This window comes from Panthera onca, chromosome A1 (genome assembly GCF_046562875.1).
Source record: "Panthera onca isolate mPanOnc1 chromosome A1, mPanOnc1 haplotype 2, whole genome shotgun sequence".
Lineage (NCBI taxonomy): Eukaryota > Metazoa > Chordata > Mammalia > Carnivora > Felidae > Panthera > Panthera onca.
In genome coordinates this window covers 178696946-178798883 of record NC_138339.1, presented here as the reverse complement: position 1 = coordinate 178798883, position 101938 = coordinate 178696946, and the positions used below count along the sequence as shown (strand labels likewise).

General features: G+C 33.9%; 1 protein-coding gene across 2 annotated transcripts; it reads right to left on the bottom strand.

Annotated features, from left to right (window-relative positions):
- Window positions 1–14533: 14533 nt before the first annotated feature.
- Window positions 14534–100776, bottom strand: LOC144615742 (uncharacterized). 2 transcript variants are annotated; one of them, XM_078443349.1, is made up of 7 exons: window positions 100593–100776; window positions 40999–41121; window positions 38609–38679; window positions 37237–37273; window positions 17982–18096; window positions 16888–16976; window positions 14534–14621 (listed from the first exon to the last, which is right to left on the bottom strand). In XM_078443349.1, exons 2-7 carry the CDS (start codon window positions 41040–41042, stop codon window positions 14576–14578), a joined length of 402 nt encoding a protein of 133 aa, XP_078299475.1. In that variant the 5' UTR covers window positions 41043–41121; window positions 100593–100776; the 3' UTR covers window positions 14534–14575. The 2 variants fall into 2 exon arrangements, with proteins under 2 accessions (XP_078299475.1, XP_078299469.1); XM_078443343.1 differs by lacking the exons at window positions 14534–14621; window positions 16888–16976 and having other exon boundaries at window positions 17610–18096.
- Between the last annotated feature and the right edge of the window lie 1162 nt (window positions 100777–101938).

The following is a 101938-nucleotide window of genomic DNA, read 5'->3' as shown; positions in this document are numbered from 1 at the left end:
AATTTGTTGCAAAATAACAATTCAGTGCAACATGATTTTGAGATTTGTGTGTGTGTGTGTGTGCGTGTGTAAATGGTAAAGGAAAACCTTAAAAGAGAAAGATCAGATTCTAAAAGCCCTTCAATCCTTTATCCAACCAATTAGGCATATACTGTGTGAGTCACTGGAAATTCAATAGGAAGCAGGAGAGTCCTGGTGTCTGTGTTGTAGAGCATTCGGTCCAGTGGGGAACCTTAAGTTCAATCACAGTCACTCCAGTGTATGTAGTCTAGGCAAGGCCCTGCCAACCAATTCTAGGCATTTAATTTTCTCCTACAAACAACAGGTAGCAAGCACACAATTCAACTTCATGTCTTAAGATTTTCTATTGGGAAGAGAAGGGAAATGACCAGATTATGTTTTGAAAAACTCACTCTGATGACCATAGGGTTAAATGACTGAGGGAGGGTGAGTCTGATGGCAGGAAGACTACAAAATTTCTTATGGTAAATAAGCAAGAGATGAGACAAAAATTAAACATAAACTCAATGAGAGATAAAATAAGGGATGAATTCAGCAAATATTCAAGAAAAATATAATAACTGATTTAGAAGATTATTGGATGTGGGGAAAAGAGAATACAGGATGATTATTAGGGATGTTTTTGAGCAAGTTGCTTCCATCAACTGAGATATATAGGAGAATCCATAAAAATATTAAAATTAAACATGACATTTTTTCTGATTGAAGTTCCTATGGGGCACGAAAATACCAAAGTCAAATAGTCAGATGTGGTAAGACAATTACCGATCCCCCCCAAAACATCTGTGTCCTAACCCCCAGAACACGTGAGAAGGTTAATTTATACAGTAAAAAAAGATTCTGGAGATGGGATTATGTTAAAGATCTTGAGATGGGGAGCTAATCCTGAATTATATGAGTAGTCCTGAAAGAATCAGAAGGATCCTTCTAAGAGGGAGGCAGGGGGTCAAAGTGAATAGTATCACAAGCGAAAACCAGAGCAAAAGACTGGTGTAATGTGAGGAAGGAGCCATAAGTCCAAGAATGCAAACAACTTCTAAAGATTGTTCCAGAAGGAAGTAGCTGTGCCAACACCCTGACTGTATCCCCGTGAGACTGATTTTGGTCTTCTGACCTCTAAAAATATAAGGCAATAAATTTTAAACCGCTAAGTCTGTGGTAATTTCTTACAATAGCAACAGGAAATTAATACAGCACATGTATACGCATGTGTGAACGTGAGCGTAGAACTAAGAGATAAGAGTGACTCCCTATCTCAATTGCCCTGAAACCCAACCAGCAAATCACAAGTGTGGTACTGTACTTTGAGATATGAATTTCTGTTCTACCAAATGCCTCTGACTTACAAGCAGTAAGTCTTCTCTTAGGTTCCTTCTTCCCCATGACACCCTTCTCCCTAGGCTAAACAACAAAAACAAAATCAAATCAAAACAAAAGAAACCAACAAAAAACAGAAGTTACTTGAATTCAGCAGTTTTTTTTTTTTTTATTCTTCCATAAACCTGAATTCATTCAAGTGATTATGCTAAGCTGATATGCACGAATGGGGACACTGTGCAGGACAGGAAATACAGAGCCTCAAGGATGACAGGTAGGAGACTGTGGCTCCACAGCTGTGGAAAGTGTCCAAGAATGTTGGAAGCATTCACACAGTTCTCTTCCCCCCATAGGGAAAGGCTATGTGGTGTATCTCTGGAGAGGCTGGAGCCAGAATTTTGAGGCTTGGCAGTTTCCCAACCACTGTATATAGTGTAAACACAAGATTTCAAGGCTCCATGTGGGCTGGTGGTGCTTATAAAGGACTAGGGATTTGAGACTCCTTTTTTTTCTGTAAAACATATACACTTTCCAGACTTTATGCAAATAAAGGGAGAGTGTGTGAATCATAGGAATATCTGAGATTACATTTTTCCCCCGCTACCTATTTGGGATAGGGACTAGAAGCTGGATTTATGGTTAGTTTTAAAATATTGAAAATATAATAATTCATGCATGCCTTTCTTCTGAAATAAGGTTGTTTGCATATGGAACAGAAAATAATTTATGAATTATTAAAATTAATAGAGTTCAGCAGGTTGACAGAGGATAACTGCATAAATCCATTGAATTTCTACATACTAGCAATACAATATCTTATTTAAACAATTGCTTATAAAATTGTTTTACAAATACTTAAAATTTACCAAGATGAAAAAGTGGGATACGAGATAGTGAGTTTTACAAGCAATGAATAATTTATGTTTAGAAAGAAATAAAATTCATTAAAAGACATTAAATCAATGTAGATATAATATTGATGTATAAGGAAACTCTGTATCTTAAAAAGATAACCATTCTCTCCAAATTGATCTTCTAACTTAATGAAATTTCGGTACAAATTCCAAAATTGGTCTTCATGCAACTTAAAACACATAGGGAAATACAAAGAGCCACTAAAGGTCAAAATGTGTTTCTGAAAATTATCTACATGAGGTAATTTGCTATGCAGATATTATGATTAACTATAAAGCTATACAATAACACAGATTGAAATAAGGATTCATAATTAGTACAACAAAATAGAATAGACAGTAAATAGATCCAGACATATATAAAAATTTTATTTATGGCAGTGGTGGTTTATCACGGGGGAACAATAAATCAATCAACCAGTGATCAGTAGATGACTGACTTATTTACTTGCGAAAAGAAATGAAAAGGCAATTCCTGCCTCACATCACATACATACCAAAAAATGATTCAAGATAGATTAATTACTTAAATATAAAGCAACATTAAAATATTTTTTTAACTTTAAAAAAATCTGTTTATTTATTTTCAAGAGCGGGGGAGGGAGAGAGAGAGAGAGAGAGAGAGAGAGAGACAGTGGCAGAGAGAAGGAGACAGAGGATCCAAAGCAGGCTCTGCGCTGCAAGCATAGAGCCCAATGCAGGTCTCAAACTCACAACCTGAGCTGAAATCAAGAGTCGGATGCTTAACCGACTGATCCACCCAGGGATCCCTAAAATATTTTTTTTAATTTAAGAGAATATGTATATGTTCTTAGGATAGGAAAGCATTTCTTAAATAGAACACAAAAGTAAAATCATAAAGGTGGCTGCATTAATATGAAGAACTTATGTTACTTGATCTAATCTCCATCAAAATCCCAGCACATTTTTTGTGGATACCGACAAAGCTATTCTAAAGTGTGTATGGAGAGGCAAGACAGCCAGAATAGCCAACACAATATTGAAACAGACAAACAAAGTTGGAGGACTGACCTTACTTGACTTCAAGACTTAGTATGAAGCTACAGTAATCAAGACAATGTGATACTGGCAAAATAGAAAATAGGAAAATGGAACAGAATGGAGAGCCCCGAAATAGAGTACTGTAAGTATAGTCAGCTGACCTTCAACAAAGAATCAAAGGCAATACAATGGAACAAATAGTCACTCCAGCAAATACTCACCAACTGGACATCAACATGCGAAAAAATGAATCAAGATACAAGCCTTTATACCCTTCACAAAAATTAATTCAAAATGAGCTTGTAAAGGTAAAATGTAACACCAAAAGTGAACGCTACGGTAAATTATGAACTTGGGGTGATTGTGATATGTCAATGAGAGCTGATCCTTGGTAGCAAATGTACCTCTCTGGTGGTGATAATGGGGGAGCCTATGCATGCCTGGGATCACGGAGTATATATGAAATCTCCGTACTGTTCTCTTAATTTTGTTATAAATCTAAAACTGCTTTCAAAAAATAAAGTCTTAAAAAAATCTTGTGTGAAGAGAGCATGAACAGTTCAACTAAAATTCAGATAACAATAATAATAATATGCATAAACTAAAAAATGAAAAATAACCTGGAATACCTTAGTAATTAAAAGAAGAAAAGAAACAAACATGCCAGTAAAAATACGCAGAAGATAATGTGGTACACACAGAAGAGGAAACACAAATGATAATAAATATTTGAAAATATGCTATAATTCATCAGTAAGAATAATTATTAAATATAGCAAAAATTAAATTCAGACAACCTCTAGTATTGGGTCAGGCAAACAGACTGGTCCCTTGTCTACTGTTAGTTGAAATATTTATTAAAAACCATTTTCCATTTTTAATGATATTTCCTTGACTCTATTGTGCATAATTTTCATATTTAGTGAGTCTTAACAAATGATTCAGTGTTATTCAGCAGACTATTTTTAAATTTCTTAGTGTTACATAAAATAATGATGCATCTTAAAAGCAGTGGCATCTTAAGATTTGGAAAAAATATGGCAATAGATCTGAAGATACATAAATTGTACATTACAGAATTTCTGCTTCCAGTTTCATAGCCTAGTTAAATTTTTGCACATACCATTGTTTCCTAGCTCCATTAGTCATATCTGAAAATGCAAGCAGAATAAGATAAATAATCATGACATGGAAGTAAAAAAACACACAAAAAACTGTCTTTCAAGAATGACAGACATCTTATGTTAAAAGGTGATGGATGTTATCCCTTCATTGTAGTAAACCTTTTTTTTTTTCTTTTATGTTTTCATGACTAAATCAATAAATCAGTTATATTTAGTCTAGTAGAGACTGGGAAAGTGATGCACCTATAGATGGCCTCTTAGTAAATCACTGTCAGTCTGATAAGGATATAATAAATATTTTATAAGAGATAAAACACACAGATGATTAAACATTTATTTTTTTAATGTTTATTACTTTTTGAGAGAGCGAGATAGCGAGCAAGGGAGAGGCAGAGAGAGGGAGACAGAATCCCAAGCAGACTCTGCCCTGTCAGCATAGAGCCGAACTTGGAGCTCTAACTCAGGAACCACGAGACCATGACCTGAGCCAAAACCAAGAGTTTGACACTTAACCAACTCAGCCGCCCAGGTGCCCCCAGATCATTAAATATTTAAAAACCAATGTATTTTAGTCAGAATAGAAAATAAACTATATTACTAAATATAGATAAAGAAAGGTACAAAGAATCCAATAGCTTCTTTTTCACTGGTAAATTTTATGCACGTCATTTTCATACAAAAAGATTGGAATTTTTGTAACTGTGGTCTGTGGTCTCAGAACACAGCAAAGGTATATTCTTAAGGGCCACCGAAGGAGATAAATGCAGTGTGGAGTGGGCGGGGTGCTAACCCGCTTCGACCTCAATAGTTCTTTTTATATTGTACTTTTATAACTGGAAAAATTTGAGTCATAATTTGTCCACAATCCTATTATTTATATAAGAGATTTTGTAAAATATTAAGATAAAAAAGAAACTTTTTCTTTATTCTGTTTCTATTGAATTAATTTCTATAAGGATTCTTTCTATTGCAAAAGGCGGATGGAATGTAATAAAACTTGGCTGGAGCAAATGGAGAATTCACTGACTCAATTTAAAATGTTAAGAAATTTGGCCAACTTCAAAGGCAGCACGGTTTTAGGAGCTCATATGGTGCATCAGGAACCAGTGCAAATCCTGATCAGTTCTACTCTCCTCCTCGTGCTGTCTTACATTTCACACGGATTTTTACATCATGGCCTTAAGATGACTGTGTTCATTCCAGATCTAACTAATATCCCTCTGGCTTCTCATTCAATGGAAGAAAGAAACTTCAGAAGTCTCAGAATACTAAACAGTTTTAAAAAAATCAGCTTAGAGTTAACTTTCGCTCGTGATTCAGATTGATGTTCCTATGAATCTCTACCTCAAGGATAATGTGATGATACTTACAGTCCAAGATAAGTCGGAGCCCATTCAAAGGAGAGGAGGCCGTATGCTTCTTCAGAAGTCAAATGTGCTGTCTGGAAAAGTTGCACAATTTGTGGGGTGCAAAATGAAACTGCAGGGTTCCATGTTAAAAAAGTACGGATTTTAAGACAGCAACAACAGAGCATAAAACCAAGCACAGTGGTCTTCTCAGCATGGAGCCCTGTGCTACTGCACAGGCTATGTGCCCATGAAGCCTTCTTCTTTAACCAGAAGAAGGGTAAGTAGATTCTTGGTGGAAGAAATTAGCATATGTCCCATATGGAAACTGAATTCAAACTTTTATTTACCCTTTAACATTTGAATTCCAACTAAGGTTTCGAGCTTTGGAAAAGTCTTATACTTAAAAAAAAAAAAAACTTTACTAATTTAATAATAATAGAAAATGTGAAACACTGTCTTTTCTTTCATAAACTTTACACTTTTATACCTTTGTATCTTAACTTCCATATTTTCTTTTGTGTGTATTCCCATCTGTCCTTCATTTTCACTTGTATATACCATTCCCTCCTAGTCTCAAAGAAGCAGAGAAATGCTATCACCTTAATACAGGTTTTCCTTCTTGTTTCCCCTCTGCCTTCATTTCCTCCTTTTCGATAATTAATTATACTTATCTCCTCTGTTTCTCAAAGCACTTCACATGTTCATTTTTGTCACCTGTAAAATTCTTTCCCAGTGACAATTTTCAGTTTTATTTATTTCTGAATCTAACCGTAAAGTGCATACTGTGGAATTCAGTGACTTGTGCCTAATGGGGCCCAATCAGTATTTCATGAGTGAATGAATATCATATTCTTTTCCACTCATGCTTATTCATTCCCGGCTCTGACTGAATCCTCCCATTTAATTAGATAATATATATCAGAGAACCAGAATAATTCCTGGTACAAGTTAGTTCACAGAACAAAATATAATGTGATTTGAATTTGTATGAAAGCATCATTTCTTTAAATGTGCATAGGCATACTAGTCCTAACGTTTAAGATTAAATAAAACCTGTTTCTATAAACATAATTATATTGTGTAATTTTCTAAACTCAGAATTCTTTATCTTCAAATATTTTGTTTCTTAAGTTTGTGTGTGTGTGTGTGTGTGTGTGTGTGTGTGTGTGTGACTTGCCTTATGTTATCTTAATTATGTTCCAAACCCCATTATATTTAATTTAGGAAAGCATTATACAAACATGAAAAAGACTGACTTCCTGGATGCCTTTATAATTATGTTTCATATACCAGGTTGTCATGACTAATTAATCACTTTTATACCTTAAAATGAACACCAAATTAATGACGCCCCATATTCTTAAACAAAATGATATTAGCACAACATTATTTTCTGGTTAAAGACCTCACTAGAGTACAAATATGTTTGCATACCTTATCTGTAATTGCAAGTGTCACTGTAGTAGGAAAGCTATTAACGTTATGCAATGAACATTTAAAGAAATGCTCATAGTCAAAGAGATAATATGAGGCAGATAATTTAATTATTAGTTTGATTGCTTTTTAATCTGAGTCATCAGCCTTCTGCTTCACTGCTTATCATAATTCGCATTCTTGTGGTGAACTCTAACTAAAATGGCCAAAAAATGCAGTATATTTTCTAAGGAATAAGTCTAACAACGTAAAAAAATGGCCAAGATTAGATTTTATGTTGGTTGGATGTAGCCTTGCCTTAAAAATATATGATTTTACAATTGGAATCACTATGTATGTCTATCCATGTAAACAACAACAATAACCACATATATTTACTGCTCAGTTTTTATTTTGTTAAGAACCCAATTCTTAATATTTTCAGGAAATTGGATTATAATAATTACTTTATATTAAATATAATTTTATATGTTTATTTACTATGTTCTACTTTTATTTGTTATATGTTTATATATATATATTTATATTTATATAATATATTTATATTATATATATATATGTGTATATATATATATATATATATATGTACATATTCCCCTACTTGCAGTAAGAAGAATTAATGAGATCAGATACATAGGTCTAAAAAAATATACACACGGAGAGGGTTCAAAGAGCATGTTTTCACATTTACTGCAGTGAGACTCTATAATCATGAGACAACTGAAAGGATCCATATGCTTTAAGTTCAACCACAAGCAAGTTAATTTTATAAGATGTGTATAAGGGCTTAAATGTTGGGACCATAGGTTAGTCAATAATGTGACAATGAACTTGATGAAAAGTTGAAACTAATTTAGCTGTTCCCAAGGCTGCACATACTTTCTATTGTGTTGGAAAATGTTGTTTGACTGTATTACAGAGTGACCTATATGTTCATCCTTTAGAATAAGAAAGATTGTAAGCAACTTGAAGAAACTGACAAAATGTCTACGGAAGAAAAGAGGATTTGGCAATCCAAATTATCCAGACTTGTCATGAACATTGATTTAATTCAAGTCTGTAATCACACAATAATAATCAAATAGAGAATTAAGGAATTATTTAGTCAATTTTACCAATCAGGATAATCCAAGACTAAATCCTTCTTGGTTTTCAATAGCTTGAGAGGATTTTAGACATCTGTATTTTTCACATAATTGCCTGAATGCTTTCTTTAATTTTTTCTTAGTATTAGAAGCTGAACTTATCTTGCATCAAAATTTGCTTTCAAAGGTATGTAAAGAAATCTTTGTCATGGTAAAAGCGGTAAAATTAATACTTTTAAAATTCATGAAAGTATATCAGGGAAAAGCAAAGGGAGTTACACATGTGTTCCTTCTGGAATGATAGAGAAATATACATCTCCTTTCCTGCTGGTGCTAGAGAAATATTTTCCTATGAAACTTACCCTATTTAGAATTTTATTTGATTAGTGGAAGATAAGTAACTACATTGTCTCATGCAAATTCAGAAAGTATAATGTGAGTGCTTGTGCATTTTAATTGGGAAAGTTGCTACATCCCAATAACAATAACATCAAAACATTGTTATGTGTGTATGTATGAGGTACATTTTAAAAAGCCATTCTGTTTCTTTAGGGAACTGGCAGATTCCAAGAAAACCAGTTAAATATAGTATGCTTGCTACGGTAATTGTGTTACATAAAAAGGGATAAATTAAGATGTTATAAATTTGATATGCCATCTGTTTCTGTTTTTCTTATATTCATCACATGCATCTGTTCTTATTCAGCTATAAGGAAGCACTTTGTCTTAATTTACACATCAAAATATTGCAAAAATATCAATTTCGTACACGTAAAAACTTCCTTTTCCTGAAACGTCTACTAATATCAAAGAGAAACAAATTTTCAACTTAAGACCCTGTCTTCAAAAAAGAAATTGAGAAAAATATATATACATATACCTGGCTAGATAAAGGAGATCCAAATCACTCAAATAAATAGTTTTTCTCCAAATTATTTAAAATTATACAGGCATCATTTATATGATTCGTTCACTCTGGAAACAATGAAAACTGATCTTAGAGAGTTGGAGGAAAAAACTTTTGTCATATTCGATTATGTTGGTATCATGTAGAATATAAATGTGTTTTAAAATAATGAGATTTATGCACATATATATATATCATTTCAAAGTATATGTTATCATTATCCTGATGCTTTGTCTTGATTTAAAACTATCAGATACAACCTTTATATTTTGAAAACAAACAGAACCCAATGAACCTATCTGTATTACAAGTGAATTAAATAATGGCAAAGAAAAAAAAGGGATACAATAGGTTTTGAACATAGTATTATGTTGACTATGTACTTCCAGGGTAAAGATAAATACAATCAGAAATAAATCTTAAAATCTAATTTGTAGTTTTGCCGTTCCATATTTTTTAATGTTTATTTATTTATTTTGAGAGAGAGAGAGTGCAAGAGTGGGAGAGGAATTAACATCATGTGCCTTGCAATATGAGACACCAAAAATAATGCAGCATCTCTTATGCAGTATCTTTACTAAATAAAACACATCTAATCCTGAAGAAACATTGAAAAATCCAATTAAGATTTGGGGCACCTGGATGGCTCAGTTGGTTAGGCATCCGAATCTTGATTTCAGCTCAGGGTCTGATCTCACGGTTTCCTGAGTTCGAGCCCCATGTAGGGCTCTGTGCACTGACCCTGCAGAGCCTGCTTGAGATTCTCTCTCTCTCTCTCTCTCTCTCTCTCTCTCTCTCTCTCTTTCTCTCCCTCTCTCTCTAACCCTCCCCCACTCTCACTCTGTCTCTCTCAAAATAAATAACAGATTGTACAAAACATCTGGCTTTTATGTCTTCAACAAATAATAAACCGTAAATAAACAACAAACAAGGAATAATGTTAAGAAAGACAAAGAAGGGCTATCGAACTATTCCGGATTTAAAAAAAAAAAAAAACACCCAAAAACTAGAGACCATATTAACTAAATGCAATGGATGATATTGGGACACTCTACAAGTGGCATTATCAGGACTAACGAAAACCACTTCAAAGCTATGCAAAGAAATTAGTATAAGGAAATGAATCATAAGCTCTGTATTTCATGACAGTGGGAGATATCAAAAATCCTGCAGAAAAAGTTCAAATGAAGGTGAGTAACTTGCAGATTGGGTAATTTAAAACCCATAAATCCACAGAAAGGTGGGGCACTTGGGTGACTCAGTTGGTTAAGTGTCTGACTCTTGATATCAGCTCAGGTCATGATTTCACAGTCTGTGGATACCAGTCCCATGTTGGGCTCTGAGCTGTCAGTGCAGAAGCTGCTTGGGATTCTCTTTCTCTCCCTCTTTCTCTGCCCCTCCCTTGTACTCTCTCTCTCTCTCTATCTCTCTCTCTCTCAAAATAAATAAACTTAAAAAAAATCCATAGAGAGGAAGAACAGAGAATCCAGGCAATTCAGTTAGAAGATGTCATCAATTTCCAGGAATTGGGTGCATCAGCTACCATAGCAGGTGGCTGAGAAGCAGAATGTGAAAATAACAATTGTTCATTAAGCCTTTCAATGACCTCTGGATGTGCAGCTCTACCCAACAGGACACCTGGAAGGTGGTTTCTACAGAAATTAAATAAGAATGTTCTCAGAAACCCAAGGTGTTGATACAGGGGATGAATAAGGTGCCAGGCTATATTTGGGGGATTAAGAGGATGTCCTCATACAGAATGTTGAGGCTTCGTGGTCCACCTTTCTTTGCTTCACCTCTAAAACTCTCCTTTCCAAGTTTGTGATTAGAGGACTCTACAGATATCTAAGAATTTCCAAAGAAAAGCTGACTGACCACCTTATTATCCTAGAGGAAAGTCAAACTCTTTTCTCTCCTATTTCCTAATCATTTAGGTTATAGGCCTATAAAATTTATTAATCTCAAGAAAACAGCTCTTTGTTCCGTTTTCTCTATTATTTTGGTTTTTGTGTGTGTGTCACTGTTCATTTCTGTTTTTATCATTATTATTCTGTTTCTTCTGCTTACCCTATGTATCATTTGTGCTGATTTATCCAGCATCTGAAAGTGGAAGCTGAAGTCAAGATTTGAGAACTTCCTTTTTTTATAATATGAGTATTTAGTATTATAAATTTTGGCCTAAGTGTTGCCTTAGAGGCCTCCCACAAATTCTAATGTTATATTTTCATTTTTATTCAGTTCATAATACTTTTTAATTTTCTCTTTAACCAGATTAATATTTCAGGATTTCTCCAGAGTTCTTCTGTTATCGATTTCTAATTTGATTCTATTTTGGTTAGATAACATAGTTTGTTCAGGTCAAAATCTTTGTGATTTATTGACACTTGTTTTGTCCCTATTTTATCTTCTTTATTTAAAAAAAATAATGTTTATTTATTTTTGAGAGTGAGAGAGAGACAGTATGAGAAAGGGAGGGGCAGAGAGAGAGGGAGACACAGAATCTGAAGCAGGCTCCAGGCTCAGAGCTGTCAGCACAGAGCCCAATAAGGGGGCCATTGTCCTTATTTTATCTTAATAAATGTTCCACTGACACTTCTCAAGAATGCAAATTTGGCTGTTATTGGGTGGTGCATTCTATAAATGCCAAGTTGTTCAAGTAGATTGGCAGTGTTTTAAAAATTTTCTGTATCTTTTCTGTCTACTTGTCCTACTGATTAATTAAGAAGAGATGCCGGATCACTTGACTATAAAGTACATTTGTCTCTTTCCCTTTGAAAGGGAAGTTTTTTTCAGGTATTTGGTAGATCTGTTATTAGGTAAGTAAATACAAAATTATCATGGATAGTCCCTTTTGATGAATTGGCACTTTATCATTGTGGAATAGCCCCGTGATCCCCAATAATGTTCTTTGTGATTAAATCTACTTGACTGATGTTAGTATAGGCATTTCAGCCTTTTCTTAACTTGTGATAGGAAGATCTATTTTTTTCACTATTCTTAAAAATCTTGTATTTATACCTAAAATGCAATTCTTACAGGTAGCCTATAGTTGGGTCTTAAGAACTATTCTTAACAAGTTAAGGAATCTTAAAAAAAAAATCTATACCATAGGATATGGTATAGACACAAACATGTTTGTGTATGTGTGCGGGTGAGAGAGAAAGAGAGAAAGAGAGAGAGAGACACAGAGGCAGAAAATAATCAGCTGCTTACCAATAGCACTGGTATTCAGCAGGCACCTGAAACTTTCCTTCAAGCAAAAGCAAATCAAGAAGCTTTCCCATACCAATCTAACTTATGTAAATACAGAAAGCCCCCTCCTGCAACACACATACAAATACAAAACACAAGTCCTCTGAACTTCTACCATAGCATCCTAAGACATTAAAAAATCTTTGCAGTTCACAAACTTTTAGTTGTGATCATTCCGTGAGGCTATTTCTGCCTTATACCAGTGATTGTGGAAATGTCAGGGGACTCCTGTTCAACAGTAAATAAGCAATAGCTACAATGATAACAGTTCCATTTATCTACCTCCTAAATAGCTCTTAAATTTAACTTCACATTGGCTTCCACTGCCCCAGCTCAATCTTTTATTTCTCACCTAGAAAACTATAATATCCTCCTAACAGGGAACCTCAATTCCACCTTATCATCTCTATAGTATTGCCACAAAAATTTTGTGTTGTTTGTTTTAAAACTTTTATCTGCTTATAAAAGTATAGTAGGTATTTTAAAGTAATTTATATGGACTTAATACTACCTGTAAAAGTGAAAGTTATTTACCCACTTCAAACCCATTCTCACCTGTAAATGGAGATGAATAGTCACTACCTTGTGTAATTTTTTGTGAGGATTATATGTGGCATCCATGTAAAGTGCTTCCTTCTCACATTACATGGAATCTAGGAAATCCTCAGTGAAAGCTAGCTGTGATGCTGTGGCTGCATATAGTAAGTAATTCGGAAACTTAAGAAAAATAATAAGGAACAAAGTAGTAAATCATACTTACCAAGCCATTAATGCTTTATAGATTTTTTTTATTTTGTTTTCTGGTCAGTTCTTATAAGTGATGCACCACTCAGAATTAAAACTTGGGCCAGCAGATAGATAGGATTATAGTGTTTTATTTGAAAGAATACTTTTTTTAAGAATACGTTTTCAGACCAACTTTGATCAAGTCATTATGTTTTTATCATAATTTATTGTCAAATTGGCTAACATACAGTTTGTACAGTGTGCTGTTGGTTTTGGGGGTAGATTTTTAACCAAACCTTACAAGCAATAATTGATTAAAATGAAGTTTGATATCTGATATTCCTCTCCCTCTCCTACCCCCACTTCTCTTCCCTCTTGCATGGCTCTCTCTATTCTTTCACATTTTCTTTCCCAGATGAAATTTAGGAGAGCTGACATACTTGAAATATTGAATTTCTTCCTCCAGAAACATAGTGTATATCTTATTTTATTCAAGACTCTTTTCTCACTTCCCAGTACATTTTTTAGCTTTTGTTTTCCAGGTCTTGAATATAGTTTTCTTTAGGCCTATTCCTAGTTTTTATAGATAGTGTTGCTATTACGAAACAAGTGACCTCATCCTTCAATATTCTCAATTTGAATTTTGATCATTTAACTATTGATTGTAAGTTCTCCAGAGGATTCTGTTTAATGTTTTGGTAAACAATCATATCAGCAAGTATCACCAATTTTGCTACTTTGGTTTTTTTAATCTTATTTTTAAAGTTTATTTTTTAGAGAAAGAGAGAGAGGGAGAGAGAGACACACACACACACACACACACACACGACACAGCGGGAGTGGGGGTGAGCAGAGAGGGAGACACAGAATCTGAAGCAGGCTCCAGGCTCCAAGCTGTCAGCACAGAGCCTGACGCGGGGCTCAAATCCACAAACTGTGAGATTATGACCTGAGCCAAAGTCAGCTGCTTAACCAACTGAGTCACCCAGGTGCCCCTGGTTTTTTATCATTTCTAATGTTGAGAAAATGTTTCTGACTATTATATATTTAGAGTAAATGAATTCCAAAGATTATATTTAATTTTACTCTTGAACATTAGTGTTAAATGATTTGTGTAGTGAAATCCAGGTTCAAACTAATCTTTGTTTATAAATTTGAAGTTGTTAATATATCGTCTTCTAAAGAACCAATTATGATGCTAAAATTATTCTTATGCATACAGAAATAATCTTCTTATGTGCTCTTTGAAATTTTTAATAAAATCTCCACGTTTTCTATTTCATCTAGATACATGGATAAGAGTAGAAGGGTTCTCTTACCCTTTCTTGGAAATTATAATAAAGCTTTTGTTTTTAAAACAGACTTTTTTATTGAAAATTGATTACAGAGTAGTGGCCTGACTCTGACCACAAAATTTGCTGGATTTGGCATCTAGAATATTCTTCTATTCGTCTTGAATAAACATTCCATACAAGGTGAGGTTAGAGCTCCTGAAAAATAAAAACAAACAACAACAACAACAACAAAGAATTGAACTGAAATTCTTAGAGAACTTTTCTATTACCTGCCAATAAATCTTTGTATCTGTGGCAGAATCCTGCTTGAGAATTTTTTTTGCAACATACTCCCTAAAGGGAATATTGTAGTAAATACAGCCTCACATCCTTCACTTCGTTTATTAGAAGGTTATTACGAAGAACATTCTAATGATTTTGAGTGACCAAAATGTTATTTGTTTGTTCACAATAACATCTAAAATTAATTGTCCAAAAACTTAATTTCGTTTTTAGGGACACTACTGTGCTTTCAGATTTCTCTACGTCAGTAAATGGAAACTGTATCCCTCCAGTTGCAACTTTACCAGAACTATGGCTTAAGCTACGATTGCTCATCTGAATTATTTCCACAATTTTTCTGTCTCCTTGCTTCTCCCCTTTCTCTTCCCTACTCTATTTTCTATACAACAGCTAAAATGATTAAACTGTAAAACAAAGTATAGTGCTCCTCTGTATCAAATATCTTAATAGAGCTTCCCAATTAATTGAGAGTTTTATTCATAGTGTTTCTCTTTCCATTACCTTTGAGGATCTAATATATAATGTTCACCAACACTGCCAACCCCAAACACACACACACACACACACACACACACACACAGTACTTCCCTTGCCTTTATCTTCTACTAGTTCCCTTCTGAACACTATGCTGTAGCCTGTCTGGCATCTGTGATATTCCTAAAACATTCCCATTATACTCTTGCCACAGGTCCTTTGCGCATCCTGTTCCCTCTCACTAGAATTATATTCTCCAGATCTTTATTTCAGTTCCTCTTCTCTCTTTCATGTTTCTGTTCAAATGTTTATATGGTACAGAGAACAACTACATAACATAACAATCAAACATTCCATCTACTTTCCCCTTATTATGCTTGTAATATCTATGACAGAAAGAAGAATAAATAGGCAATGAATGGAAAAATTAGGTATGTACAAACTGCTGAAATAATTCTAATATTTAATTGACTTTTATAAAGTAAAAACCTGTTTCTTAACATTACAAACAAATGACAGCTAGAAGGAGTGTTAGTTGGAGTGTTAGTTGCCTTTGCTTTATACAGTCCAGTAACCTGGCTTCGTTTATCTCATGAAAGAGTCTGTGTATAAAATTCAGTGGATCAATGACCCTCAATGGGAAAAGAAAAAGGTTATGTATTTTTTTTCAACAATCTGTAACTAAAATTTAACATTTTCTTCAATTATGAATGTAAGCAAAACAGTGGAGTAACAGTGGTGTCTGTGACTTTGTCATTGATACATATCATAATAATATCCTACTAGGTTTTGGTGATGGTCATTATGAGATACTTATAAATGTTTTCATGCCCTTATTAAAAACCTGTCACTTATTAAAACCTGTCACTAGATCACACATGATTACAACAGTGTCTACCTGGGTCTCCTGCTTTTGAAGCACAAAGGTGTTTGGGAATGATGTCATATTGCTTTCTTTCAATTTGATTCTCTAATTTCTAAGTAGGATTTCTAAATGTTCTAGCATGTGCTAATCTATGCCTATTGCAGCTGTTGAGTCAAGGGTTTACCTAATTCAATATTCCCTTCATCACTCTAAATATGAATGTTAGAATGTGTGAATTTTCTAAGTGTGGGGTGGAGATAGACGTACCAGTGCCCGTAGCTCATAATGTCACCTTACCTAAAACTAATAAAATGATGCTTCTATCTCACATATTTCATCAGCCCACTCACAAATCCATGCAAAAATGGTTGCACGTTCCTTTCATCACAATGTACAAATGCCTCATCTTGGTATACAGAAAACTTCTTTCACTAATCTCTACTTTTACAACTTAACTTGTCTGTTTCCTATGTTATCTTGCAGCAATAATAATAATAACCCTTTATTGAGGCATATATATATTGTGCCATATACCAAGCTCAATGTTTTATATAAATTATCTCATTTAATTCCACAACAACATTATGGGGGTATGTAGCATTATTATCTCCAAATTATAAGCAAGGAAAATGAAGGTTATGAGGTTAAATAAATCAGTCAAGGTCACACAAGCAAGAGATGTGGAATCTAGGATTTGGAGTCATACTGGTTGACTTCAGAGCCAGAGATCCTTACCCTGTACACTACAGAAACACCTGTGAGCCCCTATGCATCCCGCCATGCGCTTGCGCACGTCTTAATTCCACACTTAACCCACATTTTATTTATTGAGTTACAAACCTGCATACATAGTAAGAAAAGATGTTTATTTGTTTCTCTGCATCAGGGCCTGTTGGTTTTATATGCTGTGATTTTAACATCCCAAACACCTAAAAAATAAGAATAATTCTATAATGTAATAGTAAAAACAATTTAATTGACATTATAGCCCTTTAAGTCTGAATTAAAAGAAGAGACAGAGCTCTAATTCTTAAAGAAAATAAAAAGTGAAGCTATACTGAAGGTTTAGGTACATTTCCAGCTGCATTTTTAGAAGCTTGCATTTTAAATTAGAACAAAGGAAAAAATCAAGCTATAACAACAAAATTGTTTTGCCCCCAAAGATCACCTCTCCCTCAAGGTTTTCCTAAAGCTATTTCTTATTTTAAGTAGACTTCTAGCTTTGCTACTGCTGCTTCTCAAGGGAACCAAGATGCAACATCATGATAAATTTAACATTTCTTATACTCAGAACGTCTCCCAAGAGATATGACCACTTGCAGCATTGGATACAGAATCTTGGTAAATATGTTGTGAAAGCAGCTCTTACAGGAAGCCCAAAGCCTCAGCATAAGCAACTTCCCTCCCCTGAAGCCAGTGCTTGACTTCCAGCATGTCATCCGCTTAAGAGTCTCAGAGGATTTCCCTGTCTACGTAGATCCGTTTGCACATTTTAAATGAGACATTAATGAGAAAATTTTGATACTTTTTATTTACTTTATTCAACATTTAAGACACCACTAGCTTTTATCTTATTAGAACAACCTGTGAAGTGTTTAACAATGCAGACGCCCCTTATGCCCTACTTTGGAATGAGAGAGGCTCTCCAGGTTGTCAGAGAATATGTAATAAGCAGTAAAACTCTTCTTTAGAATTCCAGGTTCAGAGTCATCTTAATGCACTTCTACAACAATTGGAAAGGAAGAGGCAGAAGCAGACTGTGGGTATGTCCCACAGTCTTTAGTCCTTAGAGCAGGACGCAGAGCCCAGACATGTCTCCTTAGCGTGGAATCCCTGCGGTGAATCAGCACAGTTCCAGACCAACGGCTGGGCACCTGGGTGGCTCCACGGGTTAAGTATCTGATTCCTGATTTCCGCTCAGGTGATGATCTCACCATTGTAGGATCCAGACTCAGATACGGCTCGGCGCTGACAGTGCGGAGCCTGCTTGGGATTCTCTCTCTCTCCTCCTTTCTGCCTCTCCCCCGCTCACACATGTGCACTCTTGCTCTAAATGAATAAATAAATAAATAAATAAACATTAAAAAAAAAGACTGTGATCATATGTGGTTGGAAGCACTTGTGACTGCAAATGCAACATGTACTCATCAGTCCGGGGATCCCTCAGAGCCAACACGCGCATAGGCAGCAAGTATAAAGCCAGAATATCAATAGACCTGTTTACAATAAGACATAAACCTGCCACGTTGGTATAACAGAAGATATGGATCTAAAGGTCAATAATAATCCTCACAACCATTTATTAATATACGTGGTAAGTAAGGCTACCCCAAAGCCTGGAGGCTCAAACCACAAGGAGAGTACTCTCGCTGTGTCCATGCCACATGGGAGATCATATTATCACAGCTATTTCAGCATGATATGCAAACTGCAGGGTTAAGAATAGTGGGCCATATTCTGACATCTGGCCAAGGCAGCCTCACATGCCCATCTCCACATTAACACATCTGCCACTGAAGCATAAAAGTCTTTGTTCTTAGGCCAAGGCACATTCGCCCCTTTGAATGTATGCAAGCAAACTCTCCGTATTTCCCCTTGTGGTTCCAATTTCTGTTTCTAAGGAAGAGCTATCCCTTTTCCGAATGAGAGTTTTAGAAAAAATTATATTAATACCTTTACATTAGGTTATAGTTAAGTCTTCTGAGCCTATGAATCTTAAGATTTACAGTGGCTTGATATATTACCACTTTGGTCCAAAGTGTATGTGGTTTAAAGTTCAACTCTTTTGAAAATAATATTTTATTATTATTTATTTCTTGAGATCATGGGTGGCACAACTTAAACTTCCCTTCATTTGTTCCCTAAAACTTTATCATGGGGTCATTCTCATATTTTAATTAGAAATGCATATTTCAAGTAAACATTTGCTAAACACTGTAACTTCTTGGTTTATCTCCAATTTCAGTCCCTTGAGAATCTCACTTGTATTTAAATTTCCAGGAAGAAAAGAAGAAAATATAATCATACAGTAAACTTAATTCAATGGGATCGTAGCAGTAACACAATGTTCTTATGTATTATATGCTGCTTAAAAACCACTTATTTCCTGGTAATATAAAAACAGGAATAAATTCTTCCAGGCAACCATTTCATAAGTCCCACTTCTAATCTGATTAATTAATTATGTGCTTTGGGACTCAGATAACAGTCTATGCTATGAATGATCCTGTTAGTTCAGAGACCTTTTATTTAATAACATCCAAAAATATAAACAACTAATACTTGATTAGATTTTAATATTGAATTAATCAGCCACAACACAAGTATATATGGTATCATCTGAAGATGATCTTGAAAGATCTTTTGACCTGAAATTTCAAATGCCAAAATAAAGATTGAGTTGGAAAGGTTGAATCTATACCATAATGAAAATTACATATGGTTCACACTCTGATGTACAAGTTAACTTTTGCTATTTAACAAATACCTCCCATTCTGTAGGCTTAGGACAACTACCATTATTTATCTCAGAATTCTGATATTTCTAGACTTTCTCATCTCATCTAGGATGGCCACACTTATGTGTCTGGTTGTTAGAAACTGTTGTCTTAGGAGCTTGATTCTTTTCCATCTCCCCTGTCATCTGTTAGCAGATTAGTAAGTGTACAGAGGGCGGCCTCAGGTTCCAGGCTCAGTGCAAGAGGGATAGAATCACAGGTTTTGACAATGGACTCCACCTGGTGAGCAAAGTTGCAATGCAAGGGGAGGGATGCAAAAAAAAGGGAGGGGGGGATGGATTTGTAGCCATTTTACAGTCTAACACAAATGATACATTGTATTTGTTATAGAAAGTTCTAAGAATACTTTAGTCTGAGGCAGTGGTTGACAAGGGCTAAACAGAAGCAACCAGGAACTCTTATCTGATGTTTGTCCTTCCTCACACAATTATGTAACTCTCTCACAGGACTTTAGTTTGTTAACCTGAAAAATACCCTCATGTTCTGATAGAAAATGTCTCTCAGGAGCTGCAATTTAGGAGAAAAGTCTTCTATTTGCTGCTTGAGCAGATATTTTATATATTTTATTTGCTGACATGTTCATGATGGTAGAATGATGCTGGCAATTTTAATCTATAATTACTCCTCTTCATATAGTTACTCTTTAGACACTTTTGAAATTAGCCTTGAGCCAATATGCAATGTAAGTTCATTCCTGCAAGAGACCTGATCTGTCTGCTGGCTATTTCCCTGCATGGCTTCCATCGCTTCCTTTCCAGCCATCAGAATTTTTAAATAAACCGCAGTTACTAGCCCTTTGAAAAACTCTTCCCTCGCATGGCTGCACATTTGTGCTACTCAGGGACACTTAGGGATGTAAAAAGAATGGCAATTATAAATGGGGAGGAAATAAGCGTAAGTGATTTGTAGCTAAAGAATAAAGAACTTCAACCAAACTTCAGGAACTCCTGAGCAAGTCTGTCATTGAAATGCTTTTAAAATGATGCTTACTGTTAACATCTTGCTTCTCTTATTCCATATTCACTTTAGCAAATACTTTTGACGGGAATTTTATCCTTTATTTACTTTTTCTTTAGACCCTAGCCCAATAAGCTGTGGCAGGCGATTTACATCAGATTATTTCATTTCCTGTCCAAATTTATGTTAGAGAATGACAACAACGTTAGAAAAAGAAGGTTCTGTGGTATGTGGTACTTCTCATTAAACAAAGTAGAAGCCCTGCTACTCCCTGACATTTGGTTTTTCAGTATTCTGTGAAGTGCTGTGTGATATGCAAAGTGGGGTAAGGTGAAGAATGTTAATTAAAAGAACCTGCAAAGCAAAATATAGGTTACTCATCTCAATCGAGAAAGTGTAAAAAAAAAATTAAAGCATTGAAAACAATGGTGCTTAGCAATTGTTTATTATCTCAATTTTTCTTAGTGAATACTTGAAGTTGCCAGCCTGGTACACCAGCTTTCTCTTCCTGAGCACATGATAAATATTAAGGGTGACCTTATATTTTATTGTTCAAACCTGATGTTTTTGAGAATATAAGGGGTGCTATTCATGGTCACATGATGAAATAAGCATAGATGTCAATTATAACAATGACATGTATGATTTGTCTGTACATATGAGGTCCATCGTAGTCCTCTAATTCTGGTTTCTTGACACATTTTAGATCAAGAAGTTCTTCCACCAGATTTAGGCAGAGAGAGCTGGAAGGAAATTGCTATCTGGTGACTGAAGATAAAATGCAACTATGCCAGCTTGAAATGAAAATAGAAATGAAATGGAAATGAAACCATCATAGGGACAACCAAACAAAAAACAGACCATAACACAGGTGAGCTGATTGAGAAAGGGCTGCTTCCAACTCTCTTGAAGTCCAAGTGAATACCAGCTCTTTCCATGGTTGTGTTTTCCAAATCTTCATTTGATTCTTCTTTTCCTTTTCCATGTTAGATTGAGATTAGTTTCAGTCATTTCGAATCAGAATGATCTAAATAAAAATATGATTGAATGCTTTCTGTACAGACAAAATATTTTCTTTTAAATAATCACATAGGAGCATGATGATAAGAATAAGAATCCCCTGTAAATTGAAGGGAAAACTAAGACCTGAAGATTTTAGATGATCTAATACTATATTATGATTTACTAATAAGTGTCAAATATTTAAACCCTCTTTTGTGGTCATGGGCCATGAGCTCTCATTGTCTTTTTTTTTAGTAATAAAATTACATTTTTTATAACTGTAATTTGTTGTACTACAGGGATGCAAAGCATAGTTTGACAATATGATCTTGGTCAGAGAAATGTTGGGCCATTTCATACCCAAAGAGACATTTAGTCCAAGAATAGAAAACCTGTGTCATGAATTCCTAATTCTTCCCAGGGAGTGTAAGGTCAATAATAGGCTAATGCTTATGGTATGAAGTTCATAATTTCTCAAGAGACTTTTCAAGTGTAATTATTTATTGAATCAAAACCTAATTAATTTTTGTACACTTTGAAAGTTAATGTTGTTGTAAGAATATTTCCTTCTCATCATTGCTGCCGTATGACACAAAGGTGTTAAATTGGAAACACCAAACAGAAAATAAATTATGTCTTGAAACCCAAAAGGGAAGTTTGACAAAATCAATAATATTTGAAACTAGATATAAGTACCTAGGAAAATAGCATCTGTGGGGATTAAAGTAGGAGGATTAAGGGAAATATATCCCCCACAGGTTATGTGCTTTGTGGCTCCTCTTAATAAAAATACAACGTCAATACAGAGATTAATAGACTTAAGGGGTTAGAGGGACTTCCAGTAAACTTCAAAGTCATTTTTTAGAAATACACAGTTTTTGTCAAAATTCTTGCAATAGGACAAAATGTGATATACATATATATATGTGTGTGTGTGTGTGTGTGTATTGATGAGGAAGATAGCAGTATCATCAAAGTATTTAAAAATATACCTCATTTTCCTTAATTTCAAGCAATTGCAAATACATGAATAATAGACCTATAGATTGAATTTCTAAAAGTGTTTGATGGTAGACAATGTAATTTTTGTCCATATAACCAAAATTATTGTCAGTTACAGTATTTGAAACTGAACTACTAAAAAAAAAAAAAAAAAAAAAAAAAAAAAGAAACTGAACCACTGATTCATTCTTATGAGCAACTGTTACCATAAAATGAGGAAATAATCAAGACAAAGACCATGTCTTATTTACATATTTACTTCCAGACCACACCAGAACCTGGAAAATAGGTCATGCTTAATAAATATTCAGGAATGAATAAGGTTATAAGTTCTATGTCAATTGTAAAGTCCTTAATGCTGAGGAGCCTGGGTGTCTCAACTGATTAAATGTCTGACTCTTGGTTTCAGCTCACATCAGGTCTTACTGTTTGTGAGATCGAGCCCCATGTCAGGCTCTGTGCTGACAACCCAGAGCCTGCTTGGGGTTCTCTCTGGCCCTCCCCTGTTCATGTTCTATCTACCTCAAAATAAATAACTAAACATTTGAAAGAAAAAAAAAAAAAAAAACCTCTTAGTGTGTCATAGACTCTAAGTCTAAAGTTCTCTTTGGGCCAGCAAAAGAGTGGATGCAGGATTAAAATGAGAGATGGCTAATGTCCGGGAAAAAGACAAGAGCCCCAATAAGAGTCCTTGCCCCGTATTTATACAGATCAGAAGGCTTGCAAATGTGATGGGCGTGTACAAAGAGACAAAGAAACTAGGAACATTAACTTGTGGACGTGAAGGGGAAAAGGGGATTTTGAAGATATAGAGTGTTTGGGGTTTGGGTCAATATAAAACAAAATCCAGATGCCAGGCAGATGGGTAGATGGTTGTTAACAGCAGACAGGAGGCACTCTGCCTGTTTATCTTTGCCAGCCTAGGGGATGGAACAGATAGGGGGAATAACCGCAGGGTTAGGCACCTTTTCTTTTGTTAACCATCTCTGCTCCGGGCTGCATGGCCTGCAGCACAGTGGTCCAAAATCCAATTCACCAATTTACCTAACCTGACCCTATTCTCCTATGAAATCAGCTTTCTTCTATAGTACTAAATTTGGGGTGTTTTCACCCTGAATATCCAATCTTGTTATTCCTATGTATTGGGCACCTTTGCACCGTCTCTATTTCAAGCCTTTGCCTCTCTCTCTCTCTATTTCTCTCTTTGAGGGTTCAGCACCCCCTTTCTATTTTGGGGTGCCTTTGCACCTCCCTATTCCTGACTCCTTTGTGCCTCCCTATTCTAGGGATGTCTTTGCACCCCCCTATTCTTGGAGTGCCAATCTGGTTTACCCAAACTCGAATGTGAGCATTTTATTGACTTTGTATTTCTTTGTGCCTTGTTAAACCATTGGTGTAAGCCCATACGATTCCTAAGCTTATCCCCCACATTACTGTTATATTATGCATGTGATTTAAGATCAATATATATTACATAATAATTTCAATTGTAATACCAGAACAAAGTAATGAGTAAAGCATGGTTTTCAGTTTTAACTGTGCATTAAATTCAGTTAGGCAAATTTTATAATATTGACCAGGACCTACTTTGACAGGTTGTGATTCAGTTGTCTGATATGGAGCAAGGATATTCTTTTCTTTGGTTCTTTAAAGTTTTCTGAGTATTTTTACTTTCTATTCATGGTTGAAACCCATCAATTAAGGGTTAGATTTTTCAAAACAAAAGGATCTGTGCTTATTTTTCCAAAAGTGCCTTTACCTACTATATGGCTTTTAGAAGCCAATTTAGCCTTCCAAAACTCATTCTACAGTCATAATGATTTTCATATGACTCTACCATCACAAGAAAGGTTGGATATGTCAAGCATTGTAAAGAAAAAGACTAGGTTCCACATTCTTTCTCTATATTTGTTTTGAATTTCCTTTCTCTGATAAGCAATATGGTTATATTAAGTTTCATTTTGAAGCCATATCACATACTAATTCTCATTTTCAGAGCATTGTGAAGTTAAGAACTATGATAAATGTGGGATTTGCAGAAGAAACTGCCATGATGGGATAACATCTTGTCTGGGAAATGATGATTTGCTGGTGAAGTGTGCCATATATCTGCAAACACTTGCAGCATTTTATCAGAATAGCTAAAATATTGTGAACAATGGGGCAGATGAATTTGCTTAATGGTGCACTCCATCTCAACCATTTTATTGAACATTTTCACCCAAATCTGTAAGAATACAGATTTTATTTCTGACTAGAAAATTACATAGTAAAGACAGTTATATTATTTAGATATTTGTGTCTTATTTTGGAAAGTAATGACAGCAAATAATAATCATGTAATTTTTGATTATAGAGTGTTTGAAGCAGTTCAAAAGAGCAACAATTAAAAAAATAATGTAAGCATAACATTGAATAAAAGTGAGTTTCATAAAAAAGAACTGAATTCTCAATAAAAAGAGGATAAATAATTTAGAGATGAGGATTGGGAGAATAGTTAATTCTTCCAATCTTGACAATGATCACAAATGCCAAATATGCTTAAGAAAGGGTTTCTCTTTTTATGTATATATGTGAAGAAAGGTCATGCTTAGGGAAAATAAGGTACTAATGGTAACATATTATCCATAACATTTTTCCATTTCAAGAACATAATTTGCATGTTATCATTAAGTGAATCATTCTTGAGGACACATTGGGAAAATAAATACACTCTCCAAACATCAACTCTCTTAACTGATCTAAAATCACATTTTGCTTGTTAAAATCTAATCATGATATTTGTACATTAAAATTTTGTAATATGACTACCTAACCTCTCTCACTTTTTTATTTTTCTATTACAGTAATTCTTGATTATTCCATGTTATGTGGTGTGGACACTGGTGAATCAAATAAGTCACAGATAAAAAGAGGAGAGAGAGCATGGAAGGGAAAGAAAAGCTTGTTACTTGTTGGGATAGGAAGAAAAATGGCAACAGAGTAGAAGGACCCTAGGCTTGCTTGTCCTACAAATACAACCAGATAACTATCAAATTATCCTAAATACCCCAGAAATCAACCTGAAGAATGGTATAGAAAAAACTACAACTAATGGTAGAGGAGGCCACATCAAAGAAGGTAGGAAGTGGAGAGATGTAATTTGGGAGAGGATCAGACCATGGCCACCGCTGTGGGGAGGGAGCCACAGTTGCAGAGAAAGGTGAAAGACTGACATATACAGGAGCCTGTAAAGGGAATCCTTATAGCAATTGGCTTGGAAAGTGAGATGGCCAGAATTTTGTGAGTTCTTGTAACTAGCAGGGCTTAACGCCTGGAGGAATTTTGTTTGTTTGGTTTTGTTTTTGTTTTTTTACATGTTTATTTATTTTGAGAGAGAGAAAGAGCATGCACTCATGCACACATGTATAGGTGGGAGAGGGGCAGAGAGAAAGAATACCAAGCAGACTCCATGCTGTCTGTGAACCTGGTATAGGCCTCGATCGCACAAATGGTGAGATCATGACCTGAGCAGAAATCAAGAGTCAGATACTTAACCAACTGAGCCATGCGGGCACCCCAAGACTGGAGTTTTAAAGGTCAGACTGCTTGGCTCAAGGGGCCTTGGGACTGCTCTTTGCGAAAAGGCAGGGCAAACAATTTGTAGACATATATCCTGGGAATAGTGATCTAAAGAACGTCTGAGGCACACAGCGGGGAAGTGAGTTGCTCATCTTGGAGCAGTCCCAGAGAGACAGCATTCATGGAGAGACCACTCTGGGAACAAAGGAACTGGAAAGTGTTATTTTCCTCTCCTACCCTTCAGCATAAACAAAGAGCCACCTGTGGAAACCAGCACAGTGCCAATACTCCCTACCTAACTTGCCCACACCAAGCCCTGACCTCTGTTCTCTGGTGAAACTGCCCTTTCCAGTCATGGTTACCTCAGCCCCAATGTAGTAGGCCCCCTCCCCAACAAGACCAGTCTAAATCCCTTCCCACACTGTATCTCCCTACCCATGAGTTTTACAAGGCCTCAGTTCCAGTGGAAGTGGGAACAGGTCTCATTTCACAAGCAGACCACAGCACACCTAGTTAAAACACACCACATCCAGGCAAAGAACCAAACTCTGCCCACAACAGGCAAAGAGAGCCTCTGTAGACTGGCCTAAAGGATACAGTAGCCCAAGACACAACAAAAGAGTACATACAGCACACATTGGAGACACTTCTGGAAGCACAGGGTCCTAGGGAATAGGGGACACTAAGCTGCAGGGCACTATAGGACCTCTTCTTCATAACAAGAACAGGAAACATAGCTGACTTTCTTAACACAGAGAAACAGGCACAGAGACTTAGACAAAATGAGAAGACAAAGAGATTTGTCCCAAATGAAAGAACAAGACAAGACCACAGCCAGAGATCCTAGAAAAACTGATATTAAGTAACATGCTTGATGGAGAATTTAAAGTAATGAACATAAGGATACTCACTGGATTTGATAAAAGAGTGGAAAACATCCATGACACTCTTAACATGGAGATAGGGAATATCATAGCTGAGATAAAAGTGTCAATAAATGAAATGAGAAACACACTTAATGGGGAAAAAAAAAAACCCAGCAGGCTGGAAGAAGCAGAAGAATGGCTTAATGACCTAGAAGACAGAGTCATAGAAAGTAACAACGCTGAACAATAAAGAAAAAAGAATTATGCAAAATGAGAATAGACTTAGGGAACTCAGTAACTCCATCAAATTTAATAGCAGTTGTATTATAGGAGTACCAGAAGAAAAGAGTGAAAAGGTGGCAAAATTTCATTTGAAGAAATAATAGCTGAAAACTTCTTTATCTGGGGAAAGAAACAGATATCTAGATCCATGAGGCACAGAGAACCCCTAACAAATCAACCAAAGCAGATTCACACGAGACATATTGTAATTAAAATGGCAAAATACAGATAAAGAAAAAATATCACAAGCTGTAAGACAAAAGAAGACAGTTACATACAAAAGAAACCTCATAAGACTATCAGTGGATTTTTCAGCAGAAACTTTCCAAGCCAAAAAGCAGTGACATGATATATCCAAAGTGCTAAATGGGAAAAACCTGCAGCCAGGGAATACTCTATCCAGCAAGACTATCATTAAGAATAGAAGGATAGAGTTTCTCAAACAAAAACTAAAGGAGTTCATGACCATTAAAGCAGCCCCACAAGAAATATTAAAAGGAACTCTTTGAGTGGAAAGAAAAGACCAAAAACGACAGCATGAAGGTAGAAAACACAAAAACAATAAAAATGAATATTTCAGTTAAAAAATCATTCAAGGAACTCACAAAATAAAAGGATGTAAAATATGACTCCAGATGCCTAAAATTTGGAGAGAGGAAAAGTAAAGAATGGGCTCAAACCTAAACGGTCATCAACTTAAAATATACTGCTATTTGCAGAGGATGTTACATACAAATCTAATAGTAACCATAAATCAGAAACCATAACAAATGTGCAAAGAATAAAGAGAAAAAAATTCAAATACATCACTAAAGGAATCAGCAAACTATGAAAGAGTAAAAGACAAGAAAGGATCAGAGAAAATCTTCAGAAACAATGACAAAACAAGTAATAAATGGCAATTAATACATACCTATCAATAATTACTTTGAGTGTCAGTGGACTACATGCTCCAATTAAAAGATATAGGATTACAAAATGGATTTAAAAGCGAGATCCATTTATATGCTGCTGATAGAAGACTCATTTTAGACCTAAAATTACCTGCAGATTGAACAAGAGGAGTTGGAGAAATATTTATTATGAAAATGGTTGTGAAAAGAAAGCCAGAGTAGCAATATTTATATCAGACACAATATTTTATTTTGTTTATTTTTAAATTTTTTAATGCTTATTTATTTTAGAGAGAGAGAGAGACAGAGACAGAGCATGAGTGGGGTAGGGGCAGAGAGGGAGGGAGGCACAGAAACTGAAGCAGACTCCAGGCTCTGAGCTGTCAGCACAGAGCTCGATGTGGGGCTCAAACCCACAAACTGTGAGATCATGACCTAAAGTCAGACGCTTAACTCACTGAGCCACCCAGGCCCCCAAGGACAAAATACACTTTAAAACAAAGACTGTAACAAGAGATAAAGAAGGATACTATATAATAATAAAGGGGACAATCCAACAAGAAGATATAATAATTGTTAATATTTATGCACCCAACATGAAAGCACTCCAGTACATGAAACAGTTAATAACAAACATAATGGAAGAAATTAATAATAACATAATAATAGTAGGTGACCTTAAAAACCCATTTACATCAATGGACAAATCTTCTAAACAGAAAATCAATACGGAAAGAGTGTCTTAGAATGATACACTGGACCAGATGGACTTAACAGATATATTCAAAACATTCCATCCTGAAACAGCAGAGTACACATTCTTGTCAATTGCACATGAAACATTCTCCAGAACAGATCACATATTAGTTCACAAAACAGGTCTCAACAAATACGAAAAAAATTGAAATTATACTACGCACCCTTTCTGACCACAACACTATGAAACTAGAAGTCCACAATAAGAAAAAATTTGAAAAGACCACAAAACATGAAGGTTAAGCAACATACTACCAAACAGTGACTGGGTTAAGCAGGAAATCAAAGAAGACATTTAAAAAATACATGGAAACTAAAAAAAAAAAAAAAAAAAAAAAAAAAGAAAACACACCAGTCCAAAACTTTTTGGATGCAGCAAAGTATTAACAGGAAAGTTTAGTGCAAAACAGGTCTACCTCTAGAAGCAAGAAAAATCTCAAACAACCTAACTTTATACCTAAAGGAGCCAGAAGGAAGAATAAACAAAACCTATAGCCAGCAGAAGGAAGGAGATAATAAAGATTAGAACAGAAATAAATTATATAAACAACAATAAACAGCAACAACAACAAAACAATAGAACAGAGTAATGAAATCAGGAACTGGTTCTTTCAAAAAAGTCAAGAAATTGATAAACTTCTAGCCACAATTATCAAGAAAAAAAGAGAATGGACCCAAATAAATAAAATCACAAATGAGAGCAGAGAAATAAGAACCAACACCACAGAAATACAAACAAATATAAAAGAATATCATGAAAAACTATATGCCAACCTAAAAGAAATGCATAAATTCCTATAAACATCTAACCTAACAAAACTGAAGTGGGAAGACATAGGGAATTTGAACAGACCAATTTCTAGCAAAGAATTGGGTCAATAATAAAAAACTTGCCAACAAAAAAGAGTCCAGGACAAGCACCAGGCTTCACAGGCAAATTCTACCAAACATTTAAAGAAGAGTTAATATCTATTCTTCTCAAACTATTCAAAAAAATAGAAAATGAAGGAAAAGCCAAATTCATTTGATGAGGTCAGCATTACCCTATACATAAAAAACAGGTAAGATACCACAAAGAAAGAACTATAGGCCAATATCTCTGATGACCATAGATGCAGAAATCCTCAACAATATACCAGCACATGGAGTCCAGCAATATATTTATTATTTTCTTTTATTTTAGAGGGAGAGAGAGAAATAAAAGAAAAAGAGAGAGAGAGAGAGAGAGCAGGGGTGCGGCAGACAGAGAATCTTAAGCAGGCTCCATGTGGAGCATGGAGCCCAACATGGCACTCAATTTCATGACCTTGAGATCGTTACCTGAGCTGAACTCAAGAGTCCCTCTCTCCTGCCCCTCCCCTGCTCGCACTCTATCTCTCTTTCAAAAATGAATAAACATCAAAAAAAAAAAAAAACAATTGAGCCATCCAGATGTCAATCCAGCAATACATTAAAAAAAAAAAAAAAGAATCATTCCCTGATCAAATGGGATTTATCCTGGGTCACACGGGTGGTTTGATATTCATAAACCAATCAACATGATACATAACATCAATATGAAAAAGAATAAGAGCCATATGATGATTTCAACAGACTCAGAAAAAGCATTTGACAAAGTACAATATCCATTTATGATTAAAAAAAAAGAAGAACCTCAAAAAATAGGTTTAGAAGAAACTTTCATCAACATTATAAAAGCCCTATATGAAAGCTCACAGCTAACATCATCCTCAGTGGGGAAAAAACTGAGAACCTGAGTGACGGAATGTCTACTGTCAACCACTTTTATTCCACATAGTACTGGAAGCCCTAGCCACAGCAATCAGACAATAAGAAGAAATAAAAGGCATCCACATTTGTTAAGAAAGAAGTAAAACTTTCACTATTTGCAGATGACTTGATACTATATGTAGAAAGCCCAAAAGACCACCCCAAAATTATTAGACTGATAAACGAATTCACTGAAGTTGCAGGATACAAAATCAATGTACAGAAATCATTTGCATTTCTATGCACCAATAATAGAGAAGCAGAATGAGAAATTAAGAAGCAATCTCATTCTCAATTACACCAGAAATAGTAAGATACCTAGGAGTAAAGTTAACTCAGGAAATGAAATACCCATAATCTAAAAACTACAAAACACTGATGAAAGAAATTGAAGATGATATAAAGAAATGGAGACATTCCACACTCATGGGTTAGGAGAACAAATATTGTTAAAATGTCTATATTACCCAAAGCAATATACATAATTAATGAAATCCCCACCAAAATGCCAGCAGCATTTTTTAAAGAACTAGAGCAAACGATTCTAAAATTTGTATGGATCCACAAAAGACCCCAAATAGCTAAAGCAATCTTGAAAAAGAAAAGCAAATCTGGAGGCATCATAGTTTCAGTCTTTAAGTTATAATATAAAGTTGTAGTAATCAAAACGATATGGTTCTGGAAAAAAAATCATATAGATCAATGAAAAAGAATAGAAAATCCAGAAATAAATCCACAATTTTATGGCCAATTGATCTGCAACAAATCATGAAAGAATATCCAATGAAAAAAAGACAGTCTCTTCAACAAAGAGTGTGCAAAAATTGGGCAACATTGGAAAGAATGAAACTGGACCACTCTCTTACACCACACACAGAAATAAATTCAAAATGGATTAAAGACCGAATCTGTGAGGCAGTAAACCATAAAAATCCTAGAGGAGAGTATAAGCAGTAACTTTATTGACATCAGCTGTAGTAACATCTTTCTAGATAGGTCTCCTGAGGCAAGGGAAATAAAAGTAAAAATGAAGTAGTGGGACTTCATCAAGATAAAAACTTCTGCACAGCAACAATCAACAAAACCAAAAGACAAGCTTTGGAATGGGAGAAGATATGGCAAATGACAGACCTGATAAAGGGTTAGTATACAAAATATATGAAGAACTTATAAAATTCAATATCCAAAAACCAACAATCCAATTAAAAAAGGCACAGAAGCCATGAACAGACATTTCTCCAAAGAAGACATACAAATGGCCCACAGACACGTAAAAGGTGCTCATCATCACTTATCATCAGGGAGATGTAAAGTATAACTACAATATCACCTCACACCTGTTAGAATGGCTAACATCAAAAACTCAAGAAGCAACAGGTATTGCCGAGGATGTGGAGAAAAAGGAACACTCCAGAGTGGTGTAGCCACTCTGGAAAGCAGTATGGAGTTTCCTCTAAATGTTAAATATATAACTACCCTACAATTAAGCAATAACTCTACTAAGTCTTTACCCAAAGAATACAAAAATATGAATTCAAGTTGATATATCCACTCTAATGTTTATAGCAGCATTATTTACAACAGCCAAATTATGAAAAGAGCCCAAATGTCCATCAACTGATGAATGTATAAAGAACTGGTGTGTGTGTGTGTGTGTGTGTGTGTGTGTGTGTGTGTATATGTGTGTGTGTGTGTGTGTGTGTATACATATATATACACATATATATACACACATATTTGAAAGTTAAATTTTATATATATATATATATATATATATATATATATATATATATATATATATAAAGTGTTATTCAGCCTAAAAAAGAATGAAATCTTCCCATTTGCAAAAACATGGATGGACTAGAGAATATTATGCAAGGCAAAATAAGATAAGTCAGTCAGAATTTACTCATGTCAGATTTTACACATGTGGAATTTTTTCATGTTTACTCATTTTTGAGAGAGAGAGAGCATGAGCAGGGGAGGGGCAGAGAGAGAGGAGAGCAGAGGATCTGAAGCGGGGTCTGCATTGACAGCAGCAAGCCCTATGCAGGGTTCAAAGTGAAGGAACTGTGAGATCATGACCTGAGCTGAAGTTGGACACTCAACCGACTGAGCCACCGTGGCACCCCACTCATATGTGGGATTTAAGAAACAAAACAAATGAGCAAAGGGAAAAAGACATAGGCACACACACACAAGCCAAGAGACAGACTCTTAACTATAGAGAACAAACTGATGGTTACCAGAGGGGAGGTGGGTGGGTGGATTGGTGAAATGTGTGATGGGGACTAAATAGTGACCCCTCCCAGCGGAAAAAAAAAAAAAGTAAAAGAAAAAGAAACCTAGTTACTTTTCAGTAGCAGAAAATGACCTGGCTTCTTTGAACAATTACTTTTTGCCACTTGAGAAAAGTTTTTCTCATTATAAAAACAAAGAGATTTTAGGGGCACCTGGGTGGTTCAGTTGGTTGGGTGTCTGACTGTGGCTCAGGTCATGATCTCTCGGTTCACGAGTTCCTGCCCTGCCTCTGGCTTTGTGCTCACAGCTCAGAGTCTGGACCCTGCTTTGGGTTCTGTGTCTCCCTCTCTCCTGCCCCTCCCCTGCTCGCACTCTGTCTCTCTTTCAAAAGTGAATAAACATTAAAAAAAATTTTTTTTTAAAAACATAGAGATTTTGAAAGTTAAAAAAATGTTTAAGCAAGAAAATCAAACTCACAGTTGATTTCACTAACAAGAGATGACCTGTGATCACATTTGGCTGAATTCGTATCTGCTTGTAAATTTTAACTTAACATCGTACTACAAATATTCTCCATGACATTAATTAGTATTTAAAATGATTTTAATGGATAGCCAATTTTCCATTTTATACATTTATTTACTTAGTCTTGTTTTAGTAAATCCTAAAGTCTTTCATTGTTATCAATAATACTGTGATAAAAATCCCTGCACATAATCCTGTTAACATTCCTTATTCTGTAGAGGAGTGATGTATATGCTAGTTCCCTGAGTAAGGCATGAATTTATTTCTAGCAAATGTGTTTACCAAGAAGAATTAATTTATTTACATAATCAACATCTTTCTGAGGAAAAGTGGATTTTTGCTTTCCTTCAAAAAAGAAAATTTTGAGTAAGAAAATAAAAATTATATTTAATTCTGCCACCCTATGATAACCAATATGAGTAATTGGATGCATTTCCATGTACAAATATCTTTTTTATTCAACAAAAAATTGAGCATTAAAATATAATTAAGTAGACTCCAGAAATACTATTTAATGTATTCCATACCATTATTTATTTAGCAGGACAGCAAATTTTATGACCTCTGCTCTGAGTGACTAGGAAGTCTAAAAACGATTCTGTCTATAGTTACATAGATACAATAATTGTTACAATCCTTCACTCTCTTCTCTGTCCCTATTTTACTTTTCATCCTAACTCATTGATGGGTGTATATTTCTCACTACACTGTGAAATTTTTGAATGGAGTTACTATGGTTTATTTATTATTTAAATAGTGCTCAACAAGTGTGTCTTGAATAAAAAAAAAAAAGCAAAAACACCCATTTCTTTTTACTCTTATGTACTCTGGTATTTAATTGATAAACCTAGTTTGCCAAAATATGTTGTATAAAATGGTGAGATTAATTTTATATTAGATTAGCATGATGAAAATCTGAAATGGTTTAAACTAACCTAGAAACCCAGCATATCTTAATTTAAAAAAATCTTTGAACACATTAGCTTCTTTCATGAAGACATCGTATAAATCAAAATAAAATGAAACCATAAATTGTATTGTTAAAGGCTGTATTAAGACCAGTAAAAATAAAGGCTTTTATTATTTTTAGTGAAACAAATAGCTATGAGAATTTTTCACCCAAAGCCACAACAATGAAGGTTTCTTGCAACTAAGTAATTATAAGATTTGTACCATTTTATGATATAGTAATTTAATTTAAGAAGGAACTATATCATTTCATGAAAATAGTTAATAATCATGTTTTTAAAAATTATTGTTGTTACAATGCACCAACGTGATTTCTGCTTTGTCCAATTATACACACTGATTTGGGGATACAGAGCTTTGAGATAACCTTGTAGTAGTTGCAGGGAATGATGAGCATGTTAGCAGTAAGTCTGGAAGTGTGTTGGAAGAACACAACTTCATGGAGGCTTACGAGGACAAACATTGTCATAATATGCATTCCTTGGAACCCTTCCTCACTCATTTCCTATAGCTTTCCCTCGAACTTCATAGTGACTCTTTCACTACCCCCACCAATTATCTAAGAGAGTTGCAGAAACATATTTGATTGATTGATTGATTGATTTGATTTGATTTGATTGCATGGATATTTGTTTTATTCTTTGAGTTTAATCTAAAACTCATTTTTTATTTTGTTTCTTATTACTTCATATTTTCTTTTTTTTCAAAATATATATCACATCTTCTTTATCTATTATCATTCGATAGACATCTAGGCTCTCTCCATAATATGGTTATTGTTGATAATGCTGCTGTAAACATCAGGGTGCATGTGCCCCTTTGAATAAGTATGTTTTGTATCCCTTGGATAAATACCTAGTAGTACAGTTTCTGGGTTGTAGGGTTGGTTCTATCTTTAACTTTCAGAGAAATCTCTACACTGTTTTCCAGAGTAGCTGTACCAGTTTGCATTCTCACCAACATTCTAAGGGGGTTCCCCTTTCTCTGCATCCTTGCCAATATCTGTTGTTTCCTGAGTTGTTAATTTTAGTCATTCTGACAGGTGTGAGGTGGTATCTCATTGTGGATTTGATTTGTATTTCCCTGATGATGAGAGATGTTGAGCTTTTTTTTTTCATATGTCTGTTTGCCATTTGTATGTCTTCTTTGGAAAAGTGTCTGTTTATGATTTCTGCCCATTTCTTAACTGATTATTTATTTTTGGGGGGTCTTGAGTTTGATAAGTTCTTTAGATATATGGATACCAAACTCTTATCTGATATGTCACTTGTAAATATCTTCTCCATTCTGTGGGTTGCCTTTTCATTTTGTTAATTGTTTCCTTCCTATCATCAAGCTTTTTATCTTGATGAAACCACAGTAGTTCATTTTAGCTTTTGTTTCTCTTGCCTCCAATGACATGTCTAGTAAGAAGTTGCTATGACTGAGGTCAAAAAGTTTGCTGGCTATGTTCTTCTCTAGGAGTTTGATGGCTTATTGTCTCACATTTAGGTTTCTCATTCATTTTGAATTTATTTTTGTGTATGGTATAAGAAAGTGGTCCAGTTTCATTCTTCTGCATGTTACTGTCCAGTTTTCCCAACACCACTCGTTGAAGAGGCTGTATTTCTTCCATTGGATATTCTTTCTTGTTTTATCAAAGAGGAGTTGACCATATAGTTGTGGATCTGTTGAAATACATCTTAAATATAGATAGTTATATGTGAAAATTATGAAGTTGTATATTATTTTTATAAGAATAGCTCCTGGTATACATGATAAAATAATTTCTGTAACTGAAACTAATTTATATAGAAATTCCCTTTCTGATTTGAACAGAAACTTAAAGTCACTTTTTTTCAATTTTGTTTTGTTTTGTTTTGTTTGTTTTGTTTTTTGGTCAATTTTGATTTCACCCCCTCTTTCTTTCTGGGTGTCAGGATTTCCAGATGCCTTTACAGTACCATGGTATCAGTGTAATGAGGGCAGGGACATAAGACAAGACATCCTTGGACCCTTCTTAATTTGGACAAATTTCTAGGTGGTTTAAAAAATTCAATTCATTCTTATTTTGTCTATGTTTCTTTTCTTCTTGTCTCCATAACTTTCTCACAGCTTCTTGTTTGTCCTGAGCCCCTTCTGAACCATTGTTTGGCATAGAAAAAATTCTGCATCTTTTTAGAACCACCTTAGGACAGAAAATATGTCTGTGAACTTGTTTTGGTCTTTTTCTACCTGAACACACCACAAATTCATTTCTATCGTCAGTTACCCAAGATGACATCACAGACAATAATTCTTGCCTTCTAAGGGTCCACTCCAGAAATCCTGACCACGTTTGTCTGAAAATTCTCAAGCTTACCTGAAAGTCCCCTTTTCCCACTCCCCTAGGGATTTAGACTCCAGTGGATGCAGAACCAGCCCCTTTCTCCAAGACCCAACCAACAATTATCTGCTTTCTTTTTGTCATTTTTTATTTGTCTTGACTACTTTTTTAATTGAAGTATAATTAACATACAGTGTTATGTTTCAGATGTACAATATAATATTTCAACAATTCTATCACTCAGTGTTCATCAGTATATGTGTACTCTTAATCCCCTTTGTCTATTTCACCCCTCCCCCTACCCACCTCATGCTGTCTTTTTGTTAGAACAGTTGGAGTTGGGATTGTCTTTTACCTGTTATGGATTCTTCCATCCATGTTTTAAAAGTATAAATAAACTTCATTCATAGAATATATTAAGACTTAGCTGAGTTTTGGATGAAAAATTTTTCTGCTAAACTTATGTCACAGCAGTAAGTTTCAAAGAATTATTTTGAAGTTTAAAATACATGAAATGATTTCATTATTTTGCTTTCTCTTACCTTATCATCCTTCTTTTTCTTGAGGTAATGAATGCCACTGATAATATAAAAAAATAAAGAAAACAAGTTATCAAAAACAAAAACCATATATGTACATTTATGAAACTGTTATTACTGAATAATAGTAGTAGTAAATAAGGGCCTATGTGACATAAATTGTCCTCTTTAAGTGCCCGAGAATGATATCTAAGAAGTGTATTCACCAGCCTTGGACTCCTCAGCCACACCCAGGAGGCAGAATAAGTTCTTCCTGGCAAAGCAGGACTCTACACTCAAAGAGAATGGTGGCAATTCAAGTCAAAGTAAAGTCAGCAATAATCATACAAAATGCACCTCAAGTTCTGGGAAAAAAAAAATTCTGGGAGGAACTGAGTCCAGTTGATATGATGGATGTTTATATTTCAGGACCATCTCTGAAGGACTCTACTCTCTCACTAACCTAATGCAGGACCCTGGAACAATTACTGAAGTTGTCTCTTACCCAGGTTGCATTAATTGCAGTCATAGAGAGAGGGTTCAAAGAAAACAAGAGAGATTTATCAAGTTGTTTCATAGCTGTATGAATCTTGTATTTAATATATTCAATTCTAGAACTTCAAAAAATATTTCCCTAGGCTTTCAGAAACTGTAAATAAGGGGTCAACATTTTAAAAGTAGGTTAGAAAACACTACATGTGTTTTCTTTTATTTATTATGACCCTAGAAAATTTTCTTGGCATTTATCTTTAACTGAATAATGGAAAAATTTTTAAATGGGGTGAATTTAAACATATTAAAGAGTAGAAAACCTATTTGCTACTGTATCATACTCAAAAGACTATTTGGACAGATAATCCCAGATTTATATTTGCTTAGACTTGAGTGTTTTAAATGAAGTAAAAAACGTGAGAAGAATTGTAACTACAGGAGAACAGGGCAGGACTGACAGTTGCTGTCTCTGAGCATGTTCATGGTCATGGTACCTTTTACAATAAATGGTACATTTTAAAGGAAATATGTTGACAAGACCTGATGTCATGTTCATGGAACCCATTAAAGGAAATAGTGTTGAAACAAGTCCACAATCTTCATAGAGAAGATAAGTATGAAGGAGTAGTATTTTATATGCTTCTTTTCACACCAACTGGGAACTTCAAATTATTTTCAGTTATGCTTTACACTCTGATGTTATAAATTGTGCCTTCCCATGGGATAAACTAATCCATGTAAAACCCAAAAAGCTATATTTTCTCTTGAATATGTAAATACAGTTTAGGAAGTTTGACTTCTTACTCAACCATTTCAAGATTCACTAACAGAATGGTTAAAACAGTGCTCACAGTTCTGCTCAGGGGTAAGTTCAATTCGTTTGGTGAAATTTAGAAGACACTACCTTCCGTAAGAACCACGACCACGATGATGTCACACTTGAGCCTCCATAAGGTGAGAAAGGTAATGAGTGCCCTGCAACAACAACAAAAAATAGTTTACTAAGAATCAAGCTAGGATTTTTCAGGAGTTTCATCATTATATGTATTAATAACTATCTTATTAAGTAGAAGTATTAAATATAGAGTCAAACTATAATCCAATTTGTATCCTCATGTTTGTGATGTAATTAATATATGACTCACCAACAGTTCTTCAAACTTTCTGTCCTTAAGAAAATAGTACAAGGTCACTACTATGTATCCTTTTGTTGCCCTTGCAATGAGACCAAAGGGAAAAGGAAGGAATCATCACAGTCGCAAAACTAGGATGTAACCCAGTACTTATGAACACTGCTTCCCAGGTTGCAGCAAATAGTCAACTAAATGATAAGGTTCGGGTCACTGGCATATCAGTAACTGAAATATCAGTGACAAATAAAACAGTATAACCAATCCCCCCTGCTGAGAAACTAAATTCAAAAACATGTAAAAGTTGATTAATAACTTATTCCTTCCCTCTTTCCCCCAAATATCTACAAACAATTCTCTGAAAAACATAATCGAACCTAAACAATAGTTAAATAGATGCCTTAACAGGATGTGATATTTCTGGATGACAAGAGGCATAGCAAGAGATTTGTTAATAGGATGATGTAGGGGAAGGCTGCTTCTCAAAAAATAGGTCTGAGTAATTTATATGCTTCTGACAAATGACCACAAACTATTCTGAGTTTGTATCATTGAGCTGATCAAAATGATCTTCACAATGAGGCATTTCTGCCCATGGCATCATCAGGAAGTAGAATAAAAAGTCCCTTCCATTTTATAATAAGTACAAATGTGAACTTTCCATGTACTTCCCCGAATTCTTGTGTGTGTGTGTGTGTGTGTGTGTGTGTGTGTGTGTGTTATTTCAAAAAAATGTTTTTTTTTAAAACACCTCCTTTTATTTATTTATTTAGGTATTGAGGCAAACAGGATTTACTTCCTCTGTTGTGCATACTTAGGTAATCAATTTAGGGCCATGACAGTTTTAGACTGAACTCAAAAAGACAGTGACTTTTTAACTCACTTACTGTCTAAAAGTTATGGGGAAAGCAAAACAATAGAATGGCTTGCTTAAAAACTTAAACTTTGTCTCTACTGAAAGAATTTTCGATGGACTGGTGGAAGCTTTGTATGACACAAAACATTTCCTTAAGAACAGGACACTTTATGGATCTGTCTCATTCATTTCATTATAGGTGGAAAATAGGATCCCACAATCTCTTAATTCAGAGTATAACTTAAAACAAAACAAAACAATACAAAAGGAAACAAAAAACCCACTATCTCTACCTCTAAAACATGGAAATTATGGTTTCAAAGGTAGTCATTGTCATTTCAAGGGAAGAAACACAGGAGCTTTGATTGTATGTATAAAAATTACATAAAAGGGTAAAATCATGGAGAAAGTGTGAGGAAACAGTAGTGACAGCTTTTTATTAGTAAAACTATCTCTCTGTATAATAATATCCTTGAAACTCCCTAGGAATTGACGTATCTTGGACTTTCCCTGTATTCAGGCACCACCATAATATCAATGAATCATCTTTAGTGCTTTAGTAAAGACAAACAATGAGTGTGCCTGGGTGGCTCAGTCAGTTAAGCATCCAACTTCAGCTCAGGTCATGATCTCACAGTTTGTGAGTTTGAGCCCTGCATTAGGCTCAAACAGCAGGTCAATTACCCTGAAGCCAAAACAAACTTGGAAAGTTGTGGAGATCAAACAAACACTACCTTTATGGTACAAATATGAAGGTAGAAAGCAGACTTTGAGTGCTTGTGAGCCATTAAAACTGAAGGCTAATAACTACTTACATAAATCACACCTGAGAAGATAATTTTCTTTTTCTGGGAAACTGGAGATGGAGTTGAGTCTTGTCAGACTGCTTCCAAAGACCATGGCCTTAATGAAGTTCAAATAATTAAATGGCACATGGGATGTCCTGAGAGTTCAGTATATTGCTCATTCTCTCCAGACTGCAGTCATTTAAACAAGAGGTGTTTTATTGAAAGCATTTACAGTGGAAGGAAAATTTAAAAATTTACTCTAAATATAATTGGATAATTAACAGCCAAACTGTAGCCTCATGAAACCATCTCAGTGCAAACTGTCTTACTGAAGCTTATAAGGAGCTGTTCACTCCTGCATGGGGGGGGATCAGGTATCATAACCTGATCCATACATTCATTTTGATACTATCTGGCTCACTTAATTTTACTTTTTCTTTGAATAAAAAAGGCCACCAGTAAAAAAAAAAAATCAAAGCATATTTCTCAGAAGAAAAAGAGGAAGAGAAAAACGTCACACCTTGTGGCTGCAGTTGCAATGTGAATCTTCATGGACGGGAACATTTTTACTTTAAATTGTCTTTCAAAATCCAGGTATTAATACTCTCAAACCAAATGCTGCAGTTATGTTGAGCTCTCATTCCTGGAAGAAAAATAGGAGGTTAGGAAACAAATACAAAACAAATGTGTGAAGAAAGGAACATGGGAATTGAATATTGTATTGGAGACAGAGGTAGCTAGTGTCCCAGTGCCTACAAGGCACGAATCATGGCAGACTTAAAATATAAGCTACCTGTCCAGAAACTAAATGCTGAGAAATTTGAAGTACTTTACTTCTAGTTCTGGAAAAATGGATAACCATGAATTTTTTTTTCTAATGAAATGGTATGAAATATCAGATATAATAATGGTGAAAGAATTAATGCATAACTGGACTCACAGAAACTAAGGGAAACCCATAAATGAGAAAGAAAATGTCATAAACCTATTAACAAAAGTGGGAACAGCACTGGGAGTGGAATCATTGGATTTTGTAATAGTAATGGTCTTGGGTGTTTATGGTTGTGAGGAAATCAGGTTTTGTAACAGTGATGGTCTTGCGTGTTTATGATCGTGAGGAAATCAGAGGTAAAACTATGTCCTATAAGTACTATGAGGCTTGAAGATGGGACTGAGACTATCTTCAGGGACTACGAAAGGGAGAATGAAATAATTTCTGGCCATAAGCACAGTGATATGAAATGCAGGCTTGTTTAAGCAGGTGAAAGGGAGTGAGAAATACAGGTTTCCAGTTACAGATTAAAGAAGTCACAGGAATAAAAGGCACAGTGTAGGGAATATAGTCAATGATATTGCAATGGTATTGTATGGTAACAGATGGATAGCTACACTTGAGTTGAGTATAAAACATAACTTACAAAGAAGTTGAATCACATGTTGTACACCTGAAACTAATGTAATATTGTATGGCAACTATACTCAAATAAAACAATTTTTTTAAAAAGCAGGTTTGCTTATGCTTAGACTTTGGGAAAGGACTAAATATCTCTCCCAAGATAATATTATCTTGAAAATGTGTTTTGCATCTGTTTACAGTTTGAAGTTGTATATGTTGCACTGTGTAACTTGAGAAATTAACATAAAAAACACTGATATGTCTCCAAGGCAAAAACAAAATGCTATGGAGACACTATCTCACAACTCAGGCAGTATAAGCTGAATACAGACCTAAGAAATATCCCCACTGAAAATTACCTTAGAAATAAAAATTAAAATTCATGAAGAAACAATTAACCATGAGTGATAATCAGCAAGTTACAGTAAAAACCTTGGATTGTGAGTAGCTTATCTGTGAGTGTTCTGCAAGTCGACCAAACTTTTCTAATAAATTTTAACCTGATAAAGAGTGTACAAGTAGTACGAGATGCAGAACATCACATGATCACAACTGAGCCAATGGTTCTTGAAATTTGCTTTTATATACAAGTGCTTTGGATTACAAGCATGTTTCCAGAATGAATTATGCTTGCAAACCAAGGTTTTGCTGTATTTTGAACAGATTGAGTCACACTTTAATTACTGGAGATAATGAATAATAAGAAAATTTATTTGAAAAAGAATGTAAGTTGTAAAAGTTTACTGAGTGAGTACTGGCTGACCCAGATAATTATCAATTCAAGGCTAGGATATAAGGAAGGGGATTTTTGATGCAAATGACCGAGTTCACATTTGTAGGGTTATAAAATAACTAATGAATTACTGCATTAAGATGTAAATTGAACCCAGTAAGAAAGATGAATCAGGGAAAAAGTAAACAAATTTCAAAATAGTTTTCTGATTGGTGATCCAAACCAATGTTGAATCTAAATTCCATAAGTAAAACAACAAACTTAAAATCAAAGCGCAGCTCCATAACATTAGCATGTAAAATAAATAGAAGGACTAGAATAAAGAAATAAATTTTAAAATTTGTATTAAATAGACAATTCTCTTTTAAAATTATAACAAAGAGAGGTGACTGGGTAGCACAGTCGGTCAAGTGTTGAACTCTTGATTTCGGCTCGGGTCATGATCTGATGGTTCATGAGTTTCGGCCCGCATTGGGCTCTGCACTGATAGTGAAGAGCCCGCTTGGGATTTTGTCTCTCTCCTTCTCTCTCTGTTCATCCCCTACCTGTGCTGTCTCTCTCTATCTTTTTCTCCTCAAAATAAATGAATAAACTTAAAAAATAACCAAAACAAAGAAACATAATTGATCAATATTACTAAATAAACCGAATCAGTAGTTTAAATAAACTTCCAAGGAATCAACAGAGAGACAAATTCTAACAAATGTGTAGGAGGAAAAAAAATACTTGAAAAAGTTCACAGAAGATAAAAACATTTGCAGCTACCAACAGAAAAAATATATTGATATTTTAAAAATAATATATTAGCATAAAAATCAAATGATGCATTAAAAACTAAAACATGAACATGTAGGGCTAGTTCCAAAAATGGATAACTGAGGTTTATTTTAACATAGTTTAACAATAAATTTGGTAAAGAAGTAATTTACCATATTAAGTAATTAAAGGAAAAAACAAAAAAACACTGAAGATAGTAAATATTTATTGAACACCGCCTTTGAGATGTTCCCAATCATTAGGGAAGAGAGGTGAACAAAACAAACAAAATCTGTATTCTTTTTGTAACAATGTTTACTTATGTATTTTGACAGAGACAGAGAACGAGCAGGGGAAGGGTAGAAAGAAAGGAGAGAGAGAATACCAAGCAGGCTCCACGCTGTCATCACAGAGGCTGAAGCAGGGCTCAATCTCAGGAATTTCGAGATCATGACCTGAGCCAAAATCAAGAGTCGACTGTTTAACTGACTGAGCCACCCAGGCGCCCCACAAACTTTGTATTCTTAATGCTCTCTTTCTACTGGAGAAGAAAGTAAGCCAAGCAAGTGAATAAAAGTCAATATTATGTTAAGTAAGAAAAAATACAAAAACAAAGAATGGTAAAATGAAATGCATGTGTGTAGAAGTGGATGAGGAAAAAACCAAAACCTGCTTGCAAAATCATGGTGGAGACAATGGGAAGACGTTTACTTTAAAAAGCACAGAATATTGAAACATTTAGAAAAAACTGTGAAAACTGTTGGAAAATTTCAATATTGTAATGATGTAAACTCTCCTTAAATTGGTCTACAAATCCATGCAAAAAATGTGATGTTAACTGTAATATTTTGTAGACGACCTTTATCAGTCTTTGAATTTCTCTTCTCAGTTTGCTGATAGTTTTTATCAGGAATCAACACGGACTTTTAGTGCAATGCTTTTTTTCTTTTTCTATTGAGGTAATCATGTTTTGTTTTTGCTCTTGATGATGTTGTTGTTATTATGATAATTTACATTGATTGGTTTTTGCATGTTAAATCAATATTGCATTTGTGGGGCAAAGTTCACGATGCATTATTTTTTATATATATTATTGGGTTTGATCTGCTAATATTATGTCTAGAAGTTTTGCATCTATGTTTGTCAGGAATTTTTATTATGTTTATTTATCCCAGTATAGATTTTATTTGGTTTTGGTAAAAACATAATACTGACATGATAGAATGAATTAGGAAGTATTTCCTTCTCTCTGATTTCCTGGACAAGTTTGTGTGGAATTGTTTTTTGTTTTTGTTTTTGTTTTTCCCTTAAGTCTTTGGTAGAATTCATCAATGAACATGGAAATATTTTTAACCATAAATTTAATTTATAGCATTGCTATTAGACTATTGTTTTTTTACCTGTTTTTTGTTTTAAACAGCTTTACTGAAATGTATTTACATATCTTCGAATTTACCTATTTAAAATGTACAGTTAGTTCAATATTAGCATATTTACAGAGTTGTGCAATTATCACAATTTAATTTCAGAACATTACCATCACCCTAAAAAGTAACCTTTTTCTCATTAGTAGATAATCCCATTTCTCCTCATTAACCCCAGCCTTAACCAACCACTAATCTACTTCTATCTGTAGAGATTTGTCTTTTCTAGACATTTCATAAAAAGCAAATTCAAATGATCAATGTTATTTTGTGTATAACATTTTTCATTTAACATAAGGATCTTGAGGTTCCTCATGTTTTAGCATGCATCACTACTTGGTTCTTTTTTATTATTGAGTAATATTTCATTGTACAATTATACCACTTTTTGTTTATGCATTAAATGGTTGATTGACATTTAGATTGTTTCCACTTTGAGTATTATAAATAACATTGCTGTGAACACTCATGTACAAATTTTTATATGGGCATATGTTTTCATTTCTCTTGGTTATAAACCTAGGAATGAAATTTCTGGCTTATATTGTAACTCTATGTTTAACATTTTTCAAAACTGGCCACCTGATTTCTAAAGCTGCTATATACCATTTTATGTTCTTACCAGCAGTGTGACAATTCTAAGGTCTCCACATCCTCATCAATACCATTATTTCTGTTATTGTTATTAAAGTCATTCTAGTGAGTGTGGAGTGGTTTCTCATTGTGGTTTTGGTTTGCACTTCTCAATGACTAATGACACTAAGCATTGATTAATTTCTTTACTGGCCATCTGCATATCTTCCTTAGAGAGTGTTGAAATTCCTGGCCCAGTTTTAAAATTGGTATATTTATCTACTTAGCTTTCAGTTGTAAGAGTTTTTTTTTATGTAGTCTGTAGTCAAGTCCCTTATTAAGTATATGATTTACAAATATTTTCTCTAGTGTCTGTGGTGTCTTTTTTACCATTTTAGTTAATTCACTATTAATTATTATTGTTTTATTTAATTAATAAATTATTATTTCTATGTCTTTTCATATATTTCTTGTTAGTGGGTTTAGGTATACTTTCTTTTCAAGGAATCTGTTTTATCTAAGTCATTCAATTGTTAGAAATAATGTTGTTCATAATTATCCTTTATTATTCTTTGCTGTCTGTAGCATCTCTAGGAATGATTCCTCTCTCATTCCTGGTAAGTTGTGTATACTCTTTTGTGTTTTTGTTTTTGCTGATGATTGTCAATTTCATTAGTCTTCCCAAAAGATTCAGGTTCTGGTTTTATTCAGTGTGTGTGTGGGGGTGTGCGTGTGTGTGTTTATGTTTTCAATTATTTTTTATTTCCTCTAACGTCTTTATTTTCTTCTGATAACTGTGCATGTATGTATTTTGTTCTTCAGTTTCCAGTTTTAAGTTGGAAGTTGAAAACATTGATTTAGATTTTTTCTTATTTTTTATATAGACATTTAGAGATATAAATTTTCCAATATTTACAGTTTTAGAACTATGCCACACATTCTAATATGGCATGTATCTATTTTCATTTAGTTTAAAATACTTTCTAATTTCCCTTTTGATTTCCCTTTGACCTGTCGGTTAGTTAGAAGTAGGTTATTTAGTTTCCACATATTTGGGGATTTTTCAGAGGATTTTCTCTTATTGGTTTCTAATTTAATTTCACTGTGGCCAGACATCATTTATATGACTTAAATCCTGTTAAATTTACCAAGAGTTGACTTATGGCCCAGGATCTGCAAAACTCTTTCAAATGTCCTTTAAAATAATATGTATTTTGCTAGTAGAGGGTGAAGTGTTATATAAATATTATTATGTTGGTGATTAATAATGTTCAAGTCCATTATATTTTTGCTGATTTTTCTATTCTATCAATTATTGAGAGAGGAGTGTTGAAATTTCCAATACAATTTGATATATCTTCTCCTTAAAATCTGTCAGTTTTTGCATCATGCATTTGTAAGCTCTCTTAATTAGGTATATACTGTTCGGAATTATGTCATTAGTTAACTGACAACTCTGTTTTTAAGAAACGGCCATTTTTTATATTTATCAAGATTCTTTGCTTTTGAAGCTATTTTACCTGACATGCTATATATTCCTTTAAAGTTTACTTATTTATATTTGAAAAAAGAGAGAGCAAGTGGGGGAGGAACAGAGAGAGAGAGAGAATCCCAAGCTGACTCCACGCCCTCAGCACAGAGCCCGATGCAGGGCTCACACTCATGAACCATGACACCATGACCTGAACTGAAATTAAGAGTCAGGCACTCAAGTGACTGAGCCACCCAGGCATCCCATCTCTATTTTGACTAGTGTTAATATGATATATCTTATAATATCATTTTACTTTGAAATCTATGCCATGGTATTTAACACGTATTTCTTTTTAAAAAATTTATTAATTTTTTAATGTTTATTTATTTTGAGAGAGAGAGAGCACATATGCACGTGCAAGTGGGGGGAGGGACAGAGAGAGAGAGAGAGAGAGAGAGAGAATCACAAGCAGGCTCTGTGCTGATGGATACGGGACTTGAACTCAAACTGTGAGATCGTGACCTGAACCAATATTAAGAGTTGGATGCCTGCACCAATTTGCATTCCCACCAACAGTGCAAGAGGATTCCCATGGGAAACCCATGGGGGAGGAGAAGGAAAAAAAAAGAGGTTAGAGTGGGAGAGAGCCAAAGCATAAGAGACTCTTAAAAACTGAGAACAAACTGAGTGTTGATGGGTGGTGGGAGGGAGTGGAGGGTGGGTGATGGGTATTGAGGAGGGCACCTTTTGGGATGAGCACTGGGTGTTGTATGGAAACCAATTTGACAATAAATTTCATATATTGAATAAATAAATAAATTAAAAAAAAGAGTTGGATGCCTAACTAGCTGAGCCACCCAGGCACCCCAACATGTATTTTTTTTATAATGCAAAACCAATTTATTTCTATGTGTAACAATGAAGATGGGATACTAGATGAAAAGGAAAGCAGTCTTCTGTCAAATAGAGATCAAGATTCTTAGGTAGCTGCCTTTGAAACCTATTACAGTGGAACATTCACTGTGTCGCCTTCAGATGTTAAGCCTCTTTGCCTGATGCTTCACCAGGTTTTTCAGATGTGACCTCCTTCTCAGTCAGCCTGTCTAATTCCTTCTGATAGCTACGTTGGTATTTCAGATAGTTTATGTTCCTTTTCTGTTTAGCCAGGAACTTTTTCAGGAAGTTTAGGAGATCATTATTCACTATTTTGAGAAGCCGACTTCATCAGGTCTTGCAGGAGCTTGTTTAATGTGTTTTCCAACTGCAAATGTATTACATCATTTTTCTTCTTCCTGAAAATCTCTGTGTTTAATTAGGGCATTTTAGTCACTTGCAGTTGATATGATTATTGGTATAGTTTTTAATCTATTAACTGAATTTTGCTATTTTATGATTCTATTCTTCTTTTGTCTACTTATTAGTGTAACTATTTGTTAGCTGGTGGATGTTTTATTAGAGTTTAGTGTGTACATATCCTTCAAATTCAAGAGCCTGGAGGACTCCCCTTCGGTTTCTCACACCTTAGCCATGGCCTAGACACTCTTCCATGGCAGTGAGCCAGTACAATTTAAGAACTCATCTCATTCGTTTCCTGGTTTTCAGTTAATATTTTTGTTGTTGTTGCCTGATGTGCAATATGTAAACAAAAAGGAAACAAAACAGAACTATTGATTTTGTCCCCGTTTTTCTTTGAATCAGGTAGGACACTAAATGTGGTCTTTGCTTCTAAATCTTGGCAGAAAGCAGAAGTCTTTTAACATTTACTGAGTACTTATATCAGTCCCTCTAAGTTAGGCACTTCTATTATCTTTATCTGGGTACTAAATCAATATGGAATAACAACAATCTTGCTTGAAGCATTTATTACTTTTAATATTGCAGAAAAACCTATAGTTACATATACAAACTTATGGCTATTATATACTCAAAATCGTTTTATTTCTTTGAGTTCTTGCATTTAACAGTTTATAATAATTTTCATCCTTTTTAGTACTAGTTTATCTAATCTTTGCTTATGATACTACCATCCCCAGTATGCTGTATGATTGAAAGTGTACCATACGTATATTTGGTCTGCAATAGATTTAATCAATTTCACTATGTTTATGGAATTGCCCTGTTTTAGAAGAGTGAATCTGTCTTTGTCCAGCATCACAGACTGTACTTACTATTTTTCCTTCAGTTTCAGTGAGTGATATTCTTTGTCAAAATCAATATCCTCTGCCAGTGACCACGAAAATATTCTCTCTGTTATTTTATGGAATCTCATTGTGTCTCTTTTATGATGTATTTTCTACATCTTTTGGACCTTTCTCTCTGTTGATTTTTTATTGTTTTTGTTCTCTGTGATTCTTTATTCACATCTTAATAAACAGCTCAATTTTCTCCTATTTTACAAGAACACTACGTGACCATTCATTTACCTCTACTGTAATATCTTTATAGTTTTCTTTAAATTGTAGTCTCTGAAACTCAATTCTTCCCAATGCCTTTATTACTAACTTCCAATTAACTCTTTGGTTCTATATAATCTAAATTCTTGGTGAAACTTCCTGGTTAAAGGAAGCCAATACCTTTCATGTTGCAAATTTGTTAAATATATTTAATCCTATTAGATATTTCTGTTCCATTGAGCATACTATATGTTCAATCTTGTATGTTCATTCTTTCCCAAACTAGAAACCTTGGCCTCGTTAATATTGTCTTAAAGAATGTTAATACTTAAATTGTGCACAAAGTACCATGCTCAAATAAATTGGAGAAAATCTATGAAATAAATCTAAGCAACTTTATCAAGATAAAGATGGGGGATATAGCATCCAAAATCTCAAGCAAGGTTCTAAAATTATTTTTTTAAATACATATGACAATATATTTTATCACAACTTCAGTGACACAACCTTACTCCTTTTTCCTCCCCAGTACTAGTCTTTCTTCTTTTTGTATTTCTTGGCACTTTAAGTACCTATGTGACTCTATTCTCTACAGTTGACCCTTATATATTTCTTCTCCTGCTTCTCACTCTTTTTACTCTTCTATAGAGATCCCACATATTCTTATAATCTCAACATGCTCTTATTTTACAAGCACATATCTTTAACTTTTATGTTCGCACTTGGGTATAATTTAAACTCAAATATCTATGTGCCTGTGGGATAAGTCATTTGCATGTCTGCAGCTGTATCATACTTAATAATTTTAAAACCACAATTGTTAAAGTTTTCCCCAAATTTGATTGGCTTTCTACTTTCCCCATCTCAAATAATAGAATCAAAAACAACTGTGTGACCCAAACTAGAAATCTGGACATCACCTGAGTTATTTTAGATTCCTTTAGAACTTACAAATTCTACAAATAATTAATTATAATATGAAGCCAATATTGTTCTTAAATTGTTCTCAAGAAGTGTTGGCTTTCAAGATAGAAGTCAATCTTTTGTAATCTAACATGGGAGGGACATTCTGTCAACATTGCCGTATTCTACTGATCAGAAGCAAATTATACAAGGAAAAGAGATTATACAAGACACTATTAGGGGCATCTCATAGGTTGTCTGCCAAACATTCCATAAATCATGAGAGTTTCAAGGCAAATATTGTGTTGAAGGATTAACGTCATTATTATTAAGTCTGGTTTGGAAAGTGCATTTTGGACCCAGAGCCAAGGCAGCCTTCCTACTACACATCCAGTGTAATGAACCTATTCACTAGTTGATACATATCCCTCTTCAGGGTTGGGCCAGGCCCAGTGGGCTTATAAGAAAAGGGAGTGGGGAATGAGCCTCTTGATGACATTTGGTTTTCAGCTATTTCACCAAGAAACTGACCAATAAAGAACCCAGTGAATTCATCCCTCCTTTTATGGAGGACCTTAGCAATGAAGAGAAGGAAGAATCTTGTCCTCATTAGCTGAAAGAAATCTCTTATTACAAAGAATTCAAAAAAAGTAAGAAAGTGTTTCTTCCTTGACATCTAAAAATCCACAAGTGACAACCATATTACCATATAGTCACCATTATTGTTTTATGGTCTTAGTAGATCAATCTATGGAATTAGTAGATCTGTACTGAGATCTCATCTTTTCCTAATACCCTTTAACAACATGGAACATAATAATTCGAGTCTTGGACAATTGGTGGGTTCAGTTGTAAAATTTTCTTTGGGAAATCACCATGTCATATCATTGTCCTATTTTATATTTGTTAATATTAAACAGACACACAATTCAGAATGCCCCTTTTCATGCATCAGATGTGGACATTTGATAGTCAAAAATGGTTTTATTATTAAACTATACATTCAGTTGCTTGTGAGTTTTAAAGGCTAATATTTGAGGTGAAAAATGTGCTAACCAGAAGGAGTTTCTCAGAGGTCTTTGCCCTGTTCAGAGGTTTTTGTATCTGCTTCCCCTTCATTTACTTCGTATTTCTTTGTTGTTATATCTTCAAATAAACCCATATTGATGCAGGAACTCTAGCTTCTGTGTATGTCAGTGAGAATTTCATTACTTTCAACTACTCAACTTCATAACGATCTTCAGATCACATCTTACCCAGATCCAATTATTTCAGAGAAAGATAGTGATCTGTTATTCAGTTCTCCCACCAACAAAATACAAAGGAATTGACTGAATCATTGGAGGTGAGATTCAGGTTATATATAATAAAGAGGTTCATTATAGATGGGTGATAGCCACTAGGATGTCATTTAAAATTTTCAAATTATTTACCTTGAAATCGATCAGAAATAATATAATGTAATACATTTGAGAAGATACTGAATTTTACCAAGAATCCTGTAGTTATGTAAAGTTTAACATTTTAATTATGTTATAATCTCTATATAGTGTACTATTAACTAATTTATCTTTTTGGCAGTAACTTTATGCCACGATGTTTCTCAGCCTACCTGTCACACTTTGCCATCTGTCTCTCTTTACTCACATATGACTTCTTAAAGTCAACTGCATCAACTTTGCACAGTGAGAAACTACAAGGTATTTTAATGTAGTTTTATTGTTTACTGTCTATTTCCAGAAAGGTTTCAGAATTTCAATATTAAAATGAATATGTTTAGACATTTATATGTCAGATAAACAGTATGATTCCAGATGGTTTAAACAAACTCGGTAGACTTTTTTAAAAAGTCAGATTGCCCTGTGCATCCCACATTGAAAATCTTTTGCTTCATGTTGTGATCTAAGATATAAAATATTACAAAAGTACACTAATTAATGACTAATGTATACATGATAGACAAGAATATATGAATAATATTTTAGGCAGTAAATGTTCTTAATTTATCTTCAGTTAACTTTAAGCATTACTTGTTTGAGTCAAATATAATCCTGAAAATACCATCCAGAACAATCTGTAGAGTGTGTGTGTGTGTGTGTGTGTGTGTGTGCTATTTCTATATATAAATATGTGTTTATAGATATAAACAGTTTGCCTATTTCTATATTAATAAAGACAGATGCTGCATTCCTTTTAAGAACTAATCAATCTCTATGAAGGTGAGATCAAAACTACTAGAAGAGATCCAGCAAATTCCTGTTTGATTAGTTTAATGATAAATTTGCTTACTGGCACCATTGCCTAAATTTCTATTTTCAAGCACTGTTCTAGGTATTGAAAATATAGAATAAATCAGAAAAACTTAACCTTAAGGGGCTTACTATTTTAATGAGGTAGAAAAAAAATCAGTAAGTTCAGAAATTTTAGATTGTGATAAAGGTTATGAAGGAAATAAATAAACAGAGCAACATAATGGAAAATTCTGTTGGTGCGAAGGTTTACATTAGACAAGGATATCAGGAAAGACCTCGTGTAAAGATAAGTAACTGAGGCCTAAAGGTAAGAAGGATTCAGCCGCATTACAGTAGGGAAATGAGCATTTGAAGTGTGCATTTGAATTATGACAAACTGTGCAATGCACCTGTTGTCAATATGATTAAGGGGTGTATTGTGAGCAAAGAAGGGAGGTTGCAGATAAGGCTGAAGTGTGAGAGCAGAAACCTACAAAATGAGTACATTTATAATATTAGTTAATTCCACAACATTTTCTTTGTATCTTTTAACTTTAGCAAGTTCAATTCCCTAGGACCTTGCAAATCTGCCATTATGGGATAATCATAATGACTTTTTTTTTCTTTTTTTGCTTAGGTTTTAGTTGAAGTAATGAATTGCCCATGGTAAGGTTGTCTGCCCTGCAAAATGTATGATTATATTTCTATCATCTCTGGGTGCTTATTATTTGTCAGGTTCTGAGGTAAGCTCCATATTATATTATTTAATCTTCATTATAAAGCATAAATAGAATCATACCAAATTTATAATTGAGAAAATGGAGGATGATAAAAGCTACATAAAACAAATGGTCTGCTTGATTCTGTGGCATACACTCTCCCTGCTGCAAAATCACTCAACGTGTGACAATCCTTCTCCCAACCACCCACCTCCCTCTGTCTCCAATTCTTAGGATTCTTGGTCTCTATAGGTTGCTGGATTAAAATACTAGAGAAATATTTCTGGTGTCTAATTCTCGAAATTGTAGGAGATTATTGATTCCCACACAGTAGCAAAAAAAAATAATAATAACTCAAGCCTGGCTCAGACAAGTTTGTTTTCATAAAAATAAATATGTATGAAGCACCTCTGCACATTGTACTGTTATTGACCATCACTTTTAAATTCAATTTACTTTTTAACACCTTAACAATCTAAATCTTACTGTAAAAGTTTAGATCTCATAATAGGCAATGGGCATAGATATACTGGTGTGGAGTTCATAGGAAAAAATGAACACATCTCCAATGAATGAAATGAATGCCTTCTATTCTACTAAGTTCACTTAGAAGTAGCAATAACTAACATTTTGTGTGGACCTCTTGGAACATTTGATAATATTCATGTTGAATTGGATTTAATTATAATGATGTGTAGGGATATATAGTTTGCCAAACATGTTATAATTATTATCCTAAAAGGTACACAGGTCAGGTTCAGTTGGCAGAATAGGGCAATAACAACTTCTTGGTGTCATTACCATTCTCACTACTGATTATCTATTTAGGTAACCCAAGAGAAGGGTACAAAGTAGTAGATATAAAAAAGGGAGTCCAGCAATCAGTTTTGTTTTTGAACACATGTTTTAAATTACATGGTTATACTCCAGCCTTAAACATTAGAATATAGAGCATATAAAATTATATTATTCAAACAGTATCAAAAATATAAATTGTCATGAAGTAAATATAACAAAGTACTTCCATAATACTCATCAAGAAAGTTTTTGAAAAATATAGACAGGACATAAATTAGTGAAATAATAACCATGTTTATGGGAAGGAAGAATCAATATGGTAAAATTTTCATTTCTCTCCCAAATTAATCTAGGAAATTAGAGCAACTTCAATCAAAATTCTAAGAGAGTTTTTTCATAGGACTTGAAATATTGATTCTAAAATGTATTGGGAAAAGCAGAAGAACAAGAATAACTAATAAGGTTTTGAAGAAGTACAAGGTTACAGACGTTGCCTTACCAGATAGCTAGACATGTTATCAAAGTACAGTAATGAAGAAATGTGGTATTGACACAGAAAAAGATAAATCAGTGTAACACACATGAGACATTATAAACAGGCACACACATATATATTGTAGGTCACGGGAAAATTATGGTATTTTCACAAAATAGTGCTGGAAAAATTAGTTACCCACCTTAAAAAAGGCAATGCCATAATTTATCCAAACACAAAAATTCAATTACTAGAGAAAAGAATAATGTTAAAATCATAAAGTTAGAACTATCAGGAAAAACAAAAAGGAGAGTATCTGCATGACCAGACAGAGTAGTTATGAATTTCTTACATAACACAAAAAGAAGCATAGTTTTTAAAAATGACATTTTTATATGAAAACACAAAACTTCTATTTACCTAAGGACAACAAGGAAGGGAATAAGCTATTCACCGAGAAGATATATGCACACAAATAATCAATAATTATTAGTGACTAGAATTTATATATTTCTACCAATCAGTATCAAAACACCAACAACTCTATAGAAAAATTGGCAAATTTAAAAACATGCAGTCAATAGAATAAATACACAAATGGGAAATAAACATATTCACTAATACTCAACTTCACTTGAAGAATCCCATTTGATAAAAATTAGAATGAAATACAATTTCATCTCCATCAGAAACAGAAAGCTTTATTTTTTTTTTTAATTTTTTTTTCAACGTTTTTTATTTATTTTTGGGACAGAGAGAGACAGAGCATGAACGGGGGAGGGGCAGAGAGAGAGGGAGACACAGAATCGGAAACAGGCTCCAGGCTCCGAGCCATCAGCCCAGAGCCCGATGCGGGGCTCGAACTCACGGACCGCGAGATCGTGACCTGGCTGAAGTCGGACGCTTAACCGACTGCGCCACCCAGGCGCCCCAAAACAGAAAGCTTTAAAAAGGCTAATACACCATATCTTGGGAAGCATTTGGAACAACTGGAACTTTAATACACTGCTGGGGAAGGTTTATAGTTATAATTTTTTGGATTATTTGACATAGTTTAGTGAAGTTAACAAGGTACAATTAACAAGGTACCAATTAACAAGGACCCAATTTAACTCAGATTTCTTAAAAATTTCTAGAATCTACACCAAAAACAAAAGCAAAATGATAGTCATAGCAGCTGTGTTGTATTTTTAAGAAGAAATAAGAACACTCAATTTTTATCAGCAGTGATAATGAATGAATAGGGCTATATAAGAAACTTAACTGAATCTCAGATATAGCATAATAGAAAAAAGGAAATTACTAGAAAAAGAGTGATGGCAAAAAATATAAAAATAATATTTAAATAAATATTAATATGGATAAGTTATGAATAAATTTAGATATAGATGAAGGACTACAAAGCAATTATTAAATGATTATCATGGGTGATGGAATAATAAGTGAGCACTATTTTTTCAGGAATTTTACATATATTATTTCTTTTACTCTTTGCAAGTTCCCATTAGATAGAGAGCCTTACATTTTTTTTGTATATAAGAAAACTGCCCATTGTTTTCCAAAAGTAATATGGTACTGAGTTCTTAATTCTGATTTGTTCTGAATACTGGGAACTGAAATATAAACTCTTGTCCCTTTGTAAGGAAAATTGAGAACACGCTGTGAGCTCCAGAATGCATTTGTTCTTGGAAGATAAGTCAGTGAAACAGCTGAAATAGATGTTTCATCAAGATTTACAGTTTGTCCATCAAAGCTCCTTCTCCTCTTGTTTCTACGAATCCAAAGCTAGCATGTCCTCACCTCATCCCCAAACTAACCAATTGCCCACCTTCCAATACCACTGTAAAATTACTCAGTCTATTAGTATTCTCCCTCTAATTTATTCCTTGGTGCAGTAGTTTAAATGACAGCTTTGGGAGACATGGGTGACTCAGTTGGTTAAACTATTGATTTCAGCTCAGGTCATGATCTCACGGTTAGTGGGATAGAGCCCTGTGTGGAGATCTACACTGTCAGTGCAGAGCCTGTTTTGGATTCTCTCCTTCCCTCTCTCTCTGCCCCTCCCATGAATGCACAGATGCACATGCACACTCTCCCTCCCTCTCTCTCTCAAAATAAATAAATAAACCTTATAAATAAATAAATAAATAAATAAGCACACTCTCCCTCCCTCTCTCTCTCTCTAAATAAATAAATAAACTTTATAAATAAATAAATAAATAAATAAATATGCACACTCTCCCTCCCTCTCTAGAAATAAATAAATAAACTTTATAGATAAATAGGCACACTCTCCCTCCCTCTCTCTCTCAAAATAAATAAATAAATAAATAAATAAAAACTTTCACTGATCAACAGATTGGTTTGGTGTGCTTTGGAAAGGGTCAGCTAACAATCCAGGGTACCTTGTTTTGGGTTTTGTTATTAGAAAGTAAAGAGTTATCAGAAAGTAAAGATTTTAAACTTTCTTGGTATTCTTCTAACTTTCTCTCCTTTTGGGTTATCCCACAGAATATTTTCTCTGTTATTGAAACAATTTTTAAATAAATTAAAATTGAGATTGGGGCGCCTGGGTGGCTCAGTCGGTTAAGCGTCCGACTTCAGCTCAGGTCACGATCTTGCGGTCCGCGAGTTCGAGCCCCGTGTCGGGCTCTGGGCTGATGGCTCAGAGCCTGGAGCCTGCTTCCGATTCTGTGTCTCCCTCTCTCTCTGCCCCTCCCCCGTTCATGCTGTGTCTCTCTCTGTCTCAAAAATAAATAAACGTTAAAAAAAATTTAAAAAAATAAATAAATAAAATTGAGATTGAGTTTTAGTTGAGGAATTATTTCCGAGTCTTGTGCAATTGAATTAGTGATATTGATGACATGGTTGCTACTTTGTCCTCTTTGTGACTGTACCCATATAAAACATGTTAGCTAAAAATTTTACTCATAGTTATAGAAGGCAGTGATGTTGGTGGAGGATAAAAAAGATGCTGAAAAGAACTGTTTTTTTAAAGGACATATTTTCTAGGTCTTCTACTTGAAAACTACTCTTTAAAACACATATTTTATCAATTTGGATTCATCCAATTTGATTTCTTTATTATTTATGTACATTATGGCTGCATTTTGCTCCTTTCTATTCCCTTCAAGTCATAACATCTTCTGCTGATTTGTGTAGTGCCAGGTTACCAGGTTTGAGGAAGGGTGAGGGTACAAGCGCTCGATGAAACAAATGCTAAACATCTTTTTTCAGTGGTGACCGTGTTAAACATTGTGATACAAAATGAATATTGAGGGTTATTTGAAAGGATGTGAGGTGCACACACCCTCCAATGGCTGATCCTTGGGTGTCTTCTCTATCACTGGTTAAAAGGTGTCCTCTCAGTTCCCAGAAAACTCACTTCTGTTATACTGCCCATGATGCTACCTTAGGAGTCTAATAATTTTACTGTGGACAGAGTCCCTATTTTCCTTAATTATCATATGACAAAACTTCCATAACCATCATTCCTTATCAAAATTCTCATTTCAAAAATCTGTAGGTCTTCATTTGCAACCAAATCTACCAGCCCATTCAATCTGCAGCCTTTTGCCTATACTCCTGCAACTCTAAGCCCGTGAACTTTTTCAAGGAAGAGTCCGTCTACATCTTAGGCTTTCCCTCAACCAGTCAATAAATATGGGAGGAATTTTTGAGGAATTTTACATATATTATTTCTTTTACTCTTTGCAAGTTCCCATTAGATAGAGAGCCTTACATTTTTTTTGTATATAAGAAAACTGCCCATTGTTTTCCAAAAGTAATATGGTACTGAGTTCTTAATTCTGATTTGTTCTGAATACTGGGAACTGAAATATAAACTCTTGTCCCTTTGTAAGGAAAATTGAGAACACGCTGTGAGCTCCAGAATGCATTTGTTCTTGGAAGATAAGTCAGTGAAACAGCTGAAATAGATGTTTTTTGAAATAGATCAAGATTTACAGTTTGTCCATCTGTAATAAATAGGAATAAGTCCTATTTATTCACTTACATTTTAATCTTTCTTAAGATGAAAAAGTGTGGTCAGCAATTCCTTGCTTCCAAATATCATTTCAAATTGTTCCATCCTCTTCTAAATTTTAATAGCTCCCATTACTCCAGAAAGAATATTACTTTGAGATTCATGCTCCCTCACTAAACTATCTTCTATCACTTGCCATTGTCATTACGTAGGTAGACGGATCTCTTCCATAAATGTGAGAATGACTTGCCAAATACTAACTAAATCTTGACACATTAATTTCAAGGTGTAAAATCAAGAAGTGTGTCTCACCTTTTTGTCTGAGAACTAACTCTGTGAGGTTAAGCATGAGGAATTTCATCATATTTAACAACGAGAAGACATAATTTCCATGCATAGCAAACATGCTTTGAAAAAACCATTGTATTAAACCTAATAGTGGAAATTGAGTTACATATAGGATTTCACAAACCTTAGATTAGAAGTTCATGACCACAGAGCCCTGTCTATGTAGCTTGCATGTGAAATGACACTTGCAGAGTACCATAGATTGACTTCTGTAGCAGGAATAAATTGGATTGATTTAAAAGGATAAATTAATACATGGGTGGTCCTGATAGAATTTTCCTCTGCATTTCAGTGAGCTAGAAGACATTATTATTCTTTGGCCAAACGCCGGAAAACAGGAAGAATTTTGATAAATGTAAATGTAGAAGACACATTATTCCAAACAGAGGTAATTATAAGAAAATGCATAAGGAAAGGAAGGCATGAACCATGTTTATTGTCTCAAAGGTTAGAAATAGTGAGTGGATTCTATGAATGGAAAGTAGTTTGGATCATATTTTGAAACACTAGAGAGAGTTTTGTTTTTGTTTTTGTTTTGATCCTTAATTGGATCGGGGGATCTTGATCAAAGATATGTTTTAAGGAGATCAATCTTTAAGTGGAACTCTAAAGGATGAATCAGAGAAGAAGAAAACAACTGGTGTCAGCAGGACAATTATCAAGCCTTTACAAGAGTCAAAGTGAGAGGTACAGAAAAGCTGATTTAGGAGAGTGACAATGGGGAAAGAGAAAAGGAAGAAAGGACATACAGGGAAACAAATAATTAAATAATTGATAAAGGATTAGAAGAGAGTGTAAAAAAAAAGCGTGGTTGTATTTTTAACTGAAAAATGTAAAGTCATTTACATGAAACAAAGGTTTTCAGGTTTAAGTCATAGTTGTGACTTTCATTTTGATATGTTGGTAGTTAGGTACCAGTGTGCTCATTTAGGTAAAAATATTCACAAATTAAAGATGTAATTTGAGAGCATTCTGATCTATCTAAATAAAGGACCATGATATCCAACACATGTACATGACAGTATCTGCTAAAAACAAGAGGCTGATAGTTCAGGTCACAAACAATGCCACTTAATTCACACAAGTACACCATTTCTTAAAATATACCCATTTTCTCACTTATTTCCCATTTCCACTGTATAATTGGACAACTACAAAGACTGATTTTGAACATTAGGAATTTTCCTTGGTCATTGCTTTAACTAAAATTTTGAATTTAGTTATTTTGTATGCTCTCTGGATAACAACTACCTAACTTTAACCCTGACATTCCAGCAATAGTATCAAACTTCAGCCTGAATGTCTAATTCCTCTTGTCCCCAACCCCTCTCATTTTAGTCCCCATTCCGACCAATCTTCAAAAACAGAGAGTGGGCACTGGACAGGAGATTAAAAAGTCTGAAATATTAGGCCTAAAATACTAATATTTTTAAATTCTCTCACAGAAGAAATTACTGACTCTGATTTATATAGACCCCTGTTATGCATTGAATTATGTCCCTTGCCCAAAATATGTACAAGTTCTAATTCCAGGAACCTGTGATGGTGACCTTATTTGGTAAAAGGATCTTTGTAGGTATAATCAATTTAAGATGAGGTCATACTAACTTAGGGGAAGCCCTACTCCATTGATTATTATCCTTAAAAATAAAGTGAAATCTGGACACAGACACACAGATGAGAAAGCTGAGTGAAGATCAGCAGACTTGAGTTACATATCTACAAGCCAAGGAATGACAAGTTTTGCTGGCAACTACCAGAAGCTGAAAGCGGTAAGAAAGGATTCGATTCCTCCCCTAGAGCTCTTTGTTTTTAAAATTTTTTAATGTTTATTTATTTTTGAGAGAGAGAGAGAGAGAGAGAGAGAGAGAGAGAGAGAGGCATTGAGAGAGGGAGAACCCAAAGAGGCTCCAGGCTCTGAGCTGTCAGCACAGAGCCCGATGCAGGGCTCAAACCCACCATGAGATCATGACCTGAGCTGATGTCGGACGCTTAACTGACTGAACCATCCAGGCGCCCCATCCCCTAGAGCTTTTAAAGAAATTATGGCCTTTCTAATAACTTCAAGATGTCTAGCCTCCAAAATGTGCGAGAATAAATTTCTATTGTTTTAAGCCACCCAGTGTGTGGTGCTTTCCTGGGCAGTCCTAGCAAACTAATATGGCCACTGAGTGGCATTTGTAGTATTCTAAAACTCTCTGGATGTTTACACTGTATTTTCACCAAGTATTTTGTAAGGTCATTGTAAGAAGACTTTTAAAGTTCTTTTAATCTTCCCCATTTTATTGTGATGTCTCATTTAGTGCAATAGGTATTCCCATTTGTTCATTTCTTTAAACTCAAGCCTGATGTGTGTGTGTGTGTGTGTGTGTGTGTGTACTATTTTTTAAATTGAGTATTGAAATGCTAATAACTTAGTTAATTTCAAATACGGTCAAGAGACTATATGATGTAAATAATGTTTTTATGATTGCTACTACAACCACATATTGGGGATTGAATGAAGTGGACTTGTGGTCTATCTCTCTTCCCTGCCCCTTATAATAAGAACACAGAAGGATAACATGGCTTCTAAGTTCTGAGAAAAGATGATAGATGATGATAGATAGACGATAGAGAAATAGATAGATAGATAGATAGATAGATGATAGATGATTGTTTCTGCAAGATAAAATGAAATTTTACTTTTATAACTGAAGTATAAGTAGGAGATAGAGGGCAGATACTGTGATATTTTCAGATCAGAAATACTTAAACCAAAGAATGTTGACAAGAAACTTGCTATACAATAAAATCAACACATGCAAGTAGCTTTATTTTATTTAGAACATAAAATAAATATATTTTTCTGATAATCAATGTATTTGTAATAGTCTATGATATAGCTCCTTCAACTCAAATATTTAAGAACATAAAGTGAATAGGTAATATGTTAATACTACAATTAATTTAGAAGGTCCTTGTTTTGATAGGGCTCCTTACCACTGTGTGGTTGACAGTTTAGAAGACACACAATCCTAGAATGAAACAACAGTCTCAGAGGAAGAAGTGTTCCTAAATTTGAGAACATTGAATCACTAACTTGAGTGATATCTTCTTTAAAATTACAACCTTCTCTCCTGCCATTATGAAACTTATGTACTATCATTATCTGGAAAGAATATAACATCACCTTAAATATTATATTATTAAATTCATGCCCAACTCAAAAATTAACACCAGCTTAGATATGTTTATATAAATACAAATCATTCAATGAATATTAATTATTCGCTGTATTCTAGGCACATTTCATAGGCTTAGCATACATAAAAGAACAAAACATACATAAAAGTACTTGCCAAATATAGAAAAATATATAGAAAATTTAAGATGGTTAAACAGTCATTGGAATATGTAGAAAAGAAAAACTGGGATTTTAAAGTCTGGGTGGAACTGGGTTTTGCGTAGGGGTGGCAAAATAGTTTTCACTGAGAAAATGACAGTTGAAGAAGGTGTCTATTAGGCACATGGTAAGATCTAAATGAAATTAAAGCTGCACTATTTTTTTTTAAGATCCTAAATGGTAAAGAAAGGTTTGGGACCATTTGGAAAATGTGTTAAGCTGTCAAATGTGAGGATATAAACCAGTATTTTTTGTGAAGGTATTGAATCTATCTCTAGGAGCACCATTCAGACTATAGAATCAAAGCATTAGGCACAGTTTTATTAGGAACACGGAGAATGCATTACTTCACAAGTAATCACATTCCCTTTGAGGTATTTGAATACAGAATTTAATTAAAAGGTATCACAATTAGATAATCAATAGTCTCTGCCACTGAACTTATTATCTTGCAGAAGATGCAGGCATTCCCTTGGAAAGAAAATGTTCTTACTGCATTGCTTAATTCCAGCTATTTTATCTCAAAATTCCAACATCCTCACAAATAAAGTAAACAATAAAGATAAAGGAGAATTTTAATGCTGAATAGGCTTTATAATAAACAAAAAAACCCACAGTGCATTAAAATATATTGAAAGTCAAGTTTCAAATAAAATTATGTAAAAGCTGGGGTGCCTGGGTGGCTCATTCAGTTAAGTATCCGACTCTGGATTTTGGCTCAGGTCATGATCTCACAATTCGTGGGTTTGAGCCCCACATTGGAGCCTGTTTGAGATTCTCTCTCTCTCTCTCTCTCTCTCTGCCCCTCCCCCACTTGTTCATTCTCTCTCTCTCTCTCTCTCAAAATAAATAAATACACATTTAAAATATGTAAAGGTCTTCTGCCACAATGATCATTTTAAAAATCACTGTAAAATTTAATTTTTAAAGAAATTAGGTGTTAGGGACATAATGTAAGATTAAGTCAACCAATTCATCCTAACAAATATACATCTGTGTATGGATCTTCCTGAATATATAAACCATGTAGTCCAATTATAACTGTGTAGAGTATTGAAACAAAAAAATGGGCAAATACCTCAAAACAAATCAATATTTTATGTGTGTATAACTAATTGACTTAATAAACAATTTTGCAATGTAGTCTAGGTGGTTTATTTTGTTTCCTTATCCCTTTATTTCCTTAAAGATTGCTCACATTAATTTATTATATTAAGTAACCCTTTATTTAATACATTAACTGTAACATTGAGGGCTTAAACAATCAAGGAAAGTCTCTTTATAGTAAATTATTTTCTACCAGGCATTAAATCTACTGTTCATGTGTACACATTTTTATGAATCACAGTCCATATTAGGCTTTTGAGAATCACCCAGACATTTAATTCCACAGGTTTGAATAACTGAGGGATAGGATAGACAATTGTAGCTCTATTTGAATGCTATCTTCCTTCCTTCCTTCCTTCCTTCCTTCCTTCCTTTCCCTCGTTCCCCCCTTTTTTTGAAATATGACCATTTAGAAATACTAAAATATAACTGATTTTAGTAAATTACATTTTGAGAAATCCATAAGGGTCTTCTGATTCTCTTCTTATCCATAAAATTGGAACTAAACATTAGGAATATTTTGGGAGTATAGATAGCTATCTAATAGGAAGGGCGTTCTTGTTATGAAATTCAGTAATATATGAATATATTTTCTACATTTTAATGGAAAATATTAGTCCCTTTTTTTCTACTAGGCTACCACAGTAATTTACTATATGATTTGAATTTTTCTGAATTGATTCCTTCCTTTTTGGATGCAATTTACCCTTTACTCTTTGATCAGCTTTCACTTCCCTTAAGCATATTCCATGGCAAATAAAAAAAGATTCTCAATCTTTTTTCCTGTTTTATATCTGAATTACTATTAATAGACATTTCTCTCTCTCTCTCTCTCTCTCTCTCTCTCTCTCTCTCTTTCTCCCTATGTGTGGGTGGATGTGGGTGTGTGTGTGTTTTGTATTGCTAAAGATAGGGCAGTGGATGTGTTTACACTATGTACTCGTGTATCTCATAAAACAAACTTAACTGAAAGTCATGACATTTTAACTGATCAAAAGAGTAGGTTAAATAATGCCAATGTCTACACTGAGAAAGTAAAATATAACATAATCAAAAGATAGGAAAATTTAGGTGACCAATATAATTTTGAAAATTCAGTCTGTTAAAAACTAATTCATCTTAGGAAGGTAAGATATATATGAAAAATAGATAACAACATTTTGAAAATAACATTTAAAATTCCTTTTTGGAATTTTGGTATGTAGCATTTAAAAATGCAATTCGGGGGTGCATGAGTGGCTCAGTTGGTTAAGCGTCCTACTTCTGTCTTTCTCTGTCTCTCAAAAATAAAATAAATGTTAAATTTTTTTAATTTAAAAATTATAAAAATAAAAAAAAAGATAAAACTAGTTGTCACAAATATATTTCACAAACAAGTATGCCATGCTTTTTCTATATGAGGCTTTTCCTCTCCCAAATAAAAATGTTCATTCAACAAAAACATCACAATGTAGTGAGGTGTGTCTTATCAGTGAGATCCCCATTTTATTAACTTGCCCTATTTATAATGGTCTTAGTGAGTTATGTTGGATTTTGCTCAAACTGTCCACTACTGAAATATTACCAGAATAATGTATTATGGAATATATTATACTTTGAAGCTTCATTAATTGCATGAAATACATTGTTTTCAGGTAATTCATGATTTGAAATTTGTTCTGATGATTCTTTTCATTTTTATTATGTTCTTATGAGAGGAAATAATAATAGTGATACCATTTTAAAAGACCATTAAAGCAGTGGAACAATCAGATTATTAAATTGGGTTCTGAGATCAAATAGAAATATACTGAAAGCTCCCTTTATCACTTATTAGCTATGTTACTTTGAGCTTCAGTTTCCTTATCTCCAAAACGTATAATAATAATGATGATATCTTATTTATAAGGGTGTCTTGAAGATTTAATGAAATAATGAAAGTGCTTATCTCAGTAACTGGTTCACAAGGCTAAACAATTTTTAATGGATGATATTGTTTTCATTTGTATTATTGATGATAAGGGTCCTTTAAATGTTATCTTCCCAGTTCTACCTTTTCCTTACTAGAGATAATTTTCTTTATTAGAATATATAATTGTTAATTGACAGATAATATTCCTTTTCCAACCTTGTGATAGACTAATTGTCCTTTTAAAAATGTCATCTGAAAGTGAGGATAAAAGTCATGAAAGGTATCTATCTACTGCCTGGCTCACTGTGGTCTCACCTTAGGCCAAGGAGGAAAATGTGAGGCTCTTTGTACAGGACAGAGAATCTGTATGTTCCCTTTTCTCTCTGAGAGTGAGAAGCGACGAAGGACTTGTGGTAGGAGAACAGTAAGGACAATGGCCCCTTCGTTACACAGCACTTTCACAGAGCCACATTTGTCACTGGTCCCTAGCTTAGGCCACTTCAGATGGTCGATTTTTCACCCCTGAATTGCTCAGTTTCAATCTTTTGCTTGCTGGCTCGCTCACTCTCTCTGCATGCTTTGTATGAGAGCCTTGTATCTGATGATTCCGACACAGAGCATTTTTACCAAGAATAGTGTTCTTTGTGTATTCATGTCAGAGCCTCATGTATTTACGACTATTTTTCTTTTCTCAATCTCTGACCAAGAAGAGAACAAGACCCTGATGAATGTCAAGTAACACAGAGATATGAATACCAAGTTGGTCTGAGTGACACAAGAGAGGTGAATTATTGAACATAAATGGATCGTGTCAGCAAAGAACTGTGACTGGAATATGTAAGAGTTTATACTCTATCTCCTCTTAAGTAATCAGAAATGGGAAAAAGACAGATATAATGATTAGATTATATGCTGAAGGGGAACAGTAAATAATTTCAAACAAAATAAAATAAACACCTAGCTGGTATATTCTGAATAATTAAAATGTGGCTGTCAAATGAAGCACAGACCATTTCCATCTAGTTTTATATAAATATTTAAATATTGACTGTATGACTCACCAGCTAATTAAGTCCTGTGAGTAAACAAGACATTACTGACACAATCAAATGGAATATATTTTTACATACATGAAATGTCCTTACAGTTCTAGTAAAAAATATTTGGGTTCCTCTTATATACAAATGAATAAAACTAGAAAATAATTACCTTTCTTGCAAAACGCATATAGACATATTTATTTTAAACACATCTTTATTCATCTGGTGCTAATTAGAAGCAGTATGCTCTCATTCATTCATTTGACAAAGTGCACATATAATTAGCTGGCATATGTGGGATTTTAAATTTTCTGTTAGTGATTATCTCATTTTAGAGGATGAAGCAATAAGAGCTAACTGTTAACCTATTTCTGGAGAAATTCCTACATAAATTATGTCTCATCCCCTAATGAGAGAATAGGGTAGAAATCTAAAAAAAGTATTTAAAAGTTGGTGATTTTGAGTGAACAGAAATGCTGGCTTTACTGGTCAATACTTGTCTGTACTTTTCCTTTTTAAATTCATTAGTTTCCACTAACTTAGTTGCCCAAACAAAAGAAAACCAATTGAACTGATAATAGTTGTGTGTCAATCCCGTAAGTGATTCCTTGAAAGAGAAAACAAGGAGTTGACAGCTCCTTCTTCTGAAGCAATAGCCTTGAAAGAATGAGATCAGTGTGGATTTTACCCAGTCATTGTGGATGTGTCTGGAGGAAGCAGATGATACACATTCTGAGGCGTCATCACAAAATAGGGTTGTTATGGTTGTTTTACATTTATCCTGTTCAGAAAATACTTGAAACCCATTTTTGACTACACTTCTGAATAAGATGGGATCTTTAAATGGCTTAATCTAGCCAATATATTATATAGGCAGCTATTAAAACCACATTCATCATTAAGCACATTCAAGCGCTTCACCTGGTAAAAAGCAAGTGAAAGGAACAAGAGTAAGCACCACTGATTAACCCCCTTCCTTCTGTGTCAGTTATATTATTTAAATAGTCCTATTACCACTCAACTTTAAGCCTTACACACCCCCACATATACAAACATACTTCTGTTAAGTGTATGCTGCTCTCCTTCAACTTGACTTAGAACATGTAGTTTTCTGGTTAATTTAAAGGTTATTTTGCAATAGCCAAACTCCGTGTAAATGTCACGTATATAACGGTGTTAAGGTAGACATGGCCTGCTATTTAAATATCAGGGGAGATAATTTTACTCCAGTCAATGTTTCATGAGGGCTCATGGGGAAAGAAAAGATTAAAAATTGCTATATGCAGAATCTTGATACTCTATGAAATTGCTTTAATCATTTAATTCACTTGTAGATAATGCAGAAGCCTATACAAGCTCTTAGACTTCAGAGTAGCTCTAATAGAATGTGTTTCATTGATGGAATTATCACATAATCTGTGATATCCAAAATGACAATCACTGGCCATATTAAGCTACTGAGCAGTTGAAATATGGCTTCTGTGATTGAAAAATGAATTTTAAATTTTATTTAATTTCAATTCATTTTCATTGAACTTCCAATAGACATTGATTAGCTTTTGTATACAGATGTTCATTTTGGTGACATATGATATATATTAAATATTATTTATTAAAAGTACATTTAATTACATATTCTCCCCCCCTCTCCCTCTCAGGAGAGAATATATAATTAGATGTAATTACTACATCTATCTATCTATCTATCTACCTCTATATTTAGGCTTTCAAAACTTTTGCCAAATAGTGGAAATAATTCCTATATATGTCTTACCTTAACATTAACTTTTTCCATAACCATACTACAGTTTTCAAAATAAAGCAAATATTGGCATCATACTATGAATGAAACTAAACTTTTATCTTTCTTCCAGGATCCAACCTAGGCTTCCATATTGTATTCAATTGTGGTGTTTTCTTAGTCTCTTCTAATCTGTGCCAGTCCTCAGTTATTCCTTGTATTTCATTACCTTGAAGAACACTATTTAATTATTTATTTTGTAAAATGACCCTTAATTTGGGTTTATCTGATGTTTTCTCATAATTAAATTAATGAGGTTATGTGATTTTGGCAAGAACCACAGAAGTTATGTTCCTTCTCAATGTATCCTGTCAGAGAATACACAATGCTGGCATTTTTTATTATTGGTGTCATTCACCTTGTTCAACTGGTGAAGATGACTTCTGTAAGACTCTGTCACATTAAATGTATTCTTTTTTTCTTTTGTGATAAATAATCATCTTGAAGGGAGGTAATTTGAGACTATGTTATTATTCTATTTTTCCTCAAACTTTTGCCCAATAATTTTACTGTACATTTATTTCCTCAATATAAACTCACAGAAGGGGTGCCTGGGTGACTCAGTTGGTTAAGCATCTGACTTCGGCTCAGTCATGATCTCGAGGTTCCTGAGATAGAGCCCCACGTCGGGCTCTGTGCTGATAGCTCGGAGGCTGGAGCCTGCTTTGGATTCTGTGTCTCCCTCTCTCTCTGCCCCTCCCCAGCTCATGCTCTGTCTCTCTCCCTGTCAAAAATAAGTAAACACTAAAAAATAATTAAAAAAATTAAACTCACAGATTTCTTTCAGTCTCTGAGTTATAATTCAGTGTTATCATTATTTATTTTATTACTCAAATTGTCCCATTGTTGGCCTTTGGGAATTATATGTACACAGTAACAAATGACTAAATAAGTGGTGTAGTCATATGTTTGAATACTATCTATGAAAGTCAAGTTTTAAACTTTTTAATGTTTAATAACATTCAACATGTTTTATAACTAATAATATTTAATATGTATAAATCAACACTTTGAAATTCCCTAAACATTCAATTTATTTATTTTTTATTTATTTTTAATATGAAATTTATTGTCAAATTGCTTTCCATACAACACCCAGTGCTCATCCCAACAAGTGCCCTCCTCAGTAATCCCCACCTACCCTTCCCTCCCTCCCATCCCCCATTAACCCTCAGTTTGTTCTCAGTTTTTAAGAGTCTCCTATGTTTTGGCTCCCTCCCAAACAAACATTGTTTGTTTGGTTGGGTTTTTTTTTTTTTTTTTTTTTTTTTTTTTTAGTCAGAGCAGACAACTCTTGATCTTGGGGTTGTAAATTCAAATCCCACATTGGGTGTAGAGATTGCTTAAAAATAAAATCCTAAAAAAATCTTATTTTACATATATGGAAAATCTCAAAATGAAAAAGTAAATTGGGAAGAGTGTACAACTGCAGAATTATAAATACAAATAAGGACACCTGTTTGATCAGTTTCTGTAATAACTCCATCTCTTTTTTTTTCTATTTCTTTCTCCTCTCTTTTTTTTCTTGCCTTCTTTATTTATTTTCTAATTATACGTATACATAAATGCATTGATTCCTGCTTACTCTCTAAAGCTTTTCAAAATGTGTTTAGCCTAAACTAGGTACTCTAATATTCTTTAAGGACTTTTGTCCTTAGTACATTATGTAAATGGTATTTTATTTTATTTTCAGTAGTAGCTGATAATTATAACTGCATTTGTGAAGTTGGAAGTAAAAATAATATATATAAAAATATTATTTAACACCTATACAACACTAAAATCATTAGTAATAAATAGTGTTACCCTAGATTACATTTACCAAAATGTGATCAAAGGACAAAAAGGTGTGAAAGTGATTTTACATATAAGATGCTTGAAAACTATCCTGGAATTTTTTTCTTGAGAAAATACAATATAAATAAGTTAATTAGTGATGTGACTCCTTGAAAACTATTCAGTGATGCAGCTTAAATAAACAGGTCCACCTACCAAAAACATTGACTGTAAGAACACAGATTACTGCAACACATATTTCTTGACTGGCTTAGTATAATGTTTAAAGAGATCACACTTACATGCCAGGAGCCTTTATGATGCTCTTTGATCTCTAAGCTTCAGAGCTGAAAGGATTTGGAAGTCATTGTCAGCAATTGCAGAGAACTGCCATCTTATTTGATATCCCTTTGATATTTGGCCTCTTTTTAGTTCTATAGATTCAGAAGTCTTTTGGGGTCATCCATTAATATACAGTGGACATTTGTCTTCAAATGAAAATATTTTCAAATGTTTTTTTTTCCTTTCAAGATTTTATTTAAATTCTAATTAGTTAACATGCATGATAAAATTGGTTTCAGGTATAGAATTGAATGATTCATCCCTTACATATAACACCCGGTGCTCATCACAGTGCCCTCCTTAACACTAACACCCATTTAGCCCATTAATATAGAATACTTTCTGTGCTCCCAGATTATCAGGAATCTAACATAATTTAAACTAATTTGTCCTGCGCCTAGGGCTTTTAATCAACCTATAAGCAGCATAATAGTTTTCTGTCCTAGTTCTAGTTTTGTTACAATCCCAGGCAAAGGGATTGAACCTTATCATTTTTCACTGAGTAAATGGTATGATATTAAATAAAAACAACAACAATGTCATAAAACAATACCAATGGCTAAGCAAATTTCGTCCTTTAATTTTATTTCTCTAATTCAATTACAATCGATAAAAACTACTGTACAAATCAAATCCAAAATGAAATAAAGATTTTAAAGTGATCTATCAAAATCATTATTAAAGTAATTATTGCTTTTGATATTCATTAAAAAGTGAGATGGAAAAGGAAATTAAATGAATGAAAGTTTATTTTAATAGTGTTCTTTATTAGTTTTATTTTTTGAAAGATATGTTTTCTCTAACATATAATCAAACCTATTTTAGGATTTCTAAGTAAAAGAGTATTTACCAGAGATTTAACTAGAGTTAGCCTTGCTAAACATTAAAACTTAAAATTTGTAAAGTTGGAGAATAGAATTTACATCTTTTCTCTTACTGAATTTGAATGCCAGGAAAGATGACAACATTCTATGCATTCATTACAACAAGAAAGAGACAACTGCCATCAGAAATATTATTTGCATAAAATTCATGTCTAAATTGTCTTCTATGCTCTTTTCAAAAATTAAATGTACAACTGCACACCAATCTATTTTTCACTGTCTGATTGTTTTTATACATTGTCCATATAAATTTTACAATTAACCATCTGAATAACCTTAACCTTAACCATCTGAATATTTTCACTATTCTCATTGCCAACCAGATCATAAACGCCTTATACATTATAAATGAACTGCACATTAAAAATATTTACATTGTAAAATGTGCATACTTATACATGTATGTATATAAATGCTATGAAGCATAATAATCAAATGAAGACATGAAACCACCAGTCATGAAACCATGGCTCAGCCTAAAAATTATATCATCAAAACCCTGGTATTTAATTATGGGTTGTACTTCATTTAGTCCTTTCTCCTGACTCAGGAGGAAGCCACGATATTGAATTTTGTTTTGTCATTACCTTCTTTTATATTATATACATTTATCACCCATGCATGCATCCTCACACAATATAATGTTTAGCTTCGGTTGTTCTAAACTTTGTATAAGCTTTTTAATATTCACGCAAATTGTTTTTTCATGCAACATTAAATATGGTAGATGTGCCTATACTGTAGTGTTTCATTATAGTTCATTCTTTCTTGACTTGAGTATTCTAAGCTAATCATAGTTACCTCATTTTTTTAGTCCTACATTCTCTCATGATATGACCACTATTAGTATGGATCCACTTTTCCTCCACTAGAGCTTCTTAATCATAGTGTGAGTATCAGCTTTCAGAATCAAACACAATTAAATCCGTAACCTTTTGAAATTTTTTTGATCATGGGAGGCATAACTATGCTTTACCTGAAATGTCTAAAATTAACTTTGGTGGTCATTGATATTTAAATTTTTTTTATTCCTAAAATCTTCACTTGTTTTCCCCTTGGGTTCTACTGGAATCTAAGAGGTCAGGGTTAGTAAACAAGTATTTATTTTCCTTCTCTTAGCCATAGAGCACATTTGGGGGGGGCGGGCAGAAACAAACCAATGAATTAATTTCAATATTGCACTCCCTAACTTCTCAGGGATAGGAAATTAAATCTGTAGCACTTGTTGTCGTGAGCACTGTGTGTTGTATGTAAGTGATGAATCATGGGAATCTACTCCTGAAGCCAAGAGCACAATGTGTATTAACTTGTGTTAACTAACTTGACAATAAATTTATTAAAAATAATAATAATAAATAAATATGTAAATAATTCCTTACAAAAAAAAAGAAAAGAAAATTAAATCTGATCAGATTCACTCATTTTAGCTAAATGATACTTCCCACAGCTATCTTTCTTTGGTATTAATGCCTAGTGACAAGTACTACTCCATGGTTTTCAGATTCTGTTAAAAAACCAAAATCAATCAATTCTTCTACCTAGCTGGGAGTGCAGCAAAATACCCATATAGCATACAGTTTTATTTTAACCTCTTTTGTCTTCATGCGACTATTTTAAAATGTTTCTAGAGAATGAATAGGAATTAACCTTCTTCAGTACTGACTGAACATGAAGAAAACTGATCTGAAGTAGATTGAATTCAGGAAAAACACTTTAAAAGGCTATTTTAAGATAAAAATGTAAAGTTTTGAAGAGATCTGACTGGTTACATTATAGGTGAATGAATGTTATTTCTATTCACACAGGCATCGCTGATGTTTCTCAAACAGGTGAGAAAAGAGTGAGGTACTTCTCAGCTCTTCTAGATTCTGCCAGTTTGGAGTTGAACTGGAGAGTTTTCAAGTAGTTTTTTTTTTTTTTTTTTAATTATTACTTCTTTTTCTCTAAAAGGTGATACTTGTTATCTGTCATTATTGGAATGGAAAACCTTTCCTGAAATGTAAATTTGATTTTATCTTCATATTATAAAAATCATTGAAAAAAATTAAATAATATAAATTCCCATAAACATTGGAGTAACATATTTAAATCTAAGCTTGTTACTCATAATATCTTAGGAAGGAAAAAAGAAAGGGAGTACCTATCTGGCTCAGTCAGTACAGCATGTGACTTTTGATCTCAGGATAATGAGTTCAGGCCCCATGGTGGGTTAGAGATTACTTAAACTTTATTTATTTTTAAATGTTCATTTATTTATTTTGAGAGAGAGAGCAAGAGAGAGTACACATGCACAGTGGAAGGGCAGAGAGAGAGAGAGAGAGAGAGAGAGAGAATTCAAAGCAGGCTCCATGCTATCAGTGCACAGCCTGACATGGGGCTCAGTCTTATGAACCATAAAATAATGACCTGAGCTGAAATTAAGAACCAAAATCTGATGCTTAACCCATTGAGCCACGAGGCACTCCTAAAAAAATTTTTTTAAGAAAAAAAGGATTGTTTGAACATTATATAAATAGAAATTTTAAACAATCATTTTCTAACTAATATTTATAAACATAGCAAACATTGTGTATTTATAAATAATTAAAACATCTTTTTATGATTCCCTATTTTTTGTATAAGCTTTCTCTGTTTTTGAAATGGAAGATACTACTGCAAAGCTTGACTAATTCTATGAGGCAATGCAGATGGCAAGATATGATCACTTGATTATTAGCATCACTCTTTTAATGACATCTGACAGGAGCAAATGCAAACAAAGCATTAATGTTGATATGGAAAGGCATCAGCTATTTTCTACTATTACCAGGGAATAATTAGTTGAGCTACATTTTAAAATAAGAGGTCAGTGAAATGTGGCTTCCCTGAAAACAATGCAACAATAACGAAACAGCCTACTTAAATTGTTATTTGAATTCCATCATAAATGGTTTTAATTGTAATTTTATGTAGGTATAACCACTTAATTTGTTGAGTGTTTAAAGAAGTTTTAAGAGATATAAAAATTCCCTGAGATTCCTTTATAATTGCATATATTAAATATAACGTGTATAATATAAATAATCCTTAGCTATTTTTTTGTCCTTGAAATATGATGTTCATATTTTCTGGGCTTTTTATCATGGTACATTTAAATATTATCATATAATTTCATTCAACATATAGAAGAAGATATTTAATATCATGGAACTGACTCAAGTTACTAAAATTTAAGGGTCATTTACTTATTAAATACAAGGTCACAATATAATTGTGTCCTCTTAGTTTATGACATATTCCATCACCTTTTCTAGGTGAAGATTGATCTCTATCCTCTGCCTGCCATCTAAATTGTCAGATATATAGTTTTATTAGGATTGACCTGTCAACCATGAGATGTTGTCAGACACAACCCTGGAAAATAAAAATAGTTTATATTTTTCCAGAGTTCCAAAATGTGCTCAGGCAAATCTCTAATATGTATGCCCCATTATAAGTGATTCCTCAATCAACATTCATTTTAGTTCAAGGCCAAGACCCTTAAATTAAAATGAATACTTGTGACACATCATATTTGGCAGGTGAGTAGTAGATCTGTGGCTACATATGAGAAGACTTCCTCTGGAATATAAGATGCCATATATCACTTAAATAACTCATTTTATGTGATAAAACTACCATTGTGAGAATAATTACTCCCACAGGGTAGGATGTATCTTTTCTATTTTCTCCTATTAGAAGTTGTTTGGACCTTGTAGAAATTACTTTGTACCTGATGGAAAATCTAGTAGTTATATTTCTAGGCTTAAAGTGCATTGTTTTACTGATAAGCTAATTAGTTACTATATATTGTTACCACATGCAAATAGTAATGTTAGCCATCGTGATACAAAAATAATTAAAATGACAAATACAGCAGAATCCTTGATTATGGAATTCATAATTTAATGATTATGTATATCCCCAATGCCTCTTAAATCTAGCTGACAAGAACTGATCTTCAAAATATCTTTCCCATGTAACAACCAGCATCAGAAAAGAGCATAAATGTGTTTTTCAAAGGCTAAAACTGAATTCTATTACCTTATCTTATATCTTACTATATTTTCTAATTCCTTTCTGATATCTTTAGCATCCAATTATTTTACATAGTCAACTGTGCACAAAATCACATGCATTTGACCTAGTGCAGTGTCTCTTCCCTTGCTTTCATTTTTACTAAGAAGCCAGATTGGTGTCAGGTCCCCACTTGTCTCTAATGCTCAAGCAATCATCACCCCAGTCCTGATCCCAATTCAACTTCCTGGTTGGCATTCTGGACGGGATCATCCTAACCAAGCAAAAGAGAATAGTACATTTAGGATCCATTTTTTAAAATTATTCTTTCCTAATGCTTTACATTACTTTTTGTGAACCCTGCAAGAAATATAAAATATTTTGTTCTTATAGGGATGTGTAACTAAAAGCTTTTTCACCCCACATTTACCAGTCCCTTTTCTTTTCTTTCTTTTATCCTTTAATCTACTTTATTTAAAATGTGTAAAAAGAATCTCTGACTGAACTATGCAATCTGTGTCCATATATTGGCCAGAGGTCCTGTTTCAGGGTAGATCTGGGAGTCTGCAAAGAGGTCAAGGTCAAGCTATTCCTGTAGTTGTTTAAAAAGACACATGGCTGAGCAACTAGAGTTCATTGTGCCTTTATTGTCTAAAATAATTATGGCCAATTTGAAGAAATGGGGGATGGAGTAATTATGATGTGGCCTCTGCCTATTATCCTGGCTTCTTATCTTGCTGTTTTTTTACCATCTTCCACTTATCCTTACACATATACTTGGATTATCAGATTGTTAACACTTTCTCTAAGGCATTATGAAGTTTCATGTTCTCTGTATATACATTTATTTTTGCCACTTAACGAGGAACCCTTGTTACTCCTTTCAGCTCAAGGACCTTTCATGTAGGCTGTAATCTGAGCTCAGATATTATGTTTTCTATGAAGCTTTGCTGTTACAGTTTCCACTTTAATACACTCTTTTATATTTTGCCTGTGCTTCTAGTTTTATATATATATATATATATATATATATATATATATATATATTGAATTGATAAAAAATTGAATACATTTGTTTACATTATATAAAAATGTAAATAAATAAATATATATATATATATATATATATCCATATCTATAAAATGGTTTCATTTATTTATTTATATGGCTATCATCCTCCTACTTTTGAGCTCCTTGTATTCTAGTCAACAATCTATCCTCTATTAACAGATGTTGTTGTACCCAAGATGCTCAGTAAATACTAATCAGTCACCAGCAAGTGATGGACTAAATGAGTAAATGGAATGATAGTTCCCATTGGTAGGCAGACTCAAAGACAATAATGTTGGTTTAAAAATATTCCTTTCCAAATGGAATATTGTCTACGTGATACTCTCTTGCCCCTTAATTATGAATTTAATGTATATACATTTATTAAACATAGGATATATTACAAATAATTTTATAAAATATGCATACTTAAAAAAATATTCATTCAGAGACTACAGACAGCAGACTTGGCCCCTCTCTGGCTGGGAACAATCTCTACTTATGTTGGGTAGCAAGCCATAGTGGAAGCTGCTACATGTAAATGTCACCAGTATAAGTGGTGCTTAGGTGACCACAGCATTTGAAAGACTGAACATTCACTAAGCTTTGTTATCATTTAGAGCCTTCAAAATAAAAGTACTGGTTTTAGGGGATCCAAACTTTAATTCATACTAAAGCATCATGACTATAAATTCCCCACAAAATGTTAATTCAAGTCTGGGTCACTAGACAAACTTTCAGATCCTTTAAGATCCATGCAGATCAGTTAAGTGTATGAAGGTATTGCTTGGTGCATGAAATATGCTTAACAATTCTGTTAAAAGGGAATATATGTCCTTCTTAAAGACACTGATATTAAGAAACAAATAAATACATCCTCCAAATGTCTAAAACAAGACGTTTATGCATTGACCAAATCAAATCAAACTTCAGACTAAAGCAAAATAAGATGAGGATAGGGTGCCACTGTGTTCACTGTTCGATCAAAAGCAAAGAATTCTTATCCATAACTTCACTTACCAACTTGTACTATTTTGATTCTCTTTCAGAATCCTTGTTTGGCACAATCATGTCACTCCATGGTTATCATTTCCCTAAGTGTTTTTTTTTTAACTTGTAAAAAAAGTTTTATTGAGGTATAATTGGTATACAAAAAAACTGCTCGTATTTAATGTATACAAATTGGTGAGTTAGGATATATGCACACATTGTGAAACTATAACTACAATCAAGGTAATAAACATATATACACATCATTCTCAAATTTTTCCTTGTGTCCCTTTGTTCTTTGAATTTTTAAATTTCATTTATTTCATTTTGTTTTGTTTTTAGTTGTAACAACACCACCTAAGATGAGATCTACCCTTTTGACAAATGTTTAAGAGCACAGTATAGTATTGTTAACTGTAGGCATACGTTTATACAATAGATCTCTAGAACTTATTCATATTACATGACTGAAATTATACACATTGAAAAACAACTCCTCATTCTCTTCGTCCTCTGCCCCTGGAAACCATCCTGTACAATTTCTGTAAGTTTGACTACTTTATATACGTAAGTAGAATCATGCAGGAAAAGTCCATCTGTGAGCGACTTATTTTGCTTAGCATAATGTGCCCTGAGTTCATCTCCGCTGTCACAAACAGCAGTTATTTACTTCTTTTTTTCTTTTTTTTGGCTTAATAATATACCATTGTAGGAATGTACCACATTTCCAATCCTTTCTTCCATCAATGAAAACAGGATTTTTACATAGGTTGGCTTTTGTGAATGTTGTTGCAATGAACATGGAACTGCACATATCTTCTTCAAGATCCTGATTTCAATTCATTTGGATAAATACCCATAAGTGGAATTGTTGGGTTATATGATAGTTCTATTTTTAATATTTTGAAGCACATCCTTTCCACTGTGTTTCCACAGCAGCTGCACTATTTTACATACTCAACCATAGGGTACAAGGTTCCAATTTCTCCAGATCCTCACCAACGTTTGTTAACTTTTTTTTTTTTTTTAGTAATAGCAATCTTAACAGATGTTACGTGATAGCTCATAGCTTTGCTTTACCTTTCCCCTGACAATTAATGATAATGAACACTTTCTATCTACATCTTGGCCAATTTTACATTTTCTTTGGGGAAATATCTCTTCAGGATGTTTGCCTATTTTTTTAAGTGTTTATTTATCCCTAAGACAATGCGAGAGACAGAGTGCAAGCAGCGGAGGGGCAGACAGAGGGAGACACAGAATCTGAAGCAGGCTTCAGGCCCTGAGCTGTCAGCCCAGAGCCCAACACGGGGCTCGAACCCTTGAACCGTGAGATCATGACCAGAGCCAAAGTCGGGCACTTAACCAACTGAGTCACCCAGGCACCCCTGCATTTGCCTATTTTTTTTAATCAGGTTATTTGAGTTTTTGCTTTTGAGTTGCAGGAATTTCTTATATATTTTGGATTTTTTTTTAATGTTTATTTATTTTTGAGACAGAGAGAGACAGAGCATGAACGGGGGAGGAGCAGAGAGAGAGAGAGGGAGACACAGAATCCGAAACAGGCTCCAGGCTCTGAGCTGTCAGCACAGAGCCCGACGCGGGCCTCGAACTCACGGACCATGAGATCGTGACCTGAGCTGAAGTCGGACGCTTAACCGACTGAGCCACCCAGGTGCCCCTATATTTTGGATATTAACACCTTTTCAGATACCTGGTTTTCAAATATTTTCTCCTATTTTGTAGGTTGTCTTTTATTCCATTGATTGTTTCTTAAAATCACATAATTATCTCAAAAGATACAGAAAAGCATTTGACAGAATTCAACACACTTTTATGATAAAGACACTCAACAAATAGTGTATAAAAGGAATGTACCTCAAGTAATAAAAGGCCTATGTAACAAACCTACAGCTAATATCATACTCAATGAAGAAAACTGAAAGCTTTTCTCTAACATCAGGAACAATACAAGGGTGCCCACTCTTGCCATTTCTATTCAACATGGTACTGAAGGTTCTAGCCAGAGAAATTAGGGAAGAAAAAGAAATAAAAAGCATCCAAATCAGACAGAGAGATGTAAAACTAAGTCTACTGCAGATGACATAATCTCTTATATGTAGTAATCCTTAAAGACTCTCAAAAAAAAAATCTGTTAGAACTAATATTCAGTGAATTTGCAGGATATAAAATCAACATACAAAATCAGTTTCATCTCTATATACCAACAATAAATTACTCAAAAAGAAATTATGAAAGCAATACCATTTATAAGAGCGTCAAAAATAGTAAAATATGTAGAAGTAAACTTAACCATATAGGTAAACATTTGTACCCTGAACACAATAAAACACTGCTGAAAGTAAGGAAAGAAGACACATATCATTGGAAAGACAACCCATGTTCATGAATCAGAAAACTTAATATTATTAAAATGTCCCTACTACCAAAAGTAATCTACAAATTCAGGATTATCCTCATTAAAATCCTGATGGCCTTTTGTAGGGAAAGATTGGGGAAAATCTTAGTATTTATACAGAATCACAAACGACACAAAATTGGCAAAGTGATCTTGAGAAAGAAGAATAATGCTACAGATAAGACTCTTCTTGATTTAAAAATGTATTATAAAGCTATAGTAATTAAAACAGTATGGCACTGGCATAAAGACACACATGGACAAATTGAGCAGAATAGAGGGCCCAGAAATAAACTTAGGCATATATGCCTACTAATAATAATTTAATAAACATAAAGCCTGTATGGTCAACTGATCTTTAACAAGGATGCCAAGAATATACAATATCAAAAGTAGAGTCTTTTCAACAAATGACATTAGGAAAACTGAATATCCATGTGAAAAAAAATGAAATTGGATCCCTGTATTATACTATGTGTAAAAATCAATTCAAGACAGATTAAAAACTCACACGTAAGATAGGAAAATGTAAACCACTAGAACAAAACAGACCAGAAGTTTCTTGACATTAGCTTTGCCAATGATTTCTTGGGTATGACATAGAAAGCACAGACACCAAAGAAAAAATAGACAAGTGGGACCACATCAGTTGAAAAGCTTCTGCACAGCGAAAACATAATCACCCTCCGTTTTAAATATTCCACTCTGAATTGTTAGCTTTTTGACCTCAACATTCCAGTAGAGTTCAGCTTGCAAACTGCATTTTATCTTCGTAAGTGTGAAAACTAATTTCTGTTAGCCCTAACCCATCAAAAGACCTCTGTCTATACTGGACCAGTCTCTTCACAGTTATCATGAGAGAGAAGGAGAGAAAATAAAAATATCTGGATTCAACCTAAAAAAAGTTATGTTAACAAGAGCAACTTTATTTGGACTATTCAGGAGATTTTCTTTCAATCATTCTAAGTTAGCAGGCAAAAAGGTAGCTTCAGATTTCAGGATGCTTCTTTCACAAAGAGAGCGCAAAACATTCTCTATGATAGATAACACAGCAAAATAATTTGTTTTTTATATTTCTATTTAATATGCTCCATATCCTACGAGCTCCTGACACTTTGCTTACAAGTTAACTGTCAACAGTTGACAACATATGTCATTTGGACAAAGATACTATAATTATCACCTTAAAGGAAATACAATTATACTGATCTTTAGCTGTGAAAACCATTTCTTAAACAGACCTCATACTGAGTTCATTGAGTATCAGAAGTGATATTGGAAATGTATCTCTAAAGTAAAAAACTAAGTAGTTTTCAGAAAGTTATTTCTTGTAGTAAGTTACATCAAGGAGCTCTAAGAAAATGGCCTCAATCACTTTTTTTTTTTTTTTTTTTTGAGAGAGAGACAGACAGAGCATGAGTGGGGGAGGGGCAGAGAGCTAGGAAGACACAGCATCGGAAGCAGGCTCCAGGCTTTGAGCTGTCAGCATGGAGCCCTAAGCGAAGCTCAAACTCAAGAACCATGAGATCATGACCTGAGCCGAAGTCAGAAGCTTAACCAAACCAAGTTCCTCAAATCACTACTTAAAGCAATTTTTTGGTACCTTCAAGATAATTTGATTACAGTAAAATGTTTTTCATGTCATTACTGAATAATTAATTCTAGATTGTCAAGAATGGTTAGACTCCATGTTCAACTAACTCATAAAGTCCATTTCCTTATGTAAAAATCAAAGAGTCTAACCAACAGTTTAATCTAAATTATGATTTTCCCATTGCGATCCCCAAATAGGGGATTAAATTAACGATGTTCATTTAATATTAATGAATATTCGTATTCATTAATGGAACTTGATAATGATTAAATAGTTCTCTTTCTGCCATTCCGGAAAGCAACAAAATACTCCTATTCTTTCCTATTTCTAGTGATCTGACTTATTGTCCTAAATATCAAAAAACCCCAGAAATTTAAAAAATCAAAGAAGTATAAAAGTGAACTATATATTAGGCAGAAAAAAAAAAAGGGAATATGTGTGTTTACTGTATTTTCTATTTTTCTATTATATATGTAATACATTAACCTTTAGTAGACACTTTTGGATATTTTGGCTTTGCATAGTGACATTATGCCTACTCATGTATTTTTCCAAATTTATGCAGCATCAGCATCATAATGAAGGCGAATGTGTATTTCCTCATTTTTGTGCATTTTTGGACAGCCACTAGAGATGATATGACATAGCCACATAATAATTTTTTCTTCTTCAAGGTACACAGGAGTATTTTTAAGCAGTTAGTCAAAGGTCTTTGTAAAGTTCATTTATCTGTACTCTGAAAGAATTATATAAATCCATTGCTTAAAATCTCTACCCCTCCCTTGTCTGGCAGGAATCCCATGAGCTTCCTTATCATTTTCATAGTTTATGAAGACACATGCCCCTGTTTTACCCCATGTTAAGGAAAAGGGAAGTCACTGTTTTACCATGTTGGCCATGGAAAACACATAAAGGTGTCTGAAGATCTCTCCTTTATTAAATCTTGTCCTGCACTCCTTAAAGTGGTTATTAGTCTGCAGGCAGATGTATCTCCCACCACTCCCAGGCCCCCACAGAGTAACATTGGCCATGGGGCTTCAGGCTGCCTAGGTAGCTGAAGATTTCCATCCTCAGGCAGAGCACTGTACATTACAGTCAGACTCAATATTGCCTGTGGTTTGAACATTTGATAGATTATAAAGAACACACAAAAATATATTATTGACTTCTATTTCTGAAGTGTTATTTTTTTAATATAGGAAATATATTTTAATTTTTTGAGAGGGAGAGAGTGGATGTGGGTGCACATGTGAGCAAGAGAGGGGCAGAGGAAGGAAGAGGGAGAAAGAGAATCTTAAGCAGGCTCTATGCCCAAAGTAGAGCCCCCCAGGGCTGGATCTCACAACCATGAGATCATGACCTGAGGTGAAATCAGGAGTCAGACCCTTAACCAACTGAGCTATCAAGCACCCTTATTTCTGGGTATTTTGAAATTTCTATTTTTTTTCTAGGTATAGCAGATAAAATACAGTCTGCTTCAGAGAAACTGATGTAGCCATGATTTTAGGAGTCATTAAGATGATTCCTAAGATAAAAAGAAATAAAAATATTTCACTCATTTTGCTGATTGATTATCCCCAGTTCCCCAGAATTTTAGTGAGGACAACAAATAACATAATAATGAGGTTTTCTTCAAAAGGCTATTCGTGATTCAAAAAATATAATCTTGTTCATGATTTTCCTATTTTTGCTCTTGTATTTTCCAGAAGAGTTCACAAAATCCGTTGTGAAATTTTTTTCTTTACTCATTTTTCATTTTTAAATAAGAAAATTATTTTCTATAAGTAACATTTTACCACTTTTCCTATGAACATCCACAGTAACATGGTCAAATCTATATTATGGTGCATAGCATTTAAAAACTTAATATATTTTATTTTTTCAGAATAATTTTTACAGAAATAATGAGCAGAAAGTACAGAGAGTTCCCATATACCTCTCCCACTATATTCCTTCACCTAGTTGTTTTTTCACATAGTTATCTTTACATTTTGCATTAGTGTGGTTATCACTGATGACCTTCACATAGTTATTTTGTACATCTTGAATTAGTGTGGTATATTTGTTAAAATTTATGACATGGTATTTATGTTATTATTAACTAAAGTCCATATGTTTACATTAGAGTTTACATTTTGTGTTATTTTCTTTGGGCTATGACAAAAGCATAACGCCATGCATTCATTCTTACAGTATAATACAAAAGAGTCTCACTTCCCTGAATATGGACTATCTTTCACCTGCTTATCACTTTTGCTTTCCTCCCAACATTCTGGCAACCAAAGATATTTTCTTATTGTCTCCATAGTTTTACTTTATCCAGAATGTCATGTAGTTGAAATTGTGCAGTATGTAAACTTTTCACAGTGGATTCTTTCACTTAGCAATATCTATGTAATGTTCTTCCATGTGTCTTTGTGGCTTGATGGCTCATATCTTTTCACTGCTGAATAATATTCAAATGAATAAATGTGTTACAGTTTGTTTATCCATTCACCTATTTGTTGCTTACAGTTTGTGGAAGTTATGAATAAAGCTGACATAAACATGCGTCGTGAAGGTTTTGTGTGGACATAACTGTGTAACTCATTTGCCGGAAATTACTAGAAACATCTAGGGATGTGACTGGTATGTCTATATGGTAGGCTAAGTTAAGATTTGTTAAGAAACCACCAGACTATACAGCAAAGTAGCTATTGGATTCCCATCAGCAACAAATGACTCCACATCCATGTCAGCATTTGGTGTTATCAGATTTTTGTATTTTTTGTCACTCTGGGGACACCACGGCATCTCATTGCTTTAATTTGTAACTCATGATATATGAATTTGAACATATTTTCATATAGTTGTTTACCTCTATTATATTCATAGGTAAGACGTCTATTCACACGTTTTGCTTGTTTTTTAACTGGATTGCTTTCTTACTGTTACTTATGCACCTCAATTATATAAGCTTATATTCTTAATAACTTGTTTTTGTAAAGATAATTTTCCTAGGTACAGAACATTTAAAATATTGTACTTTAAAGTTCCTTGTTTGAGTGAAATTATAGAAACATTTAAATAAATAAATAATTTTTGAATGGAGGATATCACAATTTCCTGGATATTTTAGATACATATTGTTTATATTTTAAAGATAAATGGGAATTTTTGCCCAACTTTGTACATAAATTTTGCTAAAACAGCTCAAGCACAATCTTTACAGACTATCCAGATAGACTTATTTTTTGACAGGACAAATTAAGCTGCCCATTTAAAGGATCTGCAGTTTTGTATATCAAAAATTTTGTCTATTAACAGGTATGCTCAGTATTTTAACACAGAGACATGGAACTTAAACTATTCAAACAGAAATACCTTACATTTTAATAATACCATAAAATTGGGCCCTGAAATCACTTGTAAAATGTTCTGAGTAATTGAAACAGGTCTTACATAATTTAAAATGCTTCTGAATGAGGCAGCAGAGACTACTTAGAAAGATAATTCAACAGTGTATGGGAGCTCAGGGATTATGGAGCAATCCTGATTGGAATTGACTTGTCCTAAAATCTGTATAGAATTAAACGTAGGAGAACAGCAATTTTTTTTTATATTGAAAGGAAACTTATGTCATAAAAATAAAAATAAGCATAGCATGAATATAAGAGAGTTGAAAGAAGACACATTTAAGTACTGATTCCAAACCCTATTAAATGATTTGTGTATTAAATATATGTCAGGGGAAAATATTTATCCAATTTTATGTTTTATTTTAGGTTGTTATACCCAGTGAATTCAGGGTCAATCTAAAGTGATATTATATTTTACAGTAGGAAAAAAAAGTGCATGATATGTTTTAAAGAGATTTTTCTTCTGAAACTAGTTTTATAAACCTGAATTTTTCAGTTTAAAGAAACATAATATAAATCAACATGTTTAAGATAGAGTTTTTGTTCTTTTTCAAATTTTGAATAAAGGTTCAAGATATTTATGAATATTTTTTATTTGAAATCAAGGTGTAAGTTTATGTGTTTGTGTGTTTGGTAAGCCATAATCTTTCAACGGAGAAAAAGAAATATTAACAAATTTCAGGTCCTTTGAAATCTAACAATTTAGGATTTATTTTTTGCTTGTATGTTCCTTTTTTATGGATGTGTTCCCTATATGAAAGCCACTTTGTAAATGTATTAATTTGCATTTTTAAGTAAATATATCACATCAATACTATAGAAATTTTATTTTTTGACAAGGCAATTCCACTTCTAGTAATCTTTCACAGGTATAAAAGAATGTTTGCTTACAGTTTATGAAAGCTGACTAAGTATAAATGTCTTTTGATAGTGAAATGATTAAATATATTGTGACACTTCTGTATTTTAGAATATTATTTACCTGTTTAAATGTCTTAGACCTATAGTTACTGATCTGGAGAGAAGTAACTTAGACTAAAAAGGGTAACATAAGAAGTACATACAGTATAATTCTCTTTTATAATAAAAGATTGCATAAAATACATTCACATTTATATATTTTTTAATTGTATAAAGATAACACTAGAAATGAATACTTAGAAACTAAGATCATGTCAGGTTTTATTTCTGGGTATTGGATGTTTACTTTGTAGATACTTAAATCCGTTTTGTTTAAATTTCTCCTCCTATAGTTAATTATCAGAAGGCCAAAATGTATGCATTTCAAAGAATCACATAGGGATCCTTTTTAAGTCTAGCCCAAGAATCATCTATTTTTTTTTGCTGTAACACAGCAATCAGATAATCACTGCTTTGAAAGACCAAATTCCTTATGGGGATAGATTTAAGATAAATATGGCTAAAGTCTTACATATTTGTACCAGTGGTCCCATTTGTCTCTTCTGAGTTGCAGGACACTTACTTGCTTTCAAATATAATTCTTTGAAATATCTAAAGAGAGCAGAAATCCTCCATCTCTTTCCTGTTCATTCAGATGCTGCCGGCCCCCTCTCAGCCCTCCTCACCCAAAGCACACACATACTGCCTACCCGTTTGCGGGTAGGACATCTGCAGTTTCTGTATTCATTTATCTTTAAATGTGGTTTGAGTCCTACTCTAGGCTAGTTACTCCACTATCCAGCTTTCAAATCTTCCTTAATGTGTCTCAGTGAAAACCGAGAACCCCCTTCCAGATACGGTCTGTCTAGATCAGCCAGAGCTATCGTCATGATTTCTCTCCAGCTATTCTTACTGTTACCAAGGGAACTGTAACCATAAAATTGCTAGATTATCATAATTTTACATCAGCTAACACTTCTGTGTTTGCTCTAAATGATGCTCATAAGCTATGCCTTTTCCTGTCCTGCATTATAAAGCTCAGTTTAAACATTAATTTGGAGCTTTACAGTTGTTCCTACCTAATATGGACTTGGTAGATGTAATGTAGTCTTGTTGAACCCTTAGGAATTCTGATTTGGAATCATCCTCACATTCTCATTTTCATGGGAAATTTTATTAACAGTTTATTGTGTTTCATCTTTAATCAAGTAATTTACAAAAATGTTCAAAAACACAGGTCCTAAAATATAACCCAGGTTTTTTTTTAATAATCCACATGAACTCAATTAGCTATAGTTGATTTATATTTTAGGTAGGCTCTTTTGTTTCCAAGAAACAAACTTCAGTCATAATAAATGATATGTGTGTGATTTTATTTAAAACATGTGTAGAATGGTATACAGGGCTAAGCTGTGGTAGCCACTAGCCACAAGTAAATATTATGTACTTCAAATACGACTAGTCTGAGTTGAGGTATGCTATAATACACATTAGTTTGGGGAAGAAAAGGAATATAAAACATCTCAATCAGTAAGTTTTATGTTGCTTACATATTGGTATGATAATGTTTTGGAAAAATACATTACATAAAATATATGAAAATAAATTCTACTTGTTCCATTTATTTAATGTGGCTTTTAGAAAAATTAAATTATTTATGTGACCTGTATTGTATTCAGTTCAAAACTTCCTTTAAGGGATAACATTTTCAAAGTCCATAGACCATACATACAAGTCACAAGCCCTGGAAGATTTAAGGCCATTCTAAGCCAATAAGTAACTGCAGCAGTTAATAAATCTTTCCAATAATGTTCCACTATTAATATGACTGCTTACTGCTATCTGTCTGCTTCTTTTTGTCATGCTTATGCTATAAACTGTCTCCTTCATCTTCAAAGTTTTCCTTTCTCTTTTGGTTTCTATATTCACCTAGCATTCTTTTATTATATTTTCATGCATAAAGAAAATCATAATCTTTATTTATACCTTAACATATAAACCCATTGCCAGTTCTGAAATACTTAAAAATTTTCCATTTCATGTATCCAGAAATGAAACTTGAAACTGACTGATACAGTAATACTTTCTAACCAGGGGCACATCAAAAGTTCCTGACCACTCAATAAATTACGAGTTCATGAGAAATGTGGTAACCTCATCATTTGAATTAACTAAGGCTAATGATATTTCAATCATATTTTTACAAAGAACTTCCAAAATTTAGATGTAGTACACTTATATACACTGTTTTATCCCAATATGCCACTATATTAAATCTCAAATCTTTATACATACATACATACACACTGCTGATATGCATGATTTAATCAACAAAACGATTAAATCAGAACACTGTGGTTTAAAAATGTACTCTATCCTAGTTTCTGTGAATCAGGAACGCAGGTGTGACTTAGTTTGGTGCCTCTGAATCAGAGTTTCATGAGACTCTAGTCAAGCTTTTAGCCAGAGCTACAGCTTCATCTGAAATCTTAACAGGGGACATTAACTGAGTTCAAGTCTAAGGCTCAACTGAGGTTAATTCTGAAATCATCTACATAATTATTGGTAGAATTCAGTTCAGGATGTGGTACTAAGGGCCTCAGTTCATCACTACTGGCCAGTGGGCTCTCTCTATTCCACACAACACAGGGTTTTCCATAGAGCAACTTATATATAGCATGACAGACGTTTTCCCTAGAAGCAGAAGAGAAAGCTTGCAAGTTAAGCCACACTCTTTTGATAACCTAGTATTGTAAGTGATATTTCATTACTTTTACTGTATTCTAAATCAATGGAAACTCCAGTCTGTTTTTTTTTTTTTTTTATTAAGCCATTCCTCTGCTTAAATACAATGAGTTTTCATCATATTTAAATGAAAATGATTCTTTAAACTGGTTAAAGTCCTAAGGTCACCTAACCCCTACATGGGCACATCAACCTTCTTTTGGTCATCTGAGAATGCCAGTTTTCTTTTTTTTTTTTTCTTGTTCTTGCTTTCTGATATTTCCAATTGTTCTTCTCTTTTCCTAAGATAATCTGTACCTCTGTCTTTGAATATCTGGATCCTTCCTGTCCCCCAAACAATAGATAAAATATTAGCTTCTCAGAGAGTCTTTCCTCTTTGCCTCATCTAGGATAGCTAACAAGCCACTATGTATTGTATCATTATTTTAATTCTCCATAGAGTGCTCACTACCACAGAATGTTTTTCTTCTCTACTTTATACTTGATTATTTGATGACCTATCTAATGGCCTACAAAGGGACTTCAAAGGATGTCAGGAATGATCTGTTTAATGAGATCCAGGCTCCCAAACCTAGAAATTCGATTATTACATAAAAGTCACTTAATTTTCAATAAAACTTGAGAAACATTCACAAAATATTGAGTAAGAAGCATTCTGTGAACCAAAGGAAAATATGTGAACCTAAAGAGAGGAAAAATGACAAATTAACAGGGAAAAGGACAAAAAATGGCTTTTTTTTTTCTGTAATCAAAGAAAATGATTTCTTTGGTTCATGGTTTCCTTCCATTTCTTTTCAATTTCTGCTCCTGATTGATCTTCCAGGAACAACAGCAGCAGGCAGAGGCCGCAGTGGTCTTCAGCAACATCAGCCCACTGGTTTCCTCCTCGACAGCACCAGTGCTATTCCAACCCAACCAGTGAGAGTGAGAGTGGCTGAGTGTCCAGAATGTGAGGGACACATGCAAGTCATGTGTTTGAGCCAAGGCACGTACGGAGCTCCTCCTGCCTTCTACTCTTTCATAATCCCCTTTCTCCTTTGGCTCCACCAACAGTTTCTTCCAACACTTTTATGTAGCCAATTTCCCTAACAAATAAAGCTGAAATCTTTAAACAATGGGGATTTTTAATGGAAATTTAGAACAAATGTGCTAAAAACAATGACCACTGATATAATGGAAGAAAATACTACTGAACTGAAGAAAAGTCAGTGAATGAAGCTTGAAAAGGCTTGCTATGTGCCATATTGAAGGTGAGGATATGTGATTGGAGGAGTTCCATCCAGAAAACCTGGTCTGGCTGATAGATAATCTACATTTTCTTTTCTTGTTTTTTAAGATTTTATTTTTTTAAGTAATCTTTATACCCAATGTGGAGCTCAAACTTACAACCCCGCAATCAGGACTCACAGGCTCTACAGACTGAGCCAGCCAAGTGCCCCTACATTTTGTCTTCAGTACACCAATTTATTCATCCCCAAATACTCCTTGATCTATTATTATTTGTAAATAAATAAACATAAATATTTCAGCAATGACAAAATTAACATATTTATTGCTCTTACAGGTCTTAAATTTAATGAAGAAAATTAACTATTTATAGACACAAATCAGAAAGACTGAGTGCCTTTTCTTTCTACTCTCATAACAACAAAAATCCCAGAAGTATTAGTTTAAGAATTTGAAGATGATTAAAAGATTAAGAGGTAAAGTAAGAGTCCTAATAATGATATACTAACATTTTCGTCATTCACTGGGAAACATCTTTCAGGTTAACAACTTAAATCCTCCTGGGTTTACTTTGCATTTAAATATAAACACACACACACACACACACACACACACACACACACACACATAACTCACACAAATAGTTAAGCAAGGAGTACTGTTTGACAAATAAGAAATGAAATTAAAATTTGTTTCTTGTAATCCAAAAGTATTCATATTAACAAGTTGATTACTTGCATTAATACAGTAGCTACTGAAAGAGGATGTTGATGAGCAATAATTTGTTAACAACACAGGAGATTAGAGGCACGTTGTACTCAGGAATAAAAAGTGCCAAGTGCCTTATAATAGCAATATATGTAACTGACTTCCTAGTAAACATATTCAGAACTTGAGGAATTTGAGAGTTGAATTAATGGCCACTCCATGCCAAGCATAGTTCCAAGGATTTTTTTCATACATACTAACTTATGAATAGGATCAGCAACAAAATATGTGGAATCCACTGTCAAACGGAAATGCAAGTCTCTTTGTTTAAACATGTTAAGAAATAAGAGAGCGACAATAGAGCTGAAAGAGACCCTTCTGAAGAGATACTCGGATCTGTCCCTGATCACATAGCCACTAAGTGGAAGAGGTGAGATTCCAACGCAAGTAATTTCTGACTGGAACTCGTGCTTACCTTTGTTAGGCTATAATGCTTCTTCATCCCACCATACCATAGAAGATCTAAGTAAAAAGGAGGTAATTTTTTCTGATACATAATTATCAGAAAATTTCTTGACCTAGAACAAACATCTAAGTCATTCCCATTCTATAAACATATATTTAATATAAGATTACAACTTAATGCCATCAGTTTCAACCAATTCATAAAACAGTTTTACATATTCTCTTCCAAAGCACAGTGCTTCAGGTTAATATATTCTAACTCAAGTAAATAGCTTTTTCCCTTTAAGTCTAGGTGAGAAGTAATAGTTAAGCTCACAGTGCATTTTCAGTGGAAATAGTAGAATCCATTACCCTAAACAATTTATATTAAACGAGTCACTCAATGAAAGCTAATAATTTCACAGTAGAAAACATATACGTGCTTTTTCTGCTAATAATATATCCTGATATTATTATATAATATATTAAGTAAGCACTTTTGTTTTTATGAAAGATTAATTTCCTTTCTTTTATCACTTAAATGTTTTGGAATGCATTTATCACATATATGTAAAAAAATTTCAGTTTTAATGAGATCAGCATAGTATGATTATATTAATTACTGAGCATAATAAAATTTTGTGTATAGGAAATATTCTAGTTCCAATAAATTTTATTTTGTATTTGATTGATAAATAATGATAATTTGTTATTGTTTATTATATGAACTTCCCATTATCAGAAGCTATTATAATTACTACCAACTTACTGGAATTGATTTTTTTAATTAAAAAAAGTAGTTTTGTCACTTTTCTTTAAGAACAATGCAAGAAAGAAAAGAGACAGTGACAGGTAGACATAGAGATAGATACAGAGATGAGAGAGAGAGAGGTGATGTGAAATGTGCCTATTTTTTTCAAAGATATATTACCTAACTAGATTGGCCATAATAAAGAGGAGTACTATGGATTCTTTTTATTTTTAAGGGAGGAAAACTTAACAGATCTAATAGTTAAAGCTACTAAGAATCAAGTATTCTTGAAGGTTCTTTAACTATGCTATTTTGTACATTACCTCGAAAAAAGTCTAGTCAGTCATGTGTTTCACTGAGTAACATAGTCAATCCAGTCAAATGTGTATAAATGTACATCACTGACAATAGGGTCTGAAGCAGAATTTTATCACAAAGTGATTTTTCATAAACTGTAACACACTAACATGTTGCCTTTCTGGTTTAACCTGAGATTTAATTTTACTTTTTATTTATTAAAAACAAATTAACGTTTGTTCATTTTTGAGAGACGGAGCCCAAGTGGGGGAGGGGCAGAGAGAGAGGGAGACCCAGAATCTGAAGCAGGTTCCAGGTTCTGAGCTGTCAGCACAGAGCCCCAAGCGGGGCTCAAGCCCACGAACCTGATATCATGCCCTGAGCGGATGTCAGCCACTTTACCGACTGAACCTCCCAGGTGCCCCAACCTGAGATTTATTTTTAAAGATAACAGGCAGTAGCATTATTAGTCTAATATTTATATGATCTAATGGGGGGGGGAGCTATTTGTTGATTTTATTGACAAATTGTTAATTTCTTCAAATCCCTTTAATCCATTAATTGCATCTCTTCAATTTTACTGCATTAAGTTTAGTATTTACAGGTTATATTATTAGCCTTTTTTTTCAGGAAGTAACTCTAATTATATTTTACTGTAAAACCAGAATGATTAAAGAACACAAAATTTACTTTTAATAACTTCTTAAAACTTTCTTTAATCTTCTATAAATGATTTGTTAATATTCCTTTAAAACTCAACAGTTTAACATATGAGCAGTGTGAGATATTTTATTCCAAATAAAGATTGTAGTTTTAAGGTGTTAGATTATTTTAATAACTTCCTGAAAAAAGTAAATAAATTAACAGAATCTATATACTTCAAATAGATTTTAAATAGAAAATACTAAAACATCACCACTGGTTAGTTTCAGAAATTTCTTATATGTAAAAAAGAGCCCTGGTATTGTGAATCTTAATGGGTTTTCAGAATCTTTTGCAGCTATACTAAATTCTTACTCAGACACTGCATTTCTCCAACTATCTTAAATAGGCATTTTAAAAAAAATTCAATAGAGGTTAGGGCTAACTCTTGGAACTCCATTATATTTTATTAAGTTATATTTGGAGAAACTCAAAATTTTTCTTTAAGTTAAATTTTGGTACATTATTATTGTTCTCAATTCTTTGTCTCCAACATCATTTTTACATGAAACACAATTATCATTACCATCCATTGAGTTATAGCAATATATCGTTCCCCAATATCCCTGGCATATATCTTTAATGTTCATCAGGATTAACTCTCTGAACAAGGATTACAGAATTATTTTTTTGAGACCTTGAGCTGACTTTCTCTCTTGGCTTTTAGTAAACAGTAATTCACTCAAAATTCCCTAACTAATGAAATATCATTTTATAGCGGAGGGTGAGTGCAAGTCTTCTAGGAATTACCAGTATCTATGCCACTGATGTTGAATATTTCTATCCTCTTCAATGACATCTTATACCCTGCCTCCCACCACAGCAGTTCGCAACAAACTGGTTATACAGTTATATAACAGCCAGATACTAAATCAAAGACACTGAAGAATATTTTGAAACCACATTTTCATGAGACTTTTCAAACTCTATTATGATTTACAGAATGATACTTTGGAATCAGAATGATTCCCTGAGAGGAATACCCAAAGTGGGTGCTATATGACCATGGTATCCGAGATGTCACTAAAACATGTCATTTATTGCCCATATATTAATTTTCAATTTCTGCATAACAAAATTAACAGAAATCAAGTGGGCTAAAACAATACTCTTTTATTTTGTTACAGTTCTTTTAAAATTTTATTTTAGAAATAAGAAAACATATTCTGCAACCTATAAATGATAAACCTAATAAAACTCTGAGACAGGTTATTAAATAGACATTTATAAACATTGCAAAACATTACATTATAAACATTTACAAAAAAAAAAAAGATCCTTACTAAAAGTCACTATAAAATTCTCCAGAATCTAACAGTTCTTTAGATCAGAATTCTGGCAAGCTTAGCTGAGTACTTTGCTTAGGATCTCACAGGGTTAAAGTCAAGATGTCACCAGGATGGCCTCTATTCTCAGATCTCAGAGCAAGAATTTTATTTATCAGTCATATCTCAATAAAGCTGAAAAAATAAGAGTCCTAACAGATGTTTCCAGGTTGGGTTTCAAAATTGCTCAGGACTCATGACTCCTTTTTTCTTTCAGTTTTCTCCAATTTTGAATGGGAATTTCCCATGCCTGTTCCAACATTGTATTTTTCAAGTTAATGACTTGTTTTCTAGATTCACAGGTCAAGGGATATGGAGGACTTGGGCCTCAGGATGGATTATATCCAGAACTTTATCTAAACTTGAATTAATTTGTTTAGATAATGAAATTTGGGACTTTGAAGCGGATGAGATTTAGATGAGGTTGGTACCTTGAGTTGATGGTGTAATGGGTTGAGCCTTCTGAGGAATATTGGGGATGGGTTGAAGTTACTTTGTATGAATATTGGGGATGGATGTGAATCTTTGAGGGCCAGAAGGTATATTGCTATAGGTTGAATGTCACCCACCCACAAAACACGTCCATGTTTTAATATCTGGAAACTGAATATATTAGCTTATATGGAAAAAAGGACAATGGAAATTTGATTGTTAAAGGTTTTCTGATGGGAAGGTCATCCTGGCTAATCAAAACGCGCCCAATGTTATCACAGAAATCCTTAAATAAGGGTGGCAGGAGCATCAGAGTCAGAGAGAAGGTGGTTTGATCTCAGAGGCAGAGGTCAAAGGATCTTTCCTTTCCTTCAAGTTTCCAATAATGTGCATCTAACTTCCTTCCGACCCCTCAACATCAATGTCTTTAGTGCCCTATTTCTAGTAACCATTTGTTCAAGGAAATATAATCTTGTTATCATGCTCCTGGGTGGCTCAGTCGGTTCAGTGTCTGACTTCGGCTCAGGTCATGATCTCACGGCTCTTTTCGTGAGTTCGAGCCATACACAGAGCTATATAGGCTGACAGCTCAGAGCCTGGACCCTGCTTTGACTTTTTGTCTCCCTCTTCTGCCACTTCCGCCCACTCACACTCTGTCTCTCACTCTCTCTCAAAACTAAATAAACTTTAAAAAATAAATAAATATTTTTTCCAGTCTCTCCGTGCTGACCATTTCCCCAAAAAACTTTCATATTTAAGGAACTCATTAATGCAGTACCCATTTCCAGGTATGAAAATTGTATTAATTTTCTACTGGTGTGCAACAAATTCCCATAAATTTAGCAGCCTTCAACAACACTTCTGTAAGTCGTAAGTTCGGTCGTTAGCTGGGTTTTCTGTTTTCCAGTTATAGAAGGCTAGAGTCAAATTATGGAGTGGGCTAGGTTTATATATGGATGGTCTGGGGAAGAATCTTCTTCAGAGCATAATATGATTATTGGAACAATTCAGTTGCTTGTGGTTATAGGTCTGAAATACCATTTCTTTGATGTTTGTCATTTGGGGTCTCTTCTTTGCATCTATAAGCTGCCTATCTTTGTTCTTGTGAGTCCACCCCTCTCTTCAAACCAGCAGAGTGCACTGAATCTTACACACTTACAACATCTCTGATTTCTGTCACCAGCTAGAGAAAACTCTGCTTCTAAAAGAATTGAGTAATTACATTAGGCTCACTGAGAAAATCTATCTTTTGCCATATAATACAATATAAGCACAGGAATAATACAGCAGGGCAAAGGTCATGAGGGCCATCTTATTTTCTACCTGCCACATCACTAGTTTTTGATTTTATTATTTGTACTGCGACCACCTCTTGGAAAAGCATAAATTTTACTAAATGTAAAATTTTATGACAATTAATCTTGATGCCTACCTGATAAGATGACTGCAGGATTAACTTCATTAGCAATTGGTTCTCATTCACCAATCTTCAGTTTCTCTAATATTTCAGTATTACACACTACATACTAACAATTCTCTACCCCAATGACCCAGCCCTCCCACAAAAGTATGTATAAGAAGTAGCCTTTTAAATTGGAATGTAGGCTACAGCAAATATTTTAAAAAGAAATTCATATGTCTGCACAAAAACCTATCCACAGATGTTTATTGCAGTTTTATCCATAACTGGCAAAACTTAGAAGTAACCAAAATGTCCTTCAGTAGGTGAATGGATCAATAAACTGTGCAACATCCAAACAGTGGGATATTATTCAGCACTGAAAATAAATGAGTTATCAAGTCATAAAAAGACAGGGATTAACTTCAAATACATATTAATAAGTAAAAGAAGGCAATCTGAGAAGGCTACATATTGTATCATTCCAACTGTATGACATTCTGGGAAAGGCAAACCTATGGAGACTGGAAAGATCAGTGGTTGTTGGAGGTGGGTGAGGGAGGTAAAGAAGCGGAGCACAGAGGATTTTTAGGGCAGTGAAAACACTCTGCATGGTATTATAATGATGGACACATGCCATCATACATTTGTCCAGAACCACAGAATATATAGCTCAAGGAGTGAACAGTAATGTAAATTAAGAGCTTTGGGTGATTATGATGTATCAGTGTAGGTTCATCAGTCTTAAATGTACCATTCTGGGGGGGGGAATGTACATAATGGGGGAGGCTATGTATGTGTAGGGGCAGAGGGGTTATAGGAAATCTCTATACCTTCCTTTCTTTCAATTATGCTGTGAACTTAAAACTGCCCCCCAAAATTAAGTCTAAAACAGTAACAACAAATAAGGGGGGATTCATGACCTGCCTCTGCCTTGTCCTGATATCAAGAATCTTCTTAAACTAACTGATATAATTTAGATGTACTATTAATTCACACAAACATAACTGTATTGTATAAAGAAAACATTGATTTGTTGTGTGAGTGTTCCAGCAACAGTATGTAGAAGTATCAGATTCTAGTCATGGTAAGGATCAACTACATCGTCCACAGAATTCCTAAAATCTGGTCAAATACCATGTTCAAGATCACCTCAAAAGGCCTCGAGGGGACTGACAACATCATGTGTGGGATCCGTTGTCTTACAAGACAGTGTCTGAATTCTAAATTCTCATTTTATGTGTTGTGTAACATTGTGCAATGATCTCATTGAAGAGAGGCTTATTTGTAAAACTAAAGGTTAATCGTGGAATTGCTGTCAAAATATGCAATACACTTTAATAATCTTCTTCCTCCTTTATAATTCATTTCAAACATGTATGATTGATTTACCATTTAAGAAACTGAGAACTCTGGCAGGGAATGAAACAACTATGCCATGATTGATACTTGCTTTGTATTGTGTTTCTGTCTCCTATTCTGATTCATGATTCTGGTTAATTAATGTTATAATATTGGCTTTTTCAAGTGACTGAAGTGAAAGGAAATCTTTCCTATGAGGAAATTCTGTAATACGCTCAGATCATCTGATATCACCCTAAAAAACTGTGAAATGTCTTTTCACTTCCGGTGTCAGAGAATAGCGTTAGAATTAACTTCTAATTCAAACACACACACACACACACACACACACACACACACACACACACACCCCTCCTTATAAGATTAAATTTAAAAAGATAAAATAATATGCTCAGGAAAAGCATAAAATCAATATTATTACGATCTGAATTAGAGTGGATTAAGGGACCAAGAAATTGCTTATCACTTGTTTTCTGCACAGGAAAGAATAAGATGAAATATATTTCACAACACCACTATCACAAAGATTTTCAGCCTATAAGAAAACAGAAAGTCTCAACTTCCCAGAAGTAATCTGAAATGGGACACACTTTTCAAAATATCACATGGAAGTGTTGGAAATTGCGAAAGTAGTGGAAATTGATAGGGTCTAGTCTCCTGTGAAATTGAGCAATGCATATTCCTTAGCTTACAAAGAAGAATAAAATAGATCAGTATCAGTCAAAACCTAAAGTCTGCAGTGCTATCAGCCTAGAAGAATAAACAAAATATATTATGCTGTTGCTATGGGAACAAATTCCTCTTGGGTGTAAGAGAAATTTCTTTTAACAAAAATTCAACTTGAACCACTAATATAGGAACAATTGTAATCTTCAAAGGGAAGGAGAATTAGTAGATATAGGTATTCATTGAAGCAATTTCTTTTCAGTTTGGATTTTATAAGTGTTGCGACTTAAAGCCTTGAGACTTCCCAATTACGGTCAAGAAACTGAGCCACCTTGGGCAGTTAGTAGATAATGTTCTTATATAAAAGAGAAATGTCAAATTCAGAATACTTATTAGGTAAGTCATTCATGAAAACTGCTCTTTAGAAACCACATTTACACTCTCACTTATCACTAAGATAATAACATTACTCCAAATGCTCTTTATTAGAATTTCTTTCTTCAAAACACAAAATTAAAAGAATGGAAATGCAGGTCACTAAATGTGAGATAATATTTGAAAAACACCGATTTATAACTGATAAAAGGCTAATATTATATATTCATATATATATATATATATATATATATATATACAAGATTGTGTAAATCAAGAAAGACAACCTGACTGAAAAATGGGCGAAAGATGCTTAGCCAAAAATATATGTAAAAAGGTGCTCAACTATATTAACAATCATGTAAATGCATGTTCAGAAAGAGGAATGAGACATAGCTATGCACTCACTTAAATAGTTCTAAGGGAAATACTGGCAAAGCTAAGTGCTACTGAAGATATGGATCTATAGGAACTCTCAAACACTATCAATGGGAGTCAAAATCTTCCAGTTGGTAAAATTCTTAGAAATATTATGGCTAAATTGAACATGTTTATACCCAATGGGAATGTGTGTACACCTTCATCAAAATATGAATGAGAATTTCTATCAAAATATTATTTTTTTAACATTTATTTATTTTTGAGAGAGAGATAGAGAGAGCGTGAGCAGGGGAAGGGTAGAGAGAGAGGGAGACACAGAGTCAGAAGCAGGCTCCAGCCTCTGAGCTGTCAGAACAGAGCCTGACGCAGGGCTTGAACCCACGAACTGTGTGACCATGACCTGAGCTGAAGTCGGATGCTCAACTGACTGAACCATCCAGGTGCCCCCCTATCCAAATACTATTAATAATTATCAGAAATGGAAAACAACCCAAATGTTCATCAAGAATAGAATGGATAAATAGTGATAATTGTACCGTAGGATACTGTACATCAAAGTAAATCAGCTAACTAGAGATGTAAACAACATAAATAAATAACATAATACTTAATCAATGAAGCCAGATTCAAAAGAATATACATTATACAATTCCTTCATATACAGTTTTAAGTCATGAAAAATGTATTATGAAATTAGAAGACAGTACAAGGTTACCTTTGAAAAAACAGGGTGGTGTTGGGAGGAGACAAGAGGGAGGCTTCTGCAGTGCAGGGAATATTCTGATCCATGATCTGGATGAGGTTTGTAAAGGGTTTTCTTACAATAATATGTTTAGAGGTATGCTTATGATATCAGCATTTCTCTGTATGTGGGTTTTCAAGTTTTAAAATATTAATTGCAAATTAATTCAAAGCATCTTAAAAGAACACATATGGTCACTTCGTTCATTTCTCTCCTTTCAGGAAAGACTACAACCAATTGATCTCAAGAAAATAATATTCCATGGCTATTGCATACCCTGCAAGGAAAGGAATGAACATCAGAAATTTCCTTTGAATATTATCTACAATGGTCACAGTGAAATAGTAAGTAGCCTCTAAGTCAAAAATACTTGAATGGTGTTCTGACCTTCATTTTTCTTCTTGGATTAACCTATGCATGGCACCAGAAGAGACAAATATTAAATATCTGTTTATATCAGCCTTGCATGTGCTGGCTAGTCTATCAAAATTTAGTGACTTCTGGGATACTGCTGGCAGTTTTATATTTTGAGATACTGTATTATATGACAGTTGAAAACAAGGTGGGGGGGCGGTTATTCAGATAGGGAGACTAAGCTTCAAGCCCTGGTTCAGCCCTAACAGTTGTTTGACCTTGGCCAGGTGGCTTTACCACCAAATTCCTGATGTTTTTATTGGGAAAGAAGTCATTGTACAAGTACTAATATTGTATGGTGCTGAATGATCAGTGCAACAATACAAATAAAACACATATCAATCTCAAGATTCATGGCACCCCCTGAAAATGCTCAATAAATATAATTACATTAAATTATAATAAAAATGTATCATTTATAATAAGAAAAGCATTAAGTATCAGTGGAAATCTACTTATCTCACAATTGTAATATGCTATATGTAATTAGTTTCTACTTCTCTTTTGACTAGCTCAAATATTTTAGGTTCCAATTTCTTTGCTTTGTTGTTGTTGTTGTTGTTGTTGTTGATGATGTTGTTTTGAAGATTCCATCATATTAATTTTTTCCCGTTAAAACACATTGAATTGCGGCTGAAACCTGAGTGACTCAGTAATCAGTACCAAACATGGTGGCAAACAGCCAGACCTCAAGGATAACATTTTAGGATTAGGGCTGTCTGACCTGCTTTAGGTTTAAAGGCAATGAGGATGAGACTAACATTAGAGAATGGAACTGTAGTAATTTAGGGCACATCATGTCAAAACTGCCACTTAAATCATCACCTGTGGTTACCTGGAAGAAAATGCCTACTGAAGGCATAGCTATGGAGGACGAAGCACTTGACTAACATAATGCTTGTACTGGGCATGCAAAAGACAAGGGTTCTGAAACTCTTGCTTCTCACAGCACTGAAAAATCGAAGAAAGAAAACAACGGGATTCTTTCAGTTCAATGATCAAGGTACAGAGACAAAACCAGTAGGTTTCAAAACTATCATAAAAATATACCGTATTGCCTAAAATCTTACAATGAATTTGTTAACTAGTGCATGATAAATTGTTATGTAGGTTGAATGCACAGACTTCTTTGGTAAAGTTACTCATTGAAAAAAAAAATGACACCTGAAAATTGGAATGATGACATTTAGGTAATTCTGGGGTCCACAGATTCCACATTCCACTGAGCCTTTCTAGACAGCAGAGACAGTTCCTCTTCCACTGTCTGATGAAATCTGTCTTGCCTTAATTGGCAGTCCATTAAGACTTTAATTTAGGTACTTACCTTTCAAGTGCCTGTCAGTTTTCTTCATTCCTATCTCTTGTCAATGAGTGTTGATCTATAATTACATTCAGATGCCAGCATATCCCAGTGTGCCAGTTAAGAAGTTGAACCTGAGATGTCAAAAGTGTTTCATGGCTTTCAAATTCATATCCTCAAGCCATGGGTAATTTGTGGACGAGTTTGCTAAACTAAGATGGGAGGAAAAAAAAAATGTTAAGTTCAAAGTATTACATCTAGCAACTAGGAATCTCTTTCTTTCCGTCTTTCAGCTAGATCTCTGAAACAGATTTAGTGGTGGTATACTCAGCATGAGATTAAAATACCAGAGATTTCTGGGTATAGTCAAGTACTATTGTGTCTGATACAGTATCCACTAGCTAAATGTATCTATCAAGGTACTGTGCCTCCTCCAAATCAAGATGTGGTTTAAGTGTAAAATACACATCAGAGTTTGAGAACCTAGTGCAAAACAAAAGCAAAAGATCATTAATAGAGATTATATTGATTACATGTTGGAGTTATAATTGTTTTAATGTAGTGAATTAAAGAAAATATTAAATATTTTAAAGTGTCTTTTTCATTTTAATTTATGTTTAATATTTATTTATTTATTGGCAGGGGGTAGGGGGAAAGACAGAGAGAAAGGAGAGAATTTTAAGCAGGCTCCAGGCTCAGCACACAGGGCACCACCTCACAAACCATGAGATTCATGAACTGAACTGAAATCAAGAGTCAGATGCTCAACCGACTGAGACACGCAGGTGTCTCCAAGATGTTTTTTGTTTTGTTTTGTTTTGTTTTTTAGTGTGGCTACTACAAAATTGAAAATTCTATATATGGCTAACACTAAACTTGTATTTGATATTGTATTTCCAGAATAAAGAATCTAAAGAGTTAAAGAAACTGTGGTGTGGAATTCATTTTAACATGCATGTCTGGTTTACCCAACTATTAACTAAGACCCCCCAACAAGGGCCAGGGGTTTCTGCCAATACTGGGCAATTTATTGGTAAGAAGAAGGACAACATCCTTGAAAGGAGCATAAAAGGATGTGTTTTGGAATCCCTTAGTACAGTTGGGAGGTCGTAGCCATTGAAGTAGCCATGAGTCCTCAGTGGGCATGATGACTCCAGCTTTCATGTATCATTGGCCAGCTCTCACAGTTACTGGAATGGACAACAAGGTGCAATGAGAGTCACTGTCCTGTCAACTTTGGTTCAGGACACAGCATTTGTTCTAAACCGGTCACCAGCAAATAATTCTGTTTCTTCCATACCAATGACATTTAGTTCAGGTATCAAAGAGTACATGCAGGAGAGGCACAAAAATTTAATTTCCTGTTTACA

Excerpts from the sequence above, each read along its gene's own strand:
- LOC144615742 (XM_078443343.1), bottom strand. The coding sequence starts at position 41,042 with ATGTTCCCGTCCATGAAGATTCACATTGCAACTGCAGCCACAAG. Across the intron at positions 38,680-40,998 it reads ATTGCAACTGCAGCCACAAG|GGCACTCATTACCTTTCTCA; the intron begins GTGTGACGTTTT and ends TTGTTGTTGCAG. Across the intron at positions 37,274-38,608 it reads GGTCGTGGTTCTTACGGAAG|TGGCATTCATTACCTCAAGA; the intron begins GTAGTGTCTTCT and ends TTATATTATCAG.